At 40.4% G+C, this 121896-nt stretch overlaps 3 protein-coding genes and 1 long non-coding RNA gene across 6 annotated transcripts; 2 read left to right on the top strand and 2 right to left on the bottom strand.

The window, feature by feature from the left end:
* The first annotated feature begins 6792 nt into the window (after positions 1-6792).
* Positions 6793-87908, top strand: TSPAN2 (tetraspanin 2). Its single transcript, XM_020780527.3, has 8 exons — positions 6793-6948; positions 35173-35275; positions 67956-68053; positions 71581-71655; positions 73926-74021; positions 78329-78400; positions 80310-80393; positions 82187-87908. The coding sequence occupies exons 1-8, from the start codon at positions 6880-6882 to the stop codon at positions 82250-82252; spliced, it is 663 nt and encodes a 220-aa protein (XP_020636186.1). The 5' UTR covers positions 6793-6879; the 3' UTR covers positions 82253-87908.
* On the bottom strand, positions 31710-53160 carry LOC140706553 (uncharacterized). Its single transcript, XR_012086235.2, has 2 exons — positions 50820-53160; positions 31710-49610 (listed from the first exon to the last, which is right to left on the bottom strand). It is a non-coding gene; the product is annotated as an uncharacterized LOC140706553 (long non-coding RNA).
* A 1702-nt stretch (positions 87909-89610) lies between the features above and the next one.
* Positions 89611-119504, top strand: LOC110072315 (mitochondrial glutamate carrier 1). Of its 3 annotated transcripts, XM_078393344.1 has the most exons (11): positions 89611-92635; positions 92896-93052; positions 95485-95614; positions 97387-97512; positions 98771-98826; positions 101923-102013; positions 103288-103406; positions 104534-104735; positions 106758-106912; positions 107737-107809; positions 108431-119504. In XM_078393344.1, the coding sequence occupies exons 3-11, from the start codon at positions 95595-95597 to the stop codon at positions 108588-108590; spliced, it is 1002 nt and encodes a 333-aa protein (XP_078249470.1). In that variant the 5' UTR covers positions 89611-92635; positions 92896-93052; positions 95485-95594; the 3' UTR covers positions 108591-119504. The 3 variants fall into 3 exon arrangements, with proteins under 3 accessions (XP_078249470.1, XP_020636189.2, XP_072853239.2); XM_020780530.3 differs by lacking the exon at positions 92896-93052; XM_072997138.2 differs by lacking the exon at positions 92896-93052 and having other exon boundaries at positions 95535-95614.
* TSHB (thyroid stimulating hormone subunit beta) lies at positions 111634-113917 on the bottom strand. Its single transcript, XM_020780664.3, has 2 exons — positions 113750-113917; positions 111634-112144 (listed from the first exon to the last, which is right to left on the bottom strand). The coding sequence occupies exons 1-2, from the start codon at positions 113915-113917 to the stop codon at positions 111902-111904; spliced, it is 411 nt and encodes a 136-aa protein (XP_020636323.2). The 3' UTR covers positions 111634-111901.
* Positions 119505-121896: the final 2392 nt, after the last annotated feature.

Below are 121896 nucleotides of genomic sequence, written 5' to 3' on the forward strand. Positions count from 1 at the left end.
CCCTGTTCAGGTCTTAGGAACAAAGTACTCCTAGTTGATTACGACAAACATGCTATATCTGCTTACCCAGAAGTAAGACTCACCAAACTCAGTTCAGGTGAATTCATCCTCCTTTCTACCTCTCCTCTGGGAGATGGTTTAAGAGAATGGGGAGTGAGTCTGCCTACAGCCTTTGTTTCCCAAATTCTGCTATCTTTAGCAGAGGAACAGAGCAGCGAGTCAATGAAGATAGTATTGGGGGAGCTTTGCTCCTTTTAATTCTGCTGCTTAAGTCTCTCTTAATTATCCCAGATTGCAGAATGACAGAATATGGCTTTATAAATAGAGAAAAAGGTAACGTAAGTGGGAATAAGTTTAGGTTCCAACATTTAGGTTTCAACTGTTTCTAACAGTTCAGCTATGTCCTAAGTTTAAATAAAATTTAAACCGAGTTCCTCTCCCAATTCCAATTAAATCTTACTCAATGGGCTAAGCTGGTTTATCTCTAATTGTTATTGTTGATCTTTGGGGTTACAATTTACCGTTCATTGATGACCAGAAGAAATGCAGAGTAACTGCTTTCTAAATGAGACATAATCAATTAAGAGCTACTCTTTTTCTTTACTTATAAGCCCTGTTCAGTCATTCTGAAATCTGGAAAAATCAACACTGGGATGGAGGAAAGGCAAGCACCATCAACTTGATAATAATAATAATAAAAACTTTTTTGTGATCTTCTTGAGTCAACTGAGCTAGTTCTAATAGATTTTCAAAGATTCAATCTATAGCACTGTGTCCACCTTAGCTTCTTTAGCAAAACAAAAAGGTTCTGTATTTTTTTTCAGAGAACATTCACTGCAAAGAAAAATCATTCCAGAAGTGCTGACTGCAATTCCAGTGCAAGGGGTGAAGTGTTAGAGTCAAGTTAATTTTAATGTTGCATTGAATGAAAAATAAACATTTGAAACATATTCAGTATTCCAGTAGCAGATTCCGAAGTGGCTGCCTCACCTCCACTTCCCTCCCTGCAGGGCATCCAAAGAAGCTCTGACATGTTCCTTATTCTAAAAGTTGTTTGAGAACTGAGGAAGGAGAAGATGGAGAAGTGAGCAGTTCTTTTAAAGCCGTGCTTCCCAATCTGTTCTTGGACTGCAGCTCCCAGAAATCCTAGGCAGCACAGAAAAGTGGTCGAGGCTTCTGGGAGTTTTAGTCCAAGAACACCTGGGGACCCAAATTTGGGAACCACTGTGTTAAAGCTTTCCTTAACCCAGAGTATGCCAGAGTCTACATAAGAGCCATTTCTCAGGTACATGTGGTAGTGGGGATTTGTCAGACAAATAAAGAGATAAACTGAGGAAAAGCCATTATACCAATTAGTAGATTATCTGCTTGGATTCTCCACTTAGTGTGTACAATATGTTTCCTCACTTACAAAAGAACTATCACCACCAAACAAGCAATTTCACAAAAGGGAATTGTGGGTAATGTAAAGAAACACAGCTAAATTGATTTCCAGTTTAATCAAACAGAAAAACACTATTTGGATTAACATGATATGTTTGTTGACATCTACACATTCCTTAATTATGACATTTCAAAGTGATATAGAATTATGGAATTATGTAAAAATCTTGGTAAAATACAATACAGAGGCTTAGAGATGACAGCAGCATTCCAACAGAAAACCCCGAACTGAAGTGTCCTTCAGTAGCAGCTAGCTGAAACACACAATTTTTTAGTAGGTAGTAGAAACCCAAAAGAGACCCTAATTTGAACTGGGGTGGCGGGGGGAGTTCCAGAAAGTGCCTACTGTGATGTTATAGGTTCTGTTCTAAGCATCCAACATCTTCCATTGGCAATATTCCAACAGCATTACTCATCCAAGATCAGATACTGAATATATTGTGTTTCTTTCTGCAGAGATCTCCACAAGACACAACCAATTTGTTTAAAAATGTGTTATTAGATTCACATGGCTATGAAAAGTAAAAACAAGTGTTTGATTAAGTACTGGGAGTGGGTAGAGGGAACCTTTTGGTCAGATTCTACATAGATTTATTCTAAAATCAAGTTTTCCAGATGTACAACGTCCTATGGATTCAATATGTATGGGACTATTGGAGAATTTTAGTAAAAAGGGGGGTTTGTAGAAATTCAGTTATTCCTTTAGTTACCAAAGTATAAGGCAGAAAGGGGGAAAAACAGGAACATGGAGAGTTCAGACAAATCTCACCAAACACCTTCCCTGATTTGCACACAAAACTTATACTTTGTATAATAAAAAACACTCTAGAAGCATTACAAGTACTGTATCTTAAAAAGGTATCTTTACTTACAGTAATCATCTCTAGTTGTAATCAGAGTAAAAGAGAGGGGGAATGGAGCCTCTGGCAAGCAGGAGCCCCTGAATGTTTGCTGGTTGGAGGATGGTCAGAAGAAGAAGAGAGAGCTATCAAAAGAAGAATAGTTGTAAAAACAGATAGAAAGAGCTATGGGCATTTGCCTCAAATGCCAGAAGTGGGGAAACAACTTTACCAATCTAGTTAGTGCCAAAGGATAACCATATTAGACTTTAAAGCCCCCTCCCACTGATATCCAGTGTTAGTGCATGTAAGATTGCTATTTCCCAACAATGACTATACAAAGAAAGGTGTCGGCAGTCTTTTGGAAGATAATTGGCCTTGGCTGGGAGAAGCCTGTGTTTGTGTTATCTGTAGCCTCAAACAGTGACTGTTTCAAGGATCTGATACAGACAGAAGATGGAGTGACAGACTTTTGCAGCCGGGGCAGGAGGAACGATTCCAACCTAACATTTCAAGAAGCAATCCAGGCTAAAACCCTTGAGTCTGACTAATCCAAGGGGAGCCAGTAAGCTTGATATGTAAGCAAAGACAATCCACAATTCTAACCTTACCACCAGTCCATGGCCTGATTACACCCCAAAATAAATGTGTCTCAGCCTGAACTTCAAGATTTTCTTTCTACTTATTTATTTTTCAGTTCTTAGACCATTTGGGGCTGCCTCTGTCTCTTTCTTTTCCAGCTCCTCCAGAATGGTGCTTTGTTTCATCCTTCCCTATTTTTGTAGGCCATATTTCCTAGCCGTTTGCTGAAAAGGTGAGGATTACAGCAGAATTCAACGGCTGCAGAAGCTGGATTCCAGAGCCCTAAATATGCCCAAGAAACTGCCAATATCTGTTCCCTTTATTGCCAAAGGAACTGAGAGAGTCACTTTCCAAATGGGCTCCTGGCCCAGATTCTCAGCTCCCCTGACAACAAAAACAAATCACAACATAACACAGCCAGTGGCAACATTCTTGCTTTCACAGGTGCTGACAAGTCAGACTGACATCCAGAAGAGATTCCCCACCCTCAGCTGAACACAAGCAGCCTTTGAGGACAACCAAGGCTTTCCCAGGGATTTGTGGCCTACCACTGAACAGGGCCAAGGGGTGGCCTACTTTGGCAACAGGAAAGGTCCTCGGCTGGTTTAAACAAGCTTGGGACTGAGCCATGCCTTCAGTAGCAATAGCTTGTAATTCAGAGGCATCCGCTGGTTTGGGATACTACTTGACTTTTTCTTAGAAACTGGCAATTAGGAAATGTGCTTCAGAACCACATAGGACTCTTGGAGCACAGAAAGCCCCACTTTGCAAACTCACTGCAGAATCAAATCTGTGTCTAATGCCAGTCTCCTCTTTCTATGGTTTATGTTCATGGACTCCGTATTATTAAATCTTCTCTGACACTGAAATTCTCCATGCTGCGAACTGTAGCTCAATCTCACAGTACATGATCTCAACGCAAACGTTTCTGGGTTCAAATCATGACATCTGTGGAAAACCTTTCGGGACAGCTGCCACTTTTTATGATGAATACTGAGCAAAATGGGTCCATAATCTGCAGCGCTATAAAATCTGATTACTAGTTCCCAGCAGTTCCTAGCAGGCCAAGAACAACTCCTGCCTGAGACTGCAGACGACATCATAACTCATGACAAGAATACTCAGCAAGAAGCTTTGATCAGCGGTGAGGCAGCTTCTGATGTTTCTAAGGCAACTTCCTGTTGTGGTACATTTGAGCAGCTGGGCTAGTGATCTCCCGTGTCCCTTCCAATTTAGAGATCCTATAGCCCTGTGGTCCACATTCTTCACATTTAGTCTTCAAGATGGCAAAACATTTTGTCCTTTGCTTCACTTCCCCCATCACTCCTCTCTCCTTTAATTTTCTCAGGAGACTAAGGGGGAAAATGTATGTTTTAGCTTTAAGGAATTATATAAAAATGAGCATTTGATGGCCTTTAGCTGTCATTACCGGGCATTCACAGAGGGAAAAAAATACCAGAGTTAAGAGGATTAGTTCACAGAGAAATGAGTGGACTGAAATCTGCCCAGGACTATGATGAGTAGACATCCTCTGTGCTGCAGCAAACTAGAGTTTTTCAGGTCTGTAGACCCAACCTCCAGCATATGGAAGCAAGCAGGGCCAGGTGATGGGGACATGTCAGAGGATAAGGGCTAGAAGGATTCTCTGGAGGTTTGGATAGCAGTTTACCTTAATAAACCTGACAAGTGTCTCCTTTTCTAAGCAAAGAAAAAGAGTTTGTTTGGAAAATTAGGTATATGTTGCTCCCAACAGCTGATCTTAAAAGTAAGTTTCACTGACTTTATTGCAGCTTGGACTCTTCTAACACACTTACCATTCCACCTTTACTTTATCTTGAAAAACAATTAATCCAGACCACATCGTTGACAACACTGCAGCCGCCGCCGGGGCCATACTAGTGCTAGCTCTCTACATACAACATAAAGAAGTGGTAAATTCTGAGTTGGGGAAAATGACAAGGAAATCATGCTGCTTATTTACCATCCATAGCACTTCCAGCACTCTCCGGGTAGTTTACAATTTAATTATGGAGGCTACACATTGCCTCCCCAACAAGCTGAATACAGTTTACTGACCTCAGAAGGATGGAAGGCTGAGTGAACCTTGAGCCAGCTACCTGGGATTGAACCTGGGTTGTGAGTAAAGTTTTGGCTGCAGGTTAACCACTGCACCACCAGTTGCAACCATTTCAGTTGCAAATGAGAAGGCACTCTTTTTTAAAAAAAAATTCTGCTTTATTTTTTAAAAACATTTAAAATCTCATGCATGCCTTCTAAGGTATAAATCTCATTGAGTTCAAAGGCCTCATACATAAAGAATTCCAAAGCATAAAAAATGCAATAACCAGTGCTAGCAGTTTTATTTGGGTAGAACTCAGTCATAATAACAGCAACATTTATATCCCATGTTTGTTTCTTTCAAGAAACTCAAGACAACCTAAAAAGCCATTTGTGTGTGTGATTTTTGTTTCCGGCATGTAGCTAGGCACAAAATGTGTCACTGAAAATTGATGAGAAAGAAAGGAAAATCAGACAGGTTGTGCATCTGTTTATTAAGAACTTAAAAGAGCAGGCAGTGTCATGTAACACAATTTGCACAGGGGTTACCAAGTGCCTGGCTTTCAAACCTAAATGAAACTGCCCAAATCATCGCTTTTTCTTTTTGGCCAAAACCATCTCCACTGTCATCAGTTCTCAAAGTCCACAGGGTCTTTCGAAGGCATTCACAGCCGGGATCCAATGGTTGTTGTAGGTTTTTCAGGCTGTTTGGCCCTGTTCTTAAGGTTTTCCTTCCTAACATTTTGCCAGTCTCTGTGGCCGGAATCTTCAGAAGATGTGAGTCAGAACTCTCTCTGTGCTTTGCTGCAGTTTCTGAGATAGTTTGGCCATGTTCTTAAGGACAGACCAATCTTAAGAACACGGCCAAACAGCCAGAAAAACCTACAACAACCATCCACAGGGTTTATTGACTGGCGTGTAGCATACCCTAAAGCAACCACTAAGCTTGAAGATTTGTGTTTGGCTACTGGGAGAGGGGTTGACAGGGCTTTTGGTCCGTTGGAAAAGTTGTTTTAAAAAAACCCTCTGCTACATGGTCCTCTGCTTCCAAATGGGAAGGTGTATGCACAATACCTGCACTTCTTTATTTGAAGAACTTGGGTGTGATACCAAATCAACCGCTTTCTCAGCTGTAACTTTAAAGCCTCAACTCCAGTGCCACCTCCATCTTTCCTAACTTAACAGCTAAGACAAAGGCCTGGCACAGTCAATCCATCTGCCATGAACTTTGGGGACTCCAGGTTCCTTGCCCTAAGGACAAGACACTGGGGCAAGCCTGAGGAAGCGGGCATCCTGATCCACAGAAAGCTAGCAGATGTGATTTCTTTAGAGGTCCATAACGGCATCACCTACTCCTGCATTTGTATTGTGTAGTGAGTCCGCGGCTCCTTTTATTTCAGTGGTTCCCCGCTTAGCTCTCTTTCCCCTTAGGGCATCTTTGGGGGAGAGCGGTCCTCGTCTCGCCCACCAAGGGGGTTCCTTGGCTCAGCGCGGGGACTCGAGCCGGAAGCTTTCGTCTCCACTTCAGCTGAGGAACAAGGAAGGCGCGCTGCAGACCGACGGCGCCCAAGCCATTTTCTCCTCCCCTGCTAACCAACGGACCCATTCCCCTCAAACACTGGCATTGCACTAAGGCTTCAGTGCAAGGTTGAGTAGCTCCGATTTCCAAGCAAGACGGCACCTCTGTGAGTGCCAGCCGAGTACGGGCTGGGAACAGGCGGCGACATAACGCCAACCATCACCACCACCACTATTCTCCGCGCGCGCGCCCGCCTCGCCCCTTCCCTCTGGGCCCCGCCTCGCCCGGCACCTGCCCCCCCCCTCCTCGCAGGCTCCGCCCACGTCCAGCCCTCCCGCCCTGGTTGGGGAGCCGCGAGCCGGCAAAGGAGCCTGCCCGTGAAGTCGGCTGCGCGCAAGAACTGCTGCTGAACGAAGAGACGGTGCCAGCCAGCCAGCCATGGGGCGACTGCAAGGAGGGATGCGCTGCGTCAAGTTCCTGCTCTTCATTTTCAACTTCATCTTCTGGGTCAGTGCCAGGCGCCCGGGACTGGAGGGTAGAGGGGGACTGTCAGGCGAGTGGGCTGAAGGAAGGAGGGAGGAAGAAAGAGCAGAAAGCGAGGAGCGTCAGTGTCGAAGGCGAGAGGGAGGGAGAGCCTAGAGACGGGAAGGTAAGGGGAGGTCGTGGTGGGAAGGAGAGTGTGGGGTTGGGACGCGCTGGAGAAGAGCAGCGCATCTGGCTGGTCCTGCAAGTGCCAGGGTCCTCTTGGTCTCTCTGTGGCCAGCAAGGGATTGTTTGGTGTGTGATTCTCGCCCACCCCACCCGGTCAGGAAGGAGGGCATCCCTTGCCATGTGCCATCAGCCTCTTACTCCTCCGAGGAGCTGCAAACGGGCATGGATGTGCTTGCTGCTCTGCCCTCCTTTCTCCCTCCCACAGTTCTTAATTTCACATCTACCCCCCATCCCCTCATTCTCCCACTTCAGCATCTCTTTGGGCTGCTCCGTGGGTAATTCCAGAACACAGAGAGTGCCTGGAGCCTTCTGCACCTAAGACGCAGAGAGGCTAAAGACCTCTGGGTGATTCAACAGTTGATGTACTCATGGAGGGCGTTTGTGGGGAAAGGCAAACTTCCTTTTTACTGTGGGACCCTTTATCTCGTGTCTCCATCCTATTTCTCTGCAATTTCTAGCCAAGTAGCTGTGTTGATCTCTTTCAGCAGGCACAACAAAGGTGGAAACAGAAGTGTTGTGGCTCCTTAAGAACTAGCAGATTTATTTCAGCGTGAGCTTTCACACATTGCAGTCCCTTCCTCAGACTCAAATGCATCTCTTCAAGAGAGCACAACTTTAGTTTTTATTTTTGTTGTGCACCTTTCTGCAAAGGCTGTTCAGCACTGATATATATGCTGTCGATGTAGCTACTTGGGAGATCAGATTTGAACTGGTCCAAAGATAATGAAGCTGGGGTTCCCGAATATACAGGGTGCAGTAGAATTAATTACTATGGGCACAAGGAGCATGTTGTGGATCATATGTCAGGTATTAAAAATTAGTCAGTTCTGGTAAGTACACGGCTGCAACTGAACTGCAGTTTCTATCAGTCCTAAGCAGCTGAGACAGTGAGAGGTAAGGGATTATGGGACTGTTGTCCAGGAACTTCTGGAGGGTCACATACTCCCCATCACTGGAATAAGCTAATCTTTGCTGGCCCCTCAATCTGCTTTAGATTACAGCCGTCATCAGCCCCAACCAGAATTTCCCACAATGGGAATTGTAGAGCCACTAGGGCAGCAAGGCCTTACACTTTAAAATCAGGATTATTACCAAACTTGCCCATGCCAGTTCAATGACAGTAATATCTGCATTGAATAGATGAGTTGCCTTTGTTTGTGTACCAATCTGCATGACAGATTTTCCTTTTGAGCTGGTGCAGTCTTCAGGCCAGTAGAGGAGTTTGTCTCTGCATGCTTTTTTTGGTGAAAATGTCCTTCCTCTGTAAATCATCTGTGTATCTTTGGTTTTGCTTTGTTTGTTCATGAGGTCGTGCACATTACTGTCAGCAAAACAACAAACAAGGTTGGAATCCATAATGGCAGAAATGCTTTATTGCTTCCAATAAGTACATCATAGCAATGTATTTCAACAGAGTAGTAACGCAATGCCACCATAGGAAATCAACCAGGAAAACCACAGCAGGTTTTAAATAGCAGAGATATGTAAGCATCTGGTTGGAATACATTTTATAAAACACTGTGGCTGTTTGGTTGAATTTTCCAGATAATAGTTTCCAGATAATAGTTTTACACTTACGTGTTGCTTCCCCTCATATATGTTTCAGCAAAAAAATAATCATTAGCAGTCATTTATCCTTTGGTCAGTGCCACTGACCAAAGTGTCACCATTCTTAAATGTGGCACAATTATGAGCACTGCTGTGTCTGCACATGAAGAATGTTAGAACATATCATGGTTATACATTCCTGTCTGAGACATCCTTCTATGCTAAAATGTCATTATACTTAATCTGGACTTTCAAAACACTAGACTTTCACTAATGCAGTACAGCATTAGCATCTTAAGATGATGTGGTGTGGAATTGTAGTTAGTGGGGAATGTAACCAATACTAGCCATTCACACCTGAACCAGCATACCATAAAAACAAAGGCTTTAAAAAAGAATAGCAGTGAAAGTGGAAAATATCTAAGGGAGCAGCTAGTGGCCTATCAGCTCTTGTACAGAATAAGCAGCTGTCGGAAATGTGTGCTTACAGCACAAATGAGGCACAACAAACTTAATTATAAAATCTGACAAACACTATTAACATCTATAATTGTGTACAGTTTTCCTGCACTATCCATGAAGGAGGTATGTGTATCCTGAGGAAGCAAATTTCATCCACAAAAGCTTGTTCTTTATTTTCTTAGTGATCCAATAGAAAGTTCCACCCTCTCTTGCATTGATATTAAAATCATACATCTTCCAAAGGAGCAAGGGTAGTATCTATGCTAGGCCACTAAAATATCATAAACAACTCAACCAGTTGTGTAAGATTCTTAGTCAGGCTGGGCATTGTAGAAGAAAAAGTGTAGGGGAGGAGAAGTCCCACAATCATGTTGAAGCTGCAAAACATGTAGTTAACCTACAGTTTTCTGAGAAGAATACAAAAACAGAAAGAGAGTAGAGCAAATTCAAAGAAAGAGAACAACACTTAAAAGATGTGCAGTGCCACTTCTCATCTTTTGTTCCTGTGGAAGGGTTGGTTTTCACATTATGAGAGGCAAGTGCTTCTGGAGAAGAGAAGGACTTCTGAAGCATTTAAAGAAAAATAAACAACTGATTTGGAGGTCATGGCTTTGTTGAGAGGGAACAGTAGCCTTGTTGATTCTCATTCCTTTTGTTGTGGTTTAAATGCCTGCTCAAGATTCCTTGCTTGAGTGGTACCAGCTGGGAGTATTCAGACTCTGAATAATGTCTATAGATGGACCCATCATCTGCAGCCTCTATTCTGCAGCCAGTGGTGCTCAGGAACTGCAACACAAAGGGTCGAAGTGCCAGGACTTTTTGATTAGCAGGGATGATGACATCATCTGCTGCCAGCTCCCCATTTGAGCTTATACACAATTCTTACAGTAGCTGGTGTATTTCAGGGAGCAGATTTTTCCCAGGAACAATGCATTGTTCTCAGCTCTTCTTTATGTAATGCAAACTATTTTACACGGCTGGGTCTTGAATGTGCAATCCAAATCCATACACTTTAGGCTTTGGGTGCTTCAGGTGACGATGAACTGGTTGGTTGATATGCAGCAACACAGCTGGCTATCTTTTTGGACTTTGTCCCTCTTCCCCTCCCCCAAAAAAGTGACTGTAAGGTATCTCAAGATGGGTAAGAAGCAAAGTCCATAAATCTTGCCAAACGTGACAGTAATTTTTCTTGTAGGTGGATGGACTTGCAAGATGAACGTTGTTGACTCAGTGGAGAACAAAGGTGTTACAATACCAGTGTAAACAAAAGCCTGGCTGTAACCCTAGTAAATATATTCATTGTAGAATATTTCTCATTCTGGAGGAGAAAGTGATTGTAAAAAGTTGGCGCCAAGTCATATTTTCCTTCTTCCTGTTGATGTGTCCATTGACTGTCTCCAACAGGAGCTATGCCCAATCCCTCCTTGTCAATGGCTGGCAAGGTCCTACATACTCCCACAGTAGATTGGGTGGTGCAAAGGTAAAAATCAGGGAACACAGAAGTATGTCAAATGGTGTCATGCCAGATGCTAGACTTGACAAGTATAATTACCAAACTGTTTCCTTTTTTCCATAAGGAAAGCTTGAGGACTAGCTGGAAGGTTTTTTTAAAAAAATTGCCAAACAGGTCAGCAAAATTTGGCAGTCTGGGCAAATTTGTAAAACATTTGCATTTAAAATAGTCACAGTCTATAAGAATTGTTTGTTTTCTTGGCTAATCTGCCTTCAGAGCTGTGATCTCACTTTTTTAGATGTAGCTTTTACTTTCAAACTACTTTCAGTCACATGGTGAAGAACTCTCCCAGAGGTTGAGTACATTTGCTCTATAACAGTTTAGATTAAACTTCTCAAATTCATCTGTGGAGCACACACAAAAACCTTGTGCTTTAATGTACATTACACAGATATACTGTATCCAATAATTGTTTCATCAATTATTCCAAAAAAGTTGCTGATATTTTGTTTTACATGTCTGCCCATCTCAGTACCAACATCAGCACGCCTGTAGAAGACAATAGCCTGTTCATGAAACCATAGAAACAGAAAAGGAAATAAGCAGCCACAATGGGGCACATTTGTTTACCCTTGATGTTGTTATTCTATCACACTTTCCCAGAGCTGGGTGGCTCTCTGCGTCTTGGCAGTGCATCTGATTTCTGACTGAAAAAGAAGCAAAAAATAAATGATCCTTAGGGAATGCTATGGAATACTTAAATATAGGCATACTTCCAAATATGCATAAGTATGGCCCATGTGACTGTACACTCCCCCATGTGACTCTCCAATAACATTGCTAAGGCAACTTTCTTTACATCTTGTTTGGGTCCTCCTCAGGGGGAATAGCAAACAATACAGAGATCCCAAGTTAACAAAAAAGTCCTGTACATATCTACTACTCAAATGTAAGACCCATTCAATTCACTGGGACTTTCTCCCAGGTAAGAGTATAGGAGTAAATATAATGTATTTAAAACAACAAGGAGTCTTGTAGTACCTTGATGGCTGATAGCCTTGTTTAAAATAACTTTAATACAATGTTCCCTAACCTGGGGATCACAAAATGTTTTCTGGGGGGTCACAGCTGGTCACCTTATATGTGTTGTAGCCCTTGTTTAAATATGGTTTTCTCGACCTTTCAGAGTGGGATGTTAAAGTTAGTGTGTATGTCTATATATAATAAACAGGCCCTTTGGGGGGAGAAAGAAGCCTCTACTTTCTAAGATATGACTTTACCACATTAAAAGTTCCTTTTTATATAAACCTGTAGGTTACTTGGTTATTATAGGGTCACAACTCAAAAAAGGTTGGGAATGACTGAATAAGTTTTAGCCCATTACGTCAGGTGCATTTTGCATCTGAAAAAGTGGGGTACAATATGCAAAATGTTGTGACAAATGAACATTATTAGTCTTTTGGGAGCTACAAGATTTATACATTGGCTGCCAGAGACTAATATGACATTCGATGATTCACAGGGTCCCTTCCAGCTCTGCAGTTCTAAGATTATTAAAATTATTCCCTACCCTGGAAAATTCTGTGATTTATTTAAAGTTCTAACACTGCAGGTGCTTCATGCTAAAGTGAATTTGAACATCAGTAACAATAGCATTGGAAAAAAGTAACCTGTAAGCTAGCAAAGATTTACTTTTTAACATTTCATCCCTTTAACCTCAAAAAGCCAATATAAGGATTGAGATGGGGCTAAACTTTGATGTGGATGATGGTTTCCAAAAGGTGCATATCAATATTTATTTTGATAAATCTGTTTTTGAGTGAGATCTCACATGCTACGACAGAGGGTGTTAACGATTTTATTCTAAGTTGCTGTGTCTTGAGCTGGTAGTTGAACTTTTAACATGCAATTCCATCTTGAACCCGTCAAATTTCACTAAAGATTCTCACACTTCAGTGCTACGTTGCAAACAAACAAGCTTCTAAAGAAATGAAATTCCCAATGTAGGTAAATCAAAGGCTTCAGTGTGTTTAGTTAGTCATGCAAATGAGGAATTTACATAATTGATGCTGCTTCTGTTCTCACAGCAGGATAAAGACACTGAATGCCTGCCCTTTCAATAGTGTAAATCCTACCAGCATTTATGAGGCATTTCCAAACATTTTCAAGCCTTGGTGAACAGACAGGAAAGGTTAAACATTGTAATTCCTTTAAAAAATGAGCTGTGAATTATTAATCCCCCAGAGTCCTCCCCTTGATGTTGAACTTGCAGTCATCCTATGTTAAACTCCAGGTGTTTAGCAGTCTGGGGGGGCGAGGGGGAGTGTCTTCCTTTCAATAAGGGTTCTTTCCTACTTGGCCTTCTAGATTTTGTTGGGCCACAGCTTCCATCAGCTCTAGCTAGCACAGCCAATGAATATGAATGGTGGGAGTTGCATTTGAACAAAACCTAGAGAATGGCACTTTGTCTATGGGAACACATCGCACTGTCATCTGACCTCACAGTGACCTGACTGTACCTCTTGCTGGGGGTACAGAAGGACACACTCTGCTTTCCACTTAGTAATTGCTCGAATCTAGTGGTTTCTGACTCGGGGAATGGTTCATTTATCAGGCGCAGGGAGTTCCCAATGCAACCGATCAAGGAGAGCACTACACAGCTATTCAGACCTTTTGTCTTTAATGGATTTTGTGTGTGTGCAGTAATGAAAAGAGGCAGAAGAAGAAGTAGGAAAACATGGGAGTTAAATGCGTTGGGCCTGAACACCCACCAGTGCCACTGGGAAAAGAAAACGTAGATGTAGATTTTGCATCCAGCGAGGCAGCAGAATTTGGGGACTGTTATGTTTTCATGCTGAGAGTTAAATCTCCTTTGGAATAAATGGTTGAAAACCAAATAGAGGAACAAATGTGGACCATTTTCCAAAGGGCACCTTTGGGCTTAGTCAAGTTCTGAGTATAAGCAGTAGGGATGGGCGTGAGACACCATCAAACTAGCACTCAGAAAATAAAACACTCGCCTTGATCTTGTTCTAGAAGCATGCAGTTAAATATTCGCAGACCAGCCTCTTCACCAGGGCTACTTCTAAAGCTTCGGTCAGAGTTTGTTAAGATTGAGTGCTGATGTCTACTAGAACGGCAACTCTTTCAGCACACATGTTGTGAGCGATGATGGGAAAACATATCCTCCATGATGTTGGCTGTATTGTTGTAATGTGCAGAGAATGGTGAATCAAAGGTGCTGGGGAGGATGTATTGATGCTTGCCAGATGAGACAGCTGAAGGGCCAAAAATGGATCGTGACAGAATATAATCCAGAGAAGAAGCGTAAGAGTCCAAGCTAGTTTGCTTGATGCCAGAATGAGCACTTGCCTATGGCAGGCATAGAAAAACTAGAATCCCTTTAGGGGTTGCTGAACTGCAACTCCCAGCATTCCTTAATCATTAATTCTGACTTACAGCAACCTTTTCCAGGTTTTTCTAAGTATAGAGTACTCATTCCCTTTTGGGCCTCTCTGGGGCTCTGCAGATTGTCCCAGGCTACACAGACTGGCTCCTCGCCCAAGAGGCATAATGGGGAATCAAATTCCTGACCTCAGGGTTTGCAACCACCCAACTCACTGAGCTATCTAGCCAGCATTTCTTTTCAATAGCTATACTGGTTAGCGCTGATAAGAGTTGCAGTCCAACAACTTGTAGAGAGCTACATTTTGCCCACTCTGTGGTCTCATTCGTACATATTTATAGACACTAATTTAGAAATCAAAGTCATAGGCTTACACTCTAACATGATCAAAGACTGCTTTGATCATGATAAGCTTCATTTCTGTATCATCTCAAAGACAAAACTTTATAAATTGAACCATTTCTCATATTCACAATATGAAGGGGTTGAAAGTTAAGTTGGTGATCATTCATGTGGTGGGTCATTTTGTCACCTGCAGTGAAGGGGAAAATGCTGCTTCCTTCTAGTACATGGGCAGAAGCTGCCAGTTGAATCCTGCATTAACTCTGGCAATGGGTTTCTCACGTTCACTGAATATGGAGGAAGCTAGGTAGCTTCATGATTTCAGGGCACATCACACTGTGTATGCACAGCTCTGCCTTCCAACTTCAAGGGGCTAATCAATATCCATGGGCCAGCCAATTATGACCCTGTCTGTTACCACATTATATGGGAGAGTCATGGATCATTACTACATCAATGGGTCATTTGTAGGGTAAAAGTGTTTGTTGAGGCATGTAAAAACCACCCTTTTCTGTTATGGTTACTGCTGTTACCACATTCTCTCATTCCAGAGAATGAAGTATGATATAGGTATTTAAATGAATCAGGTACTGAACTACAGAGATGATAAAATGGACTGTAATATTTGAGAGTACCTATTTTTGGAAGTTTATATGTAAATAAAATGTTTATATATAAACAAGGAAACAAAAATATCTTTCCAGGGAGAAAGTAGGGATGAAAGAGGAATAAATTGCTAGATTTCTCCATGATCTGTTAGTTTTCCACCAAAGGATTGGTTTTGTTGTTGTAGTAGTTTTTGCAATGCTTTAACAAGTGCTTCGTCCTCTTTCCAACTTGAAGAGGTGCAGTCCATTCTGCTACCTCATTCTGCTCGGTACACAGATCAGACCTGACTGAAAAGTGTGTTAGAGGTGATATTATGCCTTCAAGTGCACGATTTTTTGCTGAAATGGCTATACCCATCCTTGAAATTTAGTAAAGTTCTTCATGCAGAAATAATATGAATATCCCTACAAAGGAGCAAATTCTGTTAGCTGTGGAAGTGTGAATTCATTTTGAAGTATGAGCACAGTTTCCCTCCATGTTCTTCTCCAGTTTATTTAAAAGGTACTGTATAAAGCATTTATATCCTTTTTTTTAAAAGTGCAGTTATGACTTTTATATATGAAGAAGCAGCTCAGAAATCTGTCCTGAGAATTTGTACCTGCTGAGAGTGCTTCTAGAAGGAAGGAGTAAAATTAATGTCCTCTATAGATGAACAATTTCAGCTCTCTGCTCCTTTTTAATGTTTAAAGAATTTAATCTTTTTATTTATGCTTAAACATTAGGAATGAAGACAGTAGCAATATAAAGGAGAGTCCATTGTGGGTCTATCAGCCTTGCAGATATGGGGGCAGAAAGGATAAATAGAAAATACATGTAAATAAAAAGCAGGTTCTCAACTGTTCCATTTCATTTTTGAAAAGGACCACTGTATATTTCTCAGTGCACTTGTCATTTAGTTTAAGAAGACATTTTGCTTTTTGTAAATGAAGAAAAGAAGTGGTCTGGAGATTTGGGTGGATGTTTCTTGGTGGCATCACTATGCTTCTCCGAATGCGGAAATTCCCTTCCTTCTCCAGACCTGGGAATGAAGGTTTCAGGGTACCGTTTGAAAGACAGAGTCTGATCTGTTTACCCTCCTGTATTTTTGAACCACATAATCCTAAACATTAAAAGGCACTGGTTTCTACAAATGTACAGCTATGGATTGTTGTAAGAAAGAGTAGTGTTTGAAGTCTGTCTCAGGGTAACAGAATTGTTTGTGCTTTCTGGGAACTCACTCTTTGTGTGATAAAAATCTCAGACTGTAACATTATTGTGTTCAGTTAGGGGTTTCCTGAGGGTTTAACAGCATTTCCTTGCTACATTGGCTGGGCACTGCTCTACAGTTCAAGTGATAAGGAAATTCATATTACTCAGCCTTAACAGTGGCACCAGATCACACAGTAGGGACCTTTTCTGATGTGTGCATTGTGCAGTATCATTATTATAATACCTACTTAAGAGTCAACAGAATAGACAAGCAAAAGGGCATTTCTAAAATGACTTTTTCCCTTTGGTAATAGGACTGTCTACACAACTGGTGGCAAATGTCTAGATCTAGATAATTGCAGTCTCCAACAACAAAACATGATCTTACAATTTGGTGCAGCCTTTTTCACCGCAAACATCTTAAGTGGTGCCTCACAGATTTTTCTGCTGTCTGTCTATGCTCGGTATTACTTAACGGTTCAGTTTTACTGTTCTGGGTCAAGCAACATCTTTGTTCGATCACTAAAATGTTACAAATAAGGTGAGCGTTTGAGACCTGCAGAACTCTTCATCAGGTAAAGATGGTATAAAACTTGGGGTTGTTACTTGTGTCTCATGTAGAACCTGAAATTCCATTGTGCCTTCCTGGCAGTTTGACTGCGTGAGCCATGCCCATCCCACCTGGTCCAATTTTTGGACTTCCAATTTTTTTACCACTGTTACTTGTTAAAGAGTTCTGTAGAATTTAAAAGCTTGCCTTATTTGTAACTTTTTAGAAATCCAATAATGGTGTTGCATGATCTATACCTTTGCTTCTATGAATGGATCACATAGGGTTTTTTTTTTTTTTGTTTTTGTTTTGTTTTTGGTATCTTAATGTTCAATGCTATGCATCTGGAAATTTAGTTTCATCCACTGTTATTGTTGTTTTGGATGGGGAGGGATATTGAGATGTTTTAAATTGGCATACTGCCATACAGGTAGGTCCAGCCACAAAGATATAAAATGCTCTATAAGACAGCTGAACAACTTTATCATGGTAGAAGTTCTGAGGCAGGTAGAACAAGACAACAGTTTGATCAGCATGGCCCCAATTAAAATGCCTGGGCAAATTATGATGAGACATGGCACTCCAAATAATACAAAGTCAGTGGTACTCATACCATTGTGGGGAAAGAATTCAGAAAAAGGATGCTACCACAAAGACTCTGTTTCTGATTGTCACAGAGGCTGTGGTCACACTGGCAATTTGAATTGATTCCTTTTCAGACTTTTTAAAATTCAGGTTCCTGGCATACGGTGTTTAAACCAGTGGCAGCATTCACATGCACTGAACAGAAATCAGTTTATTTATAGTGATTTAAACTAGTTTTGGCATCTACATTGCTGAAATCGATTCATTTTCACAAAACTGCATTGAATTGGATTGATTTCAGAAGTGAAGAATTTCAAAAAGCCTCTGCTGGCCAGTTGAAAAAAAACTTGCTTTGCAGCTCATATAAATCAATTTTACCCTGGTATTGTGTGCATGATAAAATCTAAATTGATTTAAATGATGTAGTTCTTATTGCCAGTGTGACCACAGCCATACTTGTTTTCCCTAACAATAGAACTTGGACAAGATAATCTCATAAGAGCTCACATCAAAACAGGCTGTTATAAGGAACATCCCCTACTTGCTTTAATATACATCTGGGATTGGTTAGAAAAACAATTTCCACCGGCTGATAATCAAAGTAGGGGCTGTATCTTTGCAGTTGTTATTTTCTGAGTACGTATGATTTTGTGTCTGGAAACTGAATATGCAAAACCATATATGTGAAATAATGTTGTGCTCCTCAGTTGTTCAAACTAATATAGAACCCTGAAGTTCACTGTACGCTTTGCAAATTCACATGTTTTTCTCTCTCTCTTAGTATGCAAATAAAATTGGGCAGCTGGAACAGAAAGGTGCATTTGGGAAGTTGATAAATGTGAACGAGGGAGGGAGATCAGAGACAAGTTGGCAAAAATAAAGTAGTATATAAAAGACAAATTAGGATTAATGATAGCATGCACAGCTGCTCAGGAGAGCTCCCAGAGAAGTTTCAAAGCAAATCTAAATCTCATTTATTAAGCATAAACTCTGTTGGGGATAATTGAGGCCACCCACACCTAAGTCTATTTGTTTGTTTTAATGTACACAGACAGACAGACAGACAGACAGACAGACAGACAGACACACAAAGGTGTAGAGGGGTATCTTGGGATCATCTTCTGTTAAAAAGACACTTTCTGGACGTGAGAGAAGTAAACGTTTAGATTTTTCAGAGACAAGACTGATATCCAAATTACCAGCATTGTCAGAGATAAACTTAAACTTCTATTCTGAACTTGTCACACTTTTTTCACAGGCAAAATGTCCAGTTCCAAAAGAACATTTGAACTGCTCAAAGTTCAAGTAAAGCAAGAGTTTGTTTACTTTACCTGATGTTAAAAAAAGTGGCTGAAAACTATATGAAGAGTGAAATGAATCATTCAAGGTTTTGTAGAGTCCCCAATGCCCAAAATAGGTCTTTCCAGTGAAAATTGACCAAGCATAGGCGTTTCTCTTCACCCTGCTAAACATGACCCCTGTAGACCTCAATGCTAATTTGTATTCATTGACTCCTGATCTTGTGAATTACCCAGGAACAATCTTCTACTGGGCAAGCCCAGAGCAGATAACCAGTTATCTTCTCTTCCTACTTAAAACTACTCAAATGGATAATGAGTGATGTACACACCATCCTGGACAATGACAGTCCTCTCTAGCAGAGCCTAGGATGGGAGGCCTGTAACTGCATATAGGCAGCCACCTGACTGGAAAATATTACTCAACAGCAGCCAGACAAAGTTACTGTCACAGGAACCAGACATAGTGGCAAACCCAGACTCCGTTTATGTGCCAGAAACGCTATTATAGGATCCAATAATGGAATCACAACATCACACCACTCATCTTCCAAAGTGCTAAATGCCATCTTTTGGCAGCAATGTCCCACTGCAAATCCTTCCTGTGGTTTCCACAGCTATTTGGCCTCAATGGCCTTATAAGCCCCTTCCAACTTTATTACTCTGTGATTCTATAACATCTAAAATGAAGATATGATAAGAGAAAAACTTTCCTAAAAGAAAGGACCTAATTACCCCAAATGCTACTGCACCAAGTCTCCCTTCCCCTCTTGGAGCTTGTTTATAGCATCCCTTGTTCTGAAGAAGGAATGTCTTTAACTAACTTTAACTTTCGAGTTTTGCACAAGAGCAAATAGTGAGGGACGCTTCACAGATCTTTGTGCAAAATAATTGTTTCCAAACACAGCACTTTTAAGTAACATTCCAGGAAAAAAAAACCAGCAACAACCAAAACCAACTGTTTCTTGCTGGTGTGTTATTTACATCAAGATACAAAATGGTAGTCATTAATCTGTGCTCTGTTATCTCTAAGTATCTCTTTTTTATTTTTTATTTAGTATTAAAACTAAAATACAAATTCAGTAATAACTACATACAATACACATTGGACTTTCCCCACCCATGCCACATTCACCCTTGGGACTAGATGACCAGTAATATCAATTTATGTCCCTTTTCACCCCATACATTTCCAAAAATACATTGATTCTTCCCCTTCAAAAAGACGTGCTCCAAGTATGAATTCCATGCATCTTTGAAATCATTAGACTTCATTATTCCTCTTCTTATTGTCATTCACATGTTAACTTTTAAGTATCAATATTGTCAGTGTTATGATATTCATGTCTGCTATTACACATACAGCAGCTGTATATCTCAGTGGGTTAGATATCTGGCTACAGAGCCAGGATTTGGAAGTTTGATGCCCCATTATGTGTCCCAGGAGGACAGCCAGCCTGTGTAGCCTTGGGCAAACTGCACTGTCCCAGAATGCCTCCAGAAGAACAGAAAGGTAAACCATTGCTGAGTATTCTCGATCTATACCTAGAAAATATAGTAGTACCCATATACTAGATACCCAGTGTAGTGTAATCAGCAGAGCGGCAGACCCAATAGATATATATGGTTTTGGATCCCTGCTCATCCATGGAAACTCAAGGGATATGTGTGGATTTGGTAAAAACAGTCCTTATATATAAGGATTGGTTTTACCTTGAAAAAAAAATACAATAAACAAACAAACAAACAAATAAATAAATAAATGAATCCAATTAGGGTTGCTATAAATCAGTTCTGACTTAGTGGCACAAAACGCACACAGTACACATACATTCTCACAGAAACCTTTTTTGTATTAGAACCAAGAAGCTGTGTAGTTTTAATATAGACAATTTCATTGTAATTAGTTTCCTGTTCTTAATTTTTAAGTATTGCCCCTTTCTACTGTGTCTCATAGGTGCATGTACACTCATCATTGTTAAGCTTGTTGTATTCGTCCTTGTAAGCTCTCTGCAGAGGTCTGGAGTGTGTATTTTATGTGGGAAGAAAGCAGCACAGGAGCAATGCATAATACATTTAGTATTTTCCTTCAAAATGCACTTGGCAGAAAGTAAAGAAGGGGGGTTAATCTGCAACCCTTTCCCTGGTAAGAAAAATTAATGGTTTCTTCATAAATGGCATGGAAAGAACCTTTTGTTTTGCTTTTCATTTTTTAATGGTGTCTGGCAAACAACAAAATGTATTGATTTGCCCATCCAAGATAAGGGCTTTGAGAGATTCGCTTTTTAAAGTCTGGCTTTGAATTCCTGAGTATTTATCTGCAAATGTTATGCAGAACTAGGTTTCCCACATTCCCCCTCAACTCCATTTATTTATTTATTTATTTGTTTGTTTGTTTGTTTGTTTGTTAAGTTCATCATTTTCCTAGTTAAACATGGCAAGCTGATATATATGATCCTTTCTAAGCTGGTAATTCTTGTATATGTTCAACTTGGGTGGTACTGATGACTGAAAATTTGTTGTTGTTTAGTCATTAAGTCGTGTCCGACTCTTCGTGACCCCATGGACCAGAGCACGCCAGGCCCTCCTGTCTTCCACTGCCTCCTGGAGTTGGGTCACATTCATGTTGGTCATTTCGGTGACACTGTCGAACCATCTCATCCTCTGTTCTCCCCTTCTCCTCTTGCCTTCACACTTTCCCAACATCATGGTCTTTTCCAGGGAGTCTTCTCTTCTCATGAGAAGGCCAAAGTACTGGAGCCTCAGCTCCAATACTGAGTGAGAATAGTGTTCAGTTAATGTATAGTAAGAACTTGCCAAAATGTGCCATTATCTTCTTACGTGATATTTTAAAAACCCTTGAGATTTTCAACTTTTCAGATGTGAGAGAAAGTGAAGATATAATTATACAATTCTAGCAAAAATCTTTTTCCCAACAGGAATTTACTTCTCTTTGTTGTAGTATCAGAAGCTACCTGATACAAGATCAGACTCCTTGTGCACCTGCCTCAATGTTGTCTACCAGCAATGACACTCTAGGGTTTGGGCAGAGGTCTTATGCTATAACAGACCCTTTTCAAAAGCCAGAAACACCATGGATTTAATACAGAACCTTTTGCATGCAAAGGCTGTGCTTTATCTGTAGTCCTCCCCCACTTCGTCTTTTGTGGATCTTCTGGCTTCAAAGAGAAATATTCAACGTGCTGAAAACAAGTCTCTCTTATACCGCTCTGTTCTTCTTCACTTTTTAGCTTGGTCTTGTTCCATTCATTTGAACAGTAGGCAATAACTGAGGCACAGCACTGATGAAACCCCACAGACAGAAACCTCACTGGTGCCACATTGATGGCTCTTTTTCTCTCCCTGGGTTTTCGTAGTGAAATGGTCTGTGAAGGAAGCTGGCATTATTATTCTCAGCAGCATATTAACCAGCGGAAGAATGTGTAGATGACAGTAAGGTCTTAAGTTGGAAGCTTGATGAGATTTAATCAGCTTTTTAAAAAAGGAGAGAGAGAGAGAGAGAGAGAGAGAGAGAGTTGTGGCTAAGGGAGGTAGTGAGTGAAGCTGGTTTCCTTCAGCTATTGCTAGAATTATTGCTGGCAAAACTAGGGTGCGGAAACTTTTTGACATAGTGCTACAGATTGTTTTGAACAACTTAAAATGCAATGCCAGCTTTACACACACACACGTTTTGCCATTGTGTTGGTTCTCAGGTGCAGTAGAAAAAGTGTTATGGTTTATAAGGGGTGTATTCTGCCTGAGGAGAGAGTGTGAGGTTTTTATGAGAGGGAAGAATGATTTAGCCATTGAAATTTAATGTGGGTTTTGTGAAAAGATTTTTCTGTTCTTCCCTCCCCTAAGGTTGTCTGGACCAATGGAAATATATCTTGAGAGACTGTTGACCTTTTGTGACATTGTCACAGCTCAGCCAGATCTGAGCCATCAGCTTCACTCTTTGTGTGGCCTCAAAATCTATGAGGACATTACTTAAAAATGGGTGATTCTAGGATATTGTACCTAGGGATTTTCAAGCAGAACAAGTAGTGAAAACTCTGGCTCTGATTTTGCTGTGCTGTTGTTCTGTCCCAAAAGGTCAAGAAACATTTAATTGTGTGTGATATGATATACCAGGGATTTTAGCCAAACTAAAAGACTTGACTGAAGTCTGCATAACACGCTGGAGGCTTGTATTCTCCATCACTAATGTGGGGATGTTTGAACAATTTCCATGGCCTCTGTTGTTATCTCAGGGTAAACAACTGTATAAATAACTCAAGAGTAATATTAGTAGTAATAGTAGTAACAGTTACACATCATCGTCATTTAGTCATTTAGTCGTGTCTGACTCTTCGTGACCCCATGGACCAGAGCACGCCAGGTCCTCCTATCTTCCACTGCCTTCCGGAGTTGGGTCAAATTCATGTTGGTAGCTTCGGTGACACTGTCCAACCATCTCATCCTCTGTCATCCCCTTCTCCTCCTGCCTTCACACTTCCCCAACATCAGGGTCTTTTCCAGGGAGTCTTCTCTTCTCATGAGATGGCCAAAGTATTGGAGCCTCAGCTTCAGGATCTGTCCTTCCAATGAGCACTCAGGTTTGATTTCCTTTAGAATAGATAGGTTTGTTCTCCTTGCAGTCCAGGGGACTCTCAAGAGTGTCTTCCATCACCACAATTCAAAGGCATCAATTCTTCGGCAGTCAGTTTTCTTTATGGTCCACCTCTCACCTCCATACATCACTACAGGAAAAACCATAGCTTTGACTATTCAGACTTTTGTTGAATTAGGTAAGACAGTTACACATGTCTTACCTAATTCTTACCAAGGAAATAAGTACTCTCCTCTCTCTGTTTTGCTTGATGGGGTGGTATTTATTTGCCCTACCAATGGTCTTTGAATAGCTAAACTGATGTTCCTGTTTAAAATATATATCCTTCACCTGGCACCATCTGGATATGCATGACCATGATAAACATAATCTGCAACCACCCCAATGGCTTGGATGGCTAGGGATGATGGCATTTGTAGTCCACATCTAGTAGTCCACCCAAGACACCAGGGTTAACCATTCCTGATTTCTGTGCACTGCTCTGAATGTTCTCAAGGTCTTAATGTCAAATGCAGTTGTTCTTATCTTTCGGAAATACAGTGAGGACTGCAACCACACTGAACATGTGTGTGCATGGATGGATGCATCTTGTTACATCATTGTTCCAATTAATATAATTGGTCCCATGTGTCTTTTCTCTGTTACCTGAGGAAGATAGTGATATTGTTAATTTTTTCTTAACAGTCTCTTGATTTTCTAGAAAGACCTGTTGCTTTGGATGTCATGATATATCCCATTTCTCTTTTCAGTACTCAAGGGTAATTGTTGTTGGTAACCACAGTGATATTTGATTCATCTGAGGGCCAGCCCACACTGTGAAATTCGGTATGATCTGGCCAGTGCTTAAAAGATCCTTATCTTCACTGCAGTTTATTTTAACTCAAGTACCCATCTGGGGAGGCAGAACAAAGAGCTATTTATGTCTAATGAATTGTCCCAAAAAGACTGCATGCCCTAGCCCTGTGTCAGAAAGGTGCGGGCCAGCTCCTAAAGGGGAAGGATGGCTCGTTTTAAGAAGAAAAACACAAATGAATGAGGTCTGTTTCCTGTGCCATATAGTGCCATCAGGGAACCATATATCATAACTATATGCCAGTGTGGACAGGCTCTGAGATTGCACTGCAAAAAATTCTGTGAGGACAGGGGCAGTTTGCATTTCTCCCTACTACATGTTTCTGCATCTCAACAGAATGGCACAGAATGAACTTTATTGCAGCTGTTTTCAAAGAGGAATCCAGGTTAATTTGTTTTAATATTTATAACTACACACACGTTTTGTCCATATTTAAACACCATATCATGAGAATATCCTTTATTAAGCCAACTTCTGTTTGAAGGCACACAATTTTGTGTGAACTTTCAGTATTAGTAAGTAACCCTTTCTTTAAGCAGTTTGTTACAAAAGATGGGGGGAAAGGGATGGAGGAAGGAGAGTGAAGAGAATGTAAAACAACATACAGTACCTCATTTTAAGGTCTTTCTGTCCCTATTCTGTTGCATCTGAAGTGCAGGAGGATAGAACCAGCAACTCTTCAGGTAGAGAAGGAAAGAATGAGAGAAAAAATTAAATCCTCCATCCTTGCTACATGAAATCTAGATGTGAATTTTGGCTTATCTCTGTTCTATTCAAAGCTCATGACCTCTTATGTCAAGAAGCCCCCAAACATACCTTTTTCTTTTTATGCCCTTTTGTAAATCAGCCTAGTGAAGCTTTCATCCTGATATTGAATTGGGATTTTAGACTGTGTTTCTGGGCCAACACAGCTGTCTCTGCATTCGCCAAAGTTTTGTGCCACTTTGACGATTAACAGATTTATTTCAGGGTCAGCTTTCATGATTTGTAAATCAGAAACACTTACACTAAAATAAATCCATTTATCTTAAAGGTGCTGTACAGCTATGAGCATTCTTTTGTTATATGTGATTGCTTTTGCTTTCTCGCTTTACCTTCAGTGCGACCTGGAGACACAAGGACAACTGACATCATTGTGACCATTTTTATGAAAAGGAACTTTTTCCTTCTAAATGACTTTTTCTTTGGGGCATGGCAGTTCACAGCTGCCTACACTCTTGCCTGTTGTGCACATAAGTCTTGGCTATGTAGAACTGCAGAAAAGCCCAGCAGGGTCCTTGAAATCACTCTTGGCACATGAACAGTCAGCTGAGTTTTCTGCCAACTACTCAGGCCCTCCCGGAGTGCACTGTTAGGTGAAACTGTCAAGAGGGATGTTTAGTTCTACTTGAATCTATGATTATGCAAAGGGATTTCTTTGTCATTGGCAGGTTTGGTCTGCTTAAAACAGACAGTCTCCAGAACCACATTATTGGTTAGCGTGGGTTGGTTATTGTGCAAATAAGCCAGAAGGCAAAGGGACCAAAAAATCTAAGGGTACGATTAAATTGCAATACACTTCTCCAATTAATTTGGGCTTAGCATCATACAAATTGACTCAAATTTCCTAGATATTCAATGTTATTATAAGTGTGGAAAAAACTTTTACTTTTCTTCGAGGAATCATTTATTTTTGAACACGTCGGGAGGTTGTATTTTTTTTTTTAAGAAATTCAAATAAACTGTTTGACTTTAGCACTGCATCACATAAGCACTGGAGACTTTTTGGTTTTTTATTGACATGTGGTTTACCTTCCATTTGGTGACTTTAGCTTTTCCGTAAAGAAACTATGCCAACTTCTTTTTTTTTTCCCCTTACATCTTTTCCCCCCTTACATCTGCACTCTTTTGGGGCTTTTCCCCCCTGTCATTCTTTATTGTTCCATTTGCCAGCCTATTGCACACAAAGGTCTATAGTTAATAGTAGATTTTCAAAGGAGATGAGATGCTTCAAATGCAGAAAAAAAAACCACTATCTGCAGCAATGATGCAGTGTTATGCACTTAATTTTTTTTTTAAAAAAAGAGAAAATCCTTGAAAAGTTAACGGAACCAAAAAAAAAAAAAAAAAAGGAAATTTCCCACTACAGATATTCAAGAAGATATAAACCCTAGACAAAACAGCTATGGACAAGGATGGACTGCAGGTGGAGTCAGGATAAGCCCATGGGCAGATCAAAGTGCCAACCCAGGCTTATTTAAAGCATTTTAAGGAGCAGTGTGATTCCCTGCACTGAATCAGCCCAGTTCAATTGAGGCTGCCCGCTGAGGACAGGAACAGTGACACAAAGAGCATGCGACACAAATTGAGACAATAATACCCTGAGACAACTCTCAGAATTTTTAGGCAACGTAGTCATGTTGTTTTTAAACAGGCTTTAGAGGTATTAATAGTCCAACCCGTTTTAAAATTGGATGGCCAATTATGTGTTATGAATCAGAGTTTAGTATTTTTATTTAATGTTGCTGTGGTGATGAACTATATTTTAGTGCTTTATCATTTTACCTGATAAATTTCCTGGAAGAAGCTTTGCCTTAAGAGATGATAAAGTAAAATGTTTTTAATACCGTAATGCATATTTAAATAAATAACATGACCTGTCACATATTTATATAGCACTATTGATAGCTGTCTTTCTTCTGCCAGTGGTTTTGTATTTCATTCACATGGATGGTAAAGTGTTCATGGCAAAGATACAGTGAGGAGTGAGGTGAGATAACATACTAGTCTTTTCACGTTATGTTAGAGAAGAGCTATGATATTGTAAAAAAAAATTCCCTAGATTTTTTCCCATCTGTATATAAACAGTGGGAAAATACTACTCAACAGGTAATAAGACTCACCATTTGTCCTCTTCAGGAATACTAGCCAGCTTTTTTAGTTGCTAATCAGGAAGCAAGACAAATATGTTAAATACTCCATAGATGCTTATGTATGTGTGAGGGGTGGGCAGGGAGGGAGATGTAGTTGTTAGAACAAGGGGCTAAGATTGGAGAGATCTAGTTTAGCAGTTCATCCTGGTTCATTTATCACTGCAACAGGTGTTTGGCAGTTTGGCACCCCACCCTCTTCAGCGGGCACCCCCCTCAGAAGCAGTGCCCCAGCTTCTCTGCCCCGTCTCCTCTGGGTGCTGCTTCCAAGTGGATGCCCATCAGAGGAGGTGGGACACTGAACCATTGAGTGCCTGTTACGCCAGTAAATAAACTGGGCCAAACTAATGGTTTTTGCCCATCTCTAGTTATTTTTAAAGAGTGGAGCTTCTTGAGTATTTGTCTTGATGGTAAAAAGATTGTTCATCCCCGAGACAGAGCAAGACAAAAATGGTGATTTTGAGGAAGGGCTCTGGACAGAGTGGAGTTGTTGTTCTGTGTGACAAACAGCAGGGAGAGAGGGTTGGAAGGTGTTTCAGGAGACTTTACTGTTACTTATTTGTTACTTATATGTATCTCAAAAAATAATCAAACCAGTGTTGTGGAAACAGATCTTTTAAAAAACAATTATTTATCCACCTGCCTTAAAAATAAAATAAAAGCAGTTAGTTGGCTAGAAAAAAGTCACATTGTGAGGCTTAGAATGGGGAGAAGTGCTAAAATACACAATTCTCTTCTACTAGAAAAAGGGTCTGTCACCAGACTGCTTTGAACTGATCTAAGATTCAAGATGGAGATTGTTTCCCATCCGTCTTACCCTATTATTCAGTCTTGCCTGCCAACCCCACTCTCCTTTCTCCATTCTCTTGCCCAGGAAAACCTTACAGAGAGTAGGTTGACAACCATCTAGAAAAGACCATAGGGATTCCTGTTTAGCTGGAAGTGCTTGAGGAGGTGTGAAGGAAAGATGGTGGATAGGCCACAAGCTTTTTCCTAGCCTTTTTCAGTAATGCTTTGACACAGTAAGCACCCCCACATGACATTCATTGTGTTTCAAGTGTTTGATAGATTACTCAAGAAATCCAAAGCTGAGGCCACTTACGTATTACTTCCTGCCAGAAGGCTAATCATGTGTCGTCTGAAACGTGTGGTTGCTACCTCATGTCCCTTTCACACTGTACAGTTTTAGCAGTTTGGTTTTATTCTGACTGCCATGGCTCCATCCTGTAGAATCTTGAGATTTTTTAGTTTTATAAGATTTTCTGTAAGGCAGCACTCCCTTGAACTACAACAGAGAAACTGTTACGAATTCCAGGGCTCAATAAGAAGAAGTCATTGCTATGAAAGTGGTATCAAAATGCTAAATATATAGTGCACTCTTATTGATGCCCCTCATTAGGACTATAATGATTTCAGACTGAGGGGTTGAACAGGAGGCAGCCAATAAACCAGAATGACAGCAAAGGGTTTTTTTAATAGTTAATTAACAAAGTTACTTGTGAACTGGTTTGAAGGGGAAAACAGAGGTGATAGCTTAAGAAGACCAAGTTATGATCATCCTTGTTTCCCGTTCTAGCAGAGAAAGGGGGAAAGGTTTCTTTCAGTGGAAAACAATCAATGGCAGTTTTCCAGCATGACACAGTGAGCTGTTCAAGCATCTCCAGGCTTTCTCTCCCTGGACATCAGAAGTGAGGCAGTGGAGTTTGCTGTCTCACAGAGTGCTAGGTTTCCGCCCCTGTTCAGAATATGTGTTTGTTAAAACCTCAGATGTTAGATGTTGTAAGCCTCCTCTAGTGACTTCCTCCCAAAGGAAACTAGATGTAAGTACTATTAGGCTGAACCTTCTCATCACTTAGGGAAGTCCAATCAATGGGACAGTACATTGCTCTTCTATCTTCACAAAGGCCATCTAGAGCGAAGTAATGCCTTTCCTTCATTTATATAGTGTTGTTATTCCAGTTTTCCACTTAAAATTGCATTCTAGGTGACTGCCAAATGTATTTAAAATAACTTAAAACAGTGAAATTATTAAAAACTTTTTAAAAAAACAAAATAATTTAAATAGACAAACTTATATGTGATCATACCATTCCTAAAAGCAGCAAGAGTGAAAACAGCTCATCACTCCAAGGGGAGAATATATGGGAGCAAAACAGGAGAGACTCCTTTTTGGCACATACGTCATGTGCGCCTCCATGTGTAACAGTGTCTTGAGTAATGCCAGGGTTTCTTGGCTACTGTGCAGCTCCAAATCGTCCTTTTAGACACAGACAATCTATGAATAAAGCAAGAATGGTGGCCCTCCATAAAATGAGATGGTAAATAGTTCTCAGTGCCAAATTACAAGCCTCACATTGCAGTTTTTAAAGGTTAGAATCAGGACCGTTAACTGGGCCCAGAAAACAGTTGGCAACGGATGCAGGTCTTTGGGTGTCAGAATGATACAATCTCAGTTTGACTAGTTAGCAATCTTAGTTACAGAGTGACAAGTTGCTTCTAACTTACATCATCTCTAATAGAGTTTTATGTGAGATGTTCAAGGAGTGGTTTACCCTTAGTGAATTTATGTTACTAAGTAGGATTTGAACCCACATCTCCTGAGTTCTAGTCCAGTAGTCTGTCTAAACACCACACTGGTTTACTGACTGCATATTTTACCAACTGAAGATTCTGAATGTTCTCCAAGGTTTTCCACACACTGAGTTCACCGCAGTAGTCTGGACATGATGTAGCTAAAACATTAATGGCTATTGCCGAGTCAGACTAGCTCAGGAAAGGTTGCAACTGTCACACCAGACAGAGTTCTGCAAAAGCACAACACATTGTTCAGCTTAGATCAGTGGTCCCCAACCATTTTCAGTTCACGGACCGGCTGGGGAAGGCGAGGGACACCCGTGCTCATGCGCATGTGCAAACAAGCGTGCACACTCTCTCGCATGAGCAAGCAAGCACCCATACGAGCACCATGCCCCTGTTTGTGCATGTGCACATGCATGCTCATGTGCATTCACAAATAGTGGTGTGGTGCTCGCATGGGTGCACACTTTTGCACATGCTCATGCACATGCACAAATAGTGTGGCATTTGTCTAGGCACATGCTTGCTCGTGCACATGCACAAATGGCAGCGCAGTGCTCACACTCGCGTGAATGAGCAAGCACTCATGTGAGCACCACGCTACTGTTTGTGCATGTGTGAATGCATGTGCAAACAGCAGCACGGTGCTCGCATGGGCACACACTCATGCGCATGCACAGTGTGGCACTTGTCTAGGTACGCATTCACTCGTGCACATGCACAAATGGCGATGCAGCACTTGCATGGGCATGCTGGAGCATGCGCGCAGGCGCAAATGGGCTGTCAGGGGTGAATGCGTGTGAGGGGTGGGGTGGGAGGTCTGTCTTGGCGGCCCAGTCCAGCTCAGGCCACAGACAGGCATGGGCTGCAGACCAGGGGTTGGGACCTCTGGCCTAGATGACTGTAATTCTTCTACCACACTGTGAATCTCCAGATGCTATTGGACTGAACCTTCCATCATCCCTACCCAGAGTAGCCAATGAGGAAGAGAGCTGCAATACAACAGCATCTGGAGAGTCAGAAGTAGCCAACTTTTGATATAACAACCCTATTGTTATGTCATAGTCCATTCATTTAACCCACTTCAGTGTTTCACAGATGTTTGATAAAAATATCCCTTTGTAAGACTGTATTCTAATAGTAAATGCCATTGCAGTAGGAAAGATGCAGTATATGCATATATTCCTCTCTGGCACATTTGCTCTGCAAAAGCTGCAGTGGGAGTAGGATGTGTTGCTAAACTGACCACAATTGTTTCATCTTTTTTGATTCAGGCTGAAGAACACTTAAGAAAAACCTCAGTCTCTCAAGAGCTTTCACTGTACTGAACTGCCATACTTTTTAACTGGCTAGGCAGTTACATGCGTGCATGTCTGTGTAAATAAGTATAAATATGTAGAAGTGAAACAGTGTCCTGGCTTCTTGTATCTGTGTGGAGGCACAGTGCAGCCAAGAAGATGGATCTGCTCCCTGTCCACCCTGCCCTTCGATGTTTACTGTCTAAATAGCAGAAGAAACCCAGTGTGTCTCTCTGTGTATGCGCACAAACAGATTTCTAATCTTTTACCCAAAGTAAACTGTTATCTCAAGTATCTCCCTGAAACAGAAACAAAACTAGGCCAAAACCAATGAAGATTTCTGTAACACCTTGTTGTTGCTGCTGCTGTTGAATGCTATGTGTTGTCGAGACCTCTCCAACTTGCAGCAACCCCTATGAATGAGCACTCTCCAAAATGTCCCTGTCCTCAACAGCCCTGCTCTGCTCTTGTCAACTCAAGGCTGTGACTTCCCTTATGGAGTCAGTCCACCACATATTTCATCTGTAACAGCTTAAGGACTAATTAATATAATCTTTAAAGTGTTATAGGACTCTGCTGTTTTTTGTTGCAACAGGCTAATACCCCCTGAAAACTAGTACTGTGTTATTGTTTCTTTATAGCAGACAAGGAAATCAAAGATGAGGACCATCCTTGACATATCTCAATGTATTATAACAAGAAAGAGGGGGGTGCCCTTTTTTTGCTTTCTGCTGAGTTGGGGAATAGACCCCATTTAATGCGGTTAGCTTGGATCGCCGAGCTGAGAGCCCACCCTACAAGATCCTGAGCCCTTTTGCAAGCAAAGGCTGAAGTGGAAAGGAGGAACAATTTATGACTGATGGAACTCTGTTTTGGTGATGAGTTTTCATAGCCAGCTCTACTTAGTGACTGTGTTTGCCCTGGTAGGCTTTGGGGGGGGGGGGGGGGCTTTGTTTCTGAGGTAGTTAAGATAAGTACAACCGAATAAGCCACTCCTTCCCCTGTCAAGTCTGAAAACCCTCTGAATTACATGGATAAGGCAGACTTTGTAAGCAGCATACACATTGTGTCTTGTTTGCAGGTTTCTGTGGGAGAGGTTCCCTCAGATTTGGCTTGGAAACCAAATAGTATTAGCCACACTGTCTCACACATTTGAGATGCTCTAGTCTATTACAATACAATACTATCTCAGGGTAGAGTTTGAAAGAAGTCCAGTGAAGTGCAAGAAGTATTAGAAAGCTGAAATAATTCTTTCCAGTCCAATTGTTGCCTGTAACAAAGTTGTATATTGGGGTATCTGGCCACTAAGTCATTCTAAAAATAAACACAATGGAAGACTTGGATTTTTAGGGTTTGTCAAGGAACTTGGTAGCCTCTCTTGCCAAGTAGCAGGTCTTAGCCTGAGGCAGCAGAGAAGAGAAACCTCTCTGTTTGGTTGTCTGATTCAGAAAAAAGGCCAATTTTGCTACCTGAGACTGGGCAGCAAATGGTGCCTGCACCCATTAAAGTCAACATATATCATATGTAAAGCTAGCCATTTTGGTAAATAAGGGAGAAAACCCTCCAAATTGCCTTTTCCTCTATCTATTTGCTGCCCTTTCATGACACTCTAAATGCCCTACCTGAGGAATCCACCTCACCCTGCCTAATGGCCCTGTTCAGTCAAGTGTAGCCCAGTTAATACTGTGTCCTGTTGGATAACAGCTTCTGTGGAGAACTGGGAGTGGGGAAGACTCGATTTTCTCTATCTCTGAGAAGCCGTGATTGAGGCAAGAATAACTGCTATCTGGAAAGTGTGCTTTTTATAATTAAAAAATGACAGGTTTGCTAATTGACCTGAAGCTGCAAATTATGACCCACACATCCCATTCAAACAACATGATAACCTACTTCAGTCCAGTTATTATGGGATGTGAGGCAGAAATTCCCCTCATTACCTTCCCTAATCTGTAATTCTAAATAAAATAATTATTTATATGAGAATTCCTGGTTCTAGTGCAAAGCAAAGTAGAACCCACAAAAACCTGCCCCTTCTTGCCTTGCAAATGAGTGGTGTGAGGTTGGTGTCTCTCAGCTGCAGCTGCACAAAGCTGTGCTGTATGGCCTTGCAAGAACTGGCTATTGTCTCTTGTTCAGTCATTCTGTGCCATGAGAGAAAACTGGCTGGCCTTCTCTCTACCTCTCCATTCAGCTTGACTGGGCAAGACAAGCTTTCTGTATCTTTGTAATTGTCAGAGTGCCTGGGCTTCCTTAGAGAAGCAGATCTCAACTTTTGGCCGTCCTAATATTTTGGACTTAAATGCCTATAATCCTTGAGCATGGGCAATCTTGACTGGGATTTCTGAGAGCTGAAAGAGCCAATTGAGAAACACTGCTCTAGCAATGTAATTATTCCTCTTTCACAAAGGAGCATGTTTTATTAGGTTTTTTTTTCAGGTTTGGTGAGGATGCAAATAGAGGCTTTCTTGGTAGCCATTCTGTGGCTGTGGAAAACTCTAATCAAGGGATACTATGGTGACCTCTCCCTGTTATTGTAGTAACTTGCCTTATGCCAAGTCAGACAGCTCATCCATTTGGCCCAGAGGAGTTCACATTGGCAGAGCTATCCAGACCTTCAGGCAGGATCCTTTCATGTCCTTTAATTAGAGATACTCACTATGGATCCTGAGACTTTCTGCATGAGCTCTATTGCAGAGCCATGTTAATTCCCCCATTTGTCAAAGATCTGTTCATTCAGACACACCTTTGGCAATTAATTTGGCTGGTTGCAAAGAGCTTCTTGCAGGGTGTGTTTTTAATTGCATTTTAACTAGCTGTTTTATATTAGTTTTATTTTACTGTTAGCTGACTTGAGTGTCATACTTTCGGAGGAAGGCAGGTTATAAATCCCATAAGTAAACAGAAAAAAAAAAGAATTTTTGGTGTTGCTTATTTTTGTATGGTTTTTTAAATGCTTTTTAGTATTTGCATACTCTCTGTTGTTAGCTTTAATATCCTTTTTTAATGATATAAGCCACTTTGGGTCCTTTTAAGGAAAAAAGCAGGGTAAAAAATATCTTAAATAAGCTTCCATCTATGTAACACACATTCAAACACACATGTTTAAGGTAACAAACTATCATTTTTCTCATCTGAAGCTGAAATTAATTTTAGTCTAGAAGTCCATTGTGCTAGTTGATGGACTCAAGCTCGTAAGTGTTTATTAATTTTCCTCTGTATATTTTGATTTCTTGTCCAAGAAAGAAGAGGCTTTCTTGAAAGCAAAAAGAATATGATATTTATAATTAATGGGCCGATTTAAAAATTTGGTAATGAGCTCTTGAGCACCACACAGAGAGACTGTTGCAGAAAGCATTTTTATCCAATATTGGCCAAAATCTTCTTGCTTAGCATATGGCGATTTCAGTCTGTTCCTAGCTGACAAACAAAGAGTTCCCACTGCAGTTTTCAGGGGGTGGGCATGCTCACACTGTGTTGGCACATGTGTGTGCACCCCTTGAGAATCGTGGCAAGGAATTTTTATTTGCTGGTTAGAACCAGACTGAAAGTTATGAATTTTCTTATGCTAAGCAATAGGATTCCAGTCACTGTGTAATATTCCAATGCCAGAGAAATACCAGCTTATCAATAATCAAATTTGAATTCTTTTAGAGGAACTTTCAGCATATTTTACTGTATGTGGACTTACAGCTTTGAGGGGCATGGCAACATATTTGGAGATTATAACTTCTTTGTCCGCACAGAGCAACCCTAGGTTTCTCCCATCTTTTGAATGCATTGAGCGGACATATAGGCCAGGAAATTGAACACTGATTCTATGTGTTTTGCCTCCCCTGCCTCATGCTTCAATTGGGTTGTATGTGCTTAATGCACTATACATACATTAACTCACTGTATTCAATTTATTTCTCCCAAAAACAATCTATTTCTATAATATTGAGAAAAAATTCTTTAGGAGCAGGGAAACTGTGGGTTACTAATAAATGTTCAGACATCCAGCAATGCACACAGCTGGTTTTTGCTGTAACTTTGCAACTGGTCCACTGAGTCACAAGATCCAGTCGCTAGACACTGTCCATCTAACATGTACTATGCTTCCGTAACTAGCTTACCAATCAAAACATTTGTACATATCCATGTTAGCAGATTAGTATTAATAGTTTTGGATGCAGACAAGAAGTGTGTTAATGCCAACAGCAACATTTATGTTGTGGGTGGGGCCTCAGCCTCATCTGCCCTAAAAATTTCCAGAAAGAACAAGGAATTGTTTGTTTGAAGATTATGAGCCCTTTTCCTAGCTGTTAACCTTCTGGATTTTCTTTTCCTTTTCCAGTTGGCGGGTTCAGCTGTTGTCGCATTTGGGCTATGGCTGCGGTTTGGAAACATAATAAGAGATTTAGCAACTGATGAAAAGTCCCCAGAATACTTTTATATGGGTAAGTTCTTTCTGTACATGCTAATTGTGCAAAGGTCCCCCCCTTCCATATCTCTCTCAGAGCAAGACACTCGATGCATGAATAATGTAGTCTTATACAATTCCACAACATTTTCTGCAATGTTCTTTGATATCTCTTTCATCTAAGCATGCCTGATTATAGCCTCCATCATTAAGCTCCAATAGAAAGAGGAAAGGTTTGGGAGCATTGGCACTCTTGGGTCAGAAAATGTCTATCAGTGTAATGCGAAGTATAGCATGGTAGAAACAGGGTGGTGTCTTCAAAGGTTCTATGCTAACAGGCCCTTACTGGCAGCCAGAAAACACCAGGTCTATGGCTGTAAATCATGCAAATAAGCAGTTTCTCTAGGTTTGGCCTCCGCCCCGCCCCAAGTTTATAACATCAACTGTAGAGGTTTCCATGGGGTTTCAACTCTTAAAAACAAAACAAAACCTGAGGGACAGAGACTAGGATGGAACATTTTACATGGCATTCTGTCATCTTTGGATTTTTTAAAATAATTCTTTCCCATAACAGTAGTTTTTTTTAACTGAAAATGTTCCACTTATTCAAGAAAATTCTGTTTCCCATCCATGAATTAAAAAAAATGGGCACTCAGAATATTTCATATATATGTATAGCTTTCTCTTACAATATCGTCAGAGGGAACTTGTCTTTTCTCCCACCTACCTCACTTTAGCAGAAGCCAGCTGTGCTAAATACTGATTGACCGATCCCTGTAACATCACAGCACCATTCTATTTGTGGACTAGGGTCAGGATTTATTTTAAAAGCTGGTTGTTATTTTTTTCCCCTCTGCCCCTTTTTTACAAATAAGTTCAAATTGTGCTCTAAAAGTTAAGATAAGAGGAGTAGCTCCTTGAAGAGGGGGCAAGAGAAATTACTAAGGTGATATTCTCTGTGAGAATTAAGACATTTGTCAAATGTGTTACCAAAGTAAGAGAATCCCTTCAGATATTTGTACACAATGTAGTTGACTTGATTGTGTAAAGTTCTACCTGGGCAGCATCCAGAAGGCATGGTGGTGTTCAAACATGGGCTAAGCAAGGAGGTTTTTTGGTTCTACTTCTCAGAATTTTCCCTTTGATGTGGGGATCTCATGACCCATGAAGGAAGGAAAGCACAAATAGAAAAAGAAGGAAGGTGCAAGATAGTTTTCCTACTAGCCCGCACGAACTGTTATCTAAGTGAGTGAACTCTTACATGGGTGGGAGGATATAGGAAAAGCTGGACTTTTGTGAAGGATGGCTCTTGGTATCCCAGAACATATCTTATTTCTTCTAAAGGCTGTCAAGATAGTTTGGAGTGCTTTTTACAGAGTAAAAACATGACCCAGTATCCCATCTTTCAAGTATGTAAGGACCATCAGATCGGGAAACATTGGTCACTTTGCTTTATCTCTCTAAAACCATTTTGGCTCATAGTTAGGAAATAATAACTGAGTTGGTCAGAATCTAGAGGCACTGTAGGTTTTGTGTCTAACTAAATACCATAAAGCTTACAGCAGTGACCATAAAGCTTATAGCAGAAAAGCCATAATCAACTTCCAATAGATTTAGGAATTTGAGAGGGACTATATTAATTAACAGTAACACTGAGATACTGAAAGAGTTCCCATTCTTTGTCTTGCATTTCACAAGAGCTCTATGATTGGTCTTTTTTAAAAAATTAATGTTTGCTTTTCCTTCTTTCCTGCATGATAATACAGAGAAATACATGGTTAATAGAATCACAGTTACTTTAATAACACTCCCTTACATTTCATGGGACTTAGCAGCAGGTACACCTTAACACCTTCCAGATATGCAGGACTCTACCCACCCATGCTGTCTGTGATACTGAGGAGTTTTTATCAATAATAATAGCATTTCCAATCCAGTCTGAAGCACAGCAGTAAAACAAAATTCAAAAGGTGTAACCTTAAAATCCAAATTCACAATCTGAATAACTTCCTATGGACTTACTGTAGCAGAAGCCTCTCCTTTATACCCTGCAAGAGCCACATTTATTAGCAAGTTCTCACAGTCTAAATGAGTATGGTATCTAAATTGAAAACTGGTGCAAAACGTGCTTATATTGCCAAGTGTAAGGCAATAAAAACCCTTTTGGATTACTTTTTAGAGTCTGTGGCTGAACTTCTGTTATACAGCCCTTCTTGTGCCACAGGAATGATGTAATCAGCAATGGCAGATTGCTGCAGATTTCAGGGTGCACATGACTGTGTTGCATAGTATATTCAAGATCACAAAAGAAAGCCTTTAATCAGTAGTAATCTGCTGATGATGATGACATCATTCTTGTTGCATTGTCGAAGCTGCTAGTAGTTGCTTTCTGTCAAGCCTCTGAATCAAAATTACTGTACTTGAGGTAGCTGAGAACATATTAAAACAATAAGCTGAACAAAGTAATAAATGTTTAAAACCAAATAAAAGTGATCAATAATAAAACTAATTTCTTTTGCAACAACAGCAGTAAAAGTCAGCAATAAAACCAGGTTCCATTAAAAACAGTGAGTGGAGTATCTGACAAATTAGGGAAGGAGTGACACCACAGTTGAGAAAGACTGCCAATTTGCTAACAATATTATTTCTCTGAAGGGGGAAGGGAATAAGATGTAGAGAACTTTTGCAGGATTTTTGCCCCCTTTGGACGTATACCCATTAATCAAATGGAAAATGTGTGAGCCAGATAATTTTAATATAATTTTCATTTGCAGAGTAACTGACTTGCTTTGTAAAGGATTCAGAGAGTCATAGAATAATGGAGTTCGAAGGGTCCTATAAGGACATCGAATCCAACTCCTTGCTCAATGCAGGAATACAGATTGAAGTATACCTGACATATGGCTGTCAGTAGGTGAAGAAGCAGTTTTTTCTTCCAAGTTGGGAATATTAGTTCCAAAATGTTAGTAATATGTTCAGACAAGGTACTAAGAAATTGTAATTTCATAATTGCCTCATTTTTGTGACAGTGGCAAGACATGTGGCGAGACTCCTCTTTAATTGCATCCTGGAAAACAGTGATAGTGTATTTTATAGAATGTTGTTCAACAAAATGTCAGCTGGTAGACATTTGGCAGAAAGCATCATCAGAAGCAGATAGAATCTCATGATTATTTCCACCAGAAATAATCATTTAAATTTACCTTTGCTGTATTGTATTTCAGTATAATTATGGCCATTTTTGCTGGAGTTCCTAGACTTCCAAATACAGTACATGTTTCTGTTTCCTCCTCTTTGTCTCTCTCACTCTGATATGTATATAATGTACATGTAAATGATGTACACCATTTAAGCCTGAAATTGAACTAAAATGTCCATGCTAGCTGTTGGCTGCAAGGGTGGTCTATAACCTATAGGTAGGTGGAACAGCATCAAATCATAACTGCAGTACTTCTGCACTACTAGTGGTGAACCCAAGGACTTCAAATGCTGTTAGAATATTAAGTCCCATAATACCATTCATTGCTTATGTTAGGTGGAGCTGAGGGGAGCTGGAGTCCAACAGGCGAGAAAAACCACAAGTTCCCCCAACTCTATCTACAATGATTTCATTCTCATGTAATTTTGAATAGCTATTGGTGCTGTGCTCTCCAAATCTGGCAAGTCATTACTGTATGTTAGGCTAGGCTATCTGGCAGAGGCAAATGTTACAAATACTGGATTATCCTACTGGGTGAATAAAGCATCAGTTCAATGCAGGACACTTTCCTGTACAGAGCTGCTTCCAGTGTTAAAACAGTTGGGGTTTAACTGTTTTTGTAGTAATATTGAGAGCGACGCTTCCAGCTCTGGGCTCATCAGAAATTTTCAAGAAGGCTGGAAGAGCGGAGGAGCTCTGTATTGTGGGTTATCTGACAGCTGCAGTTTTGCAAAATGAGAGCCTTTTGTGGTTTGTATTTGTTCTCATTCGTGAGGCAGTTGCTTAGGAGTTTGGTGGGAGCATTAAATAATCAATGTGATGGGGAGATGTAAATCTGTTCGGTTTACATTAAGTATTCGTCTTCCTTGCTGTTTACATTGGCAGTCTTACAGTTATTTTCTGGCTCTGCACAGCCAGACACCTCCAATGCAATCAGGCCCAAGGCAGGGCTCCATTGCCTTCTTTGGGCATTGTCTGTATGTGGATGGTGGGCAGCAGCTCAAATGATTAGCTATTTGGTTTAAAGTTGCAGATGTCTTCCATTCCTGTTAAGAACACTGCAGAATGTTTTGGTTTGGGATCCTTGTAAATGAAGCTCTCATCTGGGATTTAGTCCAGGATGCATTTTATTGTCTTCATAGTTGTAGCTGTGCTATTCTGTGCAGGCATTTCAGCAAGAAACACAAAGAAAAGAAAACATTGTGACACTTTAAAGACTAACTGCTATATTTTAATACAAGCTGTGTTCACCTTGTAAAATGAATGAAAGCAACAGGAAGTATACTGGAAGATCCATTGGACAAGTTGTTGTTAGGCAGTACAACAAGGAATTCACTTTATCCAAAAAGGCAACATTCTCCAACTGCTTCCTTCCCCAACTACAGTACGATGGACTTTGATCAAAAGTGCATAAATTGTAAATTCCATTACACCAGAAAGTAGTACTCAAAACAATAGGGTCAAGACGCAAGAAAGGAACTTTGGATTAAACATTAGGAAGAACTTCATGGCAGTAAGAGCTGTTTGGCAGTGGAATTGACTATCTCAGAAGATACTGGACTATCTGTTTAGAGAGATGTTGGACAGCCATCTGTCAGGGATGCAGTAGCTCTGCTTTACCAGGGGCTTGAGCTAGATATCCCTTTGAGTACCTACCAGCTCTACAATGGTGTGATTCTTTGAGAGTTAGTCAGGTCCATAGTTTTATTTATAAAGCCAGGGTCAGAGCAGATCTTGAGCAGTATTACCTTCCTGCAGTTTCCTTAGTGTGTGAAGTAGGGTTGAACAAATCTATCAAGTTTGTTTTCGCATACTGTAGTTTCTTGAATTGCCACATTACATTGTTCCATCCTGATTTGGTCAGGAACTGAATTTTACAAATCTCACCAGTTTATATTAATTTTTGAAATAGACTCTGAATGTGCATGTACAAGTTGAAGGATCTTGTGGGGAAATTTATATTTTACAGTCAGTGTATGGCTATTGGTGATATGGCTTGTTCACTATAATGGTGTAACACCCATGTTAATTTAACATTTTTTTTAAATCTGATGAGCCATTAAAGGCTATATGGGAAACCTCTATGAATCAGGGACAGCAAGGGAAGCTTTGGGAAGGCACTGCCTGGTGACATGAGAAGCAGGCATGTGGAATTCAAATAGCTGCTACTGCTCTTCAGATTGACCTAGCCAGAATTCATGCGGCTGGTTGGAAGCACTGGCTGGATGCCTAGTGTTCTCTGCTTTCTGCCTCCTGCTTATTTATGGAGGGATTTTTCCTGGAGCCACAATATTTTTGTCTTTACAATAATTGATAATTACAGTCTTGTACTTTCCATGGAGTTGGTTTTTGCCTGCTGTGCGGAGTCCCGTCTCTGCCCACAAACAGGCCTTCTCGGCCATTTTGGATGAATCCCAGTCTGGTCTTCCTTTCCAAGCCAGACCGCTGCTCATCTTTTCCATCCACCAACTCTGTCATCATAGCAACTGGTAGACGGCTGTGCTAACAACTCAGCCATGCACTGAGGTGCAAGGTGCAGGGCCCTGCCAGGTGAACTGAAATTCCTCATTGGTTTGTGTTAAATACACAGGACACAGCAGCCAAGCTAACAGGAAAAACATATCAAGCACCATGGAAACCAAACTGTTTGATCTCTGCAGCGTCTCTCCACCTGCCATTTGGGTGTGAGTCAAGATCTCAGAGAATATAAACAAACACAAGTGACAGCGTAAGGGGAACGACTTGCCTAAAGTTGAGCTGGTTAAAAATAGCCCAGCCACTGCTGTTCTCATGACTTCTGACAGAAATGACAGTGTTAAGGTTGTATTTCATAGTCTTTGTAGCTCTGAGGTTGGAAAAGTAAAATGCTTCATAGATTATAATGTTTAGAATCCCAAAAGTAGTATGGCCAGTGGACATCATGGTTTGGAATTCTGGTAACTGTCATCCCAAAGTAATTTTCCTGGGCTCTGTTTGTTAGCCATTCACAATTCTTGTAGACAATTCTTATGCCAAAAATAACACAGACCCCTGTGACATATTATAAACTAACATATTTAGGTCTCCATCCTGTGCATCAGGAGCGGGGGGGTGGACTTTTGCCTTCCAGATGTCTTAGATTAGTGGTTCCCAACCTTGGGTCCCCAGATGTTATTGAACTAAAACTCCCAGAAGCCTTCACCACTGGCTGTGCTGGCCCAGATTTCTGGGAGTTGTAGTTGTAGAACATCTCAGATTACAATTTATCGATCATGAATTGGAATAGCTGTGGAGCTAAAGTGATTCTTCACTGAGCTCTCCTCCCCAGAGAATATGTGTGGTAGTCTTGGGTAAGCTGCACAGTCCCATAGCATCCTCTCAAAAAGGTAATGGATAAACCACTTCTGAGTGCTTCATACTAGCAAACCCCAATTCAGGTCACCATACATTGGAATCAGTTAAATGGCACACAAATATTAAAAGCTGGCTGCATAGCGTGGTGAGCTTATGAGCCTTGGTCAGGAGTTCAATTCCCCATTTCTCAAAGGACAACCAGCCTTTGTGGTCTTGGGCAAGCTACACAGACCCAGTGCATCCTCAGAAGAAGGGAATGGCAAATCATTTCTAAGCATTTTATGTTCGGAAAGCCTGAGAAGTATCACTATAAATTGGAATTGGCTTGATGGCACACGGCTATTATGATTTTTTTAAATAATATATATGTTAGGTAGGGCTCAAATCCAGACCCAAACCCTAGAGGGGTCCCCAAAGGTCCATTTAATTCCAGATACATTCCACCGACCATTATTAGATTTACTATTACTGATTGGGATTTAGGCAAGCTGCACAGTCTCAGGTTGCCCCTCAAAGAAAGGAATGGTAAAGCACTTCTGAGTATTCTCTAGCTAGAAACCCTTGAAAAGGATTGCCATAAGTCAGAATTGACTTGATGCCATATGATTACTGATTAGGACTGCACTGTAATTGTAGCACAGGTTTGTGATTTACTTGGTCAGATGGATGAAGTATTACTTACCTCATGGCCACATACATAGACAAAGGGCAGGAGGTGGGAATATGCAACAATGGAACCAAAATGCTAAATAAGTGTAAAGGGCAGAAATCTGTATGTGATGTACCTTTGCAGAGGAAAAACAAATGCTTAGATAATAACAGCTGCAGGATAGCTCAGTGATTTAGGTGGCTACCTCTAGCTACTCAGTGGCTGCATAGTTAGAGGTTGGGAGTTCAATTCCCCACTGTGCCTCCTTGATGGGCTGGACTTGATGGGCCATAAAGTCCTCCTTCCATCTCTACAGTTCTAAGATTATTATTATTGTTACTATCACAATTATCTAGGAGTAGTAAATGGTGACAGCTCTATTTTCTTGACTATTCTAAGTTGATTTATCATAATGAAGAACAAAGCCACAATTCTGATTAAGTTAGAATGGAATTCATTTAAATTTGCCGATAATGGCTGATAATTAAGTGATGATAACTTGATATCATGGAAAAGTTGTACAGATTTTGCTTGAGTAGTGCCATGAAGAGCTGGATTGTTCATAAGTGGCTAGAGTTGAAAGGTGGCCACTTCAGGTATGGACTGGAATTTCAGCAGTCTGAGAAGAACAGGAAGACTTTTATCTTGCTGAAATAAATGATTGTGTAGATTAAGTAGGTTGTCATATTCTAACTTTATATTTAAAATGCTTTGCCCACCAGCATTCAGCAGCAGCTGAATACACTGTACATATCATTGTTGCTGTACATGTTTGTTTGAATTTAGTACTCATTGCCTGTCCTGTTTCCCTTTCGCTCTTCTGGGCTGTGACCTGTTTTTAATTTATTTAAAAGGGCATGTGAGAGAATCAGGCCTTATCTCCAGATTTGTGAGATAACAATCTCAGAATTGCAGAGCTGGAAGTGACCCTATGGGAACCATTGAGCTATCCAGCAGTGCTCATGTACAATGGATCACGGTGGCAAGGTCTACACCATAGTGTGGTGGAGAAGGAGGAGGGAGAGAAGAAGAAGAAGAAGAAGCAGAAGAAGAAGAAGGAGAAGAAAAGTGCATTTCCTGAATGTTTTCTCCTGCCCCTCAGCTATTAACATTACCGTTTCCTCATGAACTTTACTTCTGTCTCTCTTTCTGTGCAAAGGTAGAATGATGTGAAAGCCACCGAGGCAGCAAGGGTGTTGACCTTTTCTTTCAACAATTGTAGAGGTCATTGCAGGGCCAACAGCTGTGTGGGCTGCCAACATCTTTGGCAGCAGTGTTTCTAATCTGCCTGAACATTCAGTTTCGTTGGCATCTGGTGCATTTGCATGAGGCCTAACTTGCCAGGCATAAGAGGAGATTCCTGGTATTTTTGGGGGGGGGGAGGCAGAAGAAGTCATGATGTGCAACTCTGAGATGACTCGTAATCTATTTAGTACTTTCTCCTGCCATTTAAATCATAGAATGATAGAATAATGAAGTTGGAAGGGGGCTATAAGGCCATGTTTGGAGGGCAAACATGACCTTTCCCCCCCACAGTCTTCTTAGCATCATCCCCCGTGTCATCTGTTCTGTGAAAACACACATGCCCTACCTCCCACAAAGGTTTATTCTGATACTGTAGTTTGTGAATGCTAAAGTGGCTGTGTCTGAAACTTGTGTAAGTGACTCGACCCTTCCTTTGCAGAGGCTGCATTGCCACTGTTTGTTTCTGGGACAGCTTGTGCTTTTAGGATATGAAGTCATGTCTGTTCTAGAAGGATTTCAGCAGATTTCCTCTGCGGAGGCGACTGCCCACACAAACAGCCCTGCGGTACGTAACAAGAGGGAATGGCACTCTACTCCCTTGGGACCAAGTCTTTTTGTAATTTTCTCTCCTGCCAAGGTTTTCAAATGAAGCTCTGCGTCGTGTAGCGCTTGATTGAATCCCTCCGACTGTCTGTGGGAGTTGCGAAAGGGAAACAAACTCTTATATCTAAGCCAAAAAGAAAGTCAGAATAGATACGTTATTTTAGATCCATCGTTTAAGACAAACCGTCGAAGGACGGAAAAGGAAAGAGAAATCTGCTGTCTACCACGTTCAGCACCAGTGACAGGAGAGCAAAACCTCGCCTGTGATGAATCTTACTTTAATAAAAGGAAGTTTGAGAAACTGCCACAAGTACAAATGCAAGATGAGATCTGACAGGAGTTAAACACAGTGGTTTTCTGAAGTCTCTGCTACTTACACTCCCTTTCAAGCTCACTGTCTCAGCAGCTTCAGAACCTGTTTCCTTTTAAATGACAGGCAAGAAAAAGGTAATCCCAGAACAAAGTAAAAGAAAGCTTGACTGGAAGATCCTTCCCTGAGCTGTGTTCTCAAAGGGGGTTTCAATTTCCCATCCACGGCAATGTAATCAAAATTTCAAGACTATTCTAAACTTTTATGTCTCTTTAATGTTGAATTTTCTGTATTGGCTCAGAGGGAAAGATTCTTCCTGCACAGTTAGATTTATGACTGACTTCTCATGTTAGTCCGTTTCCAACTGTTAGGCATGAACTGCAATGCAAGAGGTGATAATGAGCTGTGTATATATGGTTAAACTAAAATAGAATCAGCTTCAGTTCACACTACTTTTGCACCTGCTTTCAAGAATCGCCCTCAGCATATAAATGCAAGCAGATGAAATACTGTTTTTTCAGTGTAAATGCCGGCTGTCTTAGATCACTGTAGGGAGTTATGTGGCTCCTGCAGTCTTTCCAGATAACCAGAAACAGCTGCTTATAATGCAGGAATATTCTGAAAGTAGCTGGGGTGAGCGGGAATAGGAGGCATAATTGGAAGCAGGCTTCAGTCTTGTCCTTCCCCCCTGACAACAAGCATGAACTTGTCTGTTCTGCAAACATTTGAGATACAGAATTGTGCCATTATCAGGTTTCCATTGTTTTTGAACCCATCAGCCCTAGTGACCAGCCCTACTTAGCAATTTGGCTGTTGCATTTTGGATTCACTAAAGTTTTTTGACATGTTCCGTAGGCAGCCCCAATTAGAGTGCATTACAGTAATCTAGCTGGGATATACAGTAACTAAGGCACGTGTCACTGTGGCCAGATCAGTTGTGTCTAGGAAGGGGTGCAACTTGGCATTCTTTTTTCTGCTGGCAACGTGCAGCAATATCGGTCCACTCTCTGGCGTTCTGAATCATGGATACACTAGCACAATATCCCACATTTATAAATTGGAGGGTTTTTGGTGGGGGGAATTGAATTACTTTACACCAACCTTCTGTAAATGAAACCTTACTGATATTCTGTGCTATAACTTCATCCCAGCCTAATTAGAGATGGGCATGAACCTGAAAAAATGATTTGTGGTTTGTGATGATTTGTGGTTAGCCACATACTATGACCCATGGGAATTGGACCTCTTCCTTACGAAGTTAAAACTTTTTGCTGCTCATTCTGGTACCCAGAGAGTTCAGTTGCCATCATTCAACTTCTAGCTACCCTCACCTGGATGACTGAGAATCTTCACAGATTTGACCCATGACCCACTACAAACCAACTAGAAAACCAAATCTGGTCACAGACTACCTGCTCCTGTTGCAGCACAGCCATTATGCTGCTGCCACGTTGCCCTGACCATCTGGAGGGTCAGGTGTGTGCTTCAAGGCAGCAACCACCTTCCCTGCAGTGAGTTCAATTGCTGCCTCAAAGCATGGCTAACAGGCATGCAGGGAGGAGGTGGCAGCAGTGGTGCAGCAGCGGCAGGAGCTGGCAGGCCAGGCAATCAGGGCAGTGGGAGTGGGGTAGGTAGGCCATCCCAGTTTGCCAAATCAAATGAAGTGCAAGAGGGAAAAAGTTTGGTGTTTCATTTTGCTTCAGCAAAACAAGATACCCGAACTGAACCACAAACCGAATGATAAACCAACCCACTTTGTCAGTTTTTCTGGTTCACAGATCCCAATCCTTTGTTCTGTTTACTTGTATAAAGTAATATACAAGTTGACTACCATTGAGTAGATAATTATCATCTCAACTATAAACCATGAATTTTTGAAAGATGGATTCTGTTACCGTTCCTATTAATTTTTTACAAGGAGACAACAGTTTTAATTGAGAATGTCCCCCCTTTTCTGGGTTGTAATAAAAGGGTCAAAGCTGAAAATATTGAAACGTGTTTTCCTCTTAAAATTCAAAGTGTGACACAAACAAATGCTCACAATCAAATATTTATATATAAAGAGCGTATTTTGCTCTAAGCACTCAAAGTCAACAAGATTATTTGTTTAGGTAAAGAATTGTGTTGAACAGCAAATGCCACAATCCTCATACGCGAACTGCTTGATTTTTCACATTTTTGCCTTTGATTCCATATGGATTTCATTTTAATTAGAGTAGCTAATGGTTCCTATGTGAAAGCAAAAAAAAAAAAAAAAACTGTGGTGAAAGCAGTGAAACTTGATTGTGCTTTCTAAGAAAGAAAATCTAAACTCATTTATCAAACTAAAGCATATTCCTAATGTCACTATTGGACTGGTATATATCACTTCAGTCCGTTTCCTGGAACTGTGACTGGAGGCAGAAGCTTCTAAAATCTTAAGCAAATTGGGTTACTTTCCTTCATCCAATGTGATAGTAGCTGTTATAACAGATGTTACTTTTTTATTATTATTAGATTTATACCCTGCCCATCTAGACCAATGGTCTACTACTTACTGATAAATCACTCTCTGAACCATGGCTGTTACTTTTTCCCAGCATTTAATTTTGTGTTGATAAAACCCATCTTATCTGATACAACAAGAGCATCTCCACAAGTATACCCCATTTTCCTGAAAATAAGCCCTAGTATGATTTTTCAGGATGCTCGTAATATAAGCCCTACCCCCAAAATAAGCCCCAGTTAAGTGAAACCCTGCCCTTCACCATTGTGCAGCAACCAGAAGATGACATGAGCATATTTGAATAAATGTAGATTGCTGTACATGAAAAAAAAAATAAAACACCCCCTAATGTGTTTTTGAAGCAAAAATTAATATAAGACCCTGTCTTATTTTCAGGGAAACACAGTAGAAGAAGCTGCCTTGTATAACTCAGATTGCTAGTTGGTCTAGTTCAGTTTTGTTATTTAGCCACTAACTAGTGGCTAAACAAAAACAAAGCCACTGGTATGTTTTGCCACTGAGCTGTGGCCCTTCCTCACTCTTGTTTCTTCCAAGAATCTGACTTCCCCATAAACATCACTTTCATCTTCTTAGAATAAGATTCATGTTACTTTTAATGTGGCACTTTAAATAACACCCAAAGAAAATTTGGGTGTTATGCGTAAAGATTTTTACTGCATTCAGTGAAAAAGGATATCTAGACCCATTGATATTTTTTGGTTCTGCATGTGAGTGAAAATACTTGCACTTTTTCATCAGAATTTTTTTAAAACAAACAGAATTTGCATATTGAGTTGTATTTTGTGCAAAAATCATTGCTGTAATGGATCACCAGTTTCAAGAAATTCTGCTCTAATCACTTAGCCCTGTTGATCTGGGAGTGTGTGAGCCCAGGAGGGTTAAATGTGGTGATGGCTAGCTCTGTAACACTAGTCTGACTCAACTAAGCAGTGCTTTCAAGTAGCAGATCAAGGCAAGACCTGACTTTAAGTACCACAAATCCTCTCTGCCATAAATCCAGACAATTGGATGGAGAAGGTTTTCTATTTTATTTAGAGATAGTAAAAAAAAAGCCTTTAAAAAGCTAAAAATTTCAAGGTTTTAAAAAGGCATCAGATGTATTTGGGGCAACCAAGCAAAGTCTTATGCTGAATCAATACAGAGAAACAAACCAGAAAATGAGAAAGCTATGTAAACTACCTAGTACTTACATTCTAGCATAGCATCCACATAGTCTTGGAACATGCACAGAATGTTTTCTTCCCAGTACACCATAACAGGACAGCAACTGAGCATAGCATTTCCTAAGAGATAACTAAGCCTACTAAAGTAAATTCTGAACCCCTTTATATACCTTTGTCGTCACATTCTGGACATTTCAAGATAGTCTGTCAATCAAGTTTTAGGTTTCCTCAAATGTTCACAAGGAAAAGAGCATTTTCTGCACCTGACACAGGTGAAGTCATTTTCAAATTAGCACAATACCAGGGAAGAAGCCAACTTGGCCTTGGTCTTCACTCATAAGATAAAATGCAGATGGTGCCCATTATCAGCAGAGCCTGCCCCCACACCAGCCATTCCCAGACCCTGACAGAAAAACATCCCAGAGAGATCTACAACCCATGTTCTCCCATTTTCTCAGTTTCTTCACAATTGTATGTATTTCATGAAGCAAATAATGTGTTTTTATAAAATAAAAAAACTTATATTTCAGACGAAGCACAAGAATTTTTTGCAAAATACAAGCTTTTTGTACAAATACTATATATGTGAGTTTTTCAGAAAAAATCTTGAAATGTGGAAAATGCAAAGAAACTCTCATATCTATCCCACTGTGAAGATGTACATCCATAGCTGTGTCTCTGGTCTGTAAATATTAAAATGAAACATAGAGTTTCCATTTATAACATACATTTCCATTTATAAGATGCCCCCCCCACATACACACTTTTCTAATCCAAAAATTAAGAAAACTTGGCTTTGAGGATTCAGCCTCTGGGCTCAAAACAGTCGGACATTTTGAGTCCCTGTTGAATCTGAACCACAGGCTCCAACGAGGTGTGTTCCAGTTGATTTGTTCAGCATCAGTTGACATCAGTTTCATAAGGCTTGTGAATTGAGGAAGCTAAGTCTCCTAACTGCAGGAAGCTAAGTCTCGTGACTGAAGGAAGCCTGTTTATAGAGGCAAGATGTGTGCGGTTTTGTTCTCACTTATCTCAGCTTATGTCCATGTAAAAGACACCCTTCAATATTTTAGTGTAATGATTTTAGGAAAAAGTAGTGTCTTTTACACAGAAAAATATGATATATACCCACACTGGATAGTGGACAGTCCTATAGTTCATTTTATTCCTGTTTCCTTTTATTTAACAGTGCAATATGGCACTACTACATATGCTAGAGCCCTGCCACATTGAAAATCCTTAATAATAAATATGCAGTACACATAATTTATATTATTGCCATTGCTGTTTGATCCCATCAAAAACTTCCAGAAAGTACTTCAGTGGAGGAGCAGAGTGGAAGATTCTGTCTTATTGCCAAAGAGCTATGAGAGAAGAAAGGAAGGAGAATTGTCTAATTAATAGGCAAAATCAAAAGAAACAAAACAAAAATGACAAAAACATGTAGCACCTTAAAGACTAACCCTTCTATTTTAATGTGAGCTTTCATGGACAAGTACACTTCGTCAGACATGGATTTTGCCTGATATGCTTGCACATACTAACACAGCTACCTCTTCTAAAGCTACTGTCTTATTATTGTTTCTAATTATCTTTTTAATTACTCCCCTGATTATCTTCAGAATGGAGGGAAGTTAAATTCCCCTTTAATAGTTCACTAAATGGAATTTGCCATGCCTTATTTATGCTCCCTAAACCTGTCCAATATTCGTGACAATTAACTCTTACATTTTTAAAAACTTCATTCAAGCCTTACATTCACTGAGAAGGGGGAAACTGCCACTTTAAATATGCTGATTGTACTTCTTACATTTTCAGTTCCTCACAAACCTCAGTTTTATAGCACTGCTGTAAGAAAACAAGGCATATAAAAGCACAGTTAAAACATATAAATCAGCCAAGACAGCTCTGACAAATTTTTGGTGCTATCTTGCTTGTTATATGCCTGTCTGAACTGTTGTTCTTATATTTTTTTTGTCATCCATATAATTTTGCTGAAGAAAAGTGTGGACGTTTTTAAAGCAAGTGAATAAAATAGCAGCTGTCATTTCAAGAACCAGTGTGGTGTGATTGTTACGTCGGAGGAACCAGACTCGGGAGATCTCACCAGATGACCTTGAGCCAGCCATTCTCAGCATAACCTGTTTTGCAGGGTTGTTGGCAGGGTGAATGGAGAAAGAGAAAGTTATTTATGCTACCTTGAACTACTGTAGGAAAGTTGCGAAATAAATGTAAATAACATTAACAAAAAAAAAACCCGATCATGTTTCTTGCTGCTGAAGATGTTGTCATGGTAGTGGGATCATCAAAACCTCTTTATGGTTTTTGTGGGTTTTTTGGGCTCTTTGGCTGTGTTCTGAAGGTTGTTCTTCCTAACGTTTCGCCAGTCTCTGCGGCCGGCATCTTCAGAGGACAGCACTGAAGATGCCGGCCACAGAGACTGGTGAAACGTTAAGAAGAACAACCTTCAGTACATGGCCAAAGAGCCCAAAAAACCCACAAAAACCATTAGATCCCGGCCGTGAAAGCCTTCGCGAATACATAAAACCTCTTTATGTTGCTCTAGTTCTTACCACATTTTTGTAGTAAAAGGCCAGCAGTGGAGTCTGGAGCTGAGACATGCCTGTTTTACTGAGCCATGTCTGACTTCCATGGGACTTAGATTGCTTTCATAATGTGCTCAAAGTAGGCGGATCTTTGAGTTTCCCTAACTGAACTTCCCTTTTCAGGCCTTGGAGTTATCATGGTCACCCCTTATCTCTCAGCCTAACTCCACGTGAGAACTGTGAACACATTCAGAACCTCCTTCTGCTCCTGAAGCACCATTGAATTGCTTCTGACACATGCAAAGGAAAAAGAACCCTAATGCTACCTCACAGACTAGCTGTGAGGTTAAAAAAATGTCTCCGAGTATGGAGGAATTATAAGCAGAGAAGTAAAATTGCTAACAGTTCTAGCGTGGGGAACAAAAAGTGCTTTCTGACACAGCCCATATTTCAGCGTGTCTTCTGCTAATGGAAGTTAATTAGAGGTTTCAGAACATGTTTTTTTCAAATGTGCATAAAAATTATGCTGCTGATATTGCATGCCTGCGGTCCCCCCTTCCATTGCACTTGAAGGGAAGTACAAGAATATTCCTTTCACTGAAAAAGTTTGTACTGTCCCTTAAGGGAGGTCAAGACAACAGAGCACATGTTCTTCACAAGGTGGCCCATAAGGAGATCATCACCCCACTGATCAAAAAAATTCCTGGCTGTTTAAAAAAAAAACAGACTTCAGTTTCTTCTTTCTGATATAGACTCCAAGATCACTTACCCAGTAGCCAACTTTTGTACGGTGATACTCGGGTCTCGGGAATTCTATGGTAACTAGATACTAGATTGATCTAAGAACCATAGTAATAAACTGACTGACTTGCGTGTCTGCAGAGAGACAGAAGCATCTATCTGTCTGAATGCACAGCATCATCAATTCCCTGATTTTCCTGTTCCTGACTTGGGCTTTTTTACAAGGTTAGCAGTCACGGCTGTGTTGGGAAGGAGTTACATCATCAGCTAGAGTGTTACTGGTGCAGTGGGATTTCTAACACATTAGACACTGGCTGCATAAACAAATAAACTTCCTCTGTGGTTAATTATGTTCTGAAACCCTGACTGAAGGTGTGTGTGTGTGTGTGTCACCTTAGAGACAGAGCTCAGTAGCAAAAAAGAAAAAAGCATTGTATAGCTTGCTTGTCTGGAAAAGAGCCAGCTGTCGTCTTCAGCAAATGCAGCTGCAAAGCCCTCTCCAGCCATTCCATAAGTGGAGCTGGGAGATTCTGCATTCGCCACTTGAGACAAAGACCTTGTTGTTCCTTGGTTGCAACACAAAATACTCTTTCCCCCTTGTTACTAGATGCTAAGCTATGCTGTGAGGGTATTGCTCTCATCTCAGCCAAGTTGAGACTGTCCCCTCTCATTTCTAAGAGCAAGACAGAGAAGAAACAGCAACTACCTCAGAATTACTGGGGAAGCCCCAGAATTAGTGGGGTTTTAGCCAAGGATAGCAAGATAGTGTACCAGAACCACTTTTCTTCCTGATCCTACAGGGCTGTAGGAAGGACACTCCGTACCACACTGTCCCTCAGCACATTGGGATTTTGGTGATGGGAGCAGACTTGACACATGGCCAGAGATTCTGAATTCAAATGCAAGAGGCAAAGCATAGTCCTACCTTGACACAGTGCAAGATTTGCCCTTCTAACCTCTTTTGGCCTGGGGGCAGTGTTTTCCCCACCTATTTGTACTAACCAGCCGGGGAGTATGGTACCCCATCATCTGGTTGTCCGATCAGATAACCTGATCCCTGAACCTCCCTAAGAGTCCTATACATGTTATAGACCACCAGAGGGGAAAATGAGAACCATGTATTTTTCACAGTTGGCATACAGTATATCTCAATATTTAAATCCAACGTGACCCAGGGGAATATTCTGCACCTTGTATATTCCTTCTTCTGAATATCCCCTTATTTATTTATTTATTTATTTATTTATTTATTTATTTATTTATTTATTTATTTATTTATTTATTTATTTATTTATTTCTATCCCGCCTATCTGGACATATTAGCCCACTCTAGGCAGCTTACAATAAAAGAAACAATATAATTTTAAAACATTGCACCTAGACTAAGATAGAAATCAAAGAAAGATATAAGAAAGGAAAAATCGTCAGGAGTTTTCTGTTGGGAAAGCCTGCCTATACATCAATGTTTTTAGTTGTTTCTTAAAAATGTCCAGCGAGGGAGCCGCGCGAATCTCAGGAGGTAGGTTATTCCAGAGACGAGGAGCCACCGCCGAGAAGGCCCGATTTCTGGTCTTCTCCTTCCAGGCCTCTCTCGGCATTAGGCTCCTCAGCCTCACCTCCTGGCTCGCACGAGTGACACGGGTAGATCTTGGTGGGAGAAGGCAAGACAGATAAACTGAATATTCCCCCAAAGTCTTTACTTTTCTTCCTTGTATTGTATAGGCATATGCAAGCAAATATAAATGAGTACAGTATATGGTTGTACATCTAATAAGCAAGATTATCTCTAAGCTTCATGGGTGCATAGCCATGCAGTGCTGCACAAGCACAGCCAGTGTTGCTGCCCATTTGGTTCCGGTCATAGCTGGAACCCTGCACTTGCAGTGTGGGGCCCTGTCCAGTGCAGGTGGAAAATCAGAGGTGAATATCCAAAAACTTAAATACCTAACACAGTGTTAGAGAAATAAGAATATAAGAGCTTAATGAAATAAATATATAGTTTTATTGTTTAATCCTAAAATAAGTCACACCTATGAAAAATACCTTAAAGCTATATAAGTAAAATAACAAGCAATTATAAAGTCTCATCAATATATATAGAAACTCTTAATACACACATACAAACATCCCAGCGGAGTGTTCTCCCCTCTAATTGCATTCCCCTGTCATCCTTTGCTCTTTGCTTCAGCTATCTTTTTTGGCAATTATTTATACTCATATTTGCACTTCCTTTACTTTCAACAAACCTTTTTGAAGGAATTGATGGCCTAGTGTTCTGGTGTTCGAGGGGGGGAGATTCAATAGGAAATTATATTTTTTGCGCAAGTATTGGACATACAAGGGTGTGTAACATAAAGTCTGGCATGTTACCACCATGTTATTGTTGTGACTAACATTTTGCAGAAATTGGACCACTAGTGTTCTATTACTGTAAGCCTGTGTGACAGCAAGTCATTGTCACATCAGGAGCCTAAGATGCTAAACTATTGTAAAATTAGACTATAATGATCATCAGTAAGGTGTGCTATTGATTTGCAAATACCATCCCCATACTTTCAGCTGTAACCAAGACACTATTCAGCTGTCAGGATGTTTATGAATCTGTGGCCTTGCTAAAATGTAGTGTTGACAACCTCTAGTAAACAATTTCCAAGCCATGTTTTTAAACAGATTTTCATTTGCAGGACCTCATTTTCCATACCCCTTGAATTATTTTAATGCTTCAAATATACAAAATTCCAAACCCCTTACATGGTGACTGTCTCAAAAAAAGCAGGCTATATTAATGTTTGTCTTGAGGTATCAAACATAGGATGAAGGGATATTATTTTGCCCATTCTCCTTGGAATTAGGTCTGGGAAGGGGAAACAGGAATGCCCTCAGGGACATGCCAGATTTCCAGAAGTAGTTGGTTCAGGGAGAGATGTGACTCAGGGTCAAAATAGGCAAGATGGGAAGCTCTGGAATTAGGGGTGGAACTCATTAAGGTGGTCAAGGAGGTATGATTATCCTCTGACACCCTACATAGGTTTGCAAATTAGCTTGTGTTTGTTTAGTGAGGACTCAATTTCCATGTTAATTTTGCAAGGAAGTACCTTTGAAGATGCACCCCTGAGAGTATAATGTACATTGTTGGTTCCTAATTATGAAATTTCCATCTTGTCTGTTTTGGCCTCCTTCAGGACAGTGCCTTTAAAGAAATGTTACCACTTAAAATGCAAGAAATGTAGTGATGATGATGAGAACGAGGCCAGTGCCTTGATTGTTTCTGATTTACAGCCAGAGTGGAGCATGCCTGGAAACAATTCTTCCTTAATGGGAATGGCTGCACTGTCAGATTAGTTTGCAGATATATTGCTTGCTGCAGATCCTGTTGTTTAATTGATAAAGTTGTGAGCTTTCTTATCTCCTGACTCCTGTCTTCATTCAGCAGGATGTCTTGGCCTTCAGCTTCCTTATATTGCTGTCTGCTCTCTCAGTCTCAGTAAGCTATGATGCCTTTGAGGTATGGTGCCGGTCTGTGGCCACTCCACAGAGCCCTAATTGCCAGGCAGTTTGCTCTTGCTTCACTGGCTCTTAGCATTTCACTTGTATGACTCACTGAGATGAACTGTCATATTTAAGCAAAGCTTCCTTTTAAAGGCATGTTAAGAGGAAGTAGCTCTCATCTACGGTTCAGAATTCATTCCCTCCTGGAAGAGTCTGTGCTATCTACCCTGAGGGGGGCTGCCCCAGATAAGTGTTTTAAAAAGCTACCTCCTTGCATTCCTCTTTAAGAGGGATTGACCCTGCCTTGCAAAGATCCAGCAGAGAGTGGTACAGTGCCCCCACCACTTGCTGACTTCAGCTGGAAAATATGGATGAAAGAGATTTAAAAACTCTCACTGACACACACATCCACCCAACATTACTCAAACAAGATAAGGTCATTTCAGTTCAGAACTGTTTTCATAATTCATAGTGTCTTTAAACCAAAGATAGCCAACTTCTGCATTCACAGGGACACATTATTCTCTAGAGAGCAGTCATGGGGCAAGACCATACAAATTGAACCCCTTGTCAAACAGAGTATTTAACGACCTGGTAGTTATCCAAAAGATAGAACATGACTTATGGATTTTACTGTACTTCTTTGCCAGGATAACAAACCATTCCTTTAGGGAATGGAGGCTCTAGTGTTCAGCAAGAAAACAGATAATGTACTGTAGTTCTTGTGACAGGCTTTAAAGACTGGCTACGATTGGTCCAAATTACTAGGCCAATAGTTGTTGTGGGTTTTTCGGGCTTCTTGGCTGTGTTCTGAAAGTGGTTCTTCCTAACGTTTCGCCAGTCTCTGTGGCCAGCATCTTCAGAGGACAGCAAACTGTGCTCTGGGTAGGCTTGAGAGTGGGTGGAGTATTTATGGCTGTGAGAAGGCTAGTTTGTGAGGTAAGCTATTGTCCTAATCAGGAGATGGTTGATTAATGTGTTTTGTTGTGGATGTATTGTTTTGATGAAGAGGGGAGATTATCTGTCCCTGTGGTTGATGGGTGTCATTAGCTGGTCTTTTGTGTGCAGTAATCCCCTGACCTTGTGGCTGGGTGGAGTTCGTTGACCTTTTGCACTCTGTGTTTTTGAGAGCTGGGAGCCAGGTTTTGTTGAGTTTCAGACATTCCTCCTTCCGGTTGAAGTTTTGTTTATGCTTGTGGATTTCAATGGCTTCCCTGTGCAGTCTGACGTAATGATTGCTGGTGTTGTCCAGTATTTCAGTATTTTGAAACAGAATTTCATGTCCAGTTTGTTTTATGGCATGTTCAGCTACTGCAGATTTTTCTGGTTGTTTTAATCTACTAGGCCAATATTCTGGGACTGCTACTACTGTTTCTCTAATGTACACAGTCAAGTTTGTCTAATGCAAAATAAGATTTCTGAACTCTTCTTTCAGAAATATCTGGGCAGCTGACCTCAGGCCTGTCAAGTGTTCTCATCAAGACTTTGTTCTGATCCACAGCAACTTGCTGTCCAGAGTGTTATGGCATTAGGTACACAACTAGACTCCTAGACCCGCTTGAAGAGCCAAAAGTGTGATTAATAAGACAGCGATTTGTTCTTGCAAGCAATTCTGATCATGTGCATCCACCATGAATTTTTCCATTTATTGTGTTCAGAGGAATTGCATAGTTTTCATTCATCATTGATTCAGTTTGCACATAATACTGAACCATAAAATCCTAGCTTAATAAACAAGCATACATGTAGCATGTAAGCAGGTTTACAGCTTCCTTCATGTGAATAAGATGGATTTAGTACCTACCAGGGATGGTGACTCAACTTGAATTTTTTTTCAATGACTCGGACACCATTCACATCTTGGAAACCCATCCATCATCTCTCTTTTTTGGGGGGGGTAGCTTATTTTTAATAGGGACTCAGACTTGGGACTTGGGATTCAAGACTTGGTATCAAAGACTCGGACTCAGACTTAGGACTCATACCCAAAAACTTGTCGACATCCCTGGTACCTACACCAAGACTGAGGAATATGTGGTGTTACAGGTATTTTTGGGCTGCAATTCTCATAATCCCCAGTTACTATATTCAGTGGTTTGTGGTGCAGCAACTTCTAGAGGGCTGCACATTCCCCAACCTTGTCTCAAACATAACTTTCCAGGCAATGTGAGCTGGAAACCATGACTAAGTGCTTGCAGATAAACTAGGGTTTGTAAATCTGAACCTTAGACTAAAACAGGAGCAAATTGTGAGCCAGGATAGGGGCATCTCCCCAAAATTTGGGCGTGGAAGGTGCCTTTCTTCCTTGTCACAAACCATCCTTGATCTAAAACCCTAGGGCCTTCATAAAGGCCGGTGATACAGTGGTACATTTTGAAGTGCATCATGAAAATTTCCATAGCCATGAGAGCCCATCATTGCATCCCAAGAATGTATACATTTATCTTTTTCTTTCTTTGCTGTTTATTCAAAGAGAAGTCTTTGAAAACTTATTCATAACAGTCTTTGAAAACTCATCATAAAACATAGACACCTAAACTAAACAAACCATTAATAAAAGACACAGCTAAATCTACAACATATATTGCACCCTGAAATAGTCTGTTTCACATGCTCCGCGTTCATTGTTTTTGTGTATCAGTTAGTAGCTGCAAGCTCTTCTCCATGGCAATCAGTCATTTGCCATGATGTCCCAACAGTCCAATTTGTTGTGTATTATTATTGCCTGAAGACAAACTAAGATTGCCAAGTAAGATATATATAAACTTTATTGTTTCAGGCCATAGATCTTTACAATGTACTGACTACTGTAGCATATAAAATCCAGTTAAAACAGGTAATTACCTGAAAACCATTAAAACCCAGTCTAAGAATATTGTCATAAACGTATAATATCAGTCCACTGTATTCAGCGTTTATGTGGCATTATGATCCTTGACAAATCGAAGCCTCAGCTTCTTAGCTGCTAGTGCAAATTGTGCTACAGCATATGTAATGTGCAACTGTGTATCAGCAAGCAATCCTACTACTGTTTCAGTGGTGGTACAGTTAAAATACCTCTGAATGATGGGTGACAGAAATCTTTCTCTAGGACTTTTATAGAGAGAACAGAACAGTAGATAATGAGTTAGTTCCTCAATTCGGTTACAGCCAAAAACACATTTTCGTTCCTCAGCTGGGATTCCTTTATATCTCCCTTCAAGGTATGCTGAGGCCATCTGTCCAAATCTAAATTCTGTAAAAGCTCTGCAAATCTGGAGAAAAGTCAATGACTCAAAATATTTTGGTTTTGCATGATTCACCTGAAGTTGGGGATACCAGGCAGAAAAACGGGACCCAACAATAGCCGCCCTATTCTGACCAGCATCAAGATCAAAGATTCAGTTCCTAAGGTCACGAGAGCTTAAACTAAGGAACTTTTTCATCAGAAGGCTGTGGACCTTTAATTTTTGATGACATTGTTGTGCCCATCCACCAGACGTTAGTTGTTCTAACCAGTAGCACTTTGTCAGGGAGGAGTCCTCCAAACTGTTCAGTCTATGCCAATATCTAAAATAAGCCAGATCGATTCTAGCGGCAATAGAAGGTAGGCTTAACTCAGCTCTGAGGTGAGCCAAGGGAGTTCCTGGGAGGAGCCCCAGTATCAGCCTCATGAATTTGCTCTGCAGGATTTCTAATTTGGCCTTGGCTGCCTCTCCCCATAGTTCTGTCCCGTAGACCAGTGGTCCCCAACCTTGGAACATCATGAGATGTTCTTGGACTACAACTCCCAGAAGCCTTTACCATCACCTCTGCTGGCTGGGATTTCTGGGAATTGAAGTCCAAGAACATCTGGAGGCCCAAGGTTGGGAACCACTGCCGTAGAGCACTTGTGGTAGAATTTTGACAACAAACACATTGAGAACAGGATTTACCCACTGGTCTCCTCTGCCATAGAAAAATCTTTTTAATTGCCCCATTGATCTGGTGCTCAATAAGATGGTAACATTTAAATGCTGTCTCCAGGAGAGTTTCTCACAAAAGCCCCATAAAGTTAAATGAGTGTACCTGCTCAATAGCATACACATCCAGTGACCAGTTATGCTTAGGGACTCTCTTCCCACAGACCATAATCTTTGTTTTGGTATAGTTGATTGTTAGCCGTTCCTCTTTACAGAGCTGACCAAATTTGGACAGCATTCTTTTAAGACCAATTTTATTCAAAGATAGCAAAACCAAGTCATCAGCATAAAGCAGTATTGAGATCTTACAACCAATGGTTGGAAGGAAGAATGTAGGGGAAGCCATTTGAGGGATAAGGCTGTTTATATAAAAGTTGAAGAAGAAAGGTGCTAAAATGCAACCTTGTTTCATCCCTCGGCTAATGCAAACCTGTTGTGATAGAGCTCCCTGTAAGCAAAGATTGTGAAGTAAGGAAGTATGCTGAAAACCATGATTTGCCCTTTTGAAGGTAACAACAAACTATGAGTTTGATTTAACACAAAGGAAGATAAGAAGTAAATATTTGCACAAGAAGGGGAGAAGGAGCAGGACCATGTAAATATGAAGGATGTGCTTACTCATTCTCACAGAAACACGGAAATATGAAAAATGCCACACAGCAGCTGCACCCAAAAATGGCATATAATGAGGAATAAATTTGTTGAATTCTTAATTACCAGCAATTCTGGAAACTGTCCTAAAAAACAGCAATAATGTTTCCCATCTCTGGGCATATCACAGGGTTGTACAAGAAGTTATGTCTGGGCTTAGAGTGTAAAACATTTGCTTGCCTTACTGATCCAGCTTTTGAGATACCTAAAAGATCATATGTGCTTAACTCCAGGTGGCAGAAAGGAAAGCTAACATCATGAAAGAACTAGCAGAGTAGGACTTATTTTTGCATAACTGTGGTATCCGCTCAGGTCATGAGTATTAATGTGATATCTGCATAGACCAGTGGAAGTGCTGGAGGGATGGAGTCACAAGATATAAGAGACTCAGCAGGAGGAGGGGGAGGGGGAGTTGAGGGAGACTGAGAGTATGGAGAATTTTGGGAGTTTGGGTAGGAGAGTGGTGGTTGAGAGTGGATGAAGGAGGATGTTTGTTAAGGCTTAACAACATTGCTTGAACTATCATCTGTAACAATAAACAATTTTTATTTGGTTCTTTTAAAAATGACACATTGCCTGGACCTCTATTATTAATATTAAACAACGTTGATGTAATCAACTAGTGGCAGCGTAAGCTCTTAGTCTGGTGAAACAAGCAGGGGCCACGTGGGATTGTCACAGTGACCTACACAGGATTGTAGTTCATAGCCAGAGATGGGAGCTTGGTTTTCTTTAACTGCAACTCCCAGAATTCTCACTGATTGTGTAACTGAGCTATTCTAAGGGCTGCAGTTAAAACTAAATCGTATCTTTGTAATAACAAGAAACCATGATGTTACATCTGAATGCAAGAGTATGTTTGGAGGTGGTCAGCAGAGGGCAAGAACAAACACCTACTCTTACTTTGTTGTTATGTGCCATCAAGTTGCTCTCAACGTCTGGCAACCCTAACAAGAATGTTCAAGGTATGTGAAATGTTCAAGGAGCAACTAACCATTAGCCACGAACATACTGCTTTCTTTCCATAGCCAAGCAAAAATTTAAACCCAGGTTGCCCAAGTCTTAGTCTGACACTCTATACCACACTGGCTCTCAGCTCTCTTGCTGCTGCTGTTTTAATCATTGTAGAAATGAGAATATATTATTTACAGATTGTATGCATTATCAACAGGGTTGCCCTCCTAATTCCGGAGTTGTACAGGGAAAGAAAAGGCGTCCAAAGTCTAGACTCATCTTTATGATATGCCAAACTACCATTGAAAGGAAGAAAATAGGTAACTGGCCTATTGTGATGGGAATGATTTGAATATGGAAAACTTTTAGAAACTTTATTTTCTAAAGTTTATTTTTGTACATTTCTAGGTTGTAATATATGCTTTAGTGGTTCTATGGCTGGGAGGGAAATTCACCTCTCCCTGAAATTTTTGAAAGCAGCTTTCACTGAGGACAGATAGGCCAGTGATGCAGATTCTGTGTGAGTCAAGTACATCTGTATCTATATCTATATCCTTTTATCATTTTTTTTTTTTTGGCTCGCTCTATCTGTCACTTTGAGGGGATAGGAAAACCTGCGAATTGCATCAACGACTAAGTAATCCTTTAATGGCGTCTCCTCCCAGGGCAGTCTAATGGGTTTATTCTGCCCTCTTGTGGAGCAGTTTAACTTTGTATGTCAACACTCCAAACGTCAGCTTTTTCTGTTGTGGACTTCAGCTTGTGGCTGTATGTCTTATTTCCATCCAGTATGCTTAACAGCAGGGCCATTGGAACCTTGGTTAAAACAAATGCTGTGACATTTAGTTTCAGGAGGCAATAACACTATAATTGGGCTTTCAATGGGATGGTTGGGTACATATTTTTGCTCCAGTGGCTTAACAGAAAATCCTGTTTTTAGGCAAGTGGCATAACTAAGAGCAGCTTCTTGGTGGTAAGTGACAATTCCTCACTGGGGGACACACCAGTCCAGTGGGGTTGGGGCACACCTGGCAATCTAACAATAAACTCATTATTAGCACTAAGAAACTGATGCGAGTTTCTGTATTTGCCTTCTGTAAATTCTGTTTTATTACCTGGAGAAGTTGTGTGGTTCTGGAAAACTTCAGGGTGGCTACTGAACTTGCTGAAATATTTAACACCATCTGAAATATCACTGACTCTGTAGTAAGAGTTTGCATGATGAAGAAATTTTCAAATAAATGAAGTAACTGATGGTTTGCCAACCACTGTTTTTCTCTCAGGGCCATATATTGAATTCTTGTAGTGTTACAGTTTTGTTATTGTTCTGTTCTTTAGAAAACCTTTAGTATCTGTGCTCTTTGCAAGTGGGAGCTAGTGAGTCAGTCAATGTAATTGTGTCACAATATGGATTATAATTCCTTATTCTGAGTGGTTTGTTTTATACCTCCTGGGTTATGCTCTGTCTTTCCTTATTCATTTAGCAAATGTGACTCAACTACACATTCTCCAGGAGTAGCTTTGTTTCCTTCTTTTGTATTTGACATGCTGAAGTAGGAGGGCAGGTACTGTATGTTTGGATAGACATTCTGGTGAGGTGTTTTTTCTAGGCGGACCTTTGTTTTCCCTGACCGCATGGTCTGAGGGGGGTGGAGTTTCAGCTTTAAATGAGGGTGAGCAGAAACATGTGCCGTATTTTTACCTTAATTTGGTAAATAGGAAAGCCAATTAGCATTGCATACACCTGGGGGTAGGAAATTTTAAGGGATGGATCATACTTCCGCACTATTAGAGAGCATGCCGGGTAGGTGGGGCTCGTCAGCCTTGGAAGGCAGCCCATCTAGGAGAAGGAAAACTCAAATTTCAATCCTCCACTGCCTTGTGGCTATATCCACTGATGGAAAAGGCTTCAGGAGTTAATCTTGAGGCAAAATCTGCAGAAAGGCAGGAGCCGATCTGGCCTTTCTCTCCCACCGGGAAGCTTCTCCACTGCTGAAAGCACCATCGGGCGCAGCACTTTGGGAGAAGCCTCGTGGTGGGGGAGAAAGACCGGATCGGCTCCTGCCTTTCTTCCCCGCCACCCGGCTTCTCCCAAAGGGCTAGCCCGATGGTGGTTTCAGCAGTGGAGAAGCTGCATGGTGTGGGAGAAAAGGCTGGAACGGATTAATGGGTTTTCAATGCATTCCTGTGGGGAATGCATTTCCAACCTACATACTTTTCGACCTATGGGTGACTGCAATAACTAGTGTGGCATCTCTCCTCTCAGCATTGTAGGGAAGCTGTTTGCCTGTGTTGTGCTGAAGAGGCTCCAGGTGCTTGCAGACAGAGTTTATCCAGTATCACAGTGTGGATTTCGAGCTAATAGATCCACCACTGGCATGGTATTCTCGATCAGACAGTTGCAGGAGAAATGTAGGGAACAACAAGAGCCACTCTTTGTGGCCTTCATAGATCTCACAAAGCCCTTTGATTTGGTTAGCAGGGATGGCCTTTTTAAAATGCTTCCCGAGATTGAATGTTCACCTCCTTAACATCATCAGGTCGTTTCATGAGGGAATGAAGGGCACTGTAGTTTTTGTTTGTTTGTTTGTTTGTTTGTTTGTTTGTTTGTTTGTTTGTTTGTTTATTTATTTATTTATTTATTTATTTATTTATTTATTTATTTATTTATTTATTTATTTATTTATTTATTATATCCCGCTCATCTGGTCTATACAACCACTTTGGCGGCTTCCAATGTAACATATATACAATAAAAGACACAGAAATTTTACATAAGACAATCAATAACATACAGTACTGAAAGCAGATAATAAATAAAGAGAGAATAAAGGAAAATTAAGTATTGACAGAAGGCCTGAATGTACATCCATGTTTTTAGTTGACTTTTAAAGGTACACAAATCTTCGGAGGGAGGTTATTCCAGAGGCAAGGAGCCACTGCCGAGAAGGCCCAATTTCAAGTCTTTTCCTTCCGGGCCTCCCTCAGCGTTTGGCTCCTCAGCCTCACCTCCTGACTCGCACGGGTGATCCGGGTAGATCTTGGTGGGAGGAGGCATTCCGCCAAGTATCAAGGTCCTACACCATTTATGGTCTTATAAGTGAGCATTAAAACTTTGAAGTCAATGCAGAAACGGATGGGCAGCCAGTGCAGCATGGCCAGAGTAGGAGAAATATGCTGTTTTTTGATGGCTCAACATCAGATCCCTTTGACATCCGAAGCGGAGTGAAACAGGGCTGTGTCCTTGCACCGACCCTGTTTGGGATCTTTTTTGCTATTATGCTGGAACTGCAACAGAAGGTTTTTATCTCTGGACTAGATCAGATGGAAAGCTGTTTAATCTCTCTAGATTGAGAATGAAGACTGAAGTCCAACTGAAATGTATGCGGGACTTCCTCTTCGCTGATGATGCAACCATTGTTGCCCACTCTGCAGATGATCTCCAACAACTCATGAATCGTTTTAGCAAGGCCTGCCAAGACTTTGGACTGACAATCAGCCTGAAGAAAACACAAGTCGTGAGCCAGGGCGTGGACTCACCTCCCTCTATTACCATCTCCACGCAAGAATTGGAGGTTGTTCATGACTTTGTGTACCTTGGCTCAACGATCTCTGACACTCTCTCCCTAGATGTTGAGCTGGATAGACACATTGGCAAAGCAGCTACCATGTTCTCTACACTCAAAAAGAGAGTATGGCTCAATAAGAAGCTGGCGACATATACAAGATCCGGGTCTGTAGAGCCTGTGTCCTGAGCATACTCCTGTACTGCAGTGAACCCTGGACACTTTGTGCACAGCAGGAGAGAAAGCTGAACACGTTCCATATGCGTTGTCTCCGACACATGTTTGGTATCACCTGGGAGGAGTTCCAAATAGAGTAGTCCTAAAATGAGCTGGAATTTTTAGGATGTATACATTACTGAAATAGCAACGTCTACGTTGGCTTGGGCATGTCATGAGAATGGCTGATGGTTGGATTCCAAAAGATCTCCTGTATGGAGAAATTGCCCCAGAGGGAGACCACAGCTGCCATACAAGGATATCTGCAAGCGGGATTTGAAGACCTTAGGACTGGACCTCAACAGATGGGAAATTTTGACATCTGAGCATTCAGCCTGGAGGCAGGCGGTGCATCACGGCCTCTCCCAATTTGAACTGACACTTGTACAGCAGGCTGAGGCAAAGAGGCAGTCCCGGAAGCAGCAAAATCAGGTGGACAGGGGACAGATTGTATTTGTCTTCAGTGTGGAAGAGATTGTCACTCTCGAATTGGCCTCCTCACCCACACTAGATGCTGTTCCAAGTCCTCCATACAGTGGGGTCTTGACTTGAGAACTTAATCCGTATTGGGAGGTGGTTCTCAAGTCAAAAAGTTCTCAAGTCAAATCTGCATTTCCCATAGGAATGCATTGAAAACCATTTGATCCGTATCCGCTCTTTTCCGTCCATAGAAACTAATGGGAAGCTGCCATTCTGCCTTCGACCACTAGAGGGGAATATTTTGTTTCTTTTTTTCTTAGGTCAAGAAAGGTTCAGGGAAGGCAGGGAAAATACAGTCCAGGCAGTACAGTACCAGGCAGTCTGAAGACTGTCTCCCAATCCACTCTCTAAACACTGGGAGGAGTGAGGAAGCAGACAGGCACCCTTTTCACTGGCCAACAGTTAACTGAAAGTTCACATTTTGCACTTTCCCTGCCTCCCACGTGGTTTTTTTTCAGTTCTTAACTCAAATCTAAGTACTTAAGTCAAGTCAATATTTTCCTATGAGAGTGGTTCTTAAGTCAAAATGTTCTTAACTCAAGCCATTCTTAAGTCAAGACCCCACTGTACAGAGCACGTTATCATAGTCTCTCGAGACTGAAGGATGCCTAATCAACTTGCCATGCTCATTATTTCTCATTATCAAATCTGCTCAAGAAATAGTTGCTACTCAAGAAAGGGTTGTTTTTTGTTCATGTTAGGGTTTTTTAATTAGCTGCGGCATAGGTAATGTTAATGTATCTCTGCTCGAATTTCCAATTTGTATCAAAATATTCACCACAGCATTGTGGTCTGCTACTTCCCAGGCAGTTTCCATCACCTTAAAATTTGGCATGTAAAACTCTTTGGGGTAATGAGATTGAATTTTCTGAGCAAGAAGATCCTTGACATCACCTGGTATTTCCAGATTTCCACTTCTACTTACCAAAGGCCTTGCAAAAAATTGCCAGTAAGACAACAGCATTAAAAAAAGGAATTATCATTAAAAAATAATTAGTTGAAATTGTGCTTCGTCCCCCAAAATAACTACTTGCTATTATATTTGAAAGTTTATAACCCTTTATCTCTCAAAAAGTTACTGAGATAATTACTTATGGCTACTTTTAAAAATTGAGCACTACATTTTGCTGGCTGCTGTTTTCTCGTATCAACACCCACAACAGAGCACAAGATAGCATTTGAAGCATGTGGTGCTACTGCTGGACAATGTAGACAGGCCACATACTCATAACTGTAAAAACAACTTTAAAATTAGAGTCACGTCACAAAGGAATGAAATTATTCCTTATTTAGTCACTATTATGATGGAATGTACTTCTAGCTTTCTTACTGGGGAAGGAACTACAGTGGTGCCTCGCATTACGACGTTAATTCGTTCCAGTGAAATCGTTGTACAATGAAAATGTCGTAATGCGAAAAGAAAAAACCCATTGAAACGCATTAAAACCTGTTTAATGCATTCAAAAGGGCGGTAAACTCACCATCCAGCGAAGATCCTCCATAGGGCGGCCATTTTCGCTGCCTGTGCAGCAAGGAATCCGTCCCAGACAACAGCAGGGGCCATTTTGTTTACCCGGTGGCCATTTTGAAACTGCTGATCAGCTGTTGGAAAATCGTCATTTTGTGAAGAATCGGTTCCCGAAGCAGGGAACAGATCATCGCAAAGCAAAATTCCCCCATAGGAAACATCGTTTTGCGATTGCAAAAACGATCGCAAAAAGTTCATCATAATGCAGTTTCATCGTTAAATGGGGCAATCGTACAGCGAGGCACCACTGTAGTTAGAAATAACCTGTTATTTATAACTCAATACTTCCAAGCACCGAGTGGAATTACTGTACAATAGTGGTTCAGAGGATCAGTGTCAACTGCTGTAGAATTATGGTATGATGCAAGACAATCCATCTTGTACTTCATTTGAGCCATATCTTAGACACGGAGGGTGGGCAATGTCTCCAGAGCTGACTGCCTCTCTCTCTGGTAGTAAATTCCCAGGACTGGAGCCAACATGCTGGTAATGTGAGTGCTTGTTCTCAAGAGGCCTTCATTTGGGTGCATGACAGTATGTGATGGGTCACAGTGTCCTTTTCCAAAGTTTTCCACACCCCACTCCTGCCAATAACAGCCAAAACATCTATGTCATTGTAAAGCTGCAGGATTCCTGCTGCCTGATCCATAGCACTGTAGTCCTTCTTTATATATACAGGACCTGGTTAGATGTTATGCAGTATTTGCAATTGCTGCTACAGTTGTAGAGCAGCTTAACTGTTACCTTCCATAGCTGTTATTTATTGTCAAGTCTTGTCTGTCTGATGCTGGCCCTAATAGCATTGTTAAGGCATCTGAGATGTTCCAGGCACAGTTTGGCAGCTCCCTGCTGTGAATTTCCATAGCTAAGCGAATGCTTGAACCCTGGTCTCCTCAGGGCTAGTTTGATACTCTAACCATGATACCACACTGACTACCTATAGAATCTTCTACAGAATCCTTAAACTTTAGCAAATTTAAACTTTCCTGCATAGTAGATATAAGAAACCAAAGGGAACACCTGAAGAGGGGGAAATGAAATGGAGGATACTGAGAGAAGGCATGGCTGGCTGCAAAACTGAATTGGAACATTCTGCACTGCAAAATTTTGTTGCAGTGAACAGGGAGCTTCACAGTTAACCTGTTCCTACCATCTGTTAAAACATTTGTCTTCTCTTGTTTCACCAAATATTGCCTCTGGCAGCTGCTCCATCTTTTCTGTGGACATTTTAGGAGAGGGAGAGTGCCAGGACTAACTAGTGTGATAACAACACTACAAACAGGATTTAGAATTATTTATAAAGAAGCTGTACCAATGTTACATAATGTTTGAAAAATTACCATTCTACTTAGTTCATTGACAACTGCCTCAAGCTGCTAGAAGTTATGCAAATAAGTGTTCTGAACATGTTTAAAGATTGCAGTTACAAGAGAAAAGTCTTAATTTCTAACAGTCTTTCTTTTGTGAGAACCTGGGTGCCAGTTACTGACTATGTTGTTGGCGTTCCAGGTTGCAAAAGGTGATTGGAGAGGACAGCTGAGAATCATCCCAGCTCATAGATCAGGAATGACTATTCTGGATTCTGTTTCCTCTATAGGACTGTATGTACTGATAGGAGCTGGTGTCCTGATGATGGCAGTGGGATTTTTTGGATGCTGTGGAGCTGCACGGGAATCTCAATGTCTGCTTGGAGCAGTAAGTAAATAATATATAGTTAGTGGGATATAAAGATGTTTGGGGGACATAATATTAGCTTAATAAGCCATCATTTGTTTGTCTGGGACCAAGTGCTAGGCTGCAGCTTCTTCCTTCTCTTTGTACATTAGCTTTAACATTTCAGTTGTGTCTTTTTAAAATTAAACTTCCCCATCATATCCAAACAAGAAACTGTGTTTTAATACTAGTTTACTAATTAGGATCTTAAACCAAGGTTGAAACAAGCTTAGTTCTTGTTGACAAATCCACATAGACCTCGAATTCTTAGTTTTATATATAATGGGCAACTCGTGTTTAGGTGGATCAGGCTGAAGCACAAAAAGAGAAACAGCAGGAGGAGAGGGGGAGTGTTTGAGCCTTGTCCCCTGCATTAATTAATGATGGGATGCTGTGTCCAAACCACACAGTTGCACTTTGCTAAATTTTGGAAGAGGAAGGTTATCACGTGAACTTTTGATGTGCATTCAGTAACTTGGCAATCCCTTTATTGACTCAGATGATTTCTGCAGGAAGATTGACTAAGAGCAAGAAGGATCTTGGAAGATCGCAAGCTGAATATGAGCCAACACTGATGTGGCTACAAAAAAGGCAGATGCTATTTTAGGATGCATTAACAGAAGTGTAGTCTCCAAATCCTGCAAGGAGCTTGTTTCCCTCTATTCGGCAAAGATTAGGCCTCAGCTTGAGTACAATATCCAGTTTTGGACACCGCACTTCAAGAAGGATGCTGACAAATTGGAACAAGTTCAGAGGAGGACAACAAGGATAACTAGGAAGCTGAAACCAAGACCTATGAGGAAAAACTGGAAGAACTGGGCATGTTTAGCCTTAAGAAAAGAGGAGTGAGGGGAGATATGATAGCATTTTTCAAATATTTGAAAGGCTGTCATACAGAGTAGGGACAGGATCTCTTCTCAGTCATCTTAGTGTGCAGGACATTCAACAATGGGCTCAAGTTACAGAAAGCCAGATTTCAGTTGAATATCAGGAAAAACTTCCTAACTGTTAGAGCAGTTCCTAACTGTATGGCAATGGAACCAGTTACCTCGAGAGGTGGTGAGTGCTCCAACACTGGAGGAGTTCAAGAGAAATTTAGACAGCCACCTGGCAGACATCCAGTGATTTGTATCCCTGCATTGATCAGGGAGTTGGACTCAATGGCCTCATAAGACCCTTCCAACTTCATGATTCTATAATTCTATGATTCTAAGTCCTATAGAACCAAGTAAGTCCTACTGTTTGGTGAGCTTCTTCCCAAGTAACTGGGTATAAGATTATAGCATAACTAGCAGGACATTAGGTGATGGGACAAGCCCTACCATGTGGCAAGGTGAGGTAGACCAGAAATGGCAAATTCGCAGCTCCCTTGCTCTAGATGTTTTTCAGTCTCACACCTTTCTAAGGAATTTTCTTCCTTTTTTCTTCCCTCCCTCAGGATTTCCCAGCCATCAAAATGTCCTCAGTTTTTCTTACAAAATCTTGTATGTAAGATAGGGGCAGGAATTGAAGCCATTCCTCACAGGATTCCTTATAAATGTCTCTTTTCGGTTTCAAGCTCTTACACTGACTAAGGGAACTACATAGCAGTAAAAAAGTGAAGTGATGCGAAGTCATACTTGGGAAGTCAGTTTTCCACATGTAAATTCACTTTAGCAGATCACATAGGAGTCAACTGAGAGAGTTAAGGAAATTGCTCCACTGCAGCTGTCCATATTTGCAGGAGGCATGTTGACAGCAGAACTATGTGAACAGGCTACAAACAAGGGCTGGCTGGCAATTTCCTCCTTGCTTTTTGTTTTGTTTTGGCCTCCTAGCTGCTGTAGCACATCAATGCTGGCACCAAGTCTTAAAAAGGTAAATTTTAAAAAATGGAAAGAAAAGGATGCTTGGATGAGGCGAAGTGACAGCCTCATAAGTGCTCCCTTGCCTCATCTCTCCCTACCTTAAACTGGGAACAGGGGAGAACAAGCTTTTCATTGCCTATTGAGTTGGTTCAGGTGATAACATAGCATGAACTGATACGGGTGTGTTCAATTTCAGAAAAAATAGAAGCCCCAGCAGTGGAGGGGGAAAGTACAGATGGGGTAAAATCTCTGGGCTGATATGCATTCATTTGAACCTCATATGGGCAAAGGAAAATAATGTGAATCTGGCCATGACAGTCCTGGAACATTTCCTGCATTGTTTGTCAATGTATTTGCCTGCTAACGCAACCTTGTGAAATTGACCTGTTAAAGGACTTGAAATTGGCAAGAGTAACATATTCTGCAGAGCTCTCTGATGTAACTATTTGAAACTGACTGATGGAAGAGTTGAAATTGATAAAGCAGCACAAAGACAGGAAAATCATGCAGTACTTTAGGCACAAGCATCTTAATCTTAATTATAATCTTGTAAAATTAAAATCAGAAAATCAATAGGAAAGGAATGGGTGGGTGGTAACAGTGCTAATTAAGCATTTCTCCTTGCTGCTGTTCCAGGAGATGCTTCAGTTTCCATGGGGGTCAAAAAGGCAAATGTCAAAAATCTCCAGGATTGGGGAGGGGCAAGTACTTATTACATCCCTAGACAAAGTCACCAGTGAATTTTATACCTCACATAGGACATTAACCTAGATAAGTAGTTCCCAACCTTGGGTCCCCTGATGTTCTTGGACCAGCCCTTCCAGAAGCCCTCAACATTTCTGAATTGTTTATTTACTTTTTAAAGTTTTGGTGCACTACAGCAGCTAGGAGGCAATCAATCAATCAATCAATCAATCAATCAAATACCGGTAATAAAATAAAATAAATCCTGCTGGGCATGATTTCTGGGAGCTGCAGTACATTTTGCTAGTCCAGGAACATTTGAGGATTAAAGGCTGGGAACCACAGACCTAGATCTTCAAAGTATCCATTCAATCTCTACACCACAGTGGCTTTGTCTCTCCTGTAGTGCCATAGCTTCAAGAATGCCTCAGAGCAAAGCACTCAAGAAGTAGCCATCACTGTTCAAAGGTGAATTCTGGAAGACCATGATTAGTGTGCATTCCCTTCTCTGGCAATGTGCAGGATAGTGGCAGTGCAGTGCATTTTTTACCTTCTGTCTCCTCCACCTGCATACCTGCCAGATATATTACAGAGGTGTTTCAACAGCTGTTCCGTCCTCTTAGAGTGGACCACTGTCTCCAGCGTGACCACACATCCAAGTGAGGTGGGGCAGCAGATGCAGCACTATATGGATGGTACTCCTTCCCTCTCAGGCAGAGAGTTTGGGCTGCCCCCACCACACATGCTTACTAATGAGTGATTCCCCGGAACATGGCAAGACTTCATTCTTTTGCAACCTCATATAGGACAATTATGAACTGTAAAGGACCATAGTACAGTGATGTGCAACAGGCATTGCTCTGTGCTGCCATTCCCTTTAACTTAGTATCTTCTGCAAGACATATTCTAATTTTGAACAGCATTAATATATTTCATGATACAAACTGAACCTTTAATCCTCTCTTCTTCCTTTTCTAGTTCTTTACTTGTTTGCTGGTGATTTTTGCTGCTGAAGTCGCTGCAGGAGTTTTTGCTTTTCTTGGCAAGAAAGCAGTGAGTGAAAACTTTATTTGAACTTTGCACAGAAGTGTGGTTTATATGGATATTAAAAATAAATAAAATACCTTAGATGTCATATTTATATATTATTATTTACCTGTATTCCTGCCTTTCTTCCAATGAGCTCAGGTTGGTTGCTTCCATCCTCTTGACTTCATTCTCACAACTGAAATGTGAAATAAGTCAGGCTGGCAGTGGTGTTAGTTAAAGCTAATCTGTTTCCAGAAGAAGCTGGGGAAAACTAATGTGTTCTCATTGGAACTTATTTCAAAACAAGCACCCATATCTAGCTGTCTTCTTCTTCTCCTTCTCCTTCTCCTTCTCCTTCTCCTCCTCTTTCTAGTCCTCCTCTTCCTATCTCTCTCTTTCTCTCTCTCTCTCTCTCTCTCCCTGTGTGTGTGTGTGTGTGTGTGTGTGTGTGTGTCTATGTTTATACGTGTTTGTGTAAACACACACATATTAGAGTATATATACAGTGGTGCCCTGCTTGACAACGATAATCCGTTCCAGCAAAATTGCTGTAGAATGAGATCGTCGTCAAGCGAAAGTAAAAAGCTCGTTAGAATGCATTAGAAACCGGTTAATGGGCGAAATACCTGATTGTTCAGCGAAGATCCTCCATAGGGCGGCCATTTTCTGGTGCCTGTAAAGCGAAAAAGCAGTCCTGAAAACAGCGGGGAGCCATTTTGCACAGTGGGTGGCCATTTTGAAACCCGACAATCAGTTATTTTTAGATCATCGTAAAGCGAAAAATCAGTTCCTGAAGCAGGGAACAGATCATCGTCAAGAGATTTTTCCCTATTAAAACATCATATTGTGATCGCAAAAACATCATCGTGAAGCGGATTCATCATGGAGCGGGATAATCGTTAAGCGGGACACCACTGTGTATATATATAAGCATATATAAGCATGTGTGTGTGTGTGTGTGTTGTGTGTGTGTGTGTGTGTGTGTGTGTGTGTGTGTGTGTCTCTCTCTCTCTCTGTGTGTGTATACATATATGTGTATATATATGTGTGTGTATGCGTATATGCTTATAAGGGGCTTCTGCCTGTATGATAAAGAACCTTAAAGCCTGTAATGTTGAACCTTTTTATTCTTCTGTATTTTAAAAAATAAGTTTCTTTTTGTTTTACAAACTCTGTTTATGTTTTTGATGATAGCAGTCACAAGACATTATATCCATGTACCACTGACATGTTCTTTACATAATAGCATCGAACTAATTAAAGCTGTATGTTTCACTAGAAGCATTGTAACCTCTTTAAAAATGGTGATGCAAAGTCAGTTGTTAGCTGTGTGAACAGCAGTGAAAAAATGAACAGTGGCTGTTGGCTTAGTCTGGTGATAGGCATGATCCAGGAGAAGAAATTCCTATTCGCAGGTTCACATGGCAAAGCCACACTTATTGTCGGGGGTCGTTGTCATTTTGCTGCAGCACACATAGACGGAAAAAGGTGTGCAAGTGCCACACTCACTCATGCTCAGCCTCTTTCAGGGGATACCATCCTTTTAAACCTGTGTTTCTATCATCAGCTGCTGTTTTCCTCCCATCCACTTGACTACAGTGGGGTCTCTACTTAAGAACTTAATCCGTATTGGAAGGTGGTTCTCAAGTTGAAAAGTTCTTATGCTGAATCTGCATTTCCCATAGGAATGCATTGAAAACCATTTAATCCGTATCTGCTCTTTTCCGTCCATAGAAACTACAGTGGAACCTCTACTTAAGAACTTAATCCGTTTTGGAATGGTATTCTTAAGTTGAAACGTTCTTAAGTTGAAGCAAAATTTCCCATAGGAATGGACTGAAAACCAATTAATCCGTTCTGGCTGTTTTTTTGTTATGTAGAGGTGCGTTCATACATTGAAGCATTAGTTCCCATAGGAACTAATGCAAAGCTGGTTAATACGTACTCTACCACTAGGGGGAGAATTTTTTTTAACCTAAGATGACCTAAGGTTAAAAAAAGAGCAGGAAAGGTTTTTTTTCCTGTTCTTATCTTGGATTTCTGTTCTCAAGTAGAAGCAAAATTTAGCAAATGGAGCTGTTCTTAAGTTGGATTGTTCTTAAGTAGGGACGTTCTTAAGTAGAGACCCCACTGTACAGCCTTCTCTGTTCCCCTGCTCTCCCTTCTCCCAATCTGCTGCATAGTCTCAAGCAAAGGGGAACCACAAGAGTTAGAAGAAAGCCAAGAAGCTACTATTGGACTTCTTCTCCTCTTATTCATTATCTCGTTAAAGTTTCTTTAATGGTTTTCTGTAGGCTATTGAGGAGGTCCAGGCCATTTACGAAGAAGCATATACGGACTACATCAGTGACACAGGGAAAAATAAGACTCTCATCCAGTTTCACGATGCAGTGAGTAACTTGTGAATGTACATTTGTTTGGCTTACCACAGTTGCCTTTGTGACATTTTTTAAAAGGAAGGTTCTTTTCATCTATGTTTAAGACCATAATGCACAACCTGTTTAGTAAGGCCCCAATATAAATACTGGCAGATTAAAAGAGACAGGCAGTTCTAGAATTCTGTGGCTGAAATCCTAGTTTGCAGCTCTATTTGTTCAGTGGTGATGCTCTCAGCAGCAGTAGCAAACTGCTGTAGACTAAAGGCCTCCTTTGGCAAGTTTGGGTATACGCAGCCTTGTTACATTATGTACAAATTCCATGCGCCCCACAGCCATCTTTGACCAGTACTGATTTGCCCCTGATAATGACATCATTTCCATTGTGCATGCAGAGTTGCCCAGTAGAATTTCAGCCAGTGTTGTTTACGGGTATTCTCACACCTGACCTTTAACATTGGCCTGATGGTACTCTTTAGGTCAGCCCAACCCTACACTCTCTGTGTATGGTGGACTATAATTATTATCTTTCCCAATGGCATGCTATTTTGGGATACTGAGGGTTGCAAGTAAACATATCTAGAAGGCACCAAGAGATGTACCTGTCTAAAAATACCTGGTTTCCCCCTTTTCCTGGAAATGAGTGAGATTCTATGTGGGTATCTGGCTTAAGCTACTTTAGAGATCAGCTTCTGTTTGTATTCATTATATTGTTATCCTGCCTCCTTATTAAGGAGTTCAGAAGGCTGTACATAGTCCTCTTATTCTCCCCCACCCCATTTTTATCATAATCCTGCCACTTAGGTCGAGGGACTGGTCCAAGGTTACCCAATGAGTTTCATAGGTGAGCAGAACTTTTAATCTAAGTCTCCCTGGCCTTAATCCAGCCATCTAACTTTTGCAGCAGAGATGGAGAATGTGTGATCTTTTGGATGTTGTTGGACTACAATTTCCATAAATCCACACCATTGGCCATGACAATTAGGGGTTAAAGAGTTGCAGTAAAAACACTGAGAGGCCATACTTTCCCCACCTCTTATCTAAACCATGTTGAGGCTGACATGAGTAGAAGTCTCTGGTATGAATATCTGATTTTAATTACATATTATCTTCCATGCAACCATGGCAAACCATTTGCTTTGTCAGTTGGCCTCTACTAGGAAGTCAGGTGCTTGGATTTCCTGTGTCAGTAATTCAGCTTTACTGAATTATTTTACTAACAAAGGGACACTGAGCCTCAAAGAAAATCTCACTACACATGTGCCAATGTATTTATACTTCTTAGGTTTGTATTTCTATAGGGCAAAAGTGAGGGATGAACAAAAAGATGCAACAAAGCTAGAATTCTCATTTGCATTCAGATTGGAATGGTATATGAACCCAGACTTTGGTAATTGCTTTAATATGCTTGGTTAAACTGGAGTTAATTCAGTTTAATTGACTAAGTCAAAATTGAACCGAACAAAATGCACTCCAGTGTCATTAACCAGACTCAGCAGTTCTTTTAAGGAAGCAGAATTTTTTCTCCAGTAGTTTTAGATTTTGGGGTATCTGAATCTGAGTTACTCGTTAGCATCCAAAGCTCTCTTTGGGGTTTTTTCAAGACAGTACTGAGCCTACTTAAAAGGGAGTGCCTAATCCCACTCCAGCCATGGTTGTATCTCTCCTGGTTGCAGCTCCAGGTCTGAAGAGGAACACAGTCCTGCTCCCATGTAAAACCACTTCTTCCCTGAAGCCCTGAAAACCTACATTTGTGCCATGTAGGGATGGCAAGAAAAGAAAACAAAAGAAAAGAACACCTACCATTGATTGGAGGTTTCTGTTGTTTTAAATATTAATACTAGCCCTTTTAGGCAACATTAGGAATGATTATTGCCATATTTCCAGAGCTTCTGAAGCCAATGAGACTGTAGGTAGAGAACTGCAAATCGTGTAGGAAGCAAGGAACCATGCCATTGGGAATTCAGGTGAATGGAGTACTAATTCTATTTTGCAAGTGATTTTTTTAAAATAAATCTATGCCATAAATGAAAAAAATATTTAATAGCAGCAATTTAAAACTTCCTGTTTTGTTAATTTAGACTGTTGAGATACTGTCATTTGTGGTTTTTAAGTATTTTAAAGGATGAAATGAGAGACATTTAATTGTTGATAGTGAATTTACTGTAAGTAGGACCAGATAAACCAACTGGAGACTTTCCATCTATGTTTGTAAATGGCTATCTATATCTATATACAGTATACATATACATCTTTGTCTGTCTAGCTGTCATCTGTCTGGCTCATGTTATAATCTGACTTGCTTTTCCCCAGAAAAAGAAACCATATTTCTTTCTGTTGTCAGTAGAGAGATATGCCAGACCACAAAGCTCAGATGTCATGATAAACAAGCCAGTGGTAGAAGGTCTGTGGTTCGTTAAGACACCTGTGCTTGTAGTGGGAGAGACCAGGCAACATATACCAAGATGCAGACTTATTCATAATAAACCAGACTTCTCATGAAGTCCTACTTACTGTGACATTTAAACACTATCATTATCAGACAAGATCTCCTGCATATGTGGAGAGCTGTGAATATTGGGAGACTTTGCCACCTACAGGAGCCGTCCATGTTAAATTAGGACTCATTTGGAAAGCCCCCATGTGTAGTAGAGACTCTGTTTCAGAAACTAGTGTTCTACCTATAGCACAACAACAAAGATAATGATGGAAGAGACAGGGTTGATATGTTCCCACTCCTGATGGGGCTATTGTGTTTTGTTTACTTGTCAATTCTGCATACATATTTAATCACTGAATAGGGCTAGCGGTGCAGGGAAAAAACAACAGCCTACAACCACATGTATACATTGCAGGACACTATGCCTATATCATTCTGCTTTCAGATATCTTAAAATCTATACAGTGGACCCTTGACTTACAGACGGCTTAACTTACAGACTTTTTGAGTTACAGATTTCTCTGGCCGCAAAATTTAGGTTTGACTTGCAGACTGAGAATTGACTTACAGACCAGAAAAAAACCAAAATGGAACAAAAACGGCCTGTTACGGGATTAATCGGTTTTCAATGCACTGTAGGTCAATGGAGACTTGACTTACAGACTTTTTGACTTGAGAACCGCCTTCCAATACGGATTAAGTTCTCAAGTCAAGACCCCACTGTAATCTATGTCAGTATGAGGTTGTGTCCAGATGGTAGCTGCACCAATTAACATTAAATTGTGGAGAGAAACATGCAGCATGCAGGTTGCATGTCCCACTGAAGGCCTGCAGCACCTTCCTAGAACTTATGAGTTGTTGAGTCGTTACGTTGTGTCTGACTCTTCGTGACCCCATGGACCAGAGCACGCCAGGCCCTCCTGTCTCCCACTGCCTCCCGGAGGTTGGTCAAATTCATGTTGGTAGCTTCAATGACACTATCCATCCATCTCGTCCTCTGTTGTCCCCTTTTCCTCTTGTCTTCACACTTTCCCAACATCAGGGGCTTTTCCAGGGAGTCTTCTCTTCTCATGAGATGGCCAAAGTATTGGAGCCTCAGCTTCAGGATCTGTCCTTCCAGTGAGCACTCAGGGTTGATTTTCTGAGTTGACTTTGCAGCAGCAAAAGCTTTAAAATACATATTTTTTTAAAAAAAGTTTGCCCAATAGACCCTTTGTACTCTTTAGGGAGTGTGGTGGGCAGTTTTAACATATTTGGGGGCTTCCAACAACCTGCCTCATCCCTTCATTGTAATTTTTTTAAAATCTCCATAGTGGTCTTTTCAGTTTAAGAAAAGTCATTTTTATAGAAGAATATCACTGAGCTGGATATTGGAGTGGTTGCCACCTTCCAACATCAGAAGTGCGTGTGTGGAACCCTGCGACCTCTGGAGGTTGTCTATTGCTGTATTACATCCAGAAGCTGTTACGTTTTTTTCCCCAGTGATCTAATTAGTTCCTATTTCAAGGTGTGTAGCTATGGAAACAAAGCAATTAAAGCCACGGTTCTGGGTTCAAACATAACAACAATTTGTAAAAGCGTGCTTTGCACCTTGTAAACAAACCATGATTGGTTTATAGGGAAAGATTTAGACACAACAAACCAGAACATAGCTAATCTTTATGTGTGGAACCCAGCTGCTTTTTAGAATTCTGCTGAGAAACATTTACAATGTGAAAATGGGTAAAATTTTGAGGCTATCAGTGAAAGTACATGTTATCTATGATTCACAATATAGGGTTCAGATGATCTGGTTGGAATAAGAGTTTGGGACAAAAGTTTAATATAAATTTGAACATGATTACTTATGGAATATTTAGAAGTGTTTTCTCTGTGTTTACAGCTTCAGTGCTGTGGGAAAGAAAATGATGCTCCAGTGAAAGCCACCTGCCCAAAAGATATACAGCTACCCAAAGTAAGTATCCCTTAGAGACAGTGTAGTGTTGTATCAGAAATGGGCTTGAAATTAGGTAGGACATGTAAATTAGAGAAATCAGCAGGAATATGGTTGTGTAAAGCCAGATGAGAAGATCTGGACAGTAGCCATTTGGCACCATATTTATTTTCTGATATGCAGTTCAGGAGTTTACAGTTTAAGAGTTTTGACCAGCTGTCTATCCTGCATTTGAAAACAATAAATTATACACCAATTTGTGGTATATGACTGTTGGAAGCTTCTTGATAGATGAGGCTTAATGCAGTTAGACAGAACTCACAATTCCATTCAGTGACAACACCCAAACTTCCATTGTAGGTTGAATCTAAAGTGACTCTCTAGTCTCATTCTGTTTCAAGTGAAATGCAGTGGCATTTCATAGATCATAGCATCTATTGCTGTAATGTAGACTGAGGTTATCTGAATGTCAGGAGTAATTTGTGGTGTGCTTGTTCAGTTCTTGTTTACTGTTCCTTCTCTCTGCTTTAATATCTGGTGGAGATACAACACACCATTCTCTGATAGACACATAAACTGAACTGTTTAGAGCCTATGCACTATTTTATTTTCACCTTTTTATTGTGTTCAACGCGTATAGAAGTCCTATAAGACTTCACAAAATGAGGAGAGGCAAAAGCTGCTGCAGTAGCAGTAAAGTAGTCTTTGCTCACATTTTTTCTAGAACAAATTAAAATAAGATCTTCCCTGAAACAACAATAAAGCATTATGTATTATTTTAAATGATGGTTATATATGGTTGTTGTGGGTTTTTCAGGCTCTTTGGCTGTGTTCTGAAGGTTGTTCTTCCTAACGTTTCGCCAGTCTCTGTGGCTGGCATCCTCAGAGGACAACACAGCACAGAGTGCTGTCCTCTGAAGGTGCCAGCCACGGAGACTGGCGAAACGTTAGGAAGAACAACCTTCAGAACATGGCCAAAGAGCCCGAAAAACCCACAACAACCATTAGATCCCGGCCATGAAAGCCTTCGCGAATACAAACGTTACATAGTTTCAATAAACCCTTTTTAAAAAATATATACCATATCCAGTGCTTGAACATACTATGGTAGTGAGATGAGGTCTGATTGGACATAAGGCAAAGGTTCCCCTTGACATTTAGTCCAGTCGTGTCCGACTCTAGGGGGCAGTGCTCATCACCGTCTCCAAGCCGTAGAGCTAGCGTTTGTCCGAAGACAGTTTCCGTGGTCACTTGGCCAGCGCGGCTAGACACAGAACGCTGTTGCCTTCCCACCGAGGTGGTACCTATTTATATACTCGCATTTACATGCTTTCGAACTGCTAGGTTGGCAGGAGCTGGGACAAGCAATGGGAGCTCACTCCATCATGTGGATTCAATCTTACGATGGCTGGTCTTCCAACCTTGTAGCACAGAGGCTTCTGTGGTTTAACCCGCAGCGCCACCACGTCCCTCTGATTGGACATAGATACATGTAATTTATATGAATGCTGGCAATTTAAGAGACTGTGGGAATACAAACAAGTACTCCTGTGATGTGTGCTAGGTGGTTGGCATCACTCTACTGGTTGATCTTGCATGGTTTTAGCAACCCTATGGTCAAAATTCCAACTGTAGCAAAAGCAGTGGCAGTAAGGATAGAGCAGAGGCCAAGCCAGGTAAGGCAAAGGTGAAGGCTGTTGCTAGGTGGTAGTTCAAGCTGGTATTCTCAGCAGCAACTCAGTTCCAACCCAGAATAGCAAGTCCAGAGGCAGAAACTGTTAAGAGGGAAAGATAGAAGTAAGCAGCTGGAAGAAGGCTTGGGCTGGGCTATTCTCAAGCTTGCTTTAGGCAGAGGTGATTATAAGATCTGGCTCTTAGTAGGAACTGGTTTAAGATTTGTAGTGATCTAATGTCTTTATCTCTTTAACAGAATTGTCTGAATGAAATTGAAATTCTAATTGACTCAAAGCTTCATTTACTCGGCATTGTTGGGATTGCAATTGCTGGAATCACAGTAAGTAATTCTTTGGCAATGGTGGTGTGTTCCTGTTGTGAATTTCCTTGTGTTTGTCCTTTATCAAGAAACTCCACATCTTTCCAAGCCATAACATAACATTTAGTTACTGAAAAAAAACAAAGAGAGCCATTTGGTCCCTACACAATACAAATGCAGGAGAGGTTATGCTTTTATTAGACCACTTAAAAAAAAACATTTTGCAAGCTTTATGGTTCAAATCCAGACCATGCATTGAGATTGCAAAAGAGTCCCAATAATTCATGGTAGAAGTCTGCCAGGTATCCTTCTTAAGATGAATTCAACCCCTGGCTGCAAACCACCGGGGGGGGGGGCGGGTATATGTGAAAATTCATCCCGGTAACATTGGGCTGGAGTTTTCCATCAATTCTTCAGATGAAGTTCAAACAAAGAACCAAAACAATTGGCAAATATTCTCCCATGCACACACAGGATGTGTGTGTGTTGGGATGGGGGTTACGACAATTGAGGAGCAATGGGGATATGACCTTCCATCTTCCACTGCTGATTCTCTCCAGCCTGACTCTGATACAGAGTATGAATTGTGCTAAAAGTTGCTACCCTGGGCCACCCATTCTGTTCATATATGGCAAAGAGATGTGAACAACATAAATGACGCCCCCCCACCCTTGTATCTGGTTTGGATTTTGCTTCTCTGGAAATATTATTCTTCCAGCTCTGGAGCTGTCTAATCCATCATCCCTGTTCTGAGTCTCTAGGTGTCACTATTGCACACAACCATACCTAAGATGATGCTTTTCAGATCTTTTGGACTGCAACTCCAGTGACCATGCTAGTTAAGAATTAAGAATTGGGTCTTAGCTATCTCAAAGACTGCATCTCCCTTTGTGAGTCTGCTTGTTGGGATCATCTGGAGAGGCCTTTCTTTCAGTCCCACCACCTTCATGGATGTGCTTAGTGGGGACACATGAGAGGGCCTTCTCTGTTGCTGCTTCTAGTCTTTTGAACTCCCTCTCACAGGAGGCCAGGCTGCCCGTCTTTGCTGTCCTTCCGCAAGCAAGCGAACACCTTTCTCTACAGGGAAGTGTTCCCTGAGTGACTGGCTATCTGACTAGGGTTTTAAATTGATTGTTGTATCTTACTGCTTTGAATATGTCTTCGTATTGCTTACAGTATGTTCCAATGGATGGGGGAGTCAGCAGCTCCATTTTCACCACACTAAAACAAGATATGTGTTTGGAGTGGCTTCTCTCCTGTTTGTAGACAATGCACAGTCAAAGGTTTACTGTACGTTATCTGCAAATGTGTGGTGGGACGTGGTGGCGCTGTGGGCTAAACCGCAGAAGCCTGTGCTGCAGGGTCAGAAGACCAGCAGTCGTAAGATCAAATCCACACGACGGAGTGAGCTCCCGTCGCTTGTCCCAGCTCCCACCAACCTAGCGATTCGAAAGCATCCAAATGCAAGTAGATCAATAGGGACCACCTCGGTGGGAAGGTAACAGCGTTCTTTGTCTAAGTCGCACTGGCCATGTGACCACGGAAGATTGTCTTCGGACAAAGCGCTGGCTCTGTGGCTTGGAAACGGAGATGAGCACCGCCCCCTAGAGTCGAACACGACTGGACAAAAATTGTCAAGGGGAACCTTTACCTTTACCTTATCTGCAAATGTGTAGTCCCTGCCATAGTGATAGGAGGGAAGAGTATTCAATTCTCAAACCATGGGAGTGGTTATTAGCTAGTCATAAACATAGTGGAAAAAAGGGCACAAGCTCCTTGTGAACTTCTCTTTACATATGTTCCTTATCTTCTAGATCTTTGGCATGGTCTTCAGCATGGTGCTTTGCTGTGCAATCCGTAACACAAGGGACATGCTCTAGAATTATTGCCGCCTAACATTACTTTCAGCCCAGGGACTGGAATGCTTCTGGACAGAACTCTGCAAGAAGTTCCTGCCTGCTCAACTTAACAACTATAATCCATTTTAATTTGTGGTGTTAACCAACTGACAGAGAAAAGAGGACATTTGGTGAGCCTGAGAGATTGTATCACTTGCATTTAAGAAAAAATTAAGACCAAGAAATCTAAAGTAAGCAAGTAGGACAACCTTAACAATGTTTTTTTCAAGACAGGGGGCAGCATCTGAAGTGAAGATTTATTTGAAATACGACTTTGCACATGTGTGTAGGTGAACTGTGCCTATGTATTCAAGAACGTATGTGGTTTTTCTACGTGTGCTTTTAACACATAGATGTGTATGGTGCACCTGCACAGTTATCTGTATATACGGTACTCCGTATGATTGTATGTATGTTTTGGGGGCATCTGTATTTGCATGCATATTGCTGCAGTATATACACATTTGGGTGCGACATAACCCAGGCTAAAACCCATTCTGCTCTTTTTTTGCTGATAATCTGTGGAGAAGCAAACGCCTTTAGAAAAACAAAATGTCCCATCTAATTATTATTCAGCATCTGCAAGGTCCAAAGGGAATTAGACTTCACTAATTGGATTGGGAATGAAGTGACATGCTGTTAGCCTCTGTTCCTAAACTACTCTCTCCTTGGAAGATATTTGCTGATGTCTTTGTCACATACAGAAATGCTTTTAGAACAAGGAGGCCTATTTTGTTCACTCAAGGCGCCACTAGAAACTGGTGGCCAGCAGAAAGAATTACACCTAGGGCTATGCCAGGGCATTTCAACTAGCCATATTGTTACCAAGTCGTGCTACTAAGGCCCAAGGTTCATTGTGGGTAAAAACTATAGAAATTACACTGTATGCTTGAAATACCTCAGGAGTGAGTTTACAGTTTGCATCTGTGCTTTGTATTGTTCCTATTTATTTATACTAAAATGTTCCTTGGAAAAAAAATTATCTGACAAATTAACCCAGCTAGCCAGGAGGCATCTATTTGTGGTGCAATCCTAATATATTACAATCAATGGGATCTTTCCATTGACATCAGTGGGAGGTGCACCTTTGAAACCGCTATATATATATATATATATATCCCATTGTCTGGTAAACTATTATTTTTAATGTGGGAACTCAGGTAATGACCTCTGCTTTTCTATCTTTCAGATTCATTTGTTTTTATGTTTTATTTTTAATGGGAACAGGCCATTTGAAAGAATATGCCAGTAAAAGAGCACTTGTTTTTCTAATAACTAAAGTTTTTCATGTACATATTCCATCAGGACATGTTAAGAGCCTAAAAAAACCTCAGGGAAAACCTGCTATAGTAGGGGCTTCACTTGAAAAGCAGTGGGCACCCAAATGGGTGTGTATGCATGTCAGACAGACGGAAGATGTTGTATGCAGTCTTTTCCCTCTCATCCACCTCAGACATGAATGCACGCACACCATGTCTCTCAGAGTTCTGTTACATCTCTTTGTCTGTTTCTGCTGCTTGGCCTGGGTCAAGCAGAACAATATTTCCACTGCTTCTTCAGGATCCACATTGTTGCTATATTGTTGTGATGCATAATATCATCTGCATCACAGGGGCTGGGCACAGCTTCAGGAACACAGTTTGAAAATTGTACAGTTTTGAACTACAACTCCAAGAATCCCACTGTAGCAACCATGGCTCAAAGGATTCTGGGAGCTGTTGTCCAAAAAAAATGAAACTTTTCTACACTTCGTTCAGGAGCAGAAACATCATATGGCCTATATACCATATTCGCACAAAAGATAAGTGGTGCTAGCAGCTTCCAGCAGGCCCAGATAACAGTAACATGAGTGTGAGTAACTAACCAATGCCTCTGTTTTATTCAGGAAGCAATATTTTCTGCATTCTGTATCATCAATCATGCTTGGAATTTGCAGGTGACAGGTGATCAGAATTAGCTCAACTATGTGTAAATGGGGGAGGTCGTCAATCACAATTTTTCAATAGTATAAACATAAAATTAAAAAATTAAAATTAAGGCCACTTGGATATACTGCACACAAAATGATAATCATGTGTGCAGTGTTCATCATTTCGCAAGTTATATTTTGTGTGCCTAGCTGCAGCTGGTCATGAGACCACTCATATCACCAATAAAGCAAATCGGATTCTAATAGACGCTTTGTAAAATGGCCAAAAAACACTTGCACAATTGTCATTCCATATATGATAAATTCAACAAGATACTCGCTAGAAGGCTTCAGATTATATGAAATGTCTGCTAGTTTTCATTTGAAGGAGATGTATTTTTAGAATTATTGGCTAGAATCTTGTTGGTGTTTTCATGATATGCCACAATTAATTGACAAGGTGCTAGGGCTTGTCTCAGTCATATATTTGTTCATGTGCCTAATTGTGCAACCAAGATACACTCTGGCACCTCATCAGTTAGTCTCAATTAGGTGTGGCAACTTACAGAAGGAGAAATAGGATTCTGGCCATTATTTTATTTATTATTTATTTATTTAATTTTTACATTTTTATACTGCACCATCTGGCTGGGGCCACACTGGGCAGTGCACAATAGAAAACAAAACATCATTAATAATACATCAACATAACAAATTGATATGACATCATAAAATAAAACCAACAACAGAACAGGGAGGTGAAAGTCCCATTCTAACTGGAAACTTTCTTAGTGATTTCCGAACATTTGTACCTTGCTCTTGTATTCAAAAAGTGAGAATTTCCGTTTAGAAACAGACCGTCTCCTTCATCAGAATGCCTGTGGTTTCCAAAGGGAAATAACTCTGTCCTAAAAGTTGAAAGCATTGAGATGAAGAACAGATATTATTAAAAGTTGGTCACTTCTGGGCCAATCCTACCATTCCTTGTTCTGCTTCACTGCCTGCTTCATCCACCATCAAATCCTCACCTGGTTGGTTCCCATTTCAGGAAACAACGAACACTGCTGCAGTGTTTCACAGGCCATGTAATCCAGATGTTCAGGGTGATTTCAAGTTGAGCTGATTTGTAACAGTTCATCAGAATTCTAGGGACCAGACGGTAGAAAGGGTTTTCCCCTTTCTAGAAGAAACAACAAGTCCTACTTTCAACTCCTCCTTTCTATGCCCTAGCCCTCCTTACATGGTTAGTAGATGAGACAGCTGAATTACTGCCCAAAATGCAGGTGGGAGAACTCTAATCCTATTGGTTCTTACACCTACATTTCTTGATAACAGAGGGGACAACCTGTCTTTCCCCACTCTCATACCAACCAAAAAAAATGAAAGACACCAAGTTACAAATGGCCCAAGCTGGTCTCCGATTAGCTGCCAACATTTATGTAAAGTAGCTCTTTTGCAGACATCGCCTCGTCTGCTGAGCAGTGTTGATAACAGCTGTGGCTTGCACACCAAGGGTGGGGACATAGCTATCCACATAGGCAGAAAGATCAGTGCACACACCCACTGCTAGTCAAACTGGAGCAACAGAGATCTACAAATACACATAGATGCCGTTATTATACCCTGTTTCCCCGAAAATAAGGCAGGGTCTTATATTAATTTTTGATCCAAAAACGCATTAGAGCTTATTTTCAGGGGTTGTTTTATTTTTTTTATCTACGTTTATTCAAATACAGTCCTGTCCTCTTCTTCTGGTTGTTGCACAGTGGTGGAGGGCGGGGTTTCACTTAACTGGGGCTTATTTTGCGGGTAGGATTTATATTACAAGCACCCTGAAAAATCATGCTAGGGCTTATTTTCAGGTTAGGTCTTATTTTAGGGGGAACAGGGTATTTGTTTGGCATTAACATGGTGGCTTTTGCCTCTTTCATCAGGATGACCCCATCAGAATTGCCGAACTCAAGACAAACCCGTCTTGCTTTTCGAAATGTCATGTGCTGTTGCTCATTTGTGCTTCTATCTCTAAGTGCCTTTTAAATAAAATAGACTTGAACTATATTATTTTCTACTCAGTTCTCACTTTCTTGCATCCCACTGTATTTTTTTCTAAGTATGTAATTGTTGTATCTATCCTAGGATTGTCTGTACTTCAGGAATAATATATGCGTTTGGAATTCACATCAGAAATGAAGTGACATCATGTGTGTCTATATCTGGGTTATTTATGTATCCCAGAAAACAGCAGATCATCAGCCAACATTCCACTGCTTAGTGTAATGAATCACTAAAGTAAGTTACAGCTAGAATAGGCCCATCAGCGGAATGTGCAGAGAACTTGAGTCATTAAATCCCCATTCATTCAGTAGGCCTACTCTAGAGTGATCTACTATGCTAAGCAACAGGATTTTGGCCATTGTGTGTCAGTGCCTTTAAAAACATGTCAGAAACAATTTGTAATAATGTTATAGTGGTGAAAGGTCCCTCAATGATAAAATATATTTGAAAGAAAATTTGCCTTATATATAGCAAAGGTTAACAGATAAATGATTATTTGGCTGTCTTTAACCCCTTTTTTAACATCACATTTTTCTGTGGTATTTTATTAACAGAATGGAATCAGTTACTGTTCTGTTGGTCTACCTTTTAGCTTCCTGTGAGTTAAAAAAAACCCTTTCATTATATTGTTGCTTCTCTGGCTGAGGCCTGATATCATCATATTATTTCCAAACTTTGCTGGGGAATGTAATCTTTTCTATGAAAGATTAACTTACAGTAAGTAGCCAGCATAAGCAGCAGATAGGAGTTGGAGGAAGATGTAGAGGTGGTATAAACAGATTAGAGTTTGGAGCAGTTATTTCTGGGGCAGTCTCTCAATCGTCAAGCTAGTATGGCTGCTAACTATTTTGTCTAGATGGTATCTAGGTATTCGCTATCAACAGCTATTGGATCCCAGCCATGGAAGCCTTTGAGAATACAATAATGTAACTTTTCCAAGTCCTGGATCAGTTTCTCCCAAAACATCCTGAGGATGGGACATTGCTGTGAAGCAAGGAACTGTACCCTGGCTACCCAATTTGGCCCATGTTGTCTTCCTCATCACTACATTCTTGCCAATAAGTGCCATATTGCTTTTGTGAGGCAAGGAACACATTGAAAACATTTTGCATGCATTTAACAATCCCTTATTTGAAGGGGAATCTTCTAACGTTTGTCTCGTTTGGAGCCATGGATACATTATGCATCTAATAGATGCTGTATCAGTGAGTGATGTCTCATTGTATCTATGGGAGAGTAGCATAAGATCAAGCAAGACCTCACAGACACAGCAAAGCAAAGTTCTTGTGCCTCCTTTTCACATCCACCCCAAACCAAAATGATTATTTTAGGGGAAATATTTTGTCCTGAAATAAGTGTTATTTCCACCATTGAAAAGCTACATTTTAGAATTTGTGCAGAAGACCTAATTCACTCTTCAAAAGTTTGTAGAAATAAACATAAACACTCTTTCCCGTATGTTTATTCTTTGGCAGCATCAGTGCACCACATTTTGTTTTTGTGGGAAATCTAGTATGTTCACCACTTTGTCATTTCCCTTGGCTATAAATGTTGTTTGCAATTGTTCTATTTACTGAAACATGTTCTAGTCTGGCCTGCTTTCTGAATACATTTTTATCTGCTGTTCTTTCCTGACATTGGTGCAAAAATCTAATAAAAATAATCTGAAATACGTATAGTGCAGTGTTTCTTTTTACCAGATGCATATTTACATATATTAAGTTCCTCAAGATCCTATCCATAGTGTTTTGCAATAGAACAGAATGGCTTGGGGGCAGTGGAAGGGGAGTGAAACTCGGGAAATCCAAATCTCAGCTCTACTTTGGGAATATAATTTCAGGTCCTAATAATGCCATATATAACCACAACAGTTCAAACACCTGCTTAGATTTCAGTTTAATATATGCCATTATTTGCAAGTCGTGTCTTACAATATTTTACATGGGACAAACAAGGCAGTCTCTATTAGAGATGGGGAAATATAAAAATGGATCGGCTTTCCCAACGAAAATAGCCGATTTGTTAAATATTTGTCGATCCATGTTTGTCAAATTTTAGGTCCCAACGAATGTGGATTAATGAATATTTTCTCACTTTTATTCATCCTACAGAATCAGCAGGCCGATAGGCACCCACCCACCCCCACAGCCTGTCCCCACCCCTTTCTCTCCCTACCTTAGCCCCCCCACCACCAACACTCCCTTACCATAATCGTCACTGCTGCAGTCTCCATCAGACCTCTGCAGCCACGGCCTGTAGAAAGGAAAACTGGCTGCCCTTTGCAAAGATGGTGGCTGTGGCTTCATTTAGGGTAGGGAAGCTGCAGCTGCCATCTTTGCAAAGGGCAGCTTGGATTCCTGTAGCCTGCAGGCAGGGTACAGGGATAAAAATTCAGATTAGGTTGCGATCAAAGGCTTCTCAGAAAAGCAATGTTTTCAGCAACCTCATAAAAATGGTGAGGGAGGAGGCCAGGCACAGCTCGACCAGGAGCCAATTCCAGAAGATTGGGGCCACTGCCGAGAAGGCCTGGCTTCTCATTAATGATTTTCCTGGAAGGATCTGATGGTACGGGTGGGTGATCTTGGAAAGAGATAATCAGACAAGTAATGATTCCCCAAACCATGAAGGGCTTTATAAGTGAAACTGTTGTTGACATTTAGTTGTTAAGTCGTGTCCAACTCTTCGTGACCCCATGGACCAGAGCACGCCAGGCCCTCCTGTCTTCCACTGCCTCCCAGAGTTTGGTCAAATTCATGTTGGTAGCTTAAGTGACACTGTCCAACCATCTCGTCCGCTGTTGTCCCCTTCTCCTCTTGCCTTCACACTTCCCCAACATCAAGGTCTTTTCCAAGGAGTCTTCTCTTCTCATGAGATGGCCAAAGTATTGGAGCCTCAGCTTCAGGATCTGTCCTTCCAGTGAGCACTCAGGGTTGATTTCCTTTAGAATTGATAGGTTTGTTCTCCTTGCAGTCCAGGGGACTCTCAAGTCTCCTCCAGCACCACAATTCAAAAGCATCAATTCTTCGGCGGTCAGCCTTATGGTCCAGAAATTACCATTTCTTAAATACCACTAGTAATTAACTGATAACTGTTCGAGGAGAACTTTGTGGATACCCGGGAATGCCAGAAAGACCAACAAGTGTGTCCTAGATCAAATCAAGCCTGTATCTCTGGAGGCAAAAATGTTGAAACTGAAGCTATCCTATTTTGGGTTACATCATGAGAACACAGTATTCCCTGGAAAAGACAATAATATTGGGAAAGGTAGAAGGCAGCAGGAAAAGAGGAAGACCAAATATGAGGTGGACTGACCTAAAAGAGACGATGGGCTCGAGTCTGCAAGAGCTGAGCTGGGCAGCTGAGGATAGGACAATTTGGAGAGTGCTCATTCATGAGTTGCCATGAGTTGGAGACAACTTGATGGCACATAACAACAACAATTACCACTGTGAAGATAATTATCACTGTTATACTTCTTGCATTTCTATTTCCACCCATCCTACCCAAACATATGTATAAATATCTGTCAGCTAAGACAAGACCGCATGGATCTGATGAAATGGGCTTCAGTCCACAAAAGCAAGTGGTACATTAAAAACTTTAAGATACCACTAAACTCTTAATGAAAATAATACCAGTATTTCCCCATGTCTGCTCAAACCTGGCTTTTGCCTTACAGCTGTATGCATTTTCTGGAATGCATTCAGTTTTGGAAATAGATGGACTCTTCACCAGAATAGAATTACATAAAGTGTGGATATCACCAAAATGAATTTTTGGTGTGCCCTTATATTGAAACTTGGTGCATGAGTGATAAAATTGCAGATGATAATCTCAGTTGATCCCAATAATGATATTGTGAAGGAGAATGTAAACTAAGAATATATATTTGGATGTTTTCCTGTTCACCTGAGGAGAATTCAAGAGGATGCAGTAACATTTAAAACTGCAGCCAGTAAGAATGGTTAAAATATGCATGCAATCACCTTTTCATATTTTTTTTGAGGAAAAAGCTGCCCTCCGCTTTTCTTAACGTTATTTATCATATTTCTATGTATTTGGGTCAAATTGGCTTACATTGTAAAAGGTGACACCAGTAACAGCAATAAAACAAATAGGTTGAAAGCCAGTAAAATATATTTTTAAAAGGGTATTTCATAAGGCATCTTGGTCTAATAAAATGATTACATTATCCCAGTGAAAAAGAGGTTCTGTTGCATGCCCTATTATTCTCTTTATCTTGTCTATGCAGATGGGCAATGACTGAAAGCTTTCCATGTTGAATATCTGCCTTTGCATATTAAAAGCTTGGATATCTACAGGGAGGTGTCTGGGCAAAAGAAAAACTGAAGTTCCAAGAGGAATAGAATATCATATGCTAGCTGTCTTCCCCCCCCCCCCTTTGGAAGTGAGTATCCTATAATGCTGAAGGAAGGCTGTTCTGCTCTGAGGCATCTGGATGTATGCTGCTACAAGCAATATAAAGAGTCTAAGTAGGCTCCCTTACAACCCAAGTTCCTGTTAAGTTTCACTTTGTATTAGCTAGGGAGTCCTACAACTTTCCAGCAGCTAAATACAGCAGCCATCCACTTCTAAATGGAGGGGTCATACAGCTTAGTTTTGCCTGGAATTATTAACCCTTTTCTGCAGAGAATGAGGCATGGAACCTGTGGTCTGCTTGGTTTATGACTGCAACTGTCTTCTATTACCATTGGCCCTGGAGTCTGGGATTGATGAAAGGCAGACTCTAAGGACATCTGGAGAAGTAGTGGTTTAGGGATATAAGAGCCAAGAAGTGGCTATAAGAACTCAAAAAAATTTATGATCAGAGGCCCTCTTCTTTGCTGTTAATTCATGTGCAATTCATACATTCTATGCTTGGCTTAGTTACAGAAAACAAGCTTTTGACAATAATTACTTGCACTCGTTTTCTCCTGTGATCCACCAGACCATCTATTCTACTGGGAAATCAAGCAAGCACTTTCAAGATAGTGTCAAGCATGGCCATGTGGTATTTGTACATTAACTAGATGAAGAGGAAAAATAAAAGGCATAGAATGATGGGAAGTTAACCCCCCCCCACACACACACACACCAGTGCCTGCTTAAATGTACTTGCATCTTGATACATTGGAAGTGCAAGTGCAGAATACTGTAGGTGGACCATAAGGAAAGTCCAAAAACGCAGGCAACTGCATTATTGACAAATGAGAATATTACTTCAGCAAGGATCACTTGCAGCAATAAAACCATTTTTCCAATGTCTCTAAAGGTAAAGGTAAAGGTTCCCCTTGACAAATGACCAGTCATGGCCAACTCTAGAGGGTGGTGCTGAACCCTATCTCCAAGCCATAGAGCCAGCATTTGTCCTAGACAGTTTCCGTGGTCATGTGGCCAACATGACTAGAGATGGAATGCCGACCCTGGTGGTATATATCTACTCGCATTTACATGCTTTCGAACTGCTAGGTTGCCAATTGCTGGGACAAGCGACGGGAACTCACTCCGTCATGTGGATTCGATTTTACGACTGCTGGTCTTCTGACCTTGCAGCACAGAGGCTTATGCCGTTTAACCTGCAGTACCACCAGGTCTCTATCCCAATGTCTCTAGGAGGGGATTTTTTTTAAAAAAAACTCTCTTGCTGTGACTGTGATTATTGTCCCTAAACTCAGGAGCAACAGCACCTGAAAGGCCGAGAAGTTTCACCTCGTGCCCCATGCGTGAACCCCGTGATTTAACTGAGAGTTCACTCTAGGCAAGTGAGTGCAGCCCGAAGATGACAGGAAAGTCACACAACTGTTAGTGTGCAGGCAGGTTCAGGAAGCCAAGTGAGGTACCTAGGCAACGTCAGGATTAACCGGTGAAGGGTTTAAACGAGGACAAGCCACGTGTGACCTCCCACCATCCTTCACATTCGGTTAGCCTGACTAATGGGAGTTTATCTTATTTATTTATTTATTTATTTATTTATTTATTTATTTATTTATTTATTTATTTATTTATTTATTTATTTATTTATTTATTTATCCATTCGACTTGTATGCCGCCTGCACTCTGGAAGAGTCTCCGGGCGGCAGTTGTTGCAATCCAGCAACATCTGGACGGCTACATCCCTGAGTAACGAGTAATGCACTTCTCCTCCGAGTAATGAATGCCTTGCGTTATACGCGCCTCAGAAACAAGGTTTAGAAGGGGGGGCTTGCAAAGGTCGTTTCCCCCCGCCTTAAAAAGACTACATTCACGCGAGGGGCAAGGACGAGTTCCTCCCTGGGATTGGGTGAGCCCTCGTAGTCGTGACCAATCCCAACGCGCCTTTGGCAGAGGCGGGAGAAAGGCGCAAACGGCCGGCCGCTCGCACACTTTCCCTCTTGTGTTTCCTGGAGGCTCCCTCTGGCCGGGTGAGTGAGCAGCGAGGGAGGGGAGGGGAGGGGAGGGAGAGCGGGCGAGATGGCCCCGTTGCCGCCGCTCGCACGGTGTGAAATTAAAAGCCGCTGGCCGTCAGTCAGGCCAAGGAACCCGATTCGTAAAAAGTCCTGGGGATTGGGACTGGTGTTATAGAAATCGTTTCCAAGCTGGTATATGCTCCCAGGCAGGCAAATTGCTATTTTTTTTTCTCTCCCGATGTCTTTATTCCTCAATTTCTGTTATTTTTGCTCAGCTCTTTCCACAAAGATGCAGAGAATACCCACGAGACCCATAAACAATCATCCATTTAAAAATAATAATTTTAAAGCGGAGTTCTGCAATCAAAATCTATTTGTGTGCATGCATGCTCTGCAGCCAGCCACACTCGGCTCAATAAGACTTACTTTCAGGTACTGGAATGAAATGCATATAGCCTAAAGGGTTTTGAAGAAACCACATAAAATTGGACAACACCAGTATCTAAATAAGGTTGTAGAAACATAGCAAGTATAGGTTACCTATGATATGATTCAATGACAGGGAGTGTTTTTAGTATGTACAATGTATTGCTAAGTCTGAAACTTAAATAACAGAGAGGGGCAGTTTTCTTAGGATGGTGTGCAAAATATATGCTTATATGATCAAAGAGAGTTTTGCAGAGGGCAGGTTGCAGGAGACTGTAGGTGTAGTTCAGTATTGGCAACAGTATTGGGTGGGTGGGTGGATTCATTGTTAGTAGTTTCTTGGCACCAGCTGATTGCCTGCAACCTTGCCCAAGCCTTTTTCTGTTGTAGTCCTAGCACAAAGCCAAGTTGTAACATTGAGCAGGAGAAAAAAAAGTTTATGTGCATTTAAAATGTTTAGTGGCATTTCCCCCCCCCCCCCCCCCGTTGTAAAACTAGTACAGGCCAGGAACGGAATCTTGGAACTGTCTCAAGAACCTCCTTAGTATGCCTTGCACTCCATTGAGGTTAAATCCCATCCTTATGTTTCTCATCAGTTCTCCCTGGTGATCATGACAAGCAAGCATAGCAGTCTTCACCATGACATTTTTGTTCCATCCACAATATGTAGTTTTTTGTAATCTTTGCATTCAGTCTCCAATCCTACCTTTTATGTTCTCACTTCTTGTGCTACACAGAAGACACAAGACTAGAACACTGCCCATGCACTGACAGTGACAACTCATCCATCCACCCATTAGAATGAACATTTTGCATTCTGATTCATAGGCACCATATTTTGCAAATTCTGTTAGATGTTCACTGCTGTTAGTGACATAGTTTCCTCAGCAAATATGAGCATACAGAATTTTTGTATCTTTCCCCCCTCCTCATTTTTGAGCTGCACCAAGGATGAGCAACTCATGAGCCACCTCTCAGATGTTTTTGCAGCCTCGCTGTTATCCCCTTCAAAGTCAGCTCTAGCACAATTGCACAGGTACACTTTGAAGGCAATGTGAATACTGTAGTCTGAACTTCATTTTCTGTCTTCTCTAGGCATTGGAAAAGAGCTTCAAGATTTGTTGGTTTCAAGATTTCAAATATGCAAATCTGGATTTTATTTAATTAAAACAAGGCATAGTGCTATAATCTTCATTTTTTTAAAAAAGCTAATTCATAAATAACTTATTTCATCCTCCGCCCCTTGACCTGCACCACTGGGGCACCTTGTTTAAGGGGAACTGTAACCCCCCCAACTCTAAATAAAATTTCATTCGTTCCCATTGGCAAGAGCAGCTGCAATGGTTACACTTTCTTTGGGCATCTGCAGGAGAGGATTACAGTGTTGCTGTTCCTCTCTTTGCAGTTGTAGAAATTTAAGTAAACCTTATGAAACTGGAGACTTTAATACTAGTGCTGAAATTTCCCCGTAGGTTTTGCAGTCTCCATATGCCTTCAGATGTTAAGCTAATAATATCTCATCCATTGCGCAGTACACTCATCTCTGATGCTAGCAGTGGAAACTCTACCCCAAGTAGTGGTCTTAATTTCTGGGTCACTTTAATCTGCATGAGTATCTGTCTCATCATGAGCACAGAAAATTCCCAATAATTGACCTGGCAACTCATGTGACTGTTGCATTGCTCTGACACATTTTGTCATGTTGTGCCCACATCTTCTGTGACTTTCTAAAACTGAGAATAAAAAAATGTGACTAGAACATCTGTTCCTAATGGCATTAGTCAATATTATAGTCATTCTTTTCCTCTTTATGTGCAGTGATCTAACATGTTTGCTGAAGTGAAAGAATGGAAATTTCTTGGAATGACAAGATTCTAAGTACTGTACAGTACATTTACTCAAAAGTATGTTCATTGGGATGTAGCAATCTTAATGTGTGTAGAACTGCAGCCCTTATTTCATTTGTGTGTGTGGAGAAAAGATGGTGTAAAATTACAGCGTTGAATACTGACCGGGAAACACTGCTGAGTGGGGGAAAGGGGATCTCCAGAACCATGCAAAGACACTGTCCAAGAGCAGTGTCCTGCAAAAGGCAAGTCCTGGGTCCTTCCTCTTGTACATACTGCTTTCCTTCTATTTATTTCACTAAAAAGTTCCATCTTTCATATACATTTTGCAGTCTCATAGTCATTCTATATCAAAAGCAATAGATTCTGCCTCCATCTTTCTTACAGTATAAATTAGTCATCTGGGTATTTTTTAAACAGATGATGTAACTTCATGTAATAGTTATGGTCAGAGGGTATTCTGATTGGTCATACTGAATTTGAGATGTTGTGAGCTGCTTGAAATGTCTGAGTATTCAGACAGCCAATGAGATAACTTTGGATTATTAATAGAACAGCTGATGGATTTTAAAGCCTCAATTCACTCCACAGATATTAGACAGAATTTTCTCTTCAAAGAACCAACTTCTTATCATCGGCAGCTTTTTACTTCCTGACCAAAAAGAGGCTGAAACACTTCTCCGTTTGTGATCCCAGAGAAGATGGCTGAGAAACAGATTAGGTAGGTTACATCCCAGCTGGATTACTGTAATGTACTCTACATGGGGCTCCTTATGGAAAGTGTCAGGAAACCTCAGTGGGTCCAAAACTCAGTAGCTAGATTGCTAATGAGCTGGTCACAGGGATCACGTAACCCTCCTGTTACAGCAGCTCCACTGGCTTCCAGTCCATTTCTGGGCAGAATTCATAGTGTTGGTTCTAACCTACAAAGCCCTAAATGGCTTGGGTTCAAGCTATCTCAAGGACCACATATTTCTTGATAAGCCTGCCTAAGTATTCAGATCATCAGGAGAGGCCTTTCTCTCGGTACTACTCACCTTCACAGGTGCATTTGGTGGGTACACAGGAGAGGGCTTTATCTGTTGCTGCTCCTAGACTTTGGATCTCCCTCCCACAGGAGGCCAAGTTGGCTCTGTCTGTACTGTCCTTCCACAAGCAGGCAAATATCTTTCAGTTCAGGCAAGCTTTCCCTGAGTGACTGGTTGCCTGAATGGGGTTTTAAAATAGATTGTTGTACCTCACTGCCCTGAATGTGTTGCTTATGGGTTTTTTTTAGCATGGTATTAATTTAATGCTTTTTAGTATTTGTATACTCACCATTGTTAGCTTTGTATTTGTATACAGTACTGTACTCACCATTGTTAGCTTTAGATACCGGCTTTTAATGATGCAAGCTGCCTTGGGTCCTTTTCAAGGAGAAAGACAGAGTAAAAATATTTTGAATAAATATCCTGCCAAAGATATTGAAAGTATAGTAAGCATCAATGCAAATGTTGAGGAAAAAATTAGACAACAAATGCTGTAAAGTAAGATATATTAAAATGCATGTTTTTAATGTTTAAACCAAAATTTAAAAACATAGGCTAAAAAAATGAAGATTAGGGTAAAAGATTGGAAGCTGGAAATATTACCTGGTCGCCGACAGTATTTTAACATACGTGTTTCTGGTGATTCAAAGCTGGTTTTGTAAATGGTACAAATCTGACAGATTCGAAGTAGAAGAGACAGTTGATTAAGTATACCAGATTTTTGAAATGGGATATTATTTCAGATTTGAAATGAATGGAGGAGTTCATAGCAAAGTTCAAAACCCTGTCCTTGCAAGTTCTTAGGGTTAAATTGCACAAAAAAGAGAGATTTACAATCAAAAGGGAACCAGTTACTATGTGATGAATGAATGAACTAAAATGAGAGAGGTATCTAAGACTGGGAGCTGTATATGTAAGGTCAGCATTGTTCATATAGTATGACCAGAAGATGGAAGTGTCTCAATAAAGGTATGCATTGCCATGCAGTCAATTGGCAGGTCCTTGTAGGATGCCAATATATTACATAACTGTAACATTAACCTATCTAATTACAGTTGTCCAGTTCCCTGGACAAGAGGAAGAACTAACATGAAATAGAGTGACTCAATAGAGGAAGCCCCAGTCCACAGTCATGCACAGCAGATGGAGGAAGCTGGTAAAGCATAGGACCTTTTGGAGGTCATTAATTCATAGGGTTGCTGTAAGCTGGAAGTGGCTTGATGGCATATAAACAGGCACACAGTGTATTTCTATCCATAAGAACGAAGGATGGTTTAAAATATTTTAATTAATAAATTAAATAATACTATGAAGCTATTCTAAAAGATTAACTGTGGTGCTGAAAGGAGCAAAAACTGGCCAGACTCAAGGAATGTGCAAAGATGGTTTCCTGAATGATATACAAAAATGTTTTGAAATTCTGCTTTGTTTACCTTCAGTTGAGTTACATTTTTCTTCTGTTCAGTTTGCCTGCTAAACTCATCAATGGAGGGGCTGCGGGGATCATTGGAGTTACCTGTGTATTTCCAATTGACCTGGTTAAAACAAGGCTACAGAATCAGAGGAGTGGACAGCAAGTGTACAAAAACATGTAAGTGGTTTTTCGAAATGAATAACCCAAGCTGGTAAATGTTGTATAACCGGACATTCTCTAAAAGCCCTCTATAGAATTTGTATGCTTCCAAGGAATGTGTTTTCTGCATTTGTCTTCACTAGAGATGGGCACTAATCATGGTTCAGCAGATTGGTCCCACTGGTGTTGCATAGGTGCCCCAGATTCTGCACCATGCCTTGTCCTGTGAGTGCCCATTCAGAGGGGGAGGTGGGGCAGGGAAGCCTGTGCCACTACATCTGACGGAGTGCCCACAGAAGGGGGCAGGGCGTAGATGCCGAGGTGCCCGTGCAACACCTGTGGGCCTGATCCACCGAACCACCGAACCATGGTAAGTGCCCGTCTCTATTCTTCACCTTTGGTCCCTTCAGTGCCATAGGATTTCAACCAGATTTTCATAAGTGTAAGATTTCATAAGTGTGTATTTGAATGACTTCCCACTTTAAGTGTGTATTGGGAAAATACAGTGGTGCCTCGCTAGACGATGATAATCCATTCCACTGAAATCACTGTTTAGCGAAATCGTTGTCTACCGAAAAGCATTTCCCTATTGGAATGAATTGAAACCTGTTTAATGTGTTCCAATGGGGAAGAATCGTCGTTGTCTAGCAAAGATCGGTCATAGGAAAGCCGCTTTGCGAACCGCCGATCAGCTGTTTAAATCACTGTCTTGCGAAGCTTAGGTCCCAACAACATCCTTTTTGCGAGCATGGAGAGAGCTGTCAAAATCATCATCTAGCCAAAATTGGTTTGCGAAGCAGGGACTAAACATTGTCCAGCGAAATTCCCCCATAGGAATCACTATTTTGTAATCGCTATAGCAATCGCAAAAAGTCAATGTCTAGCGAAAAAACTATCATGTGGGGTAACTGTCTAGTGAGGCACCACTGTAGAAAATCGCAATTCCACCCTAATGGGAAAATTCTATATGATAGGTAACATTGCCTCTATGATAAACTAAACATTTCTGAACACGTGGTGGTAAAAGGCAGGTGAATATTGTATTTCTCTAAAACCAGTTTTAAGTTTTACTTTTGAACTGGAAATGATAACATTCATAATGATGTTGAACCACATGCTATGCTTCACTTGTTATAATGTATCAGTCTTTTATTTTATTTTCTATTTATAAAAAGTCAGTAGCAATGAAAAGATAGTTAGCTGATAAAATAATAACTGGTAATTTACAAGATTATATGCCACAATTCATAAACTTTGCTGTTTATGTCTTGATTAGGTTGGATTGTCTAGTCAAAACCCTACGTTCAGAAGGCTGTTTCGGCATGTACAGAGGTAAACCCTTCCCCCTCCATGTCTTATACTTGCCTGTAGTAAACCCAATAATATGATTTCATAGCATTGTTCATTGGAATGTTTCCTGTAGGGATGGGATTTTCAGAATTCAATAACTCCCAGTCCTATAATTCACCGAGAACACCCCCAGATGAATTTTAGGGACTGGAAGGCCATCAAACCAGCAGGAGACAGAGCAGCCCCCTCACCTCTATGCTGTTCCCATGCCACTTCTTCAAACCATTAGACAAGCACCCTGCTGCCCCATGGGAGTCACACAGGCTCCCTACAACCTAAAAAGATCCCTGAGGAGATGAGCTTTGTGGAAGCTGCCCCTGCCTCTGAATTATGGGTCTGGGAGTTCTTGAATTCTGAAAATCCCATGCCTATTTTCCTGTCATGAGAGGGCAGAACCAGATATTTCATCTGTAGTTTCAAATGCACTTGCTCAGTAAATATGCACAGTGTGCTATTCAAAGCTTAGATATTTTAAACAGAGGTAGCAGAATACTATGCCTGAAATCCAGTAATGTAAAGTTACATTGTATAAGTCTGATGGCATCATCAGCTGTGGCCATATTTTGGTAGTTAAATGTTTCCTATCAACACCCCTCCTATGCTCTCTTAGGATCTCTTTGGTCCTGGGGAAACATTTTGCCGCCTAGAGTGGTCGAAATGACTAGATAGGCGGGGTATAAATACAATAAATAAATAAATAAATAAATAAATAAATAAATAAATAAATAAATAAATAAATAAATAAATAAATAAATAAATAAATAAATTTTGGGCAGTGGAACAAAGGACAGGAAATCTTAGATGTCTGAAAATTGCCACCAGTCCCAGCTGCCATGCAGGATCTGTGCCTTGTGGTGCAGTGGTTAAATGGTAGTTGTGCAATCAATACTTTGCACATGACCTGAGTTCAATCCCAGGCTCACAGTCGACTCAGTTTTTCCATCCTTCCAAGTACCCACCCTGTATAATTAAAATCGTAAACCACCCAGAGAATGCTTTAAGTGCCATGTGGCAGTATACAATCAGCACACTTTAGCAGTGATTTACTGACATATCAGTCCTGCAGCCCCCAAGGGCTTACATGTGATTAAAGGAACCTTAAGGGAGCCTAGAAACTTGGGGGGGGGTGAGGGGGAGAGTGACATAGAAAACATTTAATTAGCAAAATACAGCTGTGGATTATGTGGCATAACTTTATGTTACTGAATTCAGCCATTGGCTATTTGTTCCAAACTTTTTGACATTTTTTGAAGGGTGCTGGGGCACAACTAGAAACATAGAGCATGAAAAGTTGTTTTATTTTACGTATATGCTGCATTGTCCCTAATATAGAAACCCAAGGCAGCTTACAAAATATTTAAAAACAAATGTAGCTAAAGACAGAATAAATTAATTCTGATAAACATTTTCATTGAAATCCCATTGGACAGTTGCACAAATATCATAACTTTTAGGGCCAAATTGCCATAAGTTAAGAAATCTCCACAAATCTTATTTGTTGCATCCTGGATTTTGGGACTTAATTTGTAGCAGATAAGGTCCACGGAGATATCCTAATTTATTGCAGTTTGTTTTCAAATGTTAAACTGTGTAACTGTGCAACAAGATTTCAGTCATTGGCTAAAATCCTATTGCAAGACATGTTAAAGGCAGAATGTGCATTTTCCCAGCTACCTGTCATGCACTGAAGTGCATAACTGAGTATGCAACTAGTGGTGCAATCCAGGCATGTCCACACCAACAATGGGCAGCCAGCAAGATTGTGCACAACATTTGTGCAATTTTTGGTTTATGTTGCACACTACAAAAAGAGTTCTGGCCAACATATTAAAATAACCACAGAATTCAAGCAATTCCAAAATATGTCTAGGAAAAGGAAGAAAATACAGCATCTCTGATTAAATGTCTTTTCCTCAGGCATCTTTCTTTTGCCCAAAGCTTGCCAAACTGGGAAGATCTTGTGTGCTAGCAGAACAGCAGGGATGGGGGCCAGCATTGCCTCCTTTTAAAATAAGTTACATAGCCTGGGAACAGCCACTGAAATGTTCCTCTCTTGTGTCCTTCAGAAGCGGTCCTTCAGATAGAGATTCCAGCTCAAATATAATCTTTATATACTGCCATCCCTTTGCATTATGTGAACAAGAATGCTGATTCTGTGGGAAAGATTCGTGTGATCAGGTCAGAATTATTCAGAGAAAGCAACTAGCCATGTGAGATCATTTTGAGGATAAACGATTTGCACATAATGTTGGAAGTGTGTAAAACTGAGGATGGGAATCCTCAGGTCCTGGGGTTGAATCTGCCCCTTCTGAAGGCCTCAGTCTACCTGGGGTTCTCTAGGGGGCCATTTCCAATCCCCATTTATTGATTGATTGATTGATTGATTGATTTGATTTGATTTGATTTGATTTGATTTGATTTGTATCCCGCCCATCTGATCTAATAAACCACTAATAGTACCTTCCTTTTGTGGTTTCCCAGATTTCTTGGTTTCCCAACTTTTGTACAGTTTTCCCCCTTTTAAAACACTGAAATGCGTATTCTAAGACTGATTTACTGGAAGTAAGAGCTTCATGCTAAAATATACTGATACTGTATTTTGCTGCTATGCTTTCACATTATCCATTGCAAGAATGTGATTTTTTTAAAATGTCGACATTGCATTTGCCCCTCCTGCTGAAAGAGTTTCTCTAGCCTTGATCTAAAAGTTACCTAATTTTTATTGAAATCAGTAACACAGTACTTAGGCAAGTGTGTGGAAGATTCCATTTCTCTTTATAGAAGTGATGGCTCCACAGTTGTTTCATAATAGGTTATTTGAAATTAATAGGCTACTGATAGTCAGTTGAAAATTAATGGTGAGAATCCTTGTCAAAGTAAATAATCTGACATATCTATAAATACCTGTTATGTTTTGTGCATTTTTTTTCAGTTTTATAATTATGATGTCCTCCCTCTAATCAGAAACTAAAATTTGTTGTAAGCTAAACTTCCACTGACTGGTTAAGCCATTTGTATAATATTTTAAAATGAAGAATACTCTTGGTTTCAATTAAGTATACGTTTGTTTATTTTTAGGAGCAGCTGTGAATCTTACCCTTGTAACACCGGAGAAGGCTATCAAACTAGCAGCTAATGACTATTTTAGGCACCTTCTTACCAAGGAAGGGTATGTTATTTGAGAAGTTAGAGCTAACTCATTTTAGTCTTCGAAGTGGTAGCAGTGTTAGTCTGTGCATGCATATTAGACAAGAAACAAAACAAAACATAAAAAATAGAGGAAAGAAACATTGGGACAACTTAAAGATTAACTGCTGGGTTTTAATGTGAGCTTTTTCATGGATCAAGTCCACTTCCTCAGAGTGACTGACTGTACATGCCAATCACTTGTTTGTTTGTTTGTTTGTTTGTTTGTTTGTTTGTTTGTTTGTTTGTTTGTTTGATTGATTTATATCCCGCCCATCTGGTCTGGTCGACCACTCTGTGTGGCTTACAATAAAGGTGTATATAGTCCCAAAATGAAGTGAAAATTTTTAGTCAGTAGATGCAAGTTGCAAATTGTGTGAGTTAGTGTGGTATTTCACACCTAGTAATGGCTTATGATAGTCCGTTCTATTCCTTTGAAGCTTTGTTCTGTAAAAAGTGACAATGGTTAGTTAGTAAAGTAACTTAGACTGTGGAAAATAACAGCAGATAACAACATACAGTGGACCCTCTACTTGCGGAATAAATCCGTATTGGAACGGCGGCTGCAGGTCGAAAATTCTGTAGGTCGAGTCTCCATTGACCTACAATGCACTGAAATCCGATTAATCTGTAACCGGCCGTTTTTGTTCCATTTTTGTTCCATTTTAGATTTTTTTCTGGTCTGTATGTCGATTCTCCGGCTGCAAGTTGAACCTAAATTTTGCAGCCAGAGAAGTCTATAACTCGAAAAGTCTGTAAGTCGAGCCGTCTGTAAGTCAAGGGTCCACTGTAGCTATTGTAGCATTTCCCATTTGGTAATGACCTAAAAACCCTTGACTAATATTTAAAGATTTAATTTGAGATTGCTATCCAGCATGGATATGTATTTCATTTTACGTATCTCTCTTTGGATTCTAGTTCTTTAAGGTTTTTTTTCTCCAGGACTGCAACTTTCAAATCTAAAGATTTTTGAATAATTGCAACTTTCATTTAAATAATTTATAGTGTAAGAATATTTAGAAGCCATGACTAGAATCTTCCTGGAGTTTCTTAATGCATTAGTAAGCAAAAATGAAAATCTTAATGGCTACTAACTGAAGTTTATGAATGAAGTGTTTGATTATAAAAAAATCAGCAGGGTTCTGCTCTGTGTATATTAATTCTGTATGCTCCTAATATTTGAGAAAAATTAAAAGTTACCAAATTTTTAATGACAATTTAATATGTACAATGAATATTCTGCCTTTTTAATTACAGGACTGCCCTGTCTTTGTCAAAGGAGATGATGGCAGGCTGCGGTGCTGGGATTTGCCAGGTTATTGTCACCACACCAATGGAGATGCTAAAAATCCAGCTGCAAGATGCAGGGAGGCTAGGTAAGAATGCTTGCCTTCTTTGTCCATATTTTACACTAGTTTCTGAAAACAGGTTCTGAAGTATTTGTACATAGCAAGGCTTCTCTGTAAATCTCATTCATAAATCCTAGCACATCATGAGCTAAGCAAAAAAATGTTCAGTTTGGCTTAGATTTGGGATGAGTCAATAATAAATTGATGGCTTTTAACCAGAGTGTGAGGCATATTAGTCTTGTTATCCAGTGTACATATTGCTTGGTCTGTTTGGTCAGTTAGGAAGCAAGTGAAGAAGACACACATACTTCATGCTTGAAAAGAATAACAGTATCTGAGCAACATCTGCTTAAGACAGAAAACTCTGCAAGTCAAGTTTCTGGTATCCTGTATCATCATTGTATGGACAGAGGGGCTAGAAAGTTATCCATTGTATACCTATTTATGTCAAATTTAGGAATTGTAGGCTGAGTTTAAACTGTTGTGCAAGGAACAGCAACATGGCCATAACACATTTCTCGTACTCAGTACTTCTAAATTTTTAAAGGGCAAAGGATACAAGAGTGGAAGACTTGTATTTGTCAGATACACAAATTTGTTAGATACACAAATTTGAAGCACTGTTGAAGAACACAGTGAGAGATCAGATGTCAGCCCACACAGCAGCTTCTAATGCGGAGGGTAGAAATTGTTTGCATCAGAATAATGTCCTCTTCAGATGCCCCTTTCCCTTGGCCATTCCCAGCTATCTGTATGTTACACAGAACTAGAAAAGGGAGCTTGTGCTCCATTTGTTGGCTTCTCCAAAGGTTTCCTAGCCTCATTCAACACTTTTCCTAATCACAAGGAAGTCTGTGGTCATAGATGTTTGTGCTCACATCTTCAATTCATCCCTTCAACTGGTAGAAAGTAAGAGGAAGTATTGCCCTGCTCTCCTGGTCTGTGTGGTTGTAACCTACGGTGCCAACATAGGCTATATGTTTCATGAACAAGGTAAGCTTATGATGAGAAGCTAGTTGGAGGAAATTTCAGCAATCCTATCTTGAAGTAGTAGTATGATTTTTTTTGCATATATGATATACTGAGGGATAAGAAAGAGTGAAATCAGAATTTTTAGAATATTAATTGCATTGTATTTTCTATACTCATTTCAGCATCTCCACAGCTGAAGAGCAAAATTCTGTGTTCACCTTCTGGATGCAAGCTTGTAGCTGTCACCCCTGTTCTAACTAGAGCATACAATGTGGGGCCTCAGACCTTTCCAGAGAGAGTATCTGCCACCAAGATAGCCGCTGAGCTTCTGCGTACCCAGGGCATTAGGGGGCTTTACAAAGGTCTCGGAGCTACCTTGCTGAGGTAAAAAAAAAAATGCACCTTTCTTCCTTATTTATTTGCAGAGCACAGAGTCTGTTAAAGGGGAAAGACACAGGGGACAATTGCCCTGGGTCCAACATGTTGGTTTTACACATGGAGAGGATTGCATTAATAATTAGCATAGTGTTGCTAATTGTTACATTGTTGCCAACTCTTGTTCAGAAGCTCAGAAACCTAACGGGAGAAAAATTATTTATTTATTTATTCGACTTGTATTTTCATGACAACCTGAGCAAAATTGTTGCAGACATAGGTAGTGCTAATAGTAGCAACCTAGCCTCAGCTCAATCAGTCAGGATATTTTTTGTATTATGATATTTGTATATCTTTTTTCCTTCCCCTGAAGAACCCAAGACAGGGATATTCTTGGCAAAATTATGGTACACTGGAAGGGGATGCAGAAGCTTTAATGAGAGCTTACCCAAATGATCTATACATTTCTTTGTCCTCCAAACTCAAGCACTTTATTCATTTCTTTGATATTTTGGAGCATTGGTTCCTAAACGTGGTGTCTTGAGTCCCCAGCTCTTGTTTCCACTCCACCCCATCATGTCTGTGCCCTTTCAACCACCCTTTCTTAACTCGTCCAAACCTGAATGCCTTCACACCCAGAATACATTTATCACTCCCCCATGGGAGTGGCTTGCACACTTCCTAAATTAAGGAAGATTAAATTTGGGAGGCATTTATTTGAAGAAACAGGTGGCTCTGGAGAGAGTTTGGCCTTTGGTGGGAGGCATGCAGTTTCCTCCAGGGAAACAGGTAGTGTGTGCAAGAGACAAAGAAAATAATAGGTGGGCAGGGCCTATTCTTTGTCTTGAGAAGATGACAATATAGAGGAGGGTTGTCTTTTTTCTTCTTCCTCCCTTCTGTCTCTTTCCCTTTCTATCCCACGCAGTTGGTCATGTCTTCTGAAGGCTCCCTCCCTCCCCATGGAAGTACATTACATCCCAAACAGCGGGAGCAGATGAGGCTAGACCTCTTTTCTATTCAGTTTATTTGCTACAGTTGGGTGACCAGCTCATAAAACCTATTATATGGCTAAAATTTTAAAAATTCAATTTAAAAAGTGTTCAACAATTAATTGTGCATTAGTTATAATATATGAGGAGAATCAGTTACAGCATTTTTATAGCTATCCTTTGAACCATTGGATCGTGTAGGCCGCATTGGTTTGGACAGGGTCTTTGCGGTACAGGGAATCCTTCCTACATATTTGTAAATATTTCATCCCTTCATTTGGGAGGACTCAGAGAGCTTAAGTTGCTCTTCCATGTACACTTAAATGGGAGTAAGCCTGCAGTATTGTTCATGAAAGAAGCCCTTTACCTGTTCGTCTTCTTTCCCCTGTTGTCCCAGAATTAGAGCTTGAGGAATTCCCAGAATTCCCTAGCCAGCACAACCAGTGACAGAGATTGTAAGTCCCGGAAACCTCTATCTAGCATGACCTGTATAATAGGCACAACAGCAGCTGAGGGAGGATGGGATGGCAGTGCAGCACCTGAAGCTAGACAAGCAGGAAGATGTCACACACATCACCTAAAAATTATGAGGTGCCATTGTATGACTCCTTTTTTAAATCATACTCTGCTGGGATCTCCCAAGGGACTTGTGTGTTCAGCTTAGGCCTTAAGACAGACCCAATAACAGCACCCAGTGCTTATACCTTTGGATAATTTCTTCTCTGAATATGCTGACACACAAAGTAGGGAAACAAGAAGAGAAACATTTTGGATGCAGTTTGTCATTGTGTGTAATTTGTTTGTTTGTTTGTTATTGTAGCATATGATGCATAGTTTTTTTTAAAAAAGTATTATATGTGTACTTTTTTTCCCACCTGAGGGGGAAAAATGACACCGAAACAAGTTGTGATGAGGAGGTGATGAGGAAGCGTCTCAAGTGGACATTTATTTTGACCTGGGCCTCTTGGTGACTTTAAAAAAAGCTCTTGCAGAGCAGTTTTCCATGTCACCTTTTGAATGTGGAATAATTATTGTCTTCTAGGGATGTTCCATTCTCCATTATCTACTTCCCGCTATTTGCCCATTTGAATAGAGCAGAACAGGATTTCACAGAGGAGAGAGCCTCTTTCTGTCGTTCTTTTCTTGCTGGTTGCATCGCTGGCTCAGTGGCAGCTGTGTCTGTCAGTCCTTGTGATGGTAAGAAGAGTTTTATTTCCATCTATTTCCCTCTTCCATTTTAGTGAAGCAGAGTAGCTGTAACTAAGTGATAAAGCTCATGCTGTGCATTGCAGAAGAATGCAGGTTCAACCCTGAACCCTTCCAGGCAAAGCTAGGAAAGAATATTGTCTAAAACCCTTGAGGGTTTGTGTGAATTATACAGCTGGATGGTCTGGCTCAATGGCCAAAATCTGTTGAGTGACTTACTCCTGCATAAGTGTGATGACATCATGGGCAGGGGGAGATTGCCAGTAATTAAATAGTTCCTACTTCAATCCTGAAACTCCCCCAGAATGTTCTTGCATTTTTTTTCTCATTGTGGGCTAGTCAGGCAAACTGGGATAGAAGCAGGAACGCTTTAATTGCTAGCAATTTCCCTCTGCCATTGATATAATTACCATTGCACAGGCATAATATACTCAATAGGATTTTGGCCAGTACAAGACAGTTTACTACATAGCAACGTCTGTTTGTTTCAAATTTCCAGGTGTGCAACAGTGCATTACCACCTTGAATCCCTTTTGGAGAGAGAGGTAGAAGAGAAATAAAAGAGGTCATAAATTCAATTTTACAATAGTTCATGTCGGCCCTTCGGTGCTCACAAGGGAACTGGGAAAAGGAATTCATAATGGATTTTTTGAAACAATTTTTGTTTGGGGCTTTCTATGTGAAGAAATTTATTTCTTCCTGGATGCCTCCATGATTCATAAGAACGAAGGAAATTGCAGTGTGCTGTAGACCCATGTTGTGAGGTTTGTTTACATTCATTTTCAGAACTCTCAATTAATGCTTTTGTTTTTCAGTAATAAAGACACGACTTCAGTCGATGGGCAAGGGAAGAAACGAGAACTATAATGGAATCACTGATTGTGCAAGGTAAAAAAAAAGCCTACAGAGTATTGTGTGTTGTTTAACTGCTCAGCATAACCATAAGCAGAACTTCATAGTGTTGCACAGTGTATTAAATGTGGAAGCTGTTTGTGAAGACATTTAAACATACACACACCGCAAAGATCTGTCTAGACAGGTGGCAGATAGCTGTGAATTATAGTAAAATCATGAGGAGTTAAAGACTTCGATTACATAGTATGAAATCTGAAAGCCACTTTTCATTTATTAAACCCACAACATGTGTGAAGTCACCATGCAGTTATGTCAGAGCATGTAGAATGCACCAAATCAACCAGTCTGAACCGTGGTTTGTAGTTTCTGGTTTACACCCACTGTCTAGAATGCTGCTGTGCAGAAACTGTTTTCAGGAGCTTCCAGATAGGAGAGATTAACATTGAAACTTACTATGAACTTATCAGAATCATACTGTAAGGCCTAACTAAATGAAATGAATTATAGCTGCAGGAGGGAATTATGCAGGCTCTCAGCGAGGGCTAGCATGTGTGTTAATATTTGAGATATAGACACAGTGGTGGTGAAATTATTTTAAGTAATCCATTGAATAATCGTGTAACTAAATAGTTCCTGGGGTTTCCTCTCTTTCAGGCAGGTTTGGTTACAGGAGGGTCCCTCCGCCTTTTTGAAGGGGGCTGGCTGCAGAGCACTAGTGGTTGCACCGCTCTTTGGCATAGCCCAAGGTGTTTACTTTATTGGACTTGGAGAATTTCTTATAGAACTATGGCAGTACGGAAGACTTTCCCCATAGATTTTCGTCTCGTTCACCGGACGTCCTGAAACAGATCTACAAGAATCACCAGTCAAGATACAAGAATACAATGGCAGCTCATTTGACTTACTGTTGTTTCTTGGAAGAACTTGAACTAAAGCCAGGACCACTATGCCCCTTTCATTGTTACCAGACTATGTGCTTAGGCTAGTCAGTTTTCCATTGGTGGCATATATGTTCTTCTTTGTGACTTTCATACTCAAAAGTTGTGACACTAGAGTGGTAGGACAAATATTTGTAAGTGTAAAAGAGAGAAGTGTCTTCTAGATTTGGAAATTGAGAGACTGAAGCCTCTGAGAATGAAATGGCAGTGGCTCAGTTTATTTTATTTTATTTTATTTCATTTTGTTTCATTTTATTTCTGAGTGGAGCAAGACAAGATGTGCTAACCAAATATTGGTGGGGCCAAATCTTTTGTAATCGTTGGAAAACAAATTTGGCAGTTGTACTTGGGTTTCTCAGATGCTGGTGATTCACTGCTCTTGCAGTATTTTCAGCTAGAATAAAGTGACATTCAAGTACAATCTTTTGTACCGTTATCTCACTTACTGAAAGTAAATTGGGGAACAAAGATGTGTGACTTTTTCTACACCTGTATTTATGACTTTTCGTAGAGTAAAAAAATTGGTTCCTGTGGTAACTGTTCAAATAGAAAACAGCATAAGAGAACTCAATCATTGTGTGCAACATAAATTCGGTAACCATACTTGCATTTTGCACAGAGAAAGTTATTCGATAGTTACCTACACAAAGGTTCTTAAAAATGGTGTGCAGGACCTATGTTGGAAGCTAAGGAATGTGTCTGATTATTAATAATATACAGTATATTCTTGAACCATACTGCTATGCAGTTGTGTGTGTGTGGTGTTTAGCAAGCTGTTCTACTGAAACTAAATTACTTTTATTGTTCATAATGAACTAGAGAATTTCTGTACCCAGTAATCTCATCTGAGAGACTGTCATCCAAGAAGCGTATGGGCTTGACCTTTATTAAGAAACTATATGCCACTCTCTAAATGTACCAGTAATTCATATATGCAGTTCGGGAGTTATCCCTGGCAGAATAAAAAAGTTTTGACTAGTATAATGATGACCATCTGTATGTTGTGTCTTTCCTGTGCCTTTTCTGAGGTATTATCTGCTATGCATCTTGTTATTGAACTGAATTTAGGATGGGGCTGCTTCTTCAGTCTCTGCTAAATCTTTTTACGCTTCCATCCCCTTCTGTTGTGAAAGTGCATTGGCATTAGCATTGCTAACTTGAACAAGCCCATGTTAAAACTTCAAGCTTTTGAACATTTCCCAGGACTGAGATCAAGCATGTGAAATTCTGTAAGCAAGAGGAAATAAACTAAAGCCAACAAGAAGTTTTTTTTCACTTTGTTTACTTGCTAACGCAAAAAGCTATGGAAAAGTCAAGTCAAATTAGTGACATGGCTCTTGTCTGTAAAACATGAGTGTCTACAGGAATGTCTCATGGGAAACTGTTCTGATCAACAAAGATAAGCATTTCTCTTTGGAAAGATATTAACACCACCCCCTGAGCTAATTCCTGGCACAGTTACAGCAAAGTCACACTACATTTTTCAAGAACAAGGCAGAAATAGGTTCTGTGAAAAAGGTATATTTTACAGAACCTCTCAATATCCCAGTAAGTAAGAACACTGGAGACCCTTGACATTAAGCTCAGCTTGGAGGGACTGTTTGAATATACTAGAGTTTGTTGGATTGTTCTGATAGCTTAGGAAAGCAACCCTCTCTGGTCAGGAGGAGTGGAGGGAGGCAGCCCACATCAGAATGTTCAACACATCCCAAGCCTGACTGGTTTATAGTAGTTAGAATGGAAGGGGTGGTGATTTTAGAGCAATCACTTTCCCATTTACTGAAACAAATTGAAGGGACAATCACATCATCTGCAATAATTATGGGCTGTATCAATAGAAAGAGGGCTTACCACCATGCAAATCAGCCCACTTGTGGCCCTCATTGTTCATGAGACACTGGTTCAACGTCAGCTGCTATGCTGCAGAGGTTTGGACCCACTGTACATTTCCCAGAAGCTTAAGACCACACCGTAATGCTTACAAACCAGCACAACTGGTCAGTAAATGCTTATTGGCATACTAGTTTTTGTTCCAAATTAATGCTTGGTGCAGCAACAGCAAATGTCTTGTTCCAAAATAAAAGGCTTGTGCCATATTGAGATGGAGTAATTTATTGCAGCAGGAATCTTCAAAAAGCTGCACTTGGTGACATATTTGCCCACAAATGCTCGTAATATAATACAAGTAGCTTCTCAGTGTCATGTGATGTCTTGGTTTCCATAGTTACTGCTATCTGATGTGGTGTTGACCGTTTCTAAGCAAGGATAATTTAGACAAATGGGGATATCTGCTGGGATAAAAACATGAATGTGGAGAAAACCAAACCATCCAACATTGATATGAATGCTCATTATGTCCTACTATGTGTACGGAGGAAGATTTGTTGGAGGAGAGAGAATGTACAATTGATGTTGCATGATTTTGGTCAAAAATTATTAATTCTCGATAAATATCTAATCAATCATATATTGCTGTATTTTATATGTACCCTTTGTTTTAAGTTTTTTAAGGTTTTATAAGTGAATAATAATGCAATCCTTCTGTATATTGCAAAATAAATAAAGCAAATAAAAGTATTACAACTTTTAATATTTGATTCTATATCTATGTAAAGTGGCCGACATAGTAATGCTGGTCCTTGGTTCTCTTTCCTCAAGCTAGCCGGGCAAGAATAGAAAAGATAGATTTCTCTACTTGGCTCCTTCACCTCTTAGGAAGGAGAATGAATCTGGGGGGAAATGCAGATTGTTTGAGAAATTTCACACTATACTAGTATTAGTGTTTCACTCTTCTCTGAAAACATATACTATAGTTGTAGGCATACTTGCAGGACTGTGACACTGCTATATTTTGGTATAACTTATTTCTTGTGTCTGTGAGTCCTAAGTAAAAAAGGGGAGAGGGCGTCCAGCAGCCAATTTTGTTTCCTTTTTTTTTCATTTCAAAATAATGTGACAGAAGAAAAACTGAGTGTGCTACCCATTCTATTTATTCTTGGCTGCAGCTAGTTTGCTATGTGTCAAGAAGGATGTATGTATGTATGTATGTATGTATGTATGTATGTATGTATGTATGTATGTATGTATGTATGTATGTATGTATGTATGTATGTATGTATGTATGTATGTATGTATGTATGTATGTATGTATGTATGTATGCGATGTGCAAGATGAACTGCCAGTACCTCATGGATTATGTAGTTTCTGGGGTGTGTTGCAATAACCAGTGCGGCTTGCCTCTTGTATGCAGTCACTATAATCGGTGTTGCATTTCCCACACTTGCAGCTCAGTGCCACAGGGTAAGAGTAATAAGAGGCAGCGTGATGCTGGCAGCCAGGGATCACCACGGTCCTGTACATCATATCCTTGTATGTGCACACTTCCTGGGACAAGGCACTCCGGGGCAGCAGCTTCTTACCATTACTGTCCTGTAAGGGAAAGCCAACGGTTATTCCATATCCTTGAACACTTTTTTTTAACCCTCTGTTCAGAGAACAGTCTGTCCTTCCTTTTACTTCATCATTTCTCCTCTCGCTCTTGGCACCCTTGGACCGTACAAATCCATGGTAACTACTGTATAGTTGAAGCAACTCACTTTTTAAAAATTTATCTCAATAAAACTGCATTTCGTGTTCTTTCTTCACTGCATAATCTGTTTCACTGAACCTTGTTATCTCACTACCCTCCCTTTTAGTCGGGTATAGGTCCAAAAGGAACCCTTGACCATTATCTTGTTTTCAGATCTGATCCATTGTTATGTTTCTGACTTTCCCCTCTTCATTGCTTCTCAGCTCACTTTCTACAGCATTCTTTTTTTCTCAGCTCATCTACTTCTTACCCTCATCTCTCCTTACTCTGTTGTTGGGTTTGTTATTTCTGATTCCTAGTTTGAGCCCATTTCTCAACCATTCACTGCCTGTGCTCAGGCGATCACTTCCGAAACCCAAAAGTGACAAAGGAGGAAAAGACACCTGGCTTCCTCTGAACTTCTCTCCCTTAGGGATATCCATAGAATTACAGAACCATAGAACTGGAAAGGATCCCAATTCTAAACTGGAAAAATTCACATATTATTTCTCTCACAAAATCAATCTTAATACAGGATGAGTTGCTTAACAATTACTGTATATATAATTAAAGGGTAAGAGCCAGCCATAGTGTGGGGCAGGTCGGTCACATCTTTATATTTTGTAGTATAGTCACCATCACCTCCTTAACATACATAATCCCATAGAGTAGTGCTAATTCATTAAAATTGAATAAAAATTGATTCAGCTCTATTCTAGTCAATTTAATGGGGGGGGGGAATAAAAGAGACTGGGAGTGCACACTGACAGTGGAAACTGATTTTTTAAAAGATCAAGAAAATGTCCTTAACATAACTGTTGTGGTGGAACAGTAATGAAATTTTCTAGACCACTTGCAACTGTCTAAAAAATTATCAACTGTTCACATAATGTTTATCTCCATAACTTTCATGTTCCTTTCACATTCAATATAAGCCTTATGTCCTGTCCAGTTGCAGCATTTCATTCATGTCCTTTTTTGTCTAATCATCCTCTGTTTTCTTTATATTACAAAACTTGAGCTACTTCTTAAATTTCACAGTTTCTCAAACTTACTTCCTTTCACTCTTCTGCTGTAATTTCATTATTGGAGTTTTCCTTCCTTTAGATATATCCACTGTTTCTTTATTAATACCTTTTTCAAACTTTTTCTGAAGTTCACATAAATGATTTCTCATAGGCTTGGCTTTTTTCTACTCAGCCTCCTGCATCTTCTATAACTTAGTTTGTGCATCTGTGCAAAAAGGGACTATCTATGTTATGATTATATCTCTGCTCAGTTTCTTAGGTGCTGTAGTGTCCCCTTTGGAGTAAACCGTCCTGCTGACTATGACTTCGTATTATTCTCCCTTGTGTCACTTTCATGATATTTCTTTCTATTATAATTCGCTAAAGAGAAGGATCCCAGGCAAAGGATGGTGAAGTGATATTAAAAAGGACTCAAAAAAGCACATTGTAAGAATATACCCGGGTCATGCAGAATCCTTCGCAGATGGTCGTGTTGATGGCCAGACAGTAGGCACATTCTCTTTTTTCCACGTGGATGACATACTCAACAGGGATGCAAAGAGACATACTCTGACCCAAAGTCAAGGCAAAGACCAAGGGGAGAAGGATGAAAAGGGCAGGATTCATGCTGCATACAAAAGCAAAGCAAAGTTCTTTTAGATACAGAATGTGGAAGCAAGTGACTTATTAAGAAAAAGAAAGGAATCTGGTTCACTCCTCAAATTACATAACAGCAATCTTTCGGTCTCCAAGCTGTTCACTATTTGGATTCCAGATCATACTGTATCTGTCTACTAAAATATTTTATTTGCCACACTAAAAAAAAATCAGGCCACACTGCCTTCCAAAAGACAACAAGGTCCCAAAATGCAATTGCAGTTTACATACAGATGCACACACTTCACTCTCAGCAACAGCTAAAGATTTTTAAAATCGCAAATGAAGAAATATGTGTGTCTTTCACACACACACTTTTTTAAAAACCAGCAATGATAAGGCCATATATAACAGCATTTTATGCTGAGACTGAAATGTTTTATTTAGCAGATGTTTTAATGCTCTGCCTCATTCACTCACTTCTTTCTGCTGCTGACTTGTCCCCATTGAAAAGACTCAAGCTGTCTCACACATAGTTAAAACAAATGGAATTAAAAATAAAATAAACAATTAAAAACATTGTAACATAGTAATATTAAAACACCCACGTAAAACAATGTGAAACGTAAAAAACATTCAGAAGGTATTGAAAAGACAGCTGAAGAAAGTCCGATCTCTAATATCCCTCTTCTCATTGGTGGGCCAGAGAGTAGATCCCAAGACACACATCTCAACGCTAAATTGAAAAAAGACACTACTTTAAGGGCTCTTCCATGGGAGATGGGGCAACCTTGTTTTCCACGGCTCCAAACCAAAGGACCTGAAACAATGGGTTCAAATTACTCCCCCAAGTGTTTCTGATGGCAGAATGGATTACTTTGGAAGATGATAGACTTTCCTTCTCCAAGGACTTTTAAACAGAGCTTTGATTACCATCTATTGGGTTATTTAAAGATACATTTCCAGCATTGTCAGGAATCGGATTAGATAATCTTTGGGATTTTTTCCATCTCTACAGTCCTACAAATCTTTCTGGGGGAAATCCAGGAGAAGCCCATCTGTGTTTCCCCCCTTTTTCCTTTTGACACATGTTGATCTTATACCCTCCTTCAGCTGCAGAGAGGCTGGATATAAGGTCCTGTTATCAGGACTACTTTCTATTCTATTCTTGATCTCATGTGTATGAAATTGCATACATAGCAATCAGCAGTAATGAAAGAGCACATCTGATTCCCAAATTCCAGCTACTCAAAATGCTTTCTATGTTATGCTTATTGTATCATAATAGGCTTTCTTAAATGGTGGAACAAAGGAGCAGCAGCAGGATTTTAATGCTTTCTTTATACTCAACAGAGAAGCCAACATATTCATTGATTGGATCAATGAATTATAGAGTTGGACATGATCTTTAAGGTCATTTAGTCCAACCTGCTAATCAATGAAAAGTTGTATTATTTACAGACAGATATCTGTCCAGTGTCTACTTAAAAGACACCAGTCAAGGAGGACCCAATAACTCCCATTACAACCAGTTCCACTACAGTATAAAATAACTCTAATTGTTAGGAATCTTATTCTGGTGTTTGCAAGGAAGCAGATTTCAACTCATTTCCATCATCTAGTTCTAGTCCTAGTCCTATTCTGTTTTCTATAGCCAAATGATGCATGACAGCTCTCCAGATATTTTAGCCAAGTATTGTGTCTTCCCTTCCTGATAAACATAATGTGCTCCTTTGCTATTTCTTGCTCTTTCATATGTTTCAACAGACAGGATTAGCAGACCTCTTACCCATCTTGGTTGTCTTCTAGATATATTCCAGTTTGTCAATATACTTCTCAAAATGTGCCAACCAGAACTGTTCACCATTAACACAATTAACTTACACCTAACATGACTAGCTATTCCTCTCAGCTTCATACATTTGCAAAAAACATCCCTGGTGAAACTTAATACTCATGCTCTAGTATACCCATTACTTCAGAAACGGTAACTCCTGCTAAGAATGGCAGATTGAATTCTGGCAAATGAACCCAACCATAGAGCATGAACAACATGATGAAAAAACTTGCTGAAGCCCTCTCCTAACAGAGAGGTTGGTCATGGGGAAAGAATTCTTACTAATTCTAATGTAGAATTTAGATGATTAATGCTTACAAATATGCAATGATCCTATTCTGCATTCACACAAATACAAAGAAACTGGGACAATGAGTTACCCACCTATCAGCGCTGAAGACTGACCAACCTCTTGGCAGCTGGCTCTTCACACAGGAATCTGATTCTGCATTGAGTTTGTTGCCAAGTGCAAGCTCAGGGTGCATTTTATATGCTCCTAGTTAATTCCTGGTTGATCTACTTGTTTATATAATTCTATTAATTGCTGTTCCTAATCTCACTAATATCTATTAAAGATTCGTACTTGGCCACGAAGGAAATCTGATTGGAATAAGCGGAACTATAATATTTCTGCCTAGCAGCCAGATGCAATGTTAATTAAGTTGACGTTCATTCTTAATGAGATGAAAACACGTATATAAGAATTGAAGAAAACTTTGGTGACACTAATATTTTTCAGGAAAGACATGACATGGTATACAAGTGGGTGCAATTTGTATAGGATGCCTCCAGGCTGGAGTTGTTAGAAGAAATATTTAGAATTTTTTTGAATGGTCAGTAAGGGAGAACAAAATCATGAATGTGAAAATGTTGTACATATGGCAAAATGGTAGGCAGGATTATGTGCTACCCAATCATAGTGACCAGAACTGAAAAACTGTAACAAAAGTAATTGCTGGTTTAGTGAAATAATGAGTGAGGTGAAATCTCAATAACTGAGAAAGTAGAGTGATATTTTGGTGTCAGTGTACCCATATGGATAAGGAGAAACATTAGATGCAGGTATTTAAGAACACTGGGAAGCTATTTTGTATTACACGTTATTAGTCTGTGGAACTCCTTGCTACAGGATGTGGTGATGGCATCTGGTCTAGATGCCTTTAAAGAGGATTGGACAGATTTCTGGAGGAAAAGTCCATCACAGGTTGCAAGCCATGATGGGGATGTTTAATCTCCAGGTTTTAAAGCAAGGTACCTCCAAATGCCAGCTGTAGGGGAGTGGTATCAGGGGACAGGTATCTAGTTGTCTCACTCTCAGAGGGGGGCCACTGTGAGATACAGAAAGCTGGACTAGTTGGGCCCTCAGCCTGATCCAGCAGGGCTCTTCTTATGTTCCTATAGACTATTGGCCTGTCCAATCTTCTTTTCCTATCTGGAGTCATTTATAGACAGGCCCTGCATTTTAATGTCTATGTCCATGACAGTAAGAGCAATATCTTCTACTAGTTGATAAAGTGTCAAAGTGTAAGAAATATCAGGAACATACCTCCCCAGTTTAAGATTTCTATATTTTTAATCAGACGTCTGGAAGAGAAACTTGTAAAGCACTCAAGACTCCAAACAAAGTTGGCATTACATTGGATTACAGTGGACCCTCGACTTACAGACGGCTCCATTTACAGACTTTTCGAGTTACAGATTTCTCTGGCCACAAAATTTAGGTTCAACTTGCAGCTGGAGAATCGACCTACAGACGGGACAAAAACCCAAAATGGAACAAAAACGGCCGGTTACAGATTAATCAGTTTTCAATGCATTGTAGGTCAATGGAGACTCGACCTATAAACTTTTCAACTTGCAGCCACCGTTCCAATATGGATTAATTCCTTAAGTCGAGGGTCTACTGTATAACTACATCAAACATTCTTAGAATAAAATCTTCTGCCTTCTTCCAGATCTTTTCTCAATTTTCTTTTTGAAGAAATCTGTTCATTCAGTGAGAGCCAGTTTTAAGTATGAATCATTCATCTTTAACCTTTCTAAGCCAAAACAAGCTGCACAATGACATCAACGATTTACACTTTCATGAAATGGAAGCTGTCACTACCGTATTGCCATCGGATAAGTAAATCCAAGAAACTGAAATCATAGGGCACTGGATGTGCCTCAGCGATAAGTAATGGTCCAAAAGAGGGGGGAAATGGTTATTTTAAAAGAACAACAAGATTATGATGTCACAAATGGTGGACAAAGAGGAAATTATGAGGAAAATAGTCTTTAAAGGGAATTATATCTAGCCACCATAAGTCAGAATTGACTTGCTGATCCATGATGATGATGGTGATTAGTATACCTATATTTATTGACAGGGAGACCATCCAGCATGTTTTACTAGCAGATGCAAAGATGGCAGGGGGGGTAAGGCTCATGTACTTTTAACAGTTCTTTAGACATGTAGGAATTTTGACAGGTATCTGCCATCCTACAGGAGTAACAAAAACAATGTTTAATAAAATCCTTTGAATTTCTAAGACTAAGTTTATAAAACAACCCCAATAAAAACTATTGGAGGTGTCTTTTTAGTTCTAATCTCTCCTAGCTAATTTAAATTATCCCTTGCTGCCAGATTTAGCTACATTATTACATTGGCAAATCAGAACTTGCTAAACTTTGTTGTCTTTTTTTAAAGTAAAGCTTTATTGACATAGGATTTCATTTATAATATCAAAGTACTAAATATGTTTCTTCACTCTATAAAAGAAATGTGAGTTTCTGGATGGTTACAGGATAGGATCTTTATTCAATAATCCACTAATAGACCAGTGGACTAGCTTGGAAAGGGGTAGCCATGTTAGTCTGTGCAAGCATGATAAGTAAGAACAGAAATTGAAATTAATTAAAATTAAAGAACAAGTAAAAAAAAGACAAAAACATGGTGGCACCTTAAAGATTTACTTTTATATTTTTTTAATGTGAGCTTTCATGGATAAAGCAGGTTGCGTATCTGTAATTATAGTTCTTCACGTGGTTATCTGTGCAATAGCTAGCCTTGAGTTTTTGGCAGAGGTCTCATCCCTGCTCTTCACATAAATGCCAAATGGAGAATGGGTCCCACTTTCTTCCTCCATTACATTTCAGATTATCAAAACATAGGCATCACACCGCCTACAGTGGGGGGCAAAATGTGTTCTTCAATTGCTCAAATGAATTCATGAAGAACTGCAGCCATAGGTTAGCAGTCTTCATGGTCCATGTCTTTCAAGTTTCTGCTATATGGGACGGTTTACCAATGGAGGCAGGCAAGTTTTAAGAAATCAAAGATCCAAGCACAGCCTTCCAAAGCAGTGGTTCTTAACCTTTTTGAAAGAAAGGCCCCCTTGAGCTATTGAGGAAGTTATCATCGCCCCCCTCTTATTTCTTATTATATCTTATTTATTTATTTATTTATTTATTTGTTTGTTTGTTTGTTTGTTTGTTTGTTTGTTTGTTTGTTTGTTTATTTATTTAAGACACTTAAATCCAATGACCCCTGAAAACAAAATTCAATTCCAAGAAAATGAAATGCCCCCCAAAAGTAACATTTAATGATTTAGTTGCAAGCGAATTTTAAGACTCAAAAAGAAATTTAAAAAGGGCATAAAATGCAGGAACTAAAAATTTCAAGACAAAAACTTTGAAACTAAATTAAGATAGGAGGAAAATATATATTCATGCACATTGTAAAAAGGCTGCAGCCATCTTCACAGGTTTGGCTTGCTCCAGCGCCCCCTACCGCCCCCCTTCTGCTCCAGCGCCCCCACACCGCCCCTTTTCGTTCTACCGCCCCCCTGAAAAATGAAATCGCCCCCTGGGGGGCATTATCGCCCAGGTTAAGAACCACTGTTCCAAAGGAAGCATCTGTTCTGCCTCTGACAACAAACTTGTGATGTCAGGAAAATTCAGATTAAATTAGTGCACACCCCAGTCCTTAAGGCAGAACAAATTCTGCATCTGAGAGACCCTTTCAAAGCACGGTGAGAGTGCATAGAATTGTATCAACAAAGAAAGTTAAAATCAATGCTAAGAGCTGAGGAGTAAGTGGAGTAATTAAGAGGCTCTGGGAAACTATTGTCAGTACATGGTAGATAATGGTTGGCATGTTCCTTGTGTAATTTCTTAGTGCACAGTGAAAGAAAACTGAATTATCAACCCAAACAGTGAGTGTCAAAAATTGTTTCCAGATACATAAACAAACCTTATGTTTTCAGAAACAAAGGTCCAGCACAATAGCTATGGGGTATTCGTGAGCATCAACCACTACTTCCACTGAAAGCTCAGGGAGCCCCTTATCTTCTTCAGACACTTGGGACAAGTTTTTGATTTTCTGGGAAAAGATCCTTGGTGCCAAATAAGCCATGTCACCATCCTGATATTGAAGAGGTTTCGTTGCAAACTGACAAAACTAGCAGCTGGAACTCTCTCCCATAGGAAGCCAGATTAGGCCCATCTTTGTTGTCCTTCCACAAGCAGGCAAAGGAAGGAAGGCTTTTCCTTACTGACTGACTATCTGAGAAGGTTTTTTTTTAATGAGATTGTTTGTGCCTTTGCTGCTTTTAAATGTGTTGCTTTAAATGTATTTTAGTACAGTGGTGCCCCGCTTGACACTTACCCCGCATGACATCGAAATCGCTTTACAATGAGTTTTTTGCGATCGCAAAACGATGATTCCAATGGGGGTTTTTTCGCTTGACGTCAATTAGGAGCCTGCTTCGCAAACCAACCCGGCAGTTAAGATCTAACCAGGGGGCCCTTTTGAAAGAGCCGTCCCTTAAGGAGATAAGAGGGAGGGCTTGTAGAGAAAGGGCCTTTTCGGCAGCTGCCCCCAGACTATGGAATGCCCTCCCGACTGAGATTCATCTGGCGCCGACACTGATGACATGTCGGCGCCAGGTCAAAACCTTCCTGTTCCAGAAGGCTTTTAATTGAAATAATATCAGCTGTGGGTCTCATGGCAATTTTTAGAGCATATATTTTTAATTGCATTTTAATTATTTTGCCCTTTTATTTTGCCTTTTTATTGTATTTTAAATGTTGTAAGCCGCCCAAAGACCTTCGGGTAGTGTGGGCGGCATATAAGTTAAATAAATAAATAAATAAATAAATAAATAAATAAATAAATAAATAAATAAATAAATAAATAAACGACTTTTTTTCAGGCTGCGTAAAATGGCCTCCCTTTGTAAAATGGCTTCCCTCCCTTTGCAAAATGGCTGTTTTCCAGACACCTGCTTCGGAAGACAGCAATTATAAACAGCTGATCAGCGGTTCTGTATGGGCAATCTTCACTGGACAAATAGGTATTTCCCCATTGGAACTCATTGACCGGTTTTCAATGCATTCCAATGGGTTTTTTTCGCTTGAAGACGATTTCGCCTAACAGCGATTTTCCTGGAACGGATTATCCTTGTCAAGCGGGGCACCACTGTACTCTTTAATCTATTATTTTTAATAGATTTGTTTAATTAAATAATAATTTATATATTTTTTAGCTTTTTATATTGCTTCTTTTAAAAAGACTTGGAGAAAGACAGGAAAACTATTTTAAATAAATAGTTGCAATTTGAGATGATATATAGTACACTGCAAACCAGGAGTGCCAGCCCATCATAGGGTGAGTAGAGTCGTCTCCTCATTCTATGATCATCCCAATTATCACTGTGTGAGTGACAAGTGGAATTAGATGGAAAATATATAGAACTGGTTCTCTCTATGGCACATAATACACTAGTCCCTGAACTGAAGCATTAGGCATAGCAACGTAGGCAACCATGTTTCCTCCACCCCTTTTTACATTAAACTGTTGCTAAAACGGGTAGACAGCTCCAGTGAGTTAAGTATCTGGCTGCCAGACCAGAAGTTGGGAGTTCAATTCCCTACTGTGCATCTCAGAAGAGCCAGCCTGTGTCACTTTGGGCAAGTTGCACAAATCCAGAATGTCCCCAGAAGAAAGAAAATGGTAAACCACTTCTGAATATTCTCCACCAAGAAAACTCTGAAAAAAGGGTAACCATAAGTCAGAAATGACTCAATGGTACATTATTGTTGTTGTTGTTGTCATTGTTATATTGTCCATGAAAACACTTACCATTCCATCATTAAACACTGTAGTACTACTGTGTTCCCACATACAGCT

This window comes from Pogona vitticeps, chromosome 4 (genome assembly GCF_051106095.1).
Source record: "Pogona vitticeps strain Pit_001003342236 chromosome 4, PviZW2.1, whole genome shotgun sequence".
Lineage (NCBI taxonomy): Eukaryota > Metazoa > Chordata > Lepidosauria > Squamata > Agamidae > Pogona > Pogona vitticeps.

Coding starts and splice junctions, on each gene's coding strand:
- TSPAN2 (XM_020780527.3), top strand. CDS start 6,880: ATGGGGCGACTGCAAGGAGGGATGCGCTGCGTCAAGTTCCTGCTCTTC. Junction 6,949..35,172: donor TTTTCAACTTCATCTTCTGG/GTCAGTGCCAGG, acceptor TTCCTTTTCCAG/TTGGCGGGTTCAGCTGTTGT. Junction 35,276..67,955: donor CCCAGAATACTTTTATATGG/GTAAGTTCTTTC, acceptor TTTCCTCTATAG/GACTGTATGTACTGATAGGA.
- LOC110072315 (XM_078393344.1), top strand. CDS start 95,595: ATGGCTGAGAAACAGATTAG. Junction 103,407..104,533: donor GCAAGATGCAGGGAGGCTAG/GTAAGAATGCTT, acceptor TACTCATTTCAG/CATCTCCACAGCTGAAGAGC. Junction 104,736..106,757: donor CTCGGAGCTACCTTGCTGAG/GTAAAAAAAAAA, acceptor ATTGTCTTCTAG/GGATGTTCCATTCTCCATTA.
- TSHB (XM_020780664.3), bottom strand. CDS start 113,917: ATGAATCCTGCCCTTTTCATCCTTCTCCCCTTGGTCTTTGCCTTGACT. Junction 112,145..113,749: donor AAGGATTCTGCATGACCCGG/GTATATTCTTAC, acceptor TTTCCCTTACAG/GACAGTAATGGTAAGAAGCT.